General features: G+C 41.4%; 3 protein-coding genes across 7 annotated transcripts; all 3 read right to left on the bottom strand.

The window, feature by feature from the left end:
• Window positions 1–80,993: 80,993 nt before the first annotated feature.
• Window positions 80,994–86,351, bottom strand: LOC133660209 (protein LRATD2-like). Of its 3 annotated transcripts, none has more exons than XM_062063491.1 (2): window positions 86,210–86,351; window positions 80,994–82,355 (listed from the first exon to the last, which is right to left on the bottom strand). In XM_062063491.1, exon 2 carries the CDS (start codon window positions 82,261–82,263, stop codon window positions 81,442–81,444), a length of 822 nt encoding a protein of 273 aa, XP_061919475.1. In that variant the 5' UTR covers window positions 82,264–82,355; window positions 86,210–86,351; the 3' UTR covers window positions 80,994–81,441. The 3 variants fall into 3 exon arrangements, with proteins under 3 accessions (XP_061919475.1, XP_061919476.1, XP_061919477.1); XM_062063492.1 differs by lacking the exon at window positions 86,210–86,351 and adding an exon at window positions 84,437–84,529; XM_062063493.1 differs by lacking the exon at window positions 86,210–86,351 and adding an exon at window positions 82,470–82,870.
• Window positions 84,831–92,929, bottom strand: nsmce2 (NSE2 (MMS21) homolog, SMC5-SMC6 complex SUMO ligase). 2 transcript variants are annotated; one of them, XM_062063495.1, is made up of 7 exons: window positions 92,495–92,929; window positions 88,488–88,600; window positions 88,185–88,338; window positions 87,551–87,639; window positions 86,879–86,985; window positions 86,646–86,743; window positions 84,831–86,351 (listed from the first exon to the last, which is right to left on the bottom strand). In XM_062063495.1, exons 1-7 carry the CDS (start codon window positions 92,613–92,615, stop codon window positions 86,344–86,346), a joined length of 690 nt encoding a protein of 229 aa, XP_061919479.1. In that variant the 5' UTR covers window positions 92,616–92,929; the 3' UTR covers window positions 84,831–86,343. The 2 variants fall into 2 exon arrangements, with proteins under 2 accessions (XP_061919479.1, XP_061919478.1); XM_062063494.1 differs by lacking the exon at window positions 84,831–86,351 and having other exon boundaries at window positions 86,595–86,743; window positions 92,495–92,920.
• Window positions 92,930–95,378: 2,449 nt separating this feature from the next.
• washc5 (WASH complex subunit 5) lies at window positions 95,379–122,531 on the bottom strand. Of its 2 annotated transcripts, none has more exons than XM_062063490.1 (29): window positions 122,369–122,531; window positions 121,123–121,333; window positions 120,845–120,990; window positions 119,097–119,181; window positions 118,797–118,897; window positions 118,503–118,695; window positions 118,266–118,418; window positions 118,052–118,165; window positions 114,598–114,769; window positions 112,965–113,092; window positions 112,423–112,552; window positions 112,194–112,306; window positions 111,761–111,927; window positions 106,744–106,819; window positions 106,432–106,542; window positions 106,109–106,249; window positions 102,585–102,665; window positions 102,395–102,496; window positions 102,153–102,332; window positions 101,949–102,073; window positions 101,708–101,870; window positions 98,080–98,182; window positions 97,921–98,000; window positions 97,722–97,825; window positions 97,425–97,554; window positions 97,263–97,359; window positions 96,007–96,160; window positions 95,773–95,860; window positions 95,379–95,643 (listed from the first exon to the last, which is right to left on the bottom strand). In XM_062063490.1, exons 2-29 carry the CDS (start codon window positions 121,306–121,308, stop codon window positions 95,587–95,589), a joined length of 3,480 nt encoding a protein of 1,159 aa, XP_061919474.1. In that variant the 5' UTR covers window positions 121,309–121,333; window positions 122,369–122,531; the 3' UTR covers window positions 95,379–95,586. The 2 variants fall into 2 exon arrangements, with proteins under 2 accessions (XP_061919474.1, XP_061919472.1); XM_062063488.1 differs by lacking the exon at window positions 122,369–122,531 and adding an exon at window positions 122,003–122,187.
• Between the last annotated feature and the right edge of the window lie 21,648 nt (window positions 122,532–144,179).

The raw sequence follows: 144,179 nt of genomic DNA, 5'->3' as shown, positions 1-144,179 counted from the left end.
GCAAATGCAATTTTACTGTCAGAATGTCATTTTTTATGTTTTACTTGAATGCACAACATTTATTTGCTTAAACCTTGATGAGCTAATATAAAAAAGGAACATTCTTGTTTAGGTTGAAAGAGAAGCATATAGAGAAGCAAGTACTTTTTTAGTCCTCATAAATTAGCATGGTGTGCTCAGTGTAAATTCAGTAATAAAGAAATACGATTTTATTATAACAATATCTTGGCAGTCTGCAGTTTTCCATGGTTTTATTTCCGACCGTCTGGTTTATTATATTCGCCAGCAGTCCCCGGTCTTTAAACTAAAATGAAAACCTGTAGGAGATGGAGTGAAGACCATTGATCCAAACGCTATCTGACTTTACCTTATTATACTGCTGGCTCGCTCTCTCGCTCTCTCTTTTATATATCTCACTCTTTCTCTCCACTTTCAACCTGTAATCCAGCGATCAGTTGTCCAGGCAACCACACTGACTACTGTCTGGCTACGTCTACAGTGCGCTGGGGTTAGGATGAAAGTGCCTGGAGGGGTCCATGCAAATCATTCGCTGCACCTGTCTGCATGCACATCACCACAGACCCAGGTTTGTATCTCCATAATAGAAGAACCCCTGTGTGCTTTTAGATGTGTAAAATATACATCAATACATTTAACTAATGAACATTGTCAGGGTTGCGTGTTGGTCGCGACTCCAGGTTGCGGCGATGGCAGGCAAAGTTCGGTAAAAAGGATTTTAATGACAAAACAAAAATAGTGCAGCAGGGAAGTGCACAGGAAGCATAGGGAAAGCCATGTAGCATGGAGGGACAAAGCACAAATGATCCAGCCCAGTCTAGAAGACAGGGTTGGCATAAAAACAACCTGATTGGCAACCAGGGACAAGTGTGTCCTGATTGGACAGGTGAGGGAGCCAGCGCTTAGACTAAATTGTGTCAGAAGTGCTACTGACAGTTTGGCTATGTTTGGGTTTTCCTGTGTATAGAATCACTTCCTGTCCTTGACCTCTTGTTTTGTCAGTGTTTCCTGTTTGGTCTTTGTGTTTTGATGCACCTTTACTTTCTGTTCCATGTCGTGTCAGCACACTTGTTCCTCGTTTAATTAGTTCAATTTAGTTAAACCTGGGTCCATCCTTCAAGGCTGGATCATTCTTGCTCTTCCTTTCCAGACCAATGCTTTGTGTGCTGTTTTGGGTTCCACGCCTCTTTATAGGTAATAAATTGTGTTTTACTTGCATACCGCCTGCCGTTCTCTGCATCCTTGGGGTCATGCTTCAAGCAACGCTCACCACCCCATGACAAATTGGTGGCAAATGGAGGAAGTGGAAACAAAAAATAAGAGCGCTAGACATGAAATAAAACAAATGACATGAAACTAATAATAACTATCATGAGAGATCATGACATAACACATTATTTTATCATGAATTATTACGTACTGTGTAAGAAAGTGCTGCATTGCAAAATCATCCTTTTCATACTAATTTACACTAATTTGCTTATTAAACTAAATGTGTACAAACATTAGAGATAAGCCGTATTTTTTGGACTATAAGCCGCTACTTTTTTACCATGCTTTGACCCTGTGGCTTATAAAACGGTGCGGCTAATTTATGAATTGTTCTTCTCCATCCATCTATTTTCTACCGCTTGTCCCTCTCGAGGGTGCTGGAGCCTATTCCAGCTGCACTCTAACGGCCATAATGTTTTGTATTCGACAAATAGTTTTCATAAAACACAGAGAGAAACATTTTAAAGATACGTTACTGTTTGTGCTATGTTGCCATCTTTTCAACGAGTTTGCTCACTGCAGGTGATGAAAGTTGAAAACGGACTTCCTGTTTCGTTCCTTGAACCGGAAGTATTCGTCCATAGCGTTATTGCTCAAAAGGACTCTTCATTCATCACTCCAAGCAACATTTGTAAGTTTTACAATATGACAAAAAAAATAATACTCACTAAACCGTCCCATGTGTGATGTCTGTAGGAGTGTTTTCATGCACATTTGTGTGTGTTATGAATATGCTAAAAATATGTCAGGTTCAAACACTGATGACATCTATTAAACAGACGAGAAGCAAGGAATCATGCAGAGACAGAGTTCAATTTGGCTCAATGAAGAGACACGTGTTTTGGGCTGTATTCTAGTTACATATCCAAACTACGTTCTAAAAGTCCAGCCCGCGTGCTTCCTCTATTTATTTGGGAGGTCCCTGTTTACATCACTGAAGCTGTCGCTGAGGGAAGGGGGTAATCTCGACAACTCCAGTTAGACATGATTATGATTGTACAAAAATACAAATGTGTTGACGCTGGTGATATCGCCTTGTCTCTGCTCTGTCTGCGTCACGGCGGTGTTCGGCCTTGGCAGTCAGCAGGCCGTTCCTGGACACAAACACTGATCCCAGACTGGCTTGCAATCTTTTGGATTGCTAGCTTTGCACAGACAAAGAAAAATACCACTTTGGCACAATTGACAATAATTATAGCAACGGCCCTTAAGCATAAAAGTTGTGTGATAATATATACATACCGTATTTTTCGGATTATAAATCGCTCCGGAGTATACGTCGCACCGGCCGAAAATGCATAATAAAGAAGGAAAAAAACATATATACGTCGCACTCGAGTATATGTCACATTTTGGGGGGAAATTTATTTGATAAAATCCAACACCAAGAATAGACATTTGAAAGGCAATTTAAAATAAATAAAGAATAGTGAACAACAGGCTGAATAAGTGTACGTTATATGACACATAAATAACCAACTGAGAACGTGCCTGGTATGTTAATGTAACATATTATGGTAAGAGTCATTCAAATAACTATAACATATAGAACTTGCTATACGTTTACCAAACAATCTGTCACTCCTGATCGCTAAATCCGATGAAATCTTCTTCCTCGTTATCGCTCCTGGTATGCGCCGCTAGCATCCTTTTTTTCTGTTGCTCGATCGCCGTTTTCTGCTGCATATTTCACTACGTCCAGCTTGTAATCTGCAGTATATGATTTCCTTTTCGGTGCCATTTTTGTTCAGCCCTTGTCAGTTTTTATAAATTACCGCCAATGTAGAAATGATCCATTTTAATAGCTACGGCAGTAGCATATAGCATATAGCAGTTAGCATCCCATGACCCACAATGCACTTCTGCCATTACCCTATCCCGCCAAATTCTTATTTGTTGACGTGTGTGTGACGATTGCTGACATTTTGGTTTGTCTTTTCCGTGAATTAGATAAATAACATTATTTGATATTTTACGGTAACGTGTTAATAATTTCACACATAAGTCACTCCGGAGTATATGTCGCACCCACGGCCAAACTATGAAAAAAACTGCGACTTATAGTCCGAAAAATACAGTAATTATTTTAACACATGTTTAAAAGTATCTGTGGTAGTATTATTCAAGTTAAAGTTAAAGTACCACTGATAGTCACACACACACTAGGTAAACTAACCTCGCTGAGTAACATCATTTATGAGGAGTGCAGAGAGAGGTTCGGAGAGAGCGCGACCCAGCGAGCCACAGCCCAGAGGCACAAAGGACGGAGGGAGAGGGACATCAAGGGACTTATCACCAACAGGCGCCAGTTGCGTAAGAGTTGGAAAAAAGCAGCCGCGGAGGAAAAAGAAGGCCTCAAAGTGCTATGGGATGATCTCAAGCAGCGTCTTGCCAAGCTGCGTCGGGCAGAGAGACTCAGAAGGCGCCGGAAACGAAAGGAGAAGGAAAGAAAAGACTTCTTCAAGGATCCTTTCCGGTTTGCCCGTCAGCTCCTGGACGAAAAGCGAAGTGGCAAGCTATCCATCGCGAAAGAGGATCTGGAACAACACATCAAGGACCAGTATACGGATGCAGCCAAAGATACACCACTTGGCTCACCAGGCCATGTGCCACGTCCAGACCCCCCAGAGACCCCTTTCGACACTTCCCCACCTAGGCTGAGCGAGATTAAAGAAGTCCTTAAAAAAGCCAGATCAGCCTCTGCACCAGGACCAAACGGGCTTCCTTACAAGGTGTATAAAAACTGTCCGCAAGTGACCACAATCTTGTGGAAGCTCATGAGTGTTGTGTGGAAGAAGCAATCCATTCCAGCGGAGTGGCAAGAGGCAGTTGGAATATTCATCCCCAAGGAGCAAAATTCCACCAACATCAGCCAGTTCAGGACAATTGCTTTACTGAACGTGGAGGGAAAAGTATTTTTTTCTGTCCTGGCAAAAAGGATATCCAGCTTCCTCAGCAACAACTGCTACATCGATACAAGCTGTCAAAAAGCCGGACTGCCAGGCTTTCCGGGGTGCATAGACCATGCATCCGTGATCTGGGATCAGATACAGCGTGCCAAAAGAGAGAGGAGCAACCTCCACGTGGTATGGCTCGACCTGGCAAATGCCTATGGCTCAGTACCACACAAGCTGGTTGAGTTTGCCCTGAATTTCTTCCACGTTCTTGTGTGTGTCAGTAACATCATAGCCAAGTATTTCAACAACCTACACATGTGCTTCTCAGTAGATGACTACATGACAGGATGGCAGGGGTTGGAAGTGGGAATTGCCATGGGCTGCTCCATATCACCAATCCTCTTTGTGGCTGCATTTGAAGTGTTACTCATTGGAGCAAGGCAAATGGTCGGAGGCCTGAAAACACCGTCAGGAGGAAGACTCCCCGCTCTGAGAGGTTTCATGGATGATGTGACAAGCATCCTACAGACAGCCCCATGCACAGCACGACTCCTCAAGCGTTTCGACGAACTGACCCTCTGGGCGAGGATGAAGATAAAGCCTGCTAAGTCCAGGAGCCTGTCAATCAGGAAGGGTGTGAGAGATGACAGGACATTCTTCACAGCAGGAGGTGAGAAGATTCCACTCCTGGCAGAGCAGCCCATCCGAAGCCTCGGGAGGGAGTATACAGCAGAGCTCTCGGACAGGCAGATGGGGAAGGTGGTCCAGAAACAACTAAAAGAGGGGCTCGCAAGGATCGACGGCAGCCAACTTCCTGGGAAGCTGAAGGTTTGGTGTTACCACTTCAAACTTTTCCACCGCGTAACGTGGCCGCTGAAAGTAGCCGAAATTCCATCTTCTCAGGCCAGCAAGATGGACAGCATCGCCAACGGTTATATCAGCAAGTGGCTGGGCCTCCCCCGCTGTTTCTCGGACACAGGTCTTTTCGGCAAGAACATTCTGCAACTTCCTCTGAAGTCAATCAATCTGGGTTACAGGCAGGAGAAGACTCGCCGTGTACTGGAGTTGATTGAATCAAGAGACGAAGCTGTGAAGAGTGCAGCGGTGACTGTCCGCACTGGACGAAAGTGGAAGGCCCAGGTGGAAGTGGACCAAGCTGTCTCGAGGCTGAAATACAAAGAGATTCTGGGAAGAGTCCAAGACAGCCGGGCAGGACTGGGATGGGGGCAACCAGTCCAGTTCTGGTCCAAAGCCACGAGACAGCAGAGGAAGGCCATGGTGGTGGAAGAAGTCACACAACTGGCGCAAGACCAGTATTGGATCAAGGCCGTATCCCAGGGAAACAGGGGGCATGGACTCGCTGGGAGGATACCATCCAAAGAGTCATAACCTGGGCCGACATCTGGCGAACTCCTCAATCTCGGCTCAGCTTCCTCGTGAGAGCAGCGTATGACACCCTGCCATGCCCTCGAAACCTCGCCCAGTGGTTCGGAAGCGAGGGCAAGTGCTCCTTGTGCAGCAAAGACAATGCAGGGCTCAAACATATCCTTTCAGGTTGCAACGTCGCGCTGACGCTGGGGCGCTTCCGGTGGCGTCACAATCAGGTGCTGAGGAAGTTGGCAGAGCTGTTGGAGAGATGCAGAGTCGGGGCAAACAACGCCACAGATCCCCATCGGCCAAACATCACTTTCATCAAACCAGGAGAGGTAGGACAGAAGACAGAGGCGGGAAGATCATCACTTCTGCTTACCCCTGGTAAGGGCTGGGAGATGCGTGTTGACCTGGACAAGAAGCTAGTCTTCCCAACTGAGGTAATACAGACAACGCTAAGACCAGACGTTGTGATGTGGTCCTCAGCTGCTAAGAAAGTCCTCATAATTGAACTAACCGTGCCATGGGAGGAGGGAATACCAGTAGCACATGAGTATAGCGACCTGGCAGAGGACTGCAAGGGGGGAGGCTGGTCTGCGTCCATTCACCCCGTGGAGATCGGATGCAGGGGCTTCGTAGGAGGTTCTGCGACCCGCCTCCTGCGCGCGGTGGGAATGACTGGTTCCAGCCTGAGGAGGGCCATCAAGGAGTTGGCAGAGGAGGCAGAGAAGGCAAGTTTCTGGATGTGGCTAAGAAGGAGGGACAACACTTGGGGCTCAACACCCCATTGAGGTCAGTTGCAGGTAGTGGTGCGGGGAGACGTCCCCGCTTAGCCACTGCCCCCCCACCGCGAGGTGTCCTGGCTAGGGAGCGAAACATCAGTGAACGGTGGCACCAGCTGACGACCCTGCAGCTGACCTCGAAATGCACTGGAGGAGGTGCGACAGGCAGAGATGCCAAGCAGTTAGGTCTGTACTTATTAATTGGTGTGGTGAAATTAACCTCTGCATTTGACCCATCCCCTTGTTCCACCTCCTATGAGGTGAGGGGAGCAGTGAGCAGCAGCGGTGGCCGCGCTCGGTAATCATTTTGGTGATGTAACCCCCAATTCCAACCTTTGATGCTGAATGCCAAGCAGGGAGGTAATGGGTCACATTTTTATTGTCTTTGGTATGACTTGGACTGGGTTTGGACTCATAACCTACGATCTTAGGGCGGACACTCTAACCACAAGGCCACTGAGCAGGCTTATTAACTTACAATGGCATTATTTTTGTATTGTTTCAGTTTCGTAAATTTACCAAAACGTCTGTGTGGCGTTATTGAGTCTGTTTAGCTGATTGGAGAGATAGCTTCCGCAGCTAATGGGTCCATGACGATGACTTCTGTTTTGTTTGATCAGCCATTTTACTGCCGTGTTACAGGCACCGTATGGAAACATTGAAGGCATGTAAATAAACATTTACATACCGGTGTATATCTGTGTCTTATGGTCCAATGCGGCTAATATATGAAAACATATTTATTTCGCTTAAAATTTGGCGAGTGCCTGTACGGCTTAAATACCAGTGCGCTCTATAGCCTAGAAAGTATGGTACTCCTTGAAATAAACCATACTGTAAAGATAACGCAATTTTTTCACAGTGTAGAAGGTCTGTGGGAAACTAGACAAATGTGTACGTGTGCACATGGCGTACTTGCAAACTGATTACACAATCATGCACCGAGCACACACACACACAAATACGCCCGTAAACACACTGCTATCTTGGTGTTGTTGAGGAATTAGCTCATAACCTTGTGCATGGCACCTCTCAGGCTGCTGCATAATCTCTTCTGCAAACTTTGAGTGAACCCCCTCTACACATAAAACCTCCACGCGGGACTCAATCTCATGGGGACTAAAAGGCCCAAGGCAGTTTGTAAACTGTGTTTTTATGGCTCAAATCCGAATAATGCTCTGATTTTAATCCAATAATTCCGTGACACTCTGCATTTGCATGCTGGGTAGTTGAGTCACTAAACGTCAGACAAGCGTTTCAATAGATCGTTTGCATCATGATGTGGCCAATGATCTATTCAAATGAAAAGCCAATAACTTTCTGTATGGAACATTGGGACCTATGGTCATTTATACATACAGGAAGTACAAAGGAGATCAGCCAATCCGGTAGGTGATTTATTACAGAGAACACTGTCCTAACTCGCGGTGCAAACAGAATGACAACAGGTTTGTAATGGAGATGTGACGTTTGCGAACGAGTCAAATATTTTGAATGGCCTGAATTCAATCGATGGGTTTTGGTCTCCTCTGGTGTCCATCCATCCATCCATCTTCTTCCGCTTATCCGAGGTCGGGTCGCGGGGGCAGCAGCCTAAGCAGGGAAGCCCAGACTTTCCTCTCCCCAGCCACTTCGTCCAGCTCCTCCCGGGGGATCCCGAGGCGTTCCCAGGCCAGCCGGGAGACATAGTCTTCCCAACGTGTCCTGGGTCTTCCCCGTGGCCTCCTACCGGTTGGACGTGCCCTAAACACCTCCCTAGGGAGGCTTTCGGGTGGCATCCTGACCAGATGCCCGAACCACCTCATCTGGCTCCTCTCGATGTGGAGGAGCAGCGGCTTTACTTTGAGCTCCCCCCGGATGGCAGAGCTTCTCACCCTATCTCTAAGGGAGAGCCCCGCCACCCGGCGGAGGAAACTCATTTCGGCCGCCTGTACCCGTGATCTTGTCCTTTCGGTCATAACCCAAAGCTCATGACCATAGGTGAGGATGGGAACGTAGATCGACCGGTAAATTGAGAGCTTTGCCTTTCGGCTCAGCTCCTTCTTCACCACAACGGATCGATACAGCGTCCGCATTACTGAAGACGCCGCACCGATCCGCCTGTCGATCTCACGATCCACTCTTCCCCCACTCGTGAACAAGACTCCTAGGTACTTGAACTCCTCTGGTGTTTTATTTTTAATTTTGTAAAAACAAATTCAATTTAGGCAATATAATACTAATGCGCTGGTGATGCACGGAATTATGTGTCAGTGTGCATATGTTTTGGTTGTCTAGATTGCGAATCAGAAAAGGTGTTACAGATTATAGATGTGTGCATGGCACACAGGTGCACACATGATAACATGAAAGTGCAGAAAATTGATCGAGAGTCTCCGTGGTGATGTATAAAACTGTACAAAAAATCCTCATTGAAATAAGGCGGTGCCCACCACTCGCAGTGTTGGTAAATCACACACAACACACCCACTTATATTTTTTGCACACGCTGGTTAGCGCCTGGTATTTGGATCTTAGTAAATCAGGCCCGCAGTATTCTTGATGTATTATTCCATCCATCCATCAATTTTCTTCCGCTTATTCTTTTCGAAGGCTTATTTTTTTTCCTGCATTGCTAAAATGCCATAGTGTGGAAAATGATATGCATGAAGGGTATGTGTAGCCTTTGTTGTTTTTCAATGTGCTGCAAAGTTTTTTAAGCGAGAGAAAATTAAGAATAAGGATCTCACTGTCAAAGCACCGCTTTTTACAGCATTTCCTTATGCATCTTGAGGAAACCATCAGTAGAAGAGGACACAAAGTACCACCTTATGGAATGTTTACATTGTAAACATAACCCAGATGAAAGTATCAAACATTTTTAAATTTCCACCAAACAGAGTAGGAATTGGTGAAAATGTGAATTATTCAGATCGAAATGTGCATCTTATAAATGCTACCAGTTATTATTTCCTTGAATAAAAATTAGTAACCAATGAAAGATATTCTAAAAAAGAAATATACCGAGCCAGTCTTTTGAACGGCTCTTTGACAGGAACAACTCTTCAAGATCCGTTTTTCTGAGAGCCATAAATCCCATCTCTAGTATGTAAAACACACTCAGGACAACTTACTACTACTACTAGTACAACTACTGAGATAATAAACAACAATTTAAAACTGCTGTATGTCAGGGACAGGTAGCTGCCTGGAGGGTGCTAATTTAGAACATGCTGCACGTATTTCATCTCCCCTTTTCCTGCTTTGAACACGAAAACAACCGTAATTTTCGGACCATAGGGCACACCGGATAATAAAGTGCACCGCCGATAAACGGGTCTATTCAGGTCTGTTTTCATACAAAAGGTGCAACCTGATTATAAGGCGCATAAAGAGGTTATATAATTTATTTTCCTACATATGGATGGACATATAAAACACTTCCTTGTGGTTCTTTGGTTCAAAATGTTGCATAGATTATGTTTTACACAATGTCTTCAAGTCGCTTTCTGACCGTCTCTTTTGGAAGCGCCGTTTTGTGAGCGGTCTTATTGACGTGGCTCCACTTCGACAGCATTTTCTCCGCATCATCGTTGTTGTAGTTTTTAGCCATTTGATTAATTTTTAGCACATCCAAAGCGAGTCTACTGACACTTCGACACTATACACTAATTCGTAGAAGAAAGGACAATGAATACCCCACAAAAAAAAAAGGATAGAGAGAAAGAAGGAGCTTATTGACTACACGCGTACACGGACTACAATAGCGGAACCGCGCAAAGCACTTTGGGTAAACCTTTACCATATATGGATAATCTGCTGACGTCAATTGAACAGGCGTCATCCTGCAGTCCACACATATCTCTCATGCCATTTACTGGTCACACTTATGTACCAAATAAAATTGATTTGAGGTCGGTAACCACAACCAGAATCAAAACATACATTAGCCACCGGATTATAAGGCAAACTGTCAATTCATGAAAATATGAAAGGATTTAAAGCCTTATAGTCTGAAAAATATTGTGCGCTAACTGTTTGCTTTCTTCTTGCCTTCTCCGCTCCACTTGGGTAACTCCACTTAATCTTTATTAAAATTTCTCATAACCGCACCAACAGGTTTGTTTTGGTCTCACTTCTAAAATAGAGTGTGTGCATGTGCAGTAGCATCGAACATAGTCCATCGCAAGAGAAGGCAGGGAGGAGTTGACGAAAGTGATCACGATCAATTAAGCATTTAATGCGTTTTAAAGAACCCAAATGAAGACAAAAACATGTGAAATGGCTTCAATGACAGACAACTTTATTTTTTTATTTTTTTTATGAGACGTTTTGGGGTCCAAGGCAACAGCAGGTGTTTTATGAGACGTTTTGGGGTCCAAGGCAACAGCAGGTGTTTGGAGTGAAAGTGAAATGGTAACTCTACCCCTGCTCTGTGACCGCTTTAACAATTTGAAACAATTTTGCAAGCTCGCTCACTATATGCTGTGACTTATGCCAGCCACCTTCTGTGGCGTTGTCATATTTTTTGGTTGAAAAAAATGCCAAATGTAATTTTTGATCCGGGGTCATACAGCAGCTTTCATGTGACGATAAACACGCATTTACAACAAGTACCGCGAAGCATGCTGGGAAGGCAGCATTACAGTTTTTTCCAATTGCTTGCACACTACATTTTTTATTTTCACACAGTTAACAAAGTCTACACACAGTAAACAAAACCGCTGTGCAGATTTTCCTAATATTAGGCATAGACTCTGCTTCACAGTTTTTGCGAATATCACACACAATGCTTTACACACACCTTCCCATCTTGCACACAGATAACGATTGTGATACACGTTTTCACACTTTACACACACACTAGGATTGTGATACACACATCTTTATCTCCAGATTTTTTTTCAAACCTTTTTATTTGTCTCAGATTTTAATTTGTACTGCATGTCATTGTTGACTACTGTGATATGTTACTTTACCTGACTGTGGTAAAAATACATATTTGCAGTTTGCAGTATCATTGTTGAGCAGTTCTTGAAAAGATTACAGGATATTTTTACTTTCTCTTTAGGGCCTTACGTATAGGCCCACTTCAAAGTAAACAATGACGATTGCTATGGATTTGCCAATATATTTTGTCAAGTTACCTTAAGTTAAAGTTAAAGTAGCAATGATTGTCACACACTCACTAGGTGTGGGGAAATTATTCTCTGCATTTGACCCATCACCCTTGATCACCCCCTGGGAGGTGAGGGGAGCAGAGGGCAGCAGCGGTGGCCGTGCCCGGAAATCATTTTTGGTGATTTAACCCCCAATTCCAACCATTGATGCTGAGTGCCAAGCAGGGAGGAAATAGGTCCCATTTTTATAGTCTTTGGTATGACTCGGCTGGGCTTACACAGTAATCATTCATCACATATGCTAAAAAGGTCGGGCAAAATGCCCCAAACATGTGATTTCTTATAGTAAAATAGAGGTTTTTACAAACGTGTTTTGTATTTATCACTGTTGTGGGTAACTCACTCTAATAGTGTCTTATCATTTGAAGTCTGTGTGAGTGAGATGACAATAAAACTGCATTTTTACAAATGCTTGCTCTATTTTCATGAATGGGCATATGTTTTGACCGAAGTGTGTCATTTTGCAAATCATCTAGGAATTAAGAAAATGGAATGTGGTGTTTGGAAAAGTGTGTAAATCCTTTTGGAAAAAGACACACAGTTAGTAAAATTGTGTGTGTGAGCAAATGGAAAAAAAATGTAATCCTGCTGACGTTGCAAATATGGATGTCCATACAATTTTTGTTCAAAGAAAAACCACAGGGGTCGAGTTCAGCCCCTTCACCAATTCCATTGTGTGTACCAAGAGTGTTTCCATGTAATATTTGTCAAAGCTTAAAAACAAGTACAGCTACTTTAAATAGCACACGGCACACTTATTTTGCAAAGGAAGCATAAGAATGTATTTGTATGCAGTGTGTATCTATCGTAATGTGGGCTGAGTCAAAGTGAAAAGAGCTGAAACAAAGTGTTTACTCTGTAGTCTTACTTTTGTCCCTGAGTCATTTAGCCTCTTTTTCAGTCTACCAGACACTTCTTCTTCTTCTCGGCGTCTGTTTCAAAGTGTTCTGAATTCTCTCTGGTTTGCCATCACAAGAGCTGCCACTCGGTTGTTGTACAGGAACAGACACTCGGAGCCCAGAAGCAATGAGAAGGTCTCGTCAAACACAAGTAGGTTTCCTTTTCCTTACCGTGGTTTCTTTAGGTGGTTTCTCTGTCAACCAATAACATTGTCAGTCATGTTGTAGGATGATGATATGAAATACAGTAGATCATTTATTGTGTGAAGACCAACACAATTTACACTCAACAGATGAGCACTGTAAGTGTTTTTTGTTAGTTTGTTTTACTTGTCTATGCTATTATATGCAAACACATCTATTTATTTGTTTTGTCTGTTAAATCACTAAAGCATTAAAGGATATAAACTCAATTATCCATCCATTATCATTTTAATAAAAATGTTTAATATCACATATTGATCTGCTTATTTTTCAAGGTCATACCAAGTAGATTTATCATACAAAACCCAAAACCAGTGAAATTGGCACGTTGTGTAAATCGTAAATAAAAACAGAATACAATGATTTGCAAATCTTTTTCAACTTATATTCAATTGAATAGGCTGCAAAGACAAGATATTTAATGTTCGAACTGAGAAAATAATCATTAACTTAGAATTTAGAGCGCCGGTCAGTAAGAAGCTACTCCTACAGACCGCGACCACTTCCCTGAGGACAGCAGGAACTTCACTCGGTGACAGAAAACACTGTGAGTAATGGCTTCCTGCGCGTCTTGCACCATACTCACGGAGAGGTTGGCTCTGCTAGAGGGCCGTGTCCGCCAGTTAGAGCAGAGTAATGTCGTAACTTTAGATGTTGCGGACACATCTGCTAGCGTTAGCTGTAGCGAGCTAACTAGCCCAGCTTGTAGCAGTCCTAAGCGGCCTACAAGCTACGGTGTACCGGTTGAGACGCATAATAGATTTAGCTCTTTAGCTAGTCCTACACCCCAGTCTACCGGGCACCACACCTTAGTTATAGGGGACTCCATCACCCGAAACATAAAGCTTAGCAAACCAGCCACAATAAAGTGTATCCCCGGGGCCAGAGCACCTGACATTGAAGCTAATCTTAGGGAGCTAACTCGCAACAGGCCTAGTAAACACGTACGACAGGCTAATCGCACCACTAATTATGCGAATATAGTTGTACACGTTGGCTCCAATGACACTAGAATGAGACAGTCAGAGATTACAAAGAGAAACATAGCCAGGACTTGTGATCTCGCCAGAAAGATGTCCAGGCATCGAGTAATTGTCTCTGGCCCCCTGCCTGCGAGAGGCAATGATGAGAGATATAGCAGATTAGTCTCGCTTAACAAGTGGTTGGCTAGCTACTGTAGGACGCAGGGACTAACGTTTATTGATAACTGGCCCTCTTTCTGGGGCAAACCAGGCTTGCTGATGAGAGACGGCCTTCACCCTAACCAGGAAGGCGCCATCATCCTGTCTAGAAACATAGACTACTATTTAAGTCTCACTTGACTGACTACACTAGAGCAAGCCCGGTCACAGGCAATTACAATGTCTGTTAGTCCGGGTGAGGAGTCAGTTAAGCTAGAACTAGCCAGCGCCAGGCTGGATAATCCATGTACGCATAGCAATTCTCTTAGAATAATACACAATTCACATAATGTTTTTTCTGTTGTGTCTGTGTCAGAGGTGGACATGCATTCTACTGAGGTGGCAAATTATGATATGTCCAGTCTATTGCAGCACCAAGCAAACAATCGGAAAATTCCCGTCATATCAATTCCTAGATATGGTCGAAACTATTTAAAGTGCACTACGCATAATAAACGCAACATTGTTAATATTGCCACTACGGATAATCTTAACAAAAACTCGTCAAAACAGCCCAATACCTATAATATGGGCTTTTTAAACATAAGATCATTGTCTCCCAAGGCGTTATTGGTTAATGAGGTCATTAGAGACAACAATCTTAACGTCATTGGTCTTAGCGAAACCTGGCTCAAACCGGACGAATTTTTTGCGCTCAATGAGGCATCTCCTCCTAACTATACGAATGCGCATGTTGCCCGCCCTCTTAAAAGGGGAGGGGGTGTCGCACTAATATACAATGAAAATTTCAACCTTACCCCTAACCTAAATAATAAATATAAATCGTTTGAGGTGCTTACTATGAGGTCTGTCACACCGCTACCTCTCGACCTGGCTGTTATCTACCGCCCCCCTGGGCCCTATTCGGACTTTATCAGTGAATTCTCAGAGTTCGTTGCTGATCTAGTGACGCACGCCGACAATATAATCATAATGGGGGACTTTAATATCCATATGAATACCCCATCGGACCCTCAGTGCGTGGCGCTCCAAACCATAATTGATAGCTGTGGTCTTACACAAATAATACATGAACCCACGCATCGCAACGGTAATACAATAGATCTAGTGCTTGTCAGGGGTGTCACCACCTCCAAAGTTATGATACTTCCATATACTAAAGTCATGTCCGATCATTACCTTATAAAATTTGAAGTTTTGACTCTTTGTCAACAAGTTAATAATAATAATAACTGCTATAGCGGCCGCAACATTAATGCTGCCACAACGATGACTCTTGCTGACCTACTGCCTTCGGTAATAGCACCATTCCCAAATTATGTCGGCTCTATTGATAAACTCACTAACAACTTTGACGATGCCTTGCGCGAAATTATTGATAGTATAGCACCGCTAAAGCAAAAAAGGGCCCCTAAAAGGCGCACCCCATGGTTTACAGAAGAAATTAGAGCTCATAAATTATCATGTAGAAAACTGGAACGCAAATGGCGCGCGACTAAACTTGAGGTTTTCCATCAAGCATGGAGTGATAGTTTAATAACTTATAAACGCATGCTTACCTTAGCTAAAACTAAATACTACTCAAATCTCATCCGCCTCAACAAAAACGATCCTAAATTTCTGTTTAGTACAGTAGCATCGCTAACCCAACAAGGGACTCCTCCCAGTAGCTCCACCCACTCGGCAGATGATTTTATGAATTTCTTTAATAAGAAAATTGAACTCATTAGAAAGGAGATTAAAGACAACGCATCCCAGCTACAACTGGGCTCTATTAACACAAATACGACTGTATATACGACGGACACTGCCCTCCAAAATAGTCTCTCTATTTTTGATGAAATAACATTAGAGGAATTATTACAGCGTGTAAGTGGGATAAAACAAACAACATGTTTACTTGACCCACTTCCTGGGAAACTTATCAAGGAACTGTTTGTATTATTAGGTCCATCAGTGTTAAATATTATAAACTTATCACTTTCCTCCGGCACTGTTCCCCTAGCATTCAAAAAAGCGGTTATTCATCCTCTGCTCAAAAGACCTAACCTCGATCCTGACCTCATGGTAAACTACCGACCGGTCTCCCACCTTCCGTTTATTTCCAAAATTCTCGAAAAAACTGTTGCACAGCAGCTAAATGAACACTTAGTGACTAACAATCTCTGTGAACCTTTTCAATCCGGTTTCAGGGCAAATCACTCTACGGAGACAGCCCTCGCAAAAATGACTAATGATCTATTGCTAACGATGGATTCTGATGCGTCATCTATGTTGCTGCTTCTTGATCTTAGGGCCGCTTTCGATACCGTCGATCATAATATTTTATTAGAGCGTATCAAAACACGTATTGGTATGTCAGACTTAGCCTTGTCTTGGTTTAACTCTTATCTTACTGACAGGATGCAGTGCGTCACCCATAACAATGTGACCTCGGACTATGTCAAGGTAACGTGCGGAGTTCCCCAGGGTTCGGTTCTTGGCCCTGCACTCTTTAGTATTTACATGCTGCCGCTGGGTGACATCATACGCAAGTACGGTGTTAGCTCTCACTGTTATGCTGATGACACTCAACTCTACATGCCCCTAAAGCTGACCAACACGCCGGACTGTAGTCAGCTGGAGGCGTGTCTTAATGAAATTAAACAATGGATGTCCGCTAACTTTTTGCAACTCAACGCTAAGAAAACGGAAATGCTGATTATCGGTCCTGCTAGACACCAACATCTATTTAATAATACCACCTTAACATTTGACAACCAAACAATTAAACAAGGAGACTCGGTAAAGAATCTGGGTATTATCTTCGACCCAACTCTCTCGTTTGAGTCACACATTAAGAGTGTTACTAAAACGGCCTTCTTTCATCTCCGTAATATCGCTAAAATTCGTTCCATCTTGTCCACTAGCGACGCTGAGATCATTATTCATGCGTTCGTTACGTCTCGTCTCGATTACTGTAACGTATTATTTTCGGGCCTCCCTATGTCTAGCATTAAAAGATTACAGTTGGTACAAAATGCGGCTGCAAGGCTTTTGACAAAAACAAGAAAGTTTGATCATATTACGCCTATACTGGCTCACTTGCACTGGCTTCCTGTGCACTTAAGATGCGACTTTAAGGTTTTACTACTTACGTATAAAATATTACACGGTTTAGCTCCAGCCTATCTCGCCGATTGTATTGTACCATATGTCCCGACAAGAAATCTGCGTTCAAAGAACTCCGGCTTATTAGTGATTCCCAGAGCCAAAAAAAAGTCTGCGGGCTATAGAGCGTTTTCTATTCGGGCTCCAGTACTCTGGAATGCCCTCCCGGTAACAGTTAGAGATGCTACCTCAGTAGAAGCATTTAAGTCCCATCTTAAAACTCATTTGTATAATCTAGCCTTTAAATAGACCCCCCCTTTTTTTAGACCAGTTGATCTGCCGTTTCTTTTCTTCTCTCCTCTTCTCCCCTGTCCCTTGCGAGGGGGAGTTGCATAGGTCCGGTGGCCATGGATGAAGTGCTGGCTGTCCAGAGCCGGGACCCCGGGTGTGCATCGGTTGGGGACATCTCTGCGCTGCTGACCCGTCTCCGCTCGGGATGGTTTCCTGTTGGCCCCGCTGTGGACTGGACTCCCGCTGATGTGTTGGATCCACTGTGGACTGGACTTTCACAATGTTATGTCAGACCCACTCGACATCCGTTGCTTTCGGTCTCCCCTAGAGGGGGGGGGTTACCCACATATGCGGTCCTCTCCAAGGTTTCTCATAGTCATTCACCGACGTCCCACTGGGGTGAGTTTTTCCTTGCCCGTATGTGGGCTCTGTACCGAGGATGTCGTTGTGGCTTGTACAGCCCTTTGAGACACTTGTGATTTAGGGCTATATAAATAAACATTGATTGATTGATTGATTGAATTTAATGGCGGCAACACATTGCAAAAAAGTTGGCACAGGGGCATTTTTACCACTGTGTTACATGGCCTTTCCTTTTAACAACACTCACTAAATGTTTGGGAACTGGGGAGACCAATTTTTTAAGCTTCTCAGGTGGAATTCTTTCCCATTCTTGCTTCATGTACAGCTTAAGTTGTTCAACAGTCCGGGGTCGCCGTTGTGGTATTTTAGGCTTCATAATGCGCCACACATTTTCAATGGGAGACAGGTCTGGACTACAGGCAGGCCAGTCTAGTACCCACACTCTTTTACTATGAAGCCACGTTGATGTAACACGTGGCTTGGCATTGTCTTGCTGAAATAAGCAGGGGCGTCCATGGTAACGTTGCTTGGATGGCAACATATGTTGCTCCAAAACCTGTATGTACCTTTCAGCATTAATGGCGCCTTCACAGATGTGTAAGTTACCCATGTCTTGGGCACTAATACACCCCCATACCATCACAGATGCTGGCTTTTCAACTATGCGCCTATAACAATCCGGATGGTTCTTTTCCTCTTTGGTCCGGAGGACACGACGTCCACAGTTTCCAAAAACAATTTGAAATGTGGACTCGTCAGACCACAGAACACTTTTACACTTTGTATCAGTCCATCATAGATGAGCTCAAGCCCAGCGAAGCCGACGGCGTTTCTGGGTGTTGTTGATAAACGGTTTTCACCTTGCATAGGAGAGTTTTAACTTGCACTTACAGATGTAGCGACCAACTGTAGTTACTGACAGTGGGTTTCTGAAGGGTTCCTGAGCCCATGTGGTGATATCCTTTACACACTGATGTCTTTTGTTGATGCAGTACAGCCTGAGGGATCGAAGGTCACGGGCTTAGCTGCTTACGTGCAGTGATTTCTCCAGATTGTCTGAACCCTTTGATGATATTACGGACTGTAGATGGTGAAATCCCTAAATTCCTTGCAATAGCTGGTTGAGAAAGGTTTTTCTTAAACTGTTCAACAATTTGCTCACGCATTTGTTGACAAAGTGGTGACCCTCGCCCCATCCTTGTTTGTGAATGACTGAGCATTTCATGAATCTACTTTTATACCCAATCATGACACCCACCTGTTCCCAAATTGCCTGTTCACCTGTGGGATGTTCCAAATAAGTGTTTGATGAGCATTCCTCAACTTTATCAGTATTCATTGCCACCTTTCCAAACTTCTTTGTCACGTGTTGCTGGCATCAAATTCTAAAGTTAATGATTATTTGCAAAAAAAAAAAAATGTTTATCAGTTTGAACATCAAATATGTTGTCTTTATAGCATATTCAACTGAATATGGGTCGAAAATGATTTGCAAATCATTGTATTCCGTTTATATTTACATCTAACACAATTTCCCAACTCATATGGAAACGGGGTTTGTAAATGAACCTAAAATATGACTTATTTTATCTTTGTGGAAAATATTAGACACAATGTGTTGCCAAGCTTATGAGATGTAATGCAAGTGTAAGCCACTGTGACACTTTCGTTCATTTTTTTAATGTTTTAATTTTTTTATTAACGGCTGTGATGATAATGTCAATTAGGGATTTCTAATCACTGCTATATTGGAATCCTTATTAATATTGATACCGTTGTTGATATTATTCATTTTTGTTTGACTACTTTTGGATTGTTTTGTGTCATATTTGTGTGTCCTTTCAAGTGCTCTGTTGATTGTTATTCTGAATGTTGCTGGGCCGGGTTTGGTTTTGGAATTGGAATTGTAATATTACGGTATTATTGTGTATTATTTTGTTTGGATTGATTATTAAAAATAAAAATAAATAAAACAGTACAATTCTGGCAACTTAGCTGCCAGTTTTTTCTTCCGTAACATCTACTGTCATTTTCACAGCAAATTACTGTAAATAGAAAAATCGGTACCAATGTTATTTTTATGGTAAATTTCTGGCGACTGAGTTGCCAGTCTTTTTTACCATAAAATCTAAGTTGGGTTTTACAGCTAATTTCTGTTAATTGAAAACAATACCACCATTATTTTTACAATAACATTCCAGTGATAGAGCAGTCAGTTTTATTTTACTAATAAATCTATACCTATAGAAAAACGGCCCCATTGCTATTCTTACGGTAAAATTCTGGCAACTGAGCTGCCAGTTTTTTTACTGTAAAATCTATGGCCATTTTTACAGCAAGTTGCTGTAAATTGCGAACCTCTATTTTGTACGGTAAAATTCTAGCGATGTATTATTGTCTTTCAATAACTGTAAGCGCCCACCTTGGCCTCAAATATCTCCCTGCGCCCGCACAGCTAGATGAGTGAAGAAAGTTTGTGGTAGAATCCATTGTGGGGGAGAGTGGCTGTTGGAAAATCATCTCAGACTTCTTTTTTACTTCCTTATCTCCATGACAGTGAAGTAGAGAATGGGATGACACACGAAGAGCGAGCAGCGTGGCGTGCTGGCCCGGCTCGCCGACAGAAAACGTGATCGTGACTGGCAGGTCCGACGCAGCCGAGAAGGGACTGGGAGGGTTGGCAAGGCCATAGACAAGAGCTGCAGAAGTAATACATGTCACATCGATGAGGCCACGGCAAGACAAGTCAGGATCAAGGTCGGCCTGGCATCCTCTCTCCCAGTGTTCTAACGCTCTTATTCTATTTAGTCTTTATCTGCAAGTCTTTTTCTGTCGCAAATCTTTTCCCTGCCGCCACTTCTCTTCACACTTGACACTATTCATCTGTCACCCTTGTCTTCATCTACCCTTCTGGCCTCCAAACCTTTCATATTTCATTAAGTTCAAGACGTTTTTCAATAAAAGGACTAAAAACTCTAGTCCTTTAAAACTGAGCATGGAGAAGCTGCTGTGTTAAAAATGAGGCGGCGCTGTCACATTAGAGAGATAAAATAACTGTGCAGTGTGTTTGTGCTCAGCAGGTTTCCTCTGACTAAGCCCTATTCGTACCACACAAAAGGCTTGCCGAAATGTGAGGGTGTGCCCACTTGTGTGCCTGAAGAACTCCACCAACATTGTGCTTTAAACCGCTATTAATTATTGGAATCAAATGGCAGAACAAGAACAAAATATTTGAAACTTTCATCTAAGAGTGGCTTAAAACTTCAGAACCAAGCAATGATGAATGATGCAAGACCTCACTGGAGCGCAGTTCCGCATGGTGGGCTTCTTGTAGCTGGTTTTGCTTAAAGAAGTGCATGAAAAATGTCCATTCATTATTGACAGGGCACGACAATTCCAATTTTTCCGCAAACATATTCTTAGCCGCTTCCTGCTCCGTCACTGTTAATAATAGAATGGCAAAATTCCCCAAATGGTTCCTACTGGCTCCCGTTGTGCACAGTGTTAGTGCTTATCTGGAAAAGCATTGAGGAAATGTATTTCCTATTAATTTGTCTCAGTTTAGTATACGTATCAAATAAAATCCAAGTTTAATTAGAAACTTGGAGGAGCTGGGGGGGGGGTCTTCAAATAAAAGTTCTCCAATTTAGCCTGGGCTGGCTCAAAAGATAGTCACCAAGCGGGGCTGTTGTGTCCGGGTTAAGGGTGACAATAATCAATCAAAGTTTATTTATATAGCCCTTAATCACAAGTGTCTCAAAGGGCTGCACAAGCCACAACAACAAGAAAAAACTCAACCCAATGGGCACAATGAGAAACCTTGGAGAGGACCCCCCACCGGACGACCGGTGCAATGGATGTCGAGTGGATCAAGATAATAATGTGAGAGTCCAGTCCACATTCAGCAGCGCAGAGATGTCCCCAACTGATGCACAGAGGAGTGGTGCACCTCGGGTCCCGACTTTGAAAAGCTGGCGCGTCATCTGTGGTCATCTGTGGTCACCTGATAACATCTCCATGCAGGAGAGGGGGGCAGAGCAGAAAAGAAAAGAGACGGCTGATCATCTGGTCTAAAAGGGGGTTCTATTTAAAGGCTATGACGTGGGTCGGCAACGCGCAGCTCTAGAGCCACAAGCGGCTCTTTAGCGCCGCCCTAGTGGTTCCCTGGAGCTTTTTCAAAAATGTATGAAAATGGAAAAAGATGAGGAAAGAAAACATTTTTGGTTTTAATATGGTTTCTGTAGGAGGAAAAACATGACACAAACCGTCCTAATAGTTAGAAATCCCACTGTTTACATTAAACATGCTTCACTGATGAGCTGCACGGGCCATTTTGTCCTAATTTCGGAAGTCCTTGAACGCACCCTAGTTTATTTACATGTACAACTTTCCTTGATGCTGCCACAGAAAGAGGTGTTATATGCCACTCCTTCTTTGTTTCTATTTGTCCATCAAACGTTTTATGCTGTACGTGAATGCACAAAGGTGAGCTTTGTTGATGTTATTGACTTGTGTGGAGTGCTAAACAGACATATTTGGTCACTGCATGACAGTGGTGTGCCGTCAGGGCCAGCAAGGCCTTCTATGCTGGCCTAACATAACCAGAAATCATGATCATAATTAAAGATAAAAGTAATGTTTTATTTACTTTCCCTAAATATCTAAAAGTATTCATATTCTCTTTCTGTAATATTATGCTCCTTCCAGTGCTGTTGTTTTTAGGTTATAGATTTTTTTTCCAATCAGAATTCAGCTAGCTTATGTTGCCATGCTGTACCAAATCTGCCACAGACCTTCAGAATCAACAATGCGGGCGTCTGTGAAATGTAAATGAACGGGGACATACAGTGACAGACAGTTGCGATAGCCAATCAGATCGCGAGTTGTTCTCAGTAAGGCCTTCTAGCTGGCTAAAAGACCTACTGAAATGATTTTTTTTTATTTAAACGGGGATAGCAGATCCATTCTATGTGTCATACTTGATCATTTCGCGAGATTGCCATATTTTTGCTGAAAGGATTTAGTATAGAACAACGACGATAAAGTTCGCAACTTTTTGTCTCTGATAAAAAAAAGCCTTGCCCCTACCGGTAGAACGTGACGTAGTCAGTTGATCGCCTCCTCATATTTTCCTATTGTTTTCAATGCAACTAAAGAGATTCAGACCGAGAAAGCGACGATTACCCCATTAATTTGAGCCAGGATGAAAGATTCGTGGATGAGGAACGTTAGAGTGACGGACTAGAATGCAGTGCAAGACATATCTTTTTTCGCTCTGACCGTAACTTAGGTACAAGCTGGCTCATTGGATTCCACACTCTCTCCTTTTTCTATTGTGGATCACAGATTTGTATTTCAAACCACCTCGGATATTATATCCTCTTGAAAATGAGAGTCGAGAACGCGAAATGGACATTCACAGTGACTTTTATCTCCACGACAATACATCGACGAAACACTTTAGCTACGGAGCTAACATGATAGAATCGTGCTTAACTGCATATAGAAACAAAATAAATAAATCCCTGACTGGAAGGATAGACAGAAGATCAACAATACTATTAAACCATGGACATGTAAATACACGGTTAATGCTTTCCAGCCTGGCGAAGGTTAACAATGCTGTTGCTAACGACGCCATTGAAGCTAACTTAGCTAGGGAGCTAACGTGATAGCATCGGGCTCAAATGCAGATAGAAACAAAATACATAAACCCCTGACTGGAAGGATAGACAGAAAATCAACAATACTATTAAACCATGAACATGTAAATACACGGTTAATGCTTTCCAGCTTGGCAAAGCTTAAAAATGCTGTTGCTAACGACGCCATTGAAGCTAACTTAGTAGCGGGACCTCACAGAGCTATGATAAAAACATTAGCGCTCCACCTACGCCAGCCAGCCCTCATCTGCTCATCAACACCCGTGCTCACCTGCGTTCCAGCGATCGACGGAAGGACGAAGGACTTCACCCGATCATCCGTGCGGTCGGTGGCTAGCATCTGCTATCCGAGTCAAAGTCTTCCTGGCTGTGTTGCTGTAGTCCGCCGCTAATACACCGATCCCACCTACAACTTTCTTCTTTGCAGTCTTCATTGTTCATTAAACAAATTGCAAAAGATTCACCAACACAGATGTCCAGAATACTGTGGAATTATGAGATGAAAACAGAGCTATTTTGTATTGGATACAATGGGGTACCGATACTTCTGTTTCACTGGTTACGTCACGCGCATACGTCATCATCCAAAGACGTTTGCAGCCGGAAGTTTCGCGGGAAATTTAAAATTGCACTTTATAAGTTAACCCGGCCGTATTGGCATGTGTTGCAATGTTAAGATTTCATCATTGATATATAAACTATCAGACTGCGTGGTCGGTAGTAGTGGGTTTCAGTAGGCCTCTAGGCAGATATGTATACATTGTATAGTGATGTTATGAGCTAGGTAACATAAGAACTCCATTACCCAGCATGCCACAGTAGTGAAGAGCATGCGCAGTAGCCCCGTTTAGGTTGTTGAATGTAGACATGCCGGCAGCTGGATGTTATTGATGAGCACCTTGGGAAGTAAACTTTAAGAAGTCAGCCAACATGCCGCGTCTGCATCTTTTATGATTAGACAAGACAACACATATATTTGCAAGGTCATTTTTAAGAAGGATATTTAAAGAGAAACCATGTCGGCCAACCCCGGAAGCTAGAATGGTTCAACAGATTGTGAGTTCAGATATTTTATTTCTTTATTTTTTCACTTTTAATATGTTTTTTTGCACTTTTAATTTTGACAGTACCACATAAACTATGTTTGAATTGCTGATGCGGGTTTATTGATTTTTAAATGCGCCAGAAAACAACCTGTTATGTACACTGTTGGTGGTGATTCAATGCACAGTAGTGTGTAAACGTGTTCCTGTATAGTATTTCTTCAGCAATGGTCATGTGGTGACATGAATGATGGTATTTTGAGAGGTATTCATTGAAGTCGGACATCACTGCAAGCTAATCGATGCTAACATGATATTTATGCTAGCTGTATGTACATAATGCATCATTATGTCTCATATTTTAGTATATTTTTCAGGTCATTTTATTTCTAGTTTCCGTTTTCTTCAACTTGGACACACACATCTATACTTTTGGCCATTCTAAGCCAGTAATTTCCAGGAGTTATCTCACCCTCTGACAAGCCTTCGATTTAGTATTGTTTTCTAATGTCGTAAAAATGTGTAGAATAAATATTACATTCCAACTTTTCTGTCAACGAAGATTTGCATCAGCCTGCAACACATAATCATTTTGATAGTAGGCTAACATAGTTTGAGTTTGAGTTTGAGTTTGAGTTTATTTCGAACATGCAAGCATACAACATGATACATCACAATATAGCTAATATAGACACTTACATCATGTGTTGCCTTCATTATAACACTTATATAAGGCTTTGCATTTTTTGCGGCTCCAGACAGATTTTCATTTTATTTTGGTCCAATATGGCTCTTTCAACATTTTGGGTTGCCGACCCCTGGGCTAGAGTATACACTATCTTGACCGCGACTATCAAGTGGATCAACTTTTTCAAGAACAACTTTTTAATGCACTTCATCTTCAACTCCTGCCTCCTCAATAACACTTTGCCACATTGGTGAGACTTTGACTTGAGCAACAGCGGCACGTAGCAGGACTCTGGGATCTGCGCCACTTAATGCTAACAAGTCTGCTAGCTGTCCGGGCAAGTGGAGATGAACTCTGTTGTTGATTCAAGGGTGTACTTCATCTTTGGCATCAATAACCCAGCTCTGCATGACATTAGTCAGCCTGGTGAGCGATGTGGAATGACAACGCAGGACACGTAGTGCTATCAACACGGAATGCTTACAACACAATTCATCTTAGCTGCAGCTGTCAAGTTGACAACACACGCCCGTGATTTCAGCACATTGGAGCTCAGTTCTAACTTAAAATAACTAACCAGGATGTGGCAAAATATTTCCACTAATTCATTTTTGTTCTCAAGATTCTACCCACAATGGACATCACATGTACATAAGTATTCACAGCCTTTGCTCATTACTTTGTTGATGCACCTTTGGCAGCAATTACAGCATCAAGTATTTTTTAATAAAATGCCACAAACTTGACACACCTATCTTTGGGCAGTTTTGCCCATTCCTCTTTTCAGCATTTTTCAAGCTTCAGCAGGTTGGATGGGAAGCATTGGTTTTCATCCAGGATGTCTCTGTACATTGCTGCATTCATTGTTCCCTCTATCCTGACAAATCTCCCAGTTCCTGCCGCTGAAAAACATCCCCACAGCATGATGCTGCCACCACCATGCTTCACTGTAGGGATGGTATTGGCCTGATGATGAGCGCTGCCTGGTTTCCTCCAAACATGACGGCCTGGCATTGACGCCGAAGCATTTAATATTTGTCTCATCAGACCAGAGAATTTTATTTCTAATGATTTGGGAGTCTTTCAGGTGCATTTTGGCAAACTTTATACGTTTGTAGAACACAATTTGTTGTGGATATTATTTTTTATTAATAGGAATGCATTACATGTACTTATAATTGTAGTTATATCACTATTCTGTTCAATTTAGATGTCACAAAATTCCATAAAAATAAAAAAAGATACATTTTTGGGCAGAATTGGTGTATGTTTTCCTTATTTCAAGGCACTGATTCAACAGTATCGATTTGGCACATGTATCAGAATGTATGTAAATCATACCCAACATTATTTGTTGCTAAGCAGAGTTAATAGGACTTAGTGATAACTGCTCTATAGACCAATGGAGAAACTTTCCAATTATGGAAAATGATGAAAAAAAACTGTATTTCCCAGAATGCTTGACTTTACCATTTTCCATATTCAAAATTGAGAGAATTTATATGTAATTTTAGTGTTTGTCAAGTATCTTTCGTATTTAAGACAAACACTTTTGTTAAATATTACAAATTCTTCCTGTTTTTTGGCTAAAAGAACATTTTCTGAACTGCAATTAACCTTATTCAATTTCCTGTGATTCCAGTTCGATATCCTGTGTTGAGCAAACAACTAGACTAGAATCACAATTATTTTAATCATCCATCCATCCATCCATTTTCTACCGCTTATTCCCTTCGGGGTCGCAGGGGGCACTGGAGCTTATCTCAGCTACAATCGGGCGGAAGGCGGGGTACACCCTGGACAAGTTGCCACCTCATCGCAGGGCCAACACAGATAGACAGACAACATTCACACTCACAATCACACACTAGGGCTAATCAGTTGTATTGAAATTAAAAACTCTGAATTTTGCACAAGCATGACACATAGTATTTGTGCACTTCTGTTGTTAGATTTGATGAATGTTACAGCATACAGTCGTCCCTCGTTTATCGTGGCTAATTGGTTCCAGGCCTGACCATGGTAAACCCATTTTCGGCAAAGTAGGATTATTGTTCATAAATCTAATATAATTTTATATTTAGAGCATAAAAACAGTTTATAACCCTCCAAAGTTATTTTTAACATAGTAAAATCCCTGCAAACATGAAATAACACCTACAGTGCATTCGGAAGGTATTCACAGCGCTTCCCTTTTTCCACATGTTCTTATGTTACAGCCTTATTCCAAAATGTTGTCCTCAAAATTCTACACATACTACCCCATAATAACAATGCAAACACGTTTTTTTAGAAATGTTTGCACATTTAATAAATATAAAAAAATAAGAAATCACATGCACATAAATATTCACAGTCTTTGCCATGAAGCTCAAAAGTGATATCAGGTGTATCCTGTTTCAACTGATCATCCTTGAGATGTTCCTACAGCTTAATTGGAGCCTACCTGTGGTGAATTCAGTTGATTGGACTGGATTTGGAAAGGCACACACCTGTCTATATATACAGGCCTTTTCAACCAAGCTTTGATTAATTGAGACTTTTATTAGTAGGTTGCACAGTGAAGTACATATTCCGTACAATTGACCACTAAATGGTAACACCCGAATAAGTTTTTCAACTTGTTTAGGTCGGGGTCCACTTAGCTTTTTATCTGGCCCGCCAAACATCAACCAAACAGGCTTGATGAAACCACCAAAATATTTAACATTGTAATTTTTAAACTAGTTATGTGTTTTTCTAAATGGAAAGGAGACTCCTCTTGCCGAGAAGTCCTCACGGTAAGCAAAGTCAGTCCTCCTGGCTGCAACTCTGCACCTCTTATCTCGCCCTTGGAATGCTAAGTACCAGGCCATACTCCCTAAAGAGTACGTTGCTCTCTGTCCTTGCAAATATTTTGGACCGTCTGTGTTGTGGATACTTTTTTCCCAACAAGCAATGCGATCTTATCCTCTTTGCATTACCGGGTGGGCGTTCCAAATCTGTTTGCAGCCCACTGCTCCAACAAGCTACGGAGAGGAGCTTAGAGCGATAAGAAGGAGAGCCATGCCAATCTAGTGATCCGCTCAGGCTCCTTCCCGCCTCCTTTCTCTCATTAAAACAAGCGGCCTGCATGGTGATGTATTGTTAAGCACTCTTAATGGAACTTGAGGATTCTTGATGTGCCATCATTCAAACGCTTAGTGTGCTGGCGGCTCCAAATTGCCCTCTGTGCTGCATTAATCTCCACCTCCTCCGCTGCACATCCATTCAGCCTTTGGAGGGGAGAAAAGGCTGGGTGGCAGGTCTGTGACGTGCACCCACAGGGAGGAGGGACGCTGACTCCCAACGCAACAGCGCCAACAAAAGCATTCGCTCCGTGCCAGTCGGGAATTTCACCATAGTCCAGCGAGAAGGTGAGAGAAAGCGCGGGAGGGCAAATGGGGACAGAAAAAAAGTTACTGAAGTAGAAGGGAGTTCGGTGACATCAATGGCATCCCAAACAGGTCCACAAATTAGCCGGGAGTCGACAGCTGGGGCCCCGTGTGCGACGCCGTCAGGGGATTAGTGAGGTTTCAGCATCTGACACACAGGGGATGAGCGTCATGGGCAGAATAAAAAGCGACGTTGGGATTTGAGAGCTTCCCAACACTCCTCTAAAACTCATGAAGGGCTTTAAGGGCTGCAGATATAATTAGTGATCGGACAGACAGAGAGCGAGATAGAGAGAGAGAGAGAGAGAGAGAGAGAGAGAGAGAGAGAGAGAGAGAGAGAGAGAGAGAGAGAGAGAGAGAGAGAGAGAGAGAGAGAGAGAGAGTGGGGCGGGGGTGTTTTGTTTTTTTTCCTCTACAGTCTGAACCCTGCAGGTCGCTCCTCGGATTTTTAATGATCACACATTCCACGTACGTACATTAAAAGTCAATGAGAGGCAAAGTGCCCTGCCGTTGATCACTCTACTAAACACCAGACTAGCATAGACGCTCAAGATGAGGCCTGAATTATTTATCCGGCAGTCGTGTGTAAAATGTCAAACATGGAGTTCAGAACCTCGATTTATGAACCCCTCGACCCCCCAACCCCCTTGTGTCTCAAATACTACGTTTACACTGCAGGCCAAGGTGGCTCAAATCTGGATTTTTTTTTGAGATTTGATTTTTTTCCAGCTGACTGTTTACACTGCAAGTAAAATGTGATTTTTTTTTCAGACTCCAGTGTAATGAATCAATTTAAGTGGACCCCGACATGAATCAATTTAAGTGGACCCCGACTTAAACAAGTTGAAAAACTTATTCGGGTGTTACCATTTAGTGGTCAATTGTACGGAATATGTACTTCACTGTGCAACCTACTAATAAAAGTCTCAATCAATCAATCAATCAAACACGCACAGGCCCCAATGTGGCCCCAATGTGGCCTGAATGCTGGCTAGTGTTACCATGTCTGAGTTATTGTGTAGAAATATGGGGAAACAACTACAAATGTGTGCTTCATTCATTAACGGTGTTACAAAAAAGATCCATCCATCCATCCATCCATTTTCTTCCGCTTATCCGAGGTCGGGTCGCGGGGGCAGCAGCCTAAGCAGGGAAGCCCAGACTTCCCTCACCCCAGCCACTTCGTCCAGCTCTTCCCGGGGGATCCCGAGGCGTTCCCAGGCCAGCCGGGAGACATAGTCTTCCCAACTTGTCCTGGGTCTTCCCCGTGGCCTCCTACCGGTTGGACGTGCCCTAAACACCTCCCTAGGGAGGCGTTCGGGTGGCATCCTGACCAGATGCCCGAACCACCTCATCTGGCTCCTCTCCATGTGGAGGAGCAGCGGCTTTACTTTGAGCTCCTCCCGGATGACAGAGCTTCTCACCCTATCTCTAAGAGAGAGACCCGCCACCCGGCGGAGGAAACTCATTTCGGCCGCTTGTACCCGTGATCTTGTCTTTTCGGTCATAACCCAAAGCTCATGACCATAGGTGAGGATGGGAACGTAGATCGACCGGTAAATTGAGAGCTTTGTCTTCCGGCTCAGCTCCTTCTTCACCACAACGGATCGATACAGCGTCCGCATTACTGAAGACGCCGCACCGATCTGCCTGTCGATCTCACGATCCACTCTTCCCTCACTCGTGAACAAGACTCCGAGGTACTTGAACTCCTCCACCTGGGGCAGGGTCTCCTCCGCAACCCGGAGATGGCACTCCACCCTTTCCCGGGCGAGAACCATGGACTCGGACTTGGAGGTGCTGATTCTCATCCCAGTCGCTTCACACTCAGCTGCGAACCGATCCAGCGAGAGCTGAAGATCCTGGCCAGATGAAGCCATCAGGACCACATCATCTGCAAAAAGCAGAGACCTAATCCTGCAGCCACCAAACCAGATCCCCTCAACGCCCTGACTGTGCCGAGAAATTCTGTCCATAAAAGTTATAAACAGAATCGGTGACAAAGATCAATTAGAATAATACATAATGTTGGATATAGAGAACAGACAAACCCATTATTTATTAAAACACAATTATTAGAATTCAACGATTTGGTGCATTTGCAAACAGCTAAAATGATGTACAAAGCAAACTATAACCTGCTACCCAAGAATGTACAACAATTCTTCTCAACAAACAAAAGAGGACAAAAATAACCTTAGAGTAAAATCTAATTCAAAACAATTGTATGCTCGTACAACACTTAAAACCTTTAGCATATTAGTATGTGGAATTAAATTATGGAATGGATTAACCAAAGAAATTAAACAAAGCACCAATATGATTCAGTTTAAGAGACTGTTCAAACTACAAGTGTTCACAAAGTACACAGAACAAGAATAATAATGAACATCTTGAACCCTTTTTTTTTCTTTTTTTTTTATTGAGACAAAGATTATTTATGTATATAATATATGTTTGCTTACTATGGTATATTATGTATTTATTATTAGTTTATTCACTGTTCTGTTACAGAGAACATGGAAATTGGATAAAATTGCTATGGTATGAAAATGGGTAGGATTAAATAAGCTCTGCTTCTTCCTACTCCTTTTCGGACGTGCTGTAATGAAACAACTGGAATTGTGTGATGCATTACATTGTATCGTATGCATGTTCGGAATAAACTGTAACTGAACTGAACTGAACAATGTGGCCTCAATGTCACTTGCATGCGCATTTCAATAAAGTAAAAACAAAGGAAGTTGACCGGGAGGAAGTCGCTACTAAATAATAAATGATAAATGGGTTATACTTGTATAGCGCTTTTCTACCTTCAAGGTACTCAAAGCGCTTTGACAGTATTTCCACATTCACCCATTCACACACACATTTACACACTGATGGCGGGAGCTGCCATGCAAGGCGCTAACCAGCCCCCATCAGGAGCAAGGGTGAAGTGTCTTGCCCAAGGACACAACGGACGTGACTAGGATGGTAGAAGGTGGGGATTGAACCCCAGTAACCAGCAACCCTCCGATTGCTGGCACAGCCACTCTACCAACTTCGCCACGCCGTCCCCAAAAGTACTACTACAAAATAAAAGAAATGAAAGTCGCAACACCTTAAAATTAGTGTTTTTTTACGTGAAAGTAAATGAAAGTAATATAATGTATTAATTGATGTATACAGTGTATTATATTTGGGAGGGTTGTAATCTTTTTATGGCTGTTAAGTACAGGGGACACAGACATCAGCATGGATCTACCTGACCTTTATTTTTCAACTCACATGTAGGCAAATGCGCCACAGTGTCAATTTCGGTCTTTCAACAATTGCTATTTCTTCGGAATCCATCCATCCATCCATCCATTTTCTACCACTTGTCCCTCCCGGGGTCACGGGGATGGCTGGAGCCTATCCCATTAAAATACAGATTAATATATTACATATAGCCTATTATTTGCACACTGTTGACCAGTCATGCACCAAAAATTTGGTCATCTTAAATAGAAATTGAAACCGATGTAGTGATGAAATATTCAGTTTCTCTGGAGACTGCGTTGAAGTGTATTATTAACTCATATTATGTTCCACATATGGTGAATGTTCATATTCATCTTGGAGAAAGCAAACCTTCAAGTTTGAGTAAACAGTAGTATTTTAGTTTGAGCACATACTAAGATAAGGCCCCTTAGTTTGATATTCTCAGGTGGATTGGATCACTTCTCGTAGGAAAAAGGCCCTAATTGGGACTTCGGAATGCAAAAGAGATAACCATATCCTTGAGAGGTTGAAAAAGACTGCTGTAGAGGATGCTGGTTTTCTAGAACATTCTAAATAAGACTACTAGTGAAGGGATAAGTCCGGCCTCCTGGTTTGTAGCTTCCTGCAAATGAGGCCCTATAAACATTTGAGTAGAATATTCCTGGACTCAAGGTTGTGAGTCAAACAGAGGAAATTGCTGATCCTCCCCCTCCCTAAACATAGCACTTCGTCAAAGAGGCGCCGTCTCACCAGTGTGTCTCCAACGAGCAGCCCCGCAGGGATTTGACACCGAGATAACCTTTTGTGGCGCTCAAACTCACCGAGCTAATATCATTTGGAAAAGTGCCGAGCAGAACTGGAAGTTGGCCGAGCATCAGGACAATCTGTGACTTTAAACACGCCCCCACGCTGCATGCTCCATTATAACCGCGCTGCCTCTGAGGCAAGCGGGACAACAGCGACAGGAAGGCACATGGAGATAACAGCATGTTCCTAAACAACACGCACACTTATCGTTCTCCTCTTCCTCTGCACTAATGGAGTCGTTATCGCCAATGACTTATCATCGCTGGTTCGTCGCTACGGTTCAAGAGCACAACTGGATTTGCTGAAGGGGCTCAGCGCTCTTTGATGAACTTTATTTAAAGTTTCCTTGAGGTCAATAAAAGCTCAGCTTGGCTGCATGTTCATTTTCTTCCTATCTGTTGGTTTGGTATTGAGGCCCCTCCCTTTTGGACTATGTCCCTCGCTGTGTGCCAACAACAACTCAATATTGTGCACGCTGTCACAACTGTCCTTAATGAACCCCCAGGTATACCCAGGAAGGGTGTGTGTGTGTATGGATATATATATATATACCGTATTTCCTTGAATTGGCGCAGGGAATATAGTATTCGCACGTCTAGAATTACTGCCGGGTCAAACTCGTTTCTCAAAATAATTAACGCATGCTTGGCCTTATCGCCGGTTTATTATTGAAGCTGGATCAAATTCGTTTCGCAAAATATTAATGTTATTATCGCATGTCTATAATTTTCGCCGGGTCAAACTCGTTTCGCAAAATATTTAGCATATGGCTAGAACTTCCACCGGGTCAAATTCGTTACGTCACGAGTGACGCATCTGTCCTCATTTTCAAAATGGAGGAAGCTGCTTTCAGTAGTTTACAATCGCACAAAGGAAAAAAGATAAAGAGCTTTTCAGTAGGATTTAAGGTCCAAGCTATTGAATACCGGTACAGTATGTTAAAGAGAACAGTAAGCAGCTATGTTTTATATGTGTGAAATACTGTATAAGTCATTAAATGACTCCCGCCTCCTGGTGGTAGAGGGCGCTGCCGCGCTAGTGATCCTTCTTGCGACTCCCGGTACTGCAGAAGAAGTGAACACACGCAGCAAGAGATTTTTTTTTTTCCTCTGCCTGAACTTTTAACATGGAGGATTACATACCGGTATCTAAAATAAAACAGTTTTCTAAACTGGACTTTCAATCGAAGCAGGAGGTAATAATTAAAGGAATATCTCCATCGAAACAGAGACTTTTAAAACTGAAGAAAGAAAATAAGGAAGACTTCTATAAACAAGTTATCGATGCTTTTGGTCAGAAGGAGCTGCAAATGGACTCCATTTATAAGTACAGGTAAGACCATAATAACGTTTTTTTTAATTAAATGTGCTTTTCATGATGGTATGCTTACATCACACTCAAAGCGCACGCCTAAATTTTATGGATTCCTTTTGGTAAACGCCGGAGTGAGAAGAGGTTTTAAAATAATTACCGCATGCACGGCCATCCCGCCGGTTTCCGGTAAACGCAGGAGTGACAGGAGGTTTTAAATTAATTAACGCCCCTGCGGCTACTCAAGGAAATACGGTATATATATATATATATATATATATATATATATATATATATATATATATATATATATATATATATATATATATATATATATATATATATATATATATATATATATATATATATACAGTCGTGGTCAAAAGTTGACATACACTTGTAAAGAACATAATGTCATGGCTGTCTTGAGTTTCCAATAATTTCTACAACTCTTGTTTTTTTGTGATAGAGTGATTGGAGCACATACTTGTTGGTCCCAAAAAACATTCATGAAGTTTGGTTCTTTTATGAATTTATTATGGATCTACTGAAAATGTGACCAAATCTGCTGGGTCAAAAGTATACATACAGCAATGTTAATATTTGGTTACATGTCCCTTGGCAAGTTTCACTGCAATAAGGCGCTTTGGTAGCCATCCACAAGCTTCTGGTTGAATTTTTGACCACAGAACTTTCCTCCAGAAGGTCTTATCTTTGTCCATGTGATGTCAGATGAAACAAAAATTCTGCTGTTTGGCCACAATACCCAGCAATATGTTTGGAGGACAAAAGTTCAGGCCTTTATTCCCAGGAACACCATGGCTACCGTCAAGCATGGTGATGTAGTATTATGCTCTGGGCCTGTTTTGCTGCCAATGGAACTGGTGCTTTACAGACATTAAATGGGACAATAAAAAAAAAGGATTAGCTCCAAATTTTTCAGGACAACCTAAAATCCTCAGCACGGAGGTTGGGTCTTGGGCGCAGTTGGGTGTTCCAACAGGACAATGATCCCAAACACACGTCAAAAGTGGTAAAGGAATGGCTAAATCAGGCTAGAATTAAGGTTTTAGTGTGGCCTTCCCAAAGTCCTGACTTAAACGTGTGGACAATGCTGAAGAAACAAGTCCATGTCAGAAAACCAACACATTTAGCTGAACTGCACCAATTTTGTCAAGAGGAGTGGTCAAAAATTCAACCAGAAGCTTGTGGATGGCTACCAAAAGCGCCTTATTGCGGTGAAACTTGCCAAGGGACTTGTAACCAAATATTAACATTGCTGTATGTATACTTTTGACCCAGCAGATTTGGTCACATTTTCAGTAGACCCATAATAAATTCATAAAAGATCCAAACTACATGAATTTTTTTGTGACCAACAAGTATGTGCTCCAATCACTCTATCACAAAACAATAAGAGTTGTAGAAATTATTGGAAACTCAAGACAACCATGACATTATGTTCTTTACAAGTGTATGTAAACTTTTGATCACGACTATATATATATATATATATATATATATATATATATATATATATATATATATATATATATACATATATATATATATATATATATATATATATATACATATATATATATATATATATATACATATATATATATATATATATATATATATATATATATATATATATATATATATATATATATATATATATATATATATATATATATATATATATATATATATATATATATATATATATATATATATATATATATATATATATATATATATATATATATATACAGTACAGACCAAAAGTTTGGACACACCTTCTCATTCAATGTGTTTTCTTTATTTTCATGAGCTTCAAGAGGTTGTCACCTAAAATGGTTTTCACTTCACAGGTGGGCTTGAAGCTCATCGAGAGAATGCCAAGAGTGTGCAAAACAGTAATCAGAGCAAAGGGTGGCTATTTTGAAGGAACTAGAATATAAAACATGTTTTCAATTACTTCACCTTTTTTTGTTAAGTACATAACTCCACATATGTTCATTCATTTATGTATATATAGGCAGCGTTCAGGTAAGACAATGACTTATTTTCCATAAATCAGTCAGGAAAACAAACAAAAATAGAACAAGCGTGTCGATAGCACAGGAAGCTAACGGGAAAGCTTAGCATAGAAACAAGATGTAGGAATCACCAATCATAACTTGTTGTGTAAAGCAAACATATAGCGAAGCTTAGCTCAGGAACAGGAATCAAAAAGGTATACAAATGTAACTTGTTGCATGGAGCAAACAAAACAGCCAGATCGAGTGTGGCGAAAGGCAGGAATAAATTGCTCTCTGGTTAGTGCCCGAGAGCAGGTGAGCGTCCAGAACACTAATCAGAGGCAGGTGAAAATAATCAGCACCCATGGCAACCAAGAAAACACAAAACCAGGGGTGCTGAAACAGAACTAAGGGAGTCTTTAATCTAGGGATGTGCGTATCGATCCTGTGGTATCGATATATCGATACTCACACGCTACTCATTTGGCATCACTTTTCTGAAAAAAGTATCGATATAAACCAAAAAACGGCGTGTGAGGGGTGCAAGCATCACTTTCAGATGTTTTTGATTACTTACTTAACTTACTATGTGCTGGGACACCCCTGTACCTGGCAGAGTATAGAGCTGGCCCAGTCACGTCACAGGAGACAGCGAATGAGCGTCGTCAACGTGCAACACACACACAGCCAGCCGACAGCGATGTTACTTTTCCTGAACAGCAATCTGAGACTTCAGTAAAGTGTGACGTGTGACGACATATCTCGAGTACACTAAAGGTGTGATGGTGTCAGACATTTTTGTAGATAATTTTTCCAAGTTCATTTTCTCAGGGAACTGTCTTTAGTATGCAGGTTTATAGGACAAGGAAATCCTAGTTTATTGTGATAAGGAAATTATTGACTTTGCTTCAGAGAAGTGTTATAAGTTTACTTCCACAAAGAGGTTTGAAACATAACATTGTTATGAATAAATGTTTTTTAAGCTTTTTCTACCAATCCTTTTTTTTTGAGAAATAAGAAAAGTGAAAATGCGTATATTTTTGTTTATATTTAATTTATTTTTCATATTTATGTTATTTATTTTAATTGTACTTTTATTATATATTGACCATAATGAATGTGGTATAAATGGTCTGTATTTGTCTTGTGATTAGTCTTAAATAATAATAGTAATAATATTTTTGACTGACAAAAATTGCCAATAACAAATTAATGGTATCGGTATCTGTATCGGTATCGATGAAAATGCAAGAAAAAGTATCGGTATCGTATCGAATCCTAAAAGTGTGGTATCGCCCATCCCTACTTTAAACTAAAACAAAACATGATCCGGGCAACAGATCATCACACAAGCGTTCCATTTGTACTGGGAAGTCGCAATTTTTTTGAGTTTCTCGTCAGAATTTAAACTGGAACGCCCGTCGTGGTCGGATTTCTGACTTGGAAAGTCGGAGCATTCTCATCAACCCCGAGTTTGTTTCAAAGAATGGCTGCTCAGAATGTAACAATGATGTCCGCTTCTATAATATCAATTGTTAGCACTTCTGATTAATTTCTGTCACAATAAATCAGCTATAAACAATGTATTGTTGTACGTTTATATATGGTAACATTACTGTAGTGTAAACTACATTTATTTTATGTGGTATATACGTTCTACGTAAACACTAACTTGGGTTAAAAAATAACCCAATTTAACCCAACTGCTGGTTCAGAAAAGGACCTTATTTGAGTTATTTTAACTTAACATTTTGGGTTTATTTTTTCAACCCAACTTTTGCGTTGAATTATTTAACCAAAAAGTTGAGTTATGATAACTTAATGCTGGGTTATTCCCAACCAAACTATTGGGTTGAATTATTTAACCCAAAATTTGAGTTAAGGTAACTCATTGTTTGGTGATTGTAAATAATGTTAATGAGATCAATCCATAATAAAATTCCCTTCAAGAAAAAAGTAACTTTTTAATTAAAAAAAGCCTTCCACCAAAAAATGCATTACTCGTAGAAAAACAACCCAAAAATAGTCCATAATTTTGAAAACCCAGAAATTAAGTTAAAATAATACCCTTATAACCCCCAAAAAATAGATTGCTATTCATAAAAATAACTTCCAAAATTTAACCCAAAACTAGCAACTCATAAATTGGGTTGTCAAAATAACCCAGTATTTTTTTAGTGTGTAGCTAGCAATAGCGTCTGTGTTTTCTCTTTGCCCACCGTGTTTGAAGGTTACACAAAAAGAGTGCATATGTTCCCATAAGTTGTTTATATTCAGACAAGGCAAGTGCAAAAATAACGTTCGTGGATGTGGCCATCTTGATTCCCGACATCGTAACTGGACTCAGCTGTGACGCCATTTCCAGCTTCGACCTCCCACTTCCCAGGTAAATGGAAGGCAGCATAATCGATTAAAATCGATTATAAAAATAGTTTGCGATTAATTTAGTCATGGATTCGTTGGATATATGCTATGCGCATGCGCAGAGCCAAAAAAATGTTTTAATTTTTTTTTTTTTTTTTTTTTTTTTTTTTAATAAACCTTTATTTATAAACTGCAACATGTACAAACAGCTGAGAAACAATGATCAAAATAAGTATGGTGCCAGTATGCTGTTTTTTTCCAATGAAATACTGGAAAGGATAGAAATGTAGTTTGTCTCTTTTATCCAATTATTAATCGATTAATCGAAGTAATAATCGACAGATTAATCGATTTTCAAATTAATCGTTAGTTGCAGCCCTAGTTGACTGCAAACTGCAAATATCAAATTTGAGTAAAATATGTAGGTTCCTACTGCGGAAAATCAGTCACACTGAATCATTGTGGAATTATCGGGTCAGTTTGTACATACGTGACAGTAGTTTCTGACGATATACTATGCGCTAGTCCTCATGGGAAATGTGTTCTTCTTTCTGGCAAAACACTCCCACTTTGGTCCACTGGCGCCGCTAAAATCAACCAAAACTGAGAGTTCTTAAGTGGGGCTTTTTGCTATTTTAGAATGTTGTTTGCATTAAGTGTTTCTCGTGGTTGTGTTGACATTTCATTTCCTTTCTGCCTTGATAGCTGATGGGGTTATAATCAGAGGAAGGTTCCGTTTAAAATAAAAATGTTAACATTTAATATATTGTCTCCTGGTCCTTATTTTAGAGAAAATATCAATAATTATCCATACCGAGCGATATTAAACTATTATATAGTGATACAGCCCTAAATTATAATTAATTCATTTTTCATCAATATCTACAAGAAACAACTTGGCAAAAATATTGTTTTTTGTTCACTTCTACCTTTATAATAATGTAATCAAAGTCCTCCTATGTCTAGGAAAGTATTCATTGTGTTTGTAAACATTAACAAAAATGAATACAAAATTATTATGAAATAAATATGTCTAATTGCTCCTGTATTGATACTACCTCCGCTATTTTTTATGTTTCTTCAAGATGCCGCCGCTGTAGTGGCTGCTGTTGGCAGGAGCTCTGTGTTCTTGTGTCATCCTTTTGTGTTCCTGATGTTTCTCTCTTGTTTTCATGTGTTTTTTTGGGGGGGGTTGCCTTTTGGTTCGGGACCCTTTGGAACTGTGCGACAAGGGGTGGCACTTTTGTGACTTCTGCTGTGCTTTTTTTGTGAACTTCTGGATCTGCCTCCCGGGAGCTTTTTGACCATGGAGACCAGCTGCTGGGTCTCTGCCACACCAGAGTCCGTTTGGAGAAACTGGAGGAGAATGGATACGGATGAAGAGACAGGGCTGCGGAGCTGCCCCTGTTCGCCGGGACGGACAAGCTTCACAGTGTCTTGGCTGAATGAGCAGGTATCGGACACCTCTGTCTGCTTGGACGCATCCTCGCTCATCCATGCAGACTGGACACTGGCCGAGAGTTAGTGGGCAGTCGAGGTTGGAGTCGGCTTTCTTGGTTGCTTTGTTGGGTCTGCTCCTGTCTCTGGCCATGCTCTCCCCACCCCAGCAGATGATGGCGTGGAACACCGCAGGGGCCACCACAATGTATATGTTTTTTGTTTGTTTGTTTGTTTTGTTGTTTTACTTTTGTAGCTGTATGTAGAAATGGCTGGTTGCATCAGCTCTGCTCTTTTAATGTCTTTAATGTCTTTTGTGCTCTTTCATGTTTGATGTTTCCCTCTTACACACATGCTTATGTGTGCTATGGCTATGAGTTGTTGTTTTTTTACTTGGCCTCAGTCTGGACCCTCTCTCCAGGTGCCCAAGCTTAGACTGAATTGTATTTATTTTTTACTCCACCCCCCCCCCCCCCCGCCCCCCCAGCGTTTACCTGTTTCTCATCTTTTTTGTAAGGGGTGCCGGAAGTTGCCAGACCCGTCGGCAATCCTGTTCTGTCTCCCTGTAATGTTTGTCTGCTCTTGAATGGGATTGTGCTGAAAATCCTAATTTCCCCTTGGGGATTAATAAAGTATTTCTGATTCTGATTCTGATCAACACGACCAATTTATGGATCGATCCGCCCTCTTAGCCACCTAAATGATGCTCATTTCCTCCTGATTACTTAAGCTCTCCAGTCCCATCACTCAGCGCCAGTAGGTTTCCTGATGGTTCACCGTCCAGTCTTGTACATCTTCTCTGCTCTGGCTCAGTCCTAGTGTTGCATTAACTGTTACTTCCCCACACCTTCTGTGTGCTACACCTGTTATTCCCACATTGTTTGCAGTATTGTTTATTTCGTACTACTTTTTGAGTGCTCTTTTTTGTTATTTATTTTTGCTCTTATTTTTACTCCAGCGAAGCCTCGTGACAAATATCTGCTTACTTTCTGCTGTAACGTGCTTCCATCTTGTCACGACTTGGTTCTTGGGTTTTGTTTCTCCGGAAGGCAACGGAAAATTGGCACGGGCAAGACGTGAATTAAGAAACATGATTTAATATTAACACTCAAAAAAAGAATAAACAAAAGGCGCGCACAATGGCGGAAGTACAAAAACTTGGCTATGAAAATAAAACTTTCACAAAGGCAGAAACTATGAACAATAAAACAAAAACACAAACTGTGGCATTAATAAACAAAAACTTACTTGGCAAAGAACTGTGAACATGACATGAAGTAGAGGGATGAAAAAGTGCGAGGTCGCCAGGACGAACAACAGAAACAGACAGATTTAAATAGTGGCATGATCAGTGAAAACAGGTGCGTGACTCAAAACGTGAAACAGGTGCGTGACAAGACAGGTGAAAACTAATGAGTTGCTATGGAAACAAACAAACAAGGAAGTTCAACCAGGAACTAAAAAGAGTCCAAAAAACAAACACATGGCCAAAACAAAAACATGAACAGACATGACAGAACCCCCACCCCTTACGGACAGATCCCAGATGTCCACAAAACAAAAAACAGGATCAAGAGTCATGGGAGGGCGGGAGGGGGACTTGGCGGTGGGTCACCAGGCCAAGTGGCCCCGAATCCACCGAGGCATAGTCATGTGGCGGCGGCGAGTGGAACGCCGCTGCCACAGGAGAGGTGGGCGACCCGGGAAGGGCCACATGCGTGGCCGACGATGAGGTGGGCGCACTTGGCGTGGCGGACGACCAGGCAGTGGTCACCTCCGTGGCAGACGAGGAGGCAGGCGCGTCGTCATCATGGTAGGCGGCGAAGCTTGGCGTGGTGCGTCAGGCGGCGAAGCTTGGCGTGGCGCGTCAGGCGGCGAAGCTTGGCGTGGGGGGTCTTGGTCTTGGCGTGGTTGGTCTTGGTCTTGGCGTGGTTGGTCTTGGTCTTGGCATGGTTGGTCTTGGTCTTGGCAAGGGTCTTGGTCTTGGTCTTGGCATGGGGTGTCCTGGTCTTGGCTTGAGGAGTCTTGGCGTCGTGGAGCTGCGACTGGCGGCACTTGGCGTCGTGGAGCTGCGACTGGCGGCACTTGGCATCGTGGAGCTGCGACTGGCGGCACTTGGCGTCGTGGAGCTGCGACTGGTGGCACTTGGCGTCGTGGAGCTGCGACTGGCGGCGCTTGGCGTCGTGAAGCTGCGACTGGCGGCGCTTGGCGTCGTGAAGCAGGTGGCGGCGCTTGGCGTGGAGCTGCGACTGGTGGCGCTTGGCGTGGAGCTGCGACTGGCGGCGCTTGGCGTGGAGCTGCGACTGGCGGCGCTTGGCGTCATGGAGCTGCGACTGGCGGCGCTTGGCGTCGTGAAGCTGCGACTGGCGGCGCTTGGCGTCGTGGAGCAGGTGGCGGCGTTTGGCGTGGAGCTGCGACTGGTGGCGCTTGCCGTGGAGCTGCGACTGGCGGCGCTTGGCGTGGAGCTGCGACTGGCGGCGCTTGGCGTGGAGCTGCGACTGGCGGCACTTGGCGTCGTGGAGCTGCGACTGACGGCACTTGGCGTGGAGCTGCGACTGGCGGCGCTTGGCGTGGAGCTGCGACTGGCGGCGCTTGGCGTGGAGCTGCGACTGGCGGCCATTCGCGTCGTGGAGCTGCGACTGACGGCACTTGGCGTCGTGGAGCTGCGACTGACGGCTCTTGGCGTCGTGGAGCTGCGACTGGCGGCACTTGGCGTCGTGGAGCTGCGACTGGCGGCACTTGGCGTCGTGGAGCTGCGACTGGCGGTACTTGGCGTTGTGGAGCTGCGACTGGCGGCACTTGGCGTCGTGAAGCTGCGACTGGCGGCACTTGGCGTCGTGGAGCAGGTGGCGGCGCTTGGCGTGGAGCTGCAACTGGCGGCGCTTGGCGTGGAGCTGCGACTGGTGGCGCTTGGCGTGGAGCTGCGACTGGCGGCGCTTGGCGTGGAGCTGCGACTGGCGGCACTTGGCGTCGTGGAGCTGAGACTGACGGCACTTGGCGTCGTGGAGCTGCGACTGACGGCACTTGGCGTCGTGAAGCTGCGACTGGCGGCACTTGGCGTCGTGGAGCTGCGACTGGCGGCACTTGGCGTCGTGGAGCTGCGACTGGCGGCACTTGGCGTCGTGGAGCTGCGCTTGTCGGCACTTGGCGTCGTGAAGCTGCGACTGGCGGCACTTGGCGTCGTGGAGCAGGTGGCGGCGCTTGGCGTGGAGCTGCGACTGGCGGCGCTTGGCGTGGAGCTGCGACTGGCGGTGCTTGCCGTGGAGCTGCGACTGGCGGCGCTTGCCGTGGAGCTGCGACTGGTGGCGCTTGGCATGGAGCTATGACTGGCGGCGCTTGGCGTGGAGCTGCGACTGGTGGCGCTTGGCGTGGAGCTGCGACTGGTGACGCTTGGCGTGGAGCTGCGACTGGTGGCGCTTGGCGTGGAGCTGCGACTGGTGGCACTTGGCGTGGAGCTGGGCGTGGTGGAGCTTGGCATGGTGGAGCTGCTAGGCATGTTGACAGCCTTGGAGCAGGGCGTGGAGCAGGTGGAGGTGGCCTAGCTGGGGGTTGCGGCTTGGCAGGCCGAAAGACCGGTGTTGGTGGCCGAACCGGAGGTTGCGGCTTAGGAGGCCGAAAGACTGGTGGTGGTCGTGCTGGAGGCTGTGGCTTGGCGTGACGAAAGACTGGTGGTGGTGATCGTGCTGGAGGCTGTGGCTTGGCGTGACGAAAGACTGGTGGGGGTTGTCGTGCTGGAGGCTGTGGCTTGGCGTGACGAAAGACTGGTGGTGGTGGTCGTGCTGGAGGCTGTGGCTTGGCGTGACGAAAGACTGGTGGTGGTGGTCGTGCTGGAGGCTGTGGCTTGGCGTGACGAAAGACTGGTGGTTGTGGCCGAGCTGGAGGCTGTGGCTTGGCGGACCGAAGAACTGGTGGTGGCGGTCGTGCTTGAGGCTGTGGCATGTCATGACGAAGAGCGACCCCACCTGAACAGTCCCCAGCCCCCCCCCCCTCAAGGAGCGGATCCCAGACGCGCTCCCTGCGGTCTGGAACCGTCTTTTGGGGTGGGTGGAGGGAGGTCAGGAGGGGGGCAGAATCTTCCCCTTTAAATTGTCCCAAACGTATTTCCTTATCCCCCACCTGGGGTTGTGTGGGCGGATAAAAATAAAAATTTTGTGACGGGGGCGGGGTTTGAGTCTTGGGGGGCAGGGCATGAAATCTGGGTGACTGTGATTGACTAGACCTGATGTTCAAGATCATGTTTTGGTAGTGCTTTATCTTGTTCGTTGAGTCTTTTGTTGGAGGCGGGTGATCAAAAGTAAAAGAGTTGAAAAAAAAATCCTGGTCTGAAACGTCATTTTGGAGCTGCGGAGCTGGCAGCAACCTGCTTCCGCCCGGAGTGGGAGGAGCCTGCGGCAGCGCCGCGTGCTGTCCGCTCGCCTTCCCTGATGTCCTTGGTCTGGAGCTGCGCTTCCGGGACTGCGGTGACGCAGCGCCGTCCTCGGACCAAATGGAGCTCAATGGCACCAGATTTCCATCTGGCCCCCACATCAGGTCTCTGCGCTTCCCGGAGGAATAACGCAGCGTCTCTTCCTCCATCGCGTGGAGGACCTCCCATGCTGCCTCGTCAAAACTGTCCAACTTTCTTGCGGAGAAACTCTTATGCTGGCGACCTACTGTCACGACTTGGTTCTTGGGTTTTGTTTTTCCGGAAGGCAACGGAAAATTGGCACGGGCAAGACGTGAATTAAGAAAAATGATTTAATATTAACACTCAAAAAAAGGCAAGGCAAGGCAAGGCAACTTTATTTGTATAGCGCTTTTCATACACAAGGCAGACTCAAAGTGCTTCACAGACAACAAAGTGAAATGAAAGAAAATAAAAGCAAAATTAAAATGCAGACAATAAAAATAAAAACAGTGCAGACGTTAAAAGTTAAAAGATTAAAAGATTTAGCTGAAAGCTAAGGTGAACATAAAAGTCTTCAGTCTAGTTTTAAAAGTAGTGAGAGTTGGGGAGAGTCTGACATCTTCAGGAAGTTTATTCCAGCTATGTGTTGCATAGTGACTGAATGATGATCTCCCTTGATTTGAGTTTACTCTTGGAACCGCTAACAGATTGCTCTCAGAAGATCTTAGTGATCTAGAGGGCGTATATAGTGGGAGCATATCAGTGATATACTTGGGCCCTAGACCATGTAGTGATTTATATGTGAGCAGGAGGATTTTGAAATCTATTCTCTGATGTACAGGGAGCCAATGTAAGGATTTAAGAATTGGTGTAATGTGCTCACATTTTTTGGTCTTTGTTAGAACTCTAGCAGCAGCGTTCTGAACAAGCTGTAGCTGCCTGACAGTTTTTTTGGGAAGACCTGCAAGGAGACCATTACAATAGTCTAGCCTACTGGTAATAAAGGCATGTACAAGTTTTTCTAAGTCTTGAGCTGACATGAGCCCTCTAAGTCTTTTTACATTTTTGAGGTGATAGTAGGCCGATTTTGTTACTGATTTGATGTGACTGTCGAAATGTAAATCAGAATCTAAAATAACCCCAAGATTTCTGGCTTTATTTGAGGTTTTCAGGGACAGTGATTGAAGGTGTTGGATGACTTTAAACCTTTCTTTTTTAGCACCAAAAACAATTATCTCAGTTTTATCTTCATTTAGTTGTAGGAAATTTTGGCACATCCAGTGTTTGACTTGCTCAATGCACTGGCACAGAAGATCTATGGGGCGATAGTCATTTGGTGATAGCGCTACATAGATTTGGGTGTCATCGGCATAGCAATGATGGTCAATGTTATTATTTTGCATGATTTGTCCTAGTGGGAGCATATAGATGTTAAATAAAGTCGGCCCCAAGATTGAACCTTGGGGGACTCCACACGTTACGTTGGTTGGTTCTGATACAAAGTCACCAATGGAAACAAAATAGTTCCTATCTTGTAGATATGACTTGAACCAGCTTAAAACTGTGCCTGAGATCCCCACCCAGTTTTTCAACCTGTCCAAAAGTATTGAGTGGTCGACAGTGTCAAATGCAGCACTGAGGTCCAAAAGCATTAATACTGAAGTTTTGCCAGAGTCTGTGTTTAGACGGATGTCATTTATAACTTTAAGAAGGGCCGTCTCTGTGCTATGAAGAGGTCGAAATCCTGTCTGGAAGTTGTTGTGGCAGCCAGTAGAAGCCAAGAAGTGATTTAGTTGTTGGAGGACAACTTTCTCAATTATTTTACTTATGAATGGTAGATTTGAAATTGGTCTGTAGTTGTTGATAACAGAGGCATCTAGGCTCTGCTTTTTTAGAAGAGGTTTAATGACTGCAGTTTTGAAAGCCTTCGGGAAATTGCCCGATTTAATAGAATTATTAACTATTTGCAAGATGTCTGTTGATAGGCAGTCAAAAACATTCTTAAAGAAGTTGGTAGGTAAAACATCAAGGCAGCAGGTGGATGACTTTAGAGCTGTCACCGTTTCCACTAGAGTTTTAGAGTCTATGGCATTAAAGCTTGCCATCATTGCTGTGTTACTTTTGCCTAAATGGGGTGGTGATCCAACTTTTTTACTTGAGATATTGATGGTGCGTCTGATGCCTTCAATTTTATCAGTATAAAAGAATGCAAAGTCATTGCATTTCTGCGTGGAATGGAGTTCGGCTGGTATTTGTGTTGGGGGTTTAGTCAGTCTGTCAACGATTGTGAATAGGGTTTTGGCCTTATTTGTGTTGCTGTTTATGATATTGGAGAAGAATGTTTCTCTAGCACTTTTTAAGACTAAATTGTAGGCCTGGAGGCTCTCTTTATAGATGTCATGGTGAATATGAAGTTTTGTATTCCGCCAGATTCGTTCAGCCTTCCTGCACTCTCTTCTCTGGGCTGTTACAGCAGCAGATTTTCTCCAGGGTGCCTTTTGCTTGCCAGAAATCGTTTTAACTGTAACAGGTGCAATGATATCTATGATATTCACAATTTTGGAATTAAAGTTGCTTACAAGATCATCAGCATGACATGGGTTTAGAGGTGGTAGTGAGGAGATGGCGTTTTTAAAGAGGACATTAGCATGTTCATTTATGTACCGCTTTTTGACATTCTTTGATTCTGTTTGTGTGTCCGGAATTACAGAAATATTAAAGAAAACACAGAAATGATCAGACAATGAAGGATCAATCACAAGAACATCAGAAACATTGAGACCTTTTGTGATAATCAGGTCCAGGGTGTGTCCCTTATAATGTGTAGCCTCTTTCACATGTTGAGACAGTTCAAATGTGTCTAAAATAGTAAAAAGTTCTTTTGCGCCCTTTTCATTTAAATCGTCAATATGAAAATTAAAATCACCAGTTATAACCAGGCAGTCAAAGTCAGTGGAGATGCTAGACAATAGTTCAGTAAAATCATCAAAAAAATTTGCAGAATATTTAGGTGGCCTGTAGATAATTAACAAGAGAATTTTGGGAGAGCATTTCAACACAGCACACAGGTATTCAAATGATGTAAACTCACCGAGTGACATCTGTTTCCCCTGAAACATGTTTTTAAATATAGCAGCAACCCCTCCACCTCTTTTCCCCGATCTACATACATCAATGAAGTTATAGTTGGGGGGTGCTGTCTCGATCAGAATGCTTGCACTGTTATTTTGTTCCAGCCATGTTTCAGTTAAAAACATAAAGTCAAGTTTAGAAGTGCTAATAAAATCATTGACTAAAAATGATTTGCTATTCAGAGACCTGACATTGAGCAGACCCATCCTGATGGTGTTATTGACAGGCTTCGATGTTGGCTTTGATTTGGAGATAATAGGAATGAGATTGTTTAGGTTAGCAGGGTGGCTAAGTTTCCCAATGTTTACTCTCTTGGTAGTCACAACAGGGATGTAGAAGGTGCCATGATTTGATGTAGGCAACCTTGGGCCCAGCTGATAATGTGGTCTACTGCTGAACCCTTTTCTGTATCAGAAATATTCAGGACTGCTGTCAGGGCGAGGCGGGGTTTGCCGTAAGGGGGAGGGGGAGTGAGCAGCGTCAGAGCTGGGACGAACTACTGAAGGTGGACGTTGAGGGCGTGTAAGGGGTTGGCGTGAGAGGGGTGAAGTATGGCTGGGGGGTTGTGGAGCACGCCTTCGTGGAGGGGGTGGTGGAGGTGAGCGATGATCTAGGGGGGTAAAAATCTGAGTAGGGTGGGGCGTGAGTGGGGGTAGCTCCCGGAACTCCAAGGGGGAGAAGGGGGGAGAAAGGTCTACTTGAGGGAGGGAGAAAGATGGAGACGTGGATGGCTTGGGGGATGTGGGGGAGGGATCTTCACATGCATTCAGAATGGAGGGAGGGGCGGTAGAGGAGGATAGACACCTCTCCTCTTTGCTCTGGTGTATCTCATGGTCGACGTTCTCCTTTTGCAGTGGCGGTCCTCCTTCGACGTTCCTGATAGGCTGTGTTGTGTCTTCCTTCCTCGGTGGCTCCTCTTGTCTCTTGTCCTTGGCAGTGATGATAGATGCAAGATGCAGGAAGTGAAACATGTTGTTCATGAATAGCTTTACTCCCATCTTATTCAGGCAAAGTCCGTCTGCCTTAAAAAGATGCCTGCGGTCCCAGAAAAAGCTAAAATTGTCAATAAAATGCATTGAACGAGCAAGAAGTGCACTTGATAGCCACTCATTCAGCGAGTAAAGTCTACTGAATCTCTCAGCTCCTCTCCTGATTGGGGGTAGAGGACCACTGATAAAAACGTCAGCATTCACAGCGCTGACTGTTTCAAAGAGTTTATTGAAGTGCTCTTTCAGCTCTCTTGATTGTTGTTTTACAATGTCATTAAAACCAATGTGCAGGATGATATTTTTCACATTTGGGTGTGCAGCGACAATTTCCAGGATTCTTTTTTCCATGTCAGATACCATATCCTTCGGAAAGCAGAGTACTTTGGTGTTATTATTGCTTTTCATATCTTTTACAGAAAAGTCCCCCACAATCAGATTTTCAGGAGCTCTCGTTAGCTTTCTCTGTGGTGTAAAGTTAGCAGGTCTTACCCTTCTGCGTGGTGATGGTGGGTTATTCAGGCAATCAGAGGGGGATCCATTGTCCATCAACAGTGGGGCAAACCTGTTCTTTAGTTGGACACTTGCTTGCTGGGGAGGTTTATTGGTAGTTCTCCTCTTCTCAGCTGTCCGCTGCTGTGTCCTACGTGGCAGTGGAGTTGATGACGCAGTATGCCTGGCTGAAGATGGTAGCGCAGGCCAGCCGGTCAGATCAGAGATATCGGGGCGCTGGGTCCTGCCAGATATCCATTCTCCCTTGTCGCAGGGAGGTGGTCTTCTCTTTGGCTTTGCACCAAGTGTGTTCCAGGGAGGATTTTCACTGGTAGATTTATTACCCTCTACAGGGACCTCCCGTTTCTTCGTAGCTTCATTGTTGCTAGTTAGCTGGGTTGTAGCATGGTGCTGTCCAGTGTTTTCAGTCGACAGGAGTGCTAGAGTGGCGTTGTAGCCACATTGTCCATTCACTTCTAAATTCACTTCCAACCGATTCATTTTTATTTCCAACAGTAAAATCTTCTTTAGCAGTTTGTGGTAATCTTCCGTAGAGAAAGGAGGCATCTTATGCTGATTACCTTTAGCACTGTAGCACAGGCTCGGGCTCAGGCTTATCTTGAATGGTAGGCCTCCTCGCGTAGTGTTGAGGACGTCGTAAAAATATTGAAAAATGCCTCTGTTATCTAAAAGAAAATATAGTCCCACTGGTTTGGTAAGTATCCAAGAGCTGTTGCTCTTTGTGTAAGAAAATAGCAGCAGATAGTAGCAAAAAATGCAAGCAGAAGCGAGAGCAAGCGAGAGCAAGCAGAAAAGCGTCCATCCAGCGCAGAGGACGGACCTGTGTATCAAAAAAAGAATAAACAAAAGGCGCGCACAATGGCGGAAGTACAAAAACTTAGCTATGAAAATAAAACTTGCACAAAGGCAGAAACTATGAACAATAAAACAAAAACACAAACTGTGGCATTAATAAACAAAAACTTACTTGGCAAAGAACTGTGAACATGACATGAAGTAGAGGGATGAAAAAGTGTGAGGTCGCCAAGACGAACAACAGAAACAGACAGATTTAAATGGAGACATGATCAGTGAAAACAGGTGCGTGACTCAAAACGTGAAACAGGTGCGTGACAAGACAGGTGAAAACTAATGAGTTGCTATGGGAACAAACAAACAAGGAAGTGCAATCAGGAACTAAAAAGAGTCCAAAAAACAAACACATGGCCAAAACAAAAACATGAACAGACATGACACATCTACACTTCATAAACTCTACTAAACACTTATTTGTTTGCCTTGTTTGCATGCCTGTCCCTGGCGTGTAACATGTTTAGCCTTGTCCTCCAGTGATAACGTTACTTGATAATGATACACACTGACACAAACTCGCATGGCTGCTGTAGTTGTGACCCCACGATGCAGGAGACAGGAGGACGACGTATGGGCAAGAGTCTTTTAATTCTCACAAGTAGCACAAGGAGGTGCAGCAAAACCGATCACGAAAGCATAAGCAGCATACAGAAGAACAGAGTAAGGTTTAACAATCCTCGAGCCCTGACTGGCATAAATAGCAGCCTGTTTGGCAACTACGACCAGGTTTGGCCATGCGGCCAACCAGCAGCAGGTGAGGGGGCAAAAGCGCTGGGGGAGGTAGACAGAAAGTGTAACTAAGACAAAAGCGCTGACCAGGAATTAAACACATAAACTAAGGAAACGACAAATCATGTGACTTCTGACATGACAGGTTGTCACAACTTAATACATCAAAAACATGTAATTTAGTTTTTGAAATGGATGTGATTACTATAAGCTTTGAGCAGTGGTTTTCAGGCTTGTTTCTTTTTTTTTTTTTTACCAATTACCACCTTGAAAAAATCATGGCTCTCCAAAAATCACCATAATAACCATCGTTAAAATGCAGTAGCGTAGTAAGTGTTACGGTACAGTGGAGGAAGGAGACGGCACAGAGGCAGGGACGTCGTTTAGCTCTCGGCCAGTGGTTCTTAACCTTGTTGGAGGTACCGAACCCCACCAGTTTTGTATGCGCATTCACCGAACCCTTCTTTAGTGAAAAATAAAATGTTTTTTTTTTCAAATTCAAGAAATGTTTTTTACTGGTGCACAAAATGAACCGTGCATGAACATCACTTTGTTCAAAGAACAAAACCAACACAGTGCATGAACTCACAACAAATTACACACCTTACACACATAACAATAAATTGATTAACGTGGACCCCGACTTAAACACGTTGAAAAACGTATTCGGGTGTTACCATTTAGTGGTCAATTGTACGGAAAATGTACTGTACTGTGTAAAGTTAAAGTTAAAGTTAAAGTACCAATGATTGTCACACACACTAGGTGTGGTGACATTTGTCCTCTGCATTTGAGCCATCCCCTTGTTCACCACCTGGGAGGTGAGAGGAGCAGTGGGCAGCAGCGCCGCGCCCAGTAATCATTTTTGGTGAATTAACCCCCAATTCCAACCCTTGATGCTGAGTGCCAAGCAGGAGGTAATGGGTCCCATTGAACTCACAACCTACTGATCTCAGGGCGGACACTCTAACCACTAGGCCACTGAGTAGGTCCACTAGGCCACTGAGTAGGTCTAAGTGTAAACTGTACTGTTTCATATAATGTATTCTCTTCCTTTGCAATCTGTTAGTAAAAGTTTCAATCCATCAATCAAACAACCTGCAAATCTGATGGAAAATTGGAGGGAACATTGTTTGGGGGTATCCATAATACGCCGATAGGGAGAAGTTTTTATTTACACAATAAGTCGGAAGTGTCTTTACCTCTTACCCCTGAGGCCGACTCACCGAACCCCTAGGGTTCGATCGAACCCAGGTTAAGAACCACTGCTCTAGGCGTATTTATTACAACAAGGGAATGAGGTGGGTAACTAATCCTAATATGTGTGGTGAGACTATATGAAGTGATTATATAAGGAGTGTTACCAGGAGTGCAAGGCAAGCTCGGAGGTCCACGGACAGGAGCGAGGCGTCAAGGTCCGTGTCCAGGCGAGATGTCGAGATCCAGGAAGGCAGCCAGGAAACCAGAGGGAATTCGGGGAGACGAGACACACAGCTCGAAACCAGGAAACGGAGGACCGCTGCTGGATGGCGACACAGGACACAAGACGATGAGCACAGGGGGGGAGAAACACAGAGAGAGCAAATGCACATAGCGCTAAAAAGGTGTAGGCTTACTAAGTGTGGAGCCTCATCAGCGTCAGGTGTGTAGATTGCAGATTTGGAACCGCTGCGCTTGAGCACGGCCACGGCAGGAGAGGCGCGTGCACGGGAGCGCACCGCGGAGAGGAGTGCGACTGGAAGAGCGCTGAGGAGCGGAGCACGCAGGAGAGCGCGCCGAGGAATGCGCCCGGGCCGTGACCGTAAGCCTACGTATTCATTAAAAACAAGGCAGCAGTTTTGTAACGACCGGGTCGCATGGTGATGCGGGGGTCGTTCTCCCAAGATGCAGGCGGACTTCGGACACAGCGTGCAGGGTTAAGCAATAAATCAGGCGGGAAAAAACAAAAGCGTGGTCATAGCACGGAAGACAAAAGCTAAGGGGGCAAGCGTGGGAGCTAGCATAAACAAACGAGCCTAGCGTGGAAGCTAGTATACAAAACAGGAATCAAACCGTCGTAACTGTTGCATGTAGCAAATTAGGAAGCCAGACTGAGTGCGGAAAGAAACGGGAATAAATAGCACTCTGATTAGTGCCTGGCGGCAGGTGAGTATCCTAGACACTAATCAGAGGCAGCTGCAACCAATCAGCACCCATGGCAAATGGGTTGTACTTGTATAGGCCTTTTCTACCTTTTTAAGGAACTCAAAGCGCTTTGACACTATTTCCACATTCACCCATTCACACACACACATTCACACATTCACACACTGATGGTGTGGTGGACATGGTAACCAAAGAGACACAAAACAGGGGTGCTGAAACAGAACTAAGGGAGTCCAAAAACCAAACAGAACATGATCCGGGCAGCGAATCATAACAAGATTTATTCAACAAGTGTCTAGAATATTTCTGGCCCCTTCAACGTTACACACAGTTTGAACAGTAACACTGTATTTAAACACAGGAAAATAAAACTATGTACTTAAATAATCAAAATGAATTGCACATACAATATTTAATTAAGTGATTCTTTGTCGTACCACAAGATGAAGCCCGCGTACCACAGTATGAGAATTGGCTTAGAGGAGCGGCTCCACACTTTGTATGGAGATGCACAATTAGCTGCTAGACGCTTGTCAGCCGGGGGACTACAAATAAATGGGGTCAGTCGGAGGGGATCGGTGTTTGTGAAGGTATTAAAAAGTACTGCATGAAGGATCTTTTCACTGAATGTTTTCTTGTTTCTTGATTGATGTTTGGCAAATGAAAAGCTTTGGCAGTAGTTTGCAATAACTCAACAAGACAGAACCATTTTGTGTCATTATTAATTGAAATTGGCCCTCTCTTGAAAGTTTGAATGTGGTTTCAATAATTTGAGTTCTTATTGGTATCATTAGTTCTGGAACAATGAGGTTTTTTCAGACGGATCCAATAGTAATTTGCTGCAACACATCATCGTGTAATGTGGTGACACCTGACAGCAACATTGTTTTCAACACAAGAAGCTTGTGAAGTCAATCTCAAGTGTCAAACTTGACACCCCCTTTTACCACCTTTCACCGTCTTTTACATAGGGGACTTCCCACCTCTGTTGTGCTTCTGATACCCAAAGGTGGAAAATTATTAATCCGTCTAAACTCTACTGCAAGGAGAAAGGCATGGAAAAGTGGAATTTTAAAGCCAATGATGGGCCATTTCCGCCGAGTACCTAAGTTATAAATAAATCTGATGGGTTGTTATTAAGGCTAATAACGTGTTAAGTATAAGTTCCTTTAAGAAAGAAATGCACAAAAAAAGGTTTGCTACATGCAGAGAGGAGGATTTGTGTGTTGACATTACACTTAAAGGCCTACTGAAATGAATTTTTTTTATTTAAACGGGGATAGCAGATCCATTCTATGTGTCATACTTGATCATTTCGCGATATTATCATATTTTTGCTGAAAGGATTTGGTAGAGAACATCGACGATAAAGTTCGCAACTTTTGGTCGCTGATAAAAAAAAGCCTTGCCTGTACCAGAAGTAGCGTGACGTCGCAGGTTGAAGGGCTCCTCACATTCCCCCATTGTTTACAATGATGGCCGCCAGCAGCGAGAGCGATTCAGGCAGAGAAAGCGACGATTTCCCCATTAATTTGAGCCAGGATGAAAGATTTGTGGATGAGGAACGTGTGAGTGAAGGATTAGGGTGCAGTGCAGGACGTATCTTTTTTCGCTCTGACCATAACTTAGGTACAAGGGCTCATTGGATTCCACACTCTCTCCTTTTTCTATTGTGGATCACGGATTTGTATTTTAAACCACCTCGTATACTATATCCTCTTGAAAATGAGAGTCGAAAACGCGAAATGGACATTCACAGTGACTTTTATCTCCACGACAATACATCAGCGAAGCACTTTAGCTACGGAGCTAACGTGATAGCATCGTGCTTAAATGCAGATAGAAACAAAATAAATCAGCCCCTGACTGGAAGGATAGACAGAAGATCAACAATACTATTAAACCATGGACCTGTAACCACATGGTTAATGCTGTACCGCCTGGCGAAGCCTAGCAATGCTGTTGCTAACGACGCCATTGAAGCTAACTTAGCTACGGGACCTCGACAGAGCTATGCTAAAAACATTAGCTCTCCACCTACGCCAGCTCTCATCTGCTCATTACGACCCGTGCTCACCTGCGTTCCAGCGATCGACGGCGCGACGAAGGACTTCACCCAATCATCAATGCGGTCGGCGGCCCGGAGACGGAGGAAGTGAAGGTGAGGAAAGCTGTACTCACGGTAGCGCGTCTGCTATCCAACTCAAAGTCCTCCTGGTTGTGTTGCTGTAGCCAGCTGCTAATACACCGATCCCACCTACAGCTTTCTTCTTTGCAGTCTCCATTGTTAATTGAACAAATTGCAAAAGATTCACCAACACAGATGTCCAGAATACTGTGGAATTTTGCGATGAAAACAGAGCTGTTTGTATTGGGATACAATGATGTCCTAATACTTCCGCTTCAACCCTTGACGTCACGCGCATACGTCATCATACCTAGACGTTTTCAGCTGGAAGTTTCCCGGGAAATTTAAAATTGCACTTTATAAGTTAACCCGGCCGTATTGGCATGTGTTGCAATGTTAAGATTTCATCATTGATATATAAACTATCAGACTGCGTGGTCGGTAGTAGTGGGTTTCAGTAGGCCTTTAAGTGCATTGGTAACATAAAATGTAGATTGTTACTTGAAGTGATTTTGTTACAAATAATATTGTGTGATTTTTTTGGTTTTTTTTCAACAAAAGTTGCAGAAAAATTCAATATAACTATGCAGGAATATAATGCAGCTGAGATAGGCTCCAGCACCCCCCGTGACCCCAAAAGGGACAAGAGGTAGAAAATGGATGGATGGATGGATAAATAATAATATAACCTGTCATTATTCACTATGATTATAAATCCTTTGAAGACCCTTTGTCAGCACTTATTATCCAATCCAATCCATTCCATCAGTAATGTCCGCATTACTAAATTGAAAATCCAGTCCATGTTTTCACTGTTACCTTAGCAAGGTCGAGCTAGACCACAGCAGCATTAAGGCTACTTTCAGTGCGTTCACAACACTGCAAGGTAGGATGTCCAATTCAGAATTTTTTAATGTCAAATCTGATATTTTTATGTGGTCGTTCACACAACAAAAAAATGTGTCCAGACTCCAATGTGAATGCAAACTCACCCAAATACAGACATGGCGTCACGACGTTGCACGTCCTGCAGTGTTTACGGAAGTAAACCCGGCAGTAAACATCCTCCAATTCTGGCACATTTGTGGCAATTTCAAGGATTCTGTGCAATTAAAGTCAACATTTTCTGAACCGGGGATAAGATTCTGAAAGAAGATGTCTCCCACAGCTTTGGAGACATTTGCCTCGATGTTTGCTCCGAAGAGCATGTTGGCGATCAGTGGTGAAACATTGATTGACGTGAGTTCCTAAAACATTATTTTTGCCTGCTTCTGCAAATTTTTATCAAATATTTAGTTTGGAAGCGGCTATTTCTGTGAATAAAGATGACGCTTATGACAAGCATCAACATAATGTGCCATTATGCGACCGGAGCGTAAGAGAGTTCACACTGAAGTCGCATCATAACACTATCTGATTGATTTGTAATATAAAACTCATAATAATAATGTCTATAATATTGCTGAAAGAAAAATAACTTCCATACCATATGATAAGCAAAGCACACAACTACAGCTTTACAGTATAGATGTTCTACTTAAACTTAATTAATGTAGTTTAATAGCCTTAGCGTTCAGAGTAGTGTTTTGGGGGCTCTGAAGACTGGATGCACTGACAGACTCATAGTCAAAAAGGTGGAATTCTATGGCTGTTTTGTATCTTCACTTTTATCGTTTTCCCCATAAATGGCAGGTTATTGTGATAGTCCATATGACCCATCCCTACTGGTCAGGTGCGGCCTGTGGGCCTTGAATTTGACACCTGCCATGCCTTAAATTACCATTACAGTAATAACAGGAAACTAACAATATTGCTTTTCAACCATTTCCATGTCTTCAGTGTTTGTTGTGTAATTCTAATACAGTAACAAGAAGTTGTCAGCAAAAAAATCTTGCAAATGCAAAACGTTCTGAATCTAAGAGGTTGTGTACAGACAATATATATTTGGGTGGACATCCAGCCCCTGTTTTCCAGGCAAGAAAGTTTATTTCCACCAGAACCTCCTCTGTTTTCGGGTCAACTCTGTATTGCTGTGCAAGTTAGTTTACACTGCTATCATCTGTGCAACGTTTCCTTTTTAGCAAGTTGCCTGCTAGCTTTTCCACACAACAACACTGTCCTTATGTGTTTGGCCATCTCTCACTTTTTACTTAGAGACTTTCGTCAAAACATGTCAACACATTTCTCATACCAATCACCCACTTTCGGCTTCACAATAATAGTGCTAAGCTTCACATCGGGTCTACCTATCATAATAATGAAAAATCGTCTTACATTCCGATTATGCATTATCAAATTTGTTTTGTAATGTAATCTGTAATATTTCAACTTACTACCTTTTCTGGCAGATTGAAACAGTGTATATTCTTTTATAACCTGTTCTGATTGATAGTCCGCAATTACAGAGTGTTTAGCAGGCTTGATATTGCAGTTTATTAAGAGAGAAGGTTAAGACATTGTCATACAGATATATACATACTAATAACTTGTACAACATGTACTGTACATAATCATCAGAATTGTTTATCCAGGTAGAAATATCACAGATTACATTACCAAATATCTTTGACAATCAAAGCCGGATCGGAACAATCCACATTTGGTGTTATTAATGTACAAAGCTGGTATCGACACATTGAAGTGTAGTTCCTTCCCTCTGACTGCAAGTGCTCCTATAGCAAGAATACAAATTCTGTAATCCTAGAAAATTTGGCAAAACACCAACGCACTGATGAGAATCAGCACCTTCAAGTCCGAGTCCATTATTCTCGCCCGGAAAAGGGTGGAGTGCCATCTCCGGGTTGGGGAGGAGACCCTGGCCCATGTGGAAGAGTTCAAGTACTTCGGAGTCTTGTTCACGAGTGAGGGAAGAGTGGATTGTGAGATCGACAGGCGTATCGGTGCGGCGTCTTCAGTAATGCGGACGCTGTATCGATCCGTTGTGGTGAAGAAGGAGCTGAGCCGGGAGGCAAAGCTCTCAATTTACCGGTCGATCTACGTTCCCATCCTCACCTATGGTCATGAGCTTTGGGTTATGACCGAAAGGACAAGATCACGGGTACAAGCGGCCGAAATGAGTTTCCTCTGCCAGGTGGCAGGACTCTCCCTTAGAGATAGGGTGAGAAGCTCTGCCATCCAGGGGGAGCTCAAATTAAAGCCACTGCTCCTCCACATCAAGAGGAACCAGATGAGGTGGTTCGGGCATCTGGTCAGGATGCCACCCGAACACAAGGAGGTGTTTAGGGCACGTCCAAACGGTAGGAGGCCACGAGGAAGACCCAGGACACGTTCGGAAGACTATGTTTCCCGGCTGGCCTGGAAACGCCTCAGGATCCCCCGGGAGGACTAAGTGGCTGGGGAGAGGGAAGTCTGGGCTTCCCTGCTTAGGCTGCTGCCCCCGCGACCCGATCTTGGATAAGCGGAAGAAGATGGATGGACCAGCGCACTGTAGGTATTTTTTTTTCATTAAAAGCGTGTTTATGTTCATTTTGTATGGAGTTATTTAAAAAAAGCATTTTATTAAAGCAAACAAATTGTCCAGTCATGGTAATAAAAACTTGAAAGTTGTCTGTCTAGAGTGCACTTACTAATGATGAAAAATTATATTTATCTGTGATTAATCGTGATTAATTTTGAGTCAACTATGAACAAACTGCGATTAATCGTGAATAAATGTTTTAATCGTTTGACAGCCCTAATTGCAATATAAAGGGTTAACACGAGAAGATGATATCTTAGTAATCGCTGGCAGAGATTGTAATCATTCTGGATGTATGCATGTGTGTGTGTGTGTGTGTGTGTGTGTGTGTTTTCTCAACGCATGCATGCACTTGGTCTGGGGGATGGTTTGTAATACATCTTTGTAATTAGTCTCCTAATCATAAGGCAATAAACTGCAGTGCTCATGGGATACACAATTACCATAAGAAGATGTGTTGCTGTGACAAATCAACTGGAGCTCCATTTTAAACAGCACACAGGCAAGTGCAGGCTTTTTTTTTTATCTCCACATGTGGGTTGGATGTGTGACCATGTCCAAATACAAAATGCTTTTGGGGGCTTTGGTTGTGGACAATGGCCATGAATAAAACATTCGGGGAAATAGCAGCTTTGCCTTTTTAGATAGACTTGAAATTCCTCACCTGTTGCTTCTTTCTCCTGCGCCACATTCTGTGCTCATCTTCAAATAGGCGATGCCCAGAGTTTGCCTTCAAGTTCGATACGGTTGCATCACATGGCCGCAGAGCCAGTCCAAATTGGCTTTACCTCTAATAGCTCCAACAGTGCCAGCAGCCTGCCTGCAGCCTGCAGGGCCAGACCTCTGCTAACACAGCCTGCTAATTCCATCATTCTCTTTAACACACACACACACACACACACACACACACACACACACACACACACACACACACACACACACACACACACACACACACACACACACACACACACACACACACACACACACACACACACACACACACAGGATCCACAGGTACTCACACACACACTTGGCCTTCCATTTCCATATCCATGCCAGGAGCATGTTTGATATTGGATGCCCACAAGGATGATGGCATGCTGTAATTCACCTGGGGAAGCTTTGTGATGAAACATGCATTTGTTTACTGAGCAGACACGTTTACAAAACAACGCAAAGGTTGTGTTTAAATTGTTCATGCACACACACAGGCGCGCACAAAATGCCATTTGCCGGTTTTAACCTTTTCCTTCACTACGTACACACCTTCTTCTTTTTTTTGTGCACCAGGTCACACGGTCTGTATATCAAGCAAGCAAAAAACAAAAATAGATCATGTTTAAATCAATATTCCTGCACTTTCTGGTTCAACCTTTGAAATCATTAGCGAGGGAAAATTCACAATAGAGAGAAAGAGGTGAAAATAATAGGAACGGGGAGGCTGCAAGGTTGAGGCATGAAATGAAATTAGTGTTAAAGGTGGGAGACACCTGTGGTTTCTTTTATTAATAATTCACAGAGTCAACCCAAAAAAACTAAGTGTGCACTAATGTTTATTTAACAATAATTCATGACAAGTTTGTTGGTTATTTATTTATTTATTTATTTCATTTGTGTGTGTGTTACCAATTGAGCATCGGAATGCGACTGTGAATTGTTCTTGTTTGCGGATGACTCGGCCTTGCTGGTATCAGACAGGGACAAGTCACAGGTGGAGAAAATCCTCAGTGCTGAGCTCTGTAGAACTTGCACCTGGCTCGCTGACAACAAGCTATCCATACACTTGGGTAAAACGGAATCCATCCTGTTTGGGTCCCACATCAACCTTAAGAAAGTCAATGACTTCACTATAAAAGTGGGTGACATTGTTATTACCAGGAAAGATGAGGTCACCTACCTAGGTTCCATTCTAGAGGCTAATCTTTCCTGTGATAAAATGGCAACCAAGGTATTCAAAAAGGTCAACCAACGAACGAGATTTCTCTATAGAATCTCCTCCCTAGTCAACAAAAGCACCATGAGGATTCTGGCGGGAACTCTCGTTCAACCCTTTTTCGATTACGCATGCACCTCCTGGTACCCTAGCACCTCCAAAACCCTCAAATTAAACTCCAAACATCCCAGAACAAGCTAGTCAGATTACTTCTAGACCTCCACCCCAGATCCCACCTCACTCCTACCCACTTCTCTAAAGTGGGCTGGCTCAAGGTGGAGGACAGAGTTAAACAACTTGCACTGAGCCTAGTCTATAAAATCCGCTACACCTCCCTGATACCGAAGTACATGTAAAACTACTTCCTTAACGTAAATGACCCCCATAACCACAACACCAGGGGGAGCTCCACTAACCACGTTAAACCCAGATTCCGATCTAACAAAGGTCTTAACTCATTCTCTTTCTATGCCACATCAATGTGGAATGCGCTCCCAACAGGTATAAAAGGAAGGGCATCTCTATCCTCCTTCAAAACCGCAATAAAAGTACACCCCCAGGCAGCTACAACCCTAAACTAACACCCTCCCAGGATTGTTAATAATCAAATGTAAACAATCAAATGCAGATACTTTTTCTTATGCCTTCTGATCTCTCTCTCTCTCTCTCTCTCTATGTCCACTACTTGATGTCCATATCCTACCAAGTCAGACCTACACTGTTCCAAAATCCATTTCTCTGTTCTCAATTGTTGATGACTGATGATAACAACCAAACCTAACCCCACCCCCCTCCACACACCGGATTGTAAATAATGTAAATAATTCAATGTGATTATCTTGTGTGATGACTGTATTATGATGATAGTATATATAGTATATATCTGTATCATGAATCAATTTAAGTGGACCCCGACTTAAACAAGTTGAAAAACTTATTCGGGTGTTACCATTTAGTGGTCAATTGTACGGAATATGTACTTCACTGTGCAACCTACTAATAAAAGTCTCAATCAATCAATCAATCAATCAAGCATAGGAAGTAAAAAACAAATGTGTTAGAAATTACTTAGAAATGGAAAAGGGTAGGATTAAATAAGCTCTACTTCTTCCTACTCCTTCTTGGACATGTCATGAAAATATGTGTGATGTGCATATTTTAAATAGATTCAAACCATACCCAAAGTTGCTTCTCAGCATGAAATTGTTTTATTTTATTTCAAATTCAATAGTTTTATTAAATCATTTGGGAAAAAATACCAATGTTGAAATGTAAGCTGGCCCACAACAGAGGGGCATGTCAGTCCCTGCAGGAGTTCACGGTTTTATTTTGTGTGATTGTTTATAAAATGCCTGATTTCGTGGCAGCTTTTTCAAAAAGTTTCGGTAAAAGTTTTAATAGTTTAAGTTTGTTTGTTTGTTAGTTATTGTTTTTTTAAATCAATAAAATGGCATTTGCTCATGATAGTAGTTTGGCATTGCATCTATGTCATATCAAGCACAAAAAAGGACAGAATTTTAATAAATTCAATTAAAAAAAATGTTTTATTTGCATAGTGTTATTAACTTGCATAATAACAAAACCCAACTTAAAAGTCAACACATTCACATGTTTGTAATGTGTCAATGTAAATAAGGAGGGGGTAATAGACAACATTACCCAGGAGGCTTAGCGCTGTAGACTGTAACCAGAAAAAGGGTCGTGTTTGCTAGTCTGAGTTACTGCTAGGAGCTCCTCCCCCTCTGCTAGGCCATAAGGAATCAGAAAAAAAAGTAAGATAAAGTTTTATTTTCATGCGCACAATAACACCAACGTGTGACATGCAGCGACACAAGTTCTGCTAAAAGCAGCTTTTTTATGCAGGTCTGGTCTGAATCAATCGGAGAGTGTGCAGGTGTACCTGATGTTGTGACCTGGTGAATCTATATCATGTTTATGAAGTTTCTTTTTAATCATGTCTGGAAAAAAAATTGATGGTGACGACTTCAAGATATATATTTAAACAGTGTATATTTTTGCAGAGGGCGGGGCGTGGTTTCATTTGCAATCTGGGAAGGCCTCCACATACAAACATTTTGCAGACAGACTCAAAAACTGTGGAGCGAAATGTACGCAACACTTACACCAAAGCATATCCAATATATATTATCTAGACCAGTGGTTCTCAAACTCTTTTCACCAAGTACCACCTCAGACAACATTTAGCTCTTCAAATACCCCCATAGTGATCAATATTAAAGTACAGTAGCATATATTCATGAAAAACAAGGTGAAGGTTTTATTTAACAAGTAGCCTGCTCAGTGGTCTTGTGGTTAGAGTGTCCGCCCTGAGATGGGTAGGTCGTGAGTTCAAACCCCGGCCGAGTCATACCAAAGACTATAAAAATGGGACCCATTACCTCCTTGCTTGGCACTCAGCATCAAGGGTTGGAATTGGGGGTTAAATCACCAAAATGATTCCTGAGCTGCTGCTCACTGCTCCCCTCACCTCACAGGGGGTGGAACAAGGCGATGGGTCAAATGTAGAGGGTAATTTCTCCACACCTAGTGTGTGTAAGACTATCAGTGGTACTTTAACTTTATACGTAATATGTTGGCCACTGTAACACTACACACAGTTTGAACAGTAACACTGTGTTTGAATATTTGATTAAGGGATTCTTTAGGAATCACCGATCTAGACCAAGAGGAAGTCTACAAGTCACAATGACAAAAAAATGTTAAAAAAGGATATACATAAAAAAGGTAAATATGGCCAAATAAAAGAGTGAGTCAAAATGGCAAGGAGAGGGGAACTGAGGACAGAAGCAGTTTTCTTTGGAGGTGGAGAGAAAATCTAGATTAGCATCCAGCAGCGAGGAGGTGAACTGGAGCAGTGACTGGAAATAAAAATCATAGTGGAGGTAGAATGCTGATAAGAGCTGATGTTTTCTTTTGGTATTTGTGGGGGAAATGGTGACAACAGCTTCTATTCATGAAGTTTAGGACTAAAATTAAAACTCCCTCACACACAAGAAAGTAGTATAACTTTATGGTTATTTGCATATGGATTAAAGTATACCAGTGACAAGTCTTAATGGGATCACACATTAAATGTTTTAATCCAATTTATGATGAATTTAGTGTTTTAATGTTTTTTAGTGTTTCTACTCAGTGGCCTAGTGGTTAGAGTGTCCGCCCTGAGATCGGTAGGTTGTGAGTTCAAACCCCGGCCGAGTCATACCAAAGACTACAAAAATGGGACCCATTACCTCCCTGCTTGCCACTCAGCATCAAGGGTTGGAATTGGGAGTTAAATCACCAAAAATGATTCCTGGGCGCGGCACTGCTGCTGCTCACTGCTCCCCTCACCTCCCAGGGGGTGATCAAGGGGATGGGTCAAATGCAGAGGACAAATTTCACCACACCTAGTGTGTGTGTGACAATCATTGGTACTTTAACTTTATTTTAATGTCAAGTTTTACCAGTACAAAAAAATGGTATTTTCAGGCGAGAGCAGGACGCAGCTTAAAACATACATTTTTCTACTTATGTTGCCTATCCCTGAGTTCTAAATTAGCCATCGTTCAATTACTACTAAACGGTGCCTATTGTAAGTGAAGATGCAGGAGGTGAATTATAATATTGTTGAATGAATCAGCCTGCCATAAATGATCAAAGTGACAAACAAAGTCACTTTGAAACAATCTTATATCACATTAGGACATCATAACAAGACTAAATAAAATAGATAGTATTGATCTTTTGAGAAAAAATAAGGTACGGTCAATTGGTTCCAGGCCTGGTTGAGCACAAAAAAACTGTTAACAACATTTTAAGTTTTTTTTAATGGAAGCCCTCCAATCATGAAGTAACACCCATTTAGTCACCTTTACACGGGTGTGTTCTTTTGTAGATTACAGTACTAACTGCTATGGTTGTCACCCGGCCACTAAAACACGGACACGACGTGGAAGTACTTTGGTCACTTCCTGGAAAATTCCTCAAAGCTAGAACTGGGCTTCACGTGCTGAAACGTTGGGTGTAAGTCGCTCTGCCAAAAGTTGCCGATCTTGACAGTCATAGCTACGACTATTAGCCGCGTTGTTAGCATTGCGTGTCCTGCATTGTCATTACCCATCGCTCATGTCAGAGTCTCACCTATGTGGAGATGTGTTATTGATGAGGCAGGCTTTGAAGATGAAGTCCATCAAAAAGTTGTTCTGCAAAATGTTGGTTAACTTGATTGTCGCGGTGAGGATACAGTAGTTGTTAGCAATGGTCACCCTTAACCCTGAAACGTAAACCCCGCTTAGTGAATATCTTTAGCGATCGCCACAACATACTAATAGAAAATGTCATACATTAAACATACTTAAGTTAACACTTAATTTATGACCAGAATATGTAAAATATCCATCCATCCATCCATTTTCTACCGCTTGACCCGTTCGGGGTTGCGTGGGGTGCAGAAGCCTATCTCAGCTACAATCGGGCGGAAGGCGGGGTACACCCTGGACAAGTCGCCACCTCATCACAGGGCCAACACAGACAACATTCACACTCACATTCACACACTAGGGACCATTTAGTGTTGCCAATCAACCTATCTCCAGGTGCATGTCTTTGGAGGTGGGAGGAAGCCGGAATACCCGGAGGGAACCCACGCAGTCACAGGGAGAACATGCAGAGAGATCCCGAGCGCAGGATCGAACCCAGGACCTTCGTATTGTGAGGCAGACGCACTAACCCCTGTGCCACTGTGCTGCCCTATGTAAAATATGCTTTAATCAATTTTTTTTCTTTAAATCCGCCATTTAGTTAAACTGCAATATTTAAAGGGGAACTGCACATTTTTTGTAATTTTGCCTATCATTCACAGTCATTATGTAAGACATGACGACAGACAGATTTTATTTTAATGCATTCTAAATATTAAATAAATGTGATCAAAAGTTTGCTTCCAATGGAGCCAATTGGAGCTGCTGTATTCTGCCTATAACGCCCTTAAATACATCCAAACACCTCCATTAGGGTTTTATATATAGATGAAGTATATATGTAATTATAGTAACAGGCAAATGTATAATAACATTTAATATTTACGTATTTTGATCATTTTAAGCATATGCGGAGCATTCATTTAAACAGCGCATCACGGCGTTTGCGTTTTTTTAACAACTTCACTGATTTCTAGTTGCTATAAACTTTATGAGAGCCAATAAATATAATAAAACATCACTTACTGTACAAGTTCTGCTGTTATTGGGATGCCGACTGTCTCATAATCCTCGTGAAGAAAAGGGGGGTGCAACCAAGCGTATTTTCGTGTCGTTCTCGACATTTCCGGGTCTAAATTAGCTGTCAAAGTGTCCCAACCTGTCGGAATACGTCCTCAATCTACTATCCAGGTGAGAGGCATGATTTATAATCTAGAATGAAGTTTGACGAGCAAGAAAACGAAGAAGCACCTTACCACTCGATGATGTAAACATTGGCACACAAGCTAGTGATCACGTCGCCGCTATAAATAGTCTGTCTGAGTTAGCGCTTATAATAACAATATCACTAATACTTGGTTAATATTCAAGTCACGAAATGTAAATGGAGTATTTATTGAATGGTTATTTATTGGATTTTATGGGCAAAATAGAGGACCTCCCATTGGCTCCGCTGTAAGCTGACTTTTATTTACAAGAATGATTTTTTTTTTATCGTCGTCTTGTCTTTCATAATGATTGTGAACGATAGGCAAAATTCCAAAAAAGCAAAATATGGCAAAGGATGACTTTATTACTATTAGAATAGAATATAATATAATAGAATAGAATAGAATAGAATAGAATAGAATAGAATAGAATAGAATAGAATAGAAAGTACTTTGTTGATCCCTGGGGGAACTTATTACTTAATGACCTGGAGAGGCTAGTGAGCTCTTGTATAAGGAAGTAGCTCAAACATCCAAAATGCCTTTCACATGATTTGGAGACATAAAAGCACGTATCACTCTGCAGTGGATGTCCTCAACGAGCAGCCGGTGCTTTCCAGGTTCCGGGTTGACAGTAGCCTCACGCAGCAGTCCCAGCTGCAGTCTGAGCAGAGGGGAGACCCGCAGATGAAATGTGTGGAAAGATGCTGCTTTTGTTTACAGAGCAAGATGTAAATGTTTCTTCACTGTCACGCTAAATAAATCACTGCAACGTCCCAGTCCCATCGTTAATGAGCCAGTCAATAGGTCCGGTTCGTTCATGAATGTCACAACCCTGATCACAGTTCATTTGCAGTTCTAAACATACTTCAACTCACTTTTCATCTCTCGCACAACGTTATTCCTCTCTCCTACAGCATACATTTTAATCAATTATGCAAATGAGGCGATGACGTCATCTAGCGACTTTAAGGACCGCCAATAGCTACTTTCCTTACTGAGGAGTTGGCAACACTGTTACTCTCAGAATATCGAATCTATTCCAACTTGACTGTTCAGTGCGTCGAAGAAGACATTTGCCTCAGTTCATGCTCACAGTTCAAGAGGACATCGGTCGTCTGAGGGGATGGTGCAGAATTCAAGTATTATCCTCCAAGATACATTACATCATCATCATTACATCATTAAGATACAGTAGAGTGAGGTCTCTGTCAGGTACTTGCAAAATATTTTGCTGTTTCTGATGACTCGCGGCCTTGGATTCTTCCTCTGGTCTGGAACATTCCGTTCGGTTGGTTTATTTCAGCGAATGCAGACTGCACGCCAAAGGTGTCAGCCTGATAAGTGGTCCAAAACTCTGGTCACTTGTGCAGAGCTCATCAGGAAGCATTAACTCCCACCTGCAGGAAGTACAAACATTTATAAATATATTGCTTAAAACTCTGGATGTGCCGATCACTCAGCCACCGAAAAAAAAATTGGTGAAAAAATATGTGATCACCATTGCTGATTCATGCCTTTTTATTACCGATCACAAACGCTGATCTCCTCTGGCTTGACACTGTATTTATTTTGAGTCTTGCTAGCAGCTATTTATGTCTTCATACAAAGTCTGGAGCCGCTCCTCTACGTTAATAATAATCACCTCCATTACAGAAATTAAACTGCAGTTCTTTGTATCTTAAGTATCATTATTACGTATATTATCACTGGAGGACGATACTGAACATGTTATACGCAGAGAAAGAAAATAATGAACTAGTTTAACTATTGTGTTGATGATGTTAAACAGTTAATACATGTGATTGGTATCGGTATTGGTGTCAGCTGATCTTACTCAAGGAGGATTATGTATCAGAATCGGCAGCATAAAATCCTGATTGGAACATCCCTCCTTAAAAGAGCTTTTTTATGGACCCAGTTTGACCCTGAAACCGATTATTTTGATATCCACTGGAAAAAAATGCTCACAAATCTGTACAAATCGGAGGTGGATAGTGTTCAAACTTTTGTTTTTTACTAAATATAAGTTTGTTTTGATTTGTTTGTTTTGATTGGGGCTGCAGCTATGGATTGTTTTAGTAATCGAGAAATCTATCGATTAGTTTGTCCGATTAATGGAGTAATCGTGTAAAACCCACTTTGTAGCCTCAATGCGTATTTTAGGGGAAAGTTGTTGAAATAAACAACAATTTTTCTGCTTGCTAAAACCTTCATTCGTTTATATAATAAATGCACATCGTACATTTTCACAAAAAATAAAAATAAATTAATAAATAAAAAACACAGATCCACTACAGAGGGGCCTTTATTAAAATATTAACACTGAATTAATAATCTTACTCTTCATTTTATTCATATTAACACTTTAACAGGATAAACATTCTCAAATGATTCACAACCAGGTGTCACGCACAAAGATTATAATCAAGGCTTAGGTCAGGCTGATGACAAAATAAATACTAACCGTATATACTGCAAAAGAAGGGACTCATAACACCTGATGAAAATTACTTTTACATCCAACTACGCAGTGCTAAAATAAATAAATTCTAAATACTGTATAGCTTCACGGCTTAAGTCATAATTTTTGCGCTTAAGAAATTTCTCTATGACTTTAGCTCCAGACTTCTTGTGTTTGTTTAATGATATTACTGCCACGAGTGGTGGAAAAGTGTATTACAACTGAGTAACGCTGCATCCCATACAGACAACAGCTGAGAAACAGATATTTTTTGGCAGCCCTTTAGGGCAGGCCTGGGCAATTATTTTGACTCGAGGGGCCAAATTTAGAGAAAAAAATTTGTCTGGGGGCCGGTATATCCCTTTTTTAGGAACACTGATACAAAACCTCACAATAATGTCTGATTAAATGCTAAACACATTACGACAGACCGCATTAAAAACGGAATGTAATTTTTAAAAAATTTACTGAATGAGACACCCAGAATATACATGAAAATAAAGAATGTGGGATTTACAATATTAACTATGAATGATAAAACACTGAATATTGACAACATATGAACGACACACCCCCTCCCGATCGACATTTTTTACAATGAAGCAAAACCAACAAAAGTGCAACAAAAACAGCGAAATATGAACACGAAGGGTAAAAAATAAACCCACCTACAATCTGATATATCTGATATATCACTAAGCTTTAGAGCTTTGTTGTAAAAATGTAATTTCGTGTCTGTCCCTGACACCCGCATTTCAGGCTGGCCGCTCTGGAAACACTCTGTGGAAACGCTCCCCACCCACACTGCTTGGTGCCTTGTCTGAGCTGCTGTGACATAGATTACCATAGTAACTAATTAGATTACCATAGTAACTAGTGTCTCATGCAAAAGCGCAGATTTCAACCATTGAAATACTTTGTATAGTTCAGGACTTATGGAAATTTGAAAACATTACTGCACATCATAATGGCAGCTACAGTTCATCTTAAAAGAGCTAAAAAAAATATTTGGGAATGTCCGGCGGGCCAGATTGACAAGTTCAACGGGCCGCATGTGGCCCCCGGGCCTTAATTTGCCTAGGTCTGCTTTAGAGGGTGCTCGCGGCCCAACAATGGCAGAGCCGTGTATAGAGAGAGTATGGTCAGATAACCTCTTAAATGATTGATTAAAAGCCCCTCACGTGACCACAGGGCGCCATGTTTGGGACCAACTCTGAAAGTGACTTGTCCACACTCTCTCTATACACGGCTCCGAACAATGGGCTCGGCCCTACGGTTAAAAATCATTGCTCGAGCACACACTTTCCCAAACCTCTTGTGGAGAAAGCGAAAGAAACCAATTGGCATAAAGTGATAGAATAAAACACCTGGAGGTGCATAATAATTAACATAATAGTCAAGCAAATAACTTGACAAATGCTAGATTTTGGAGTTTTTATTCCACATGGCAGTCCTGTAGCACTTTTGGAGGTGATGCATAAATACTCTCACACTTCCTGATGTCTCATCAGCCCGTTAGGGCCCCCCTGGGGTCTCTGTTTGTGTGTGGAAAGGAGTTTTAGCAGATAAAGACAATTAGTAAACACTTGGGTGGGTTTGATTTGAATTCCATCCAAAATTGACAGTTTTGCCTGAAGGGGTTGGGCTTTATTCCAATCCCCCGCAGGAAAGCAGGCAGGACTCAATAGTCTGACAAGAATGAGCCAACATGTCAGACTAAAAGCTTCCATCGGTGGAACAATGGCAGGAAGAGGTGGGGAGGATGGCTCACATCTCTCCCACTACACAAAGTTTCCTTGCGGGCTGCGGCATTTTTCATTTTTCACAATTAAAAAGGTCACGATGGCAAGAAATGTGTGTAAATGTACAACAAAACATTTTGACTTTGGATTTGGATTAATTTATAGAATTAAAGATACGACATAGAGTCATTTGCTACCCTCATTAGGGTCACAGGTGAGCTGCACCCTGGCTAAATCAGGGAAGAATTTTATATGGAGGCCCCAAAACCTATTACTAGTTTTTTCACACCTTTTTATTTCATTTGCAGGGACGAACCAGGAACTTCTGGACCCCCATATACAAAACTCCTAAAGGGCCCCCCATTCCACCCTAAACCCAACATCGCCACCCCATACACACGCTTATTGAAAAACTCCTTATTGCATGGCTTTGGCAGAGACCACCTTTTTAAAACACATGTAAAACCTTAATTAGGTTTTTGACTTGTTAAAGATAGGATTAATTTATCTAGAACATACTAAGAAAGAAAAAACTTGAATAAATGTACTGTATATTAACAGTATATATATGCATATGTATATATACAGTACAGGTCAAAAGTTTGGACACACCTTCTCATTCAATGCGTTTTCTTTATTTTTATGACTATTTACATTGTACATTGTCACTGAAGGCATCAAAACTTAAGCGTTTTGCATGCTTAACAAAAAAAAGGTGAATGTGGAGGGGGGTGTGGCCTGCGGGCCTTCCACGGAACGGGGTGTGCAAGGACCGGCCTCGAAGACAGCGACAGGTGAGTGGATGGCCCAGGTGGGCCTTGTTATCTAATCACCTGTCGCCTTTATTAGCAGCAGCCGGAACGAGACATGGGGTTGTAGTTGGAGTGGGAGCCAGAGAGAGAGAGAGACACAGACTCAGAAAAAGAAATGTTGCTGGAAAGCAAAAGCCTTGCACTATTTATGAAAATAAAACAGTGTTGTACCCTGAAATCCGGGCTCTTGTGGCAGTGTGTGGTGGTCCGAGGAACCCACTAGAGGTCAACCTCTACAGTGAAATAACTGAAAACATATTCTAGTTTCTTCAAAATAGCCACCCTTTGCTCTGATTACCTTTTCGCACACTCTTGGCATTCTCTCGATGAGCTTCAAGAGGTAGTCACCTGAAATGGTTTTCACTTCATAGGTGTCATAGTTTTGATGCCTTCAGTGACAATCTACAATGTAAATAGTCATGAAAATAAAGAAAACGCATTGAAATGAGAAGGTGTGTCTAAACTTTTGGCCTGTGTATTTGTGTGTGTGTGTACCTTTTTTGCCAAAAAAAATAATTAAAAAGTAACCAGAATATGAACAATCACCATTATTATATGTCATTATTCACTTAAATATGATTTTAAAAATGCCAACTTTCCTTTTCCAGTCTCCCCCTGGTTATAAAACCCGCAGTAGTGGTTGTAGCTTTAATCGAGGGTCCTTGAACGCACCACCAGGGCCGTAACTATAGGAATTGACTAATACCGAGGTCAAAAATTGGTTGTCCAAGAGGAACATTGAAAGGCTGAAATCATGGATATCCCAGTACAATATCAATTATATTACCTTCAGCAACACAATGAATTTCCAGAATAACAATATCTTTAATTGAGCTATATCTATCACTCATCTAAAATATTTGATAATCAGCATCATTTTGTAACAGTCCAATTTTTTAATAATATCTTGAAGTTCAGCGTTTTAAACTATTTTAACATCATTAAAACATAAATTTAAAAAAAAGCTGCCCAGGATATTCAGTTTTGCACTGCAAGTACTAATTACGTCGGCCACGGAGCCACCGGAAGTGACGGAGGAAATTTTGCTTTCATATTTTAATCAGTAACAGAGCATGACCTGGCCGAGAATACATTTGGGTTAAGATATTGTATGAAGCGCCTTGTCATTCATTAATTTACACTTTAATGTGCTTCTTCATGCAAAACGAGGCCCTTTACGGGTTGTTCTGCCCTACGTACAGAGCGTGATCTGCGTATAGGGAGAAAATATGTTAACTTCACACAGACATGTACCGACAAAGATTAAAACTCTCTATCTGCTGACTGTGCCGACAACATGCTAACCTGTAGGCCACCAGATGTGTATTCGCCAACGTTAATTTTGCCTGTCCACCATTTGACTACACACACGAAAAAAAACAACTGAAAAAAATTCTAATATTCGAAAACTTTAAGGAGAAATTGCGTGTGAATGAAATACTGGAACGCTAACTGTTAGCACGCTAGCCAGATAACGTCAATTTGTGAACTGTACTAGTTGCATATATGTGAAATGAGCTTAAAAAAATGTTTTAAAAGCTGTCATTCTAACATGAGCATGTGTCAATTACCAGGCAACATATTACTCTAAAGGGGTATAACGGCAAAATTAGCTAAGAAGCTAGCATGCTAATGTTAGCATGGGTCAAGTAACAAAATATTTGACTCTGAGGCATATACCTAAAAATATTGCTAAAAAAAAAGTTACCATGCTAAAAATTTACTAACAACTAGCAAAAAATTTGACCTTGGAATTGGTAGAGAAATCTAGAAAATTTGAAAGCTTGAAAGTTTGCAGATTAATTTGCCAGAGGAAAAGTGCTGACATTTTGGGAACCTCAAAAGTGCGTTTTAATGTCCAGGATGAGTGAAATGGTTTGAATTGGTTGAGAAATGTACAGAATGTGGGTTTTTGAAAAATTGTCTAAACGTCCACGAATGGGGGAAAAAATCTGGAAGATGTGGAATTCCTGTAAATGCGGGAATTTGGGGAAAACAAAAAATTGAGCAGTACATTTTGAAATTGGAATGGTTTGAATTAGAGGAAAAATGTAGGTGGAGAAGGCGGCCAAAAAAGGGGCGTAATAATCAGAATACTATACAGCAGGGGTCCCTAAAGATTTTAACGCAGGGGCCGCATTGTGTTCAAAAAAATTTAACGGGGGCCGGGCTCTATATATATATATATATATATATATATATACAGTATAGATAGATAGATAGATAGATAGATAGATAGATAGATAGATAGATAGATAGATAGATAGATAGATAGATAGATAGATAGATAGATAGATAGATAGATGGTACTTTATTGATTCATTCACATATATATATATAAATATGTATATACATATATGTATATACATATATATATATATATATATATATATATATATGTATATATATATATATATATATATATATATATATATATATATATATATATATATATATATATATATATATATATACATTTATATATAAATATGTATATATATATATATATATATATATATATATATATATATATATATATATATATATATATATACCGTTCAAATTTTTTTAACCCAATGCGGCCCCCGCGTCAAAAACTTTGAGGACCCCTGCTGTATAGTATTCTGATTTTTACGCCCCTTTTTTGGCCGTCTTCTCCACCCACATTTTTCCTCTAATTCAAACCATTCCCTTATATATATATATATATATATATATATATATATATATATATATATATATATATATATATATATATATATATATAGTAATAATGATAATAATAGTTTATTGCAGTTCTAAGTGTTGCTGGGTCGGGTTTGGTTTTGGAATTGGATTGCATTGTTATGGTATTGCTGTGTATTGTTTTGTTGGATTGATTAATTTAAAAAAATAATAATAATAAATGAAAAAATAAATTAAAAATTAAAAAATGATTTTTTTAAAAATGAGAATCGATTCTGAATCGCACAACGTGAGAATCGCGATTCGAATTTAAATCGATGTTTTCCCACACCCCTAGTTACCAGGCTTTACGGGACGTCATGTCGTGATATTGTGTCCGGTCAGTGGTGACGCGATCATGACTGACACCTTTTTCATGGCATTGAAGCAACAAGGGTGGCTGTCTCGCCGGCCAATGACAGCGCAGGGAGGCGGGACATACACAAAGCGGCAAGTCACATAGCAAAGTAACCTCTGTTAAATTCTAAATTAGTTAGTTTTTTTCAAACTATTTCAGCGACAGAAGACAAAGTTGAACCACGTCGTCTTTGTTGTCACTTAGGTGTAAAAAGAAGTTAGCAACCCACCATAGCTTTGACTGCATATATCAGGGGTGTCAAACGTACGGCCTTTGCCCGCAAACAGGTATTATCAGGCCCCCGGGATGAGTTTGCTAAGTATAAAAATGAGCCAAAATCTTTGAATGGAAGAAACCGATGTTCTAAATGTGTCCACTAGATGTCACAGTAGCAATTATTTGTATCTTTGTAGATGATGCTACATATGTAAAAAATATATATACCACGTTAGTGCACCAGTCGAGGAAAATGAGCCAACTACATAAATAACATCCTGTAATTTGATTTTGATATTATGTTTTATCTTGATAGATTGAAAATTAACACCAATGAGTTGACTGATAAACATAATTTTTTCAGAAAGTGTAAATAACAACAAATAAAGATAGAATACTATTAACCGCAACATGCAAGTGTAAAACAAAACCAACAACATTATAATTTGTACATTTTCAGAATGTGCTTGTTCTATTTTTAAACAAAGAAAACAATTTGAAGTTGTCTTTATTTTTAAGTTATCGTGCCGTGATTATACCAGTCTGGCCCACTTAGGAGTAGATTTTTCTCCATGTGGCCCCCGATCTAAAATTGGTTTGACACCCCTGGCATATATAATTCCTCTTCTCGTCTTAAATCAGGCCCGGCCCTAACCAATCTGGCGCCCTAGGTAAGATTTTAGGTGGCAAACCCCCCGCCCACATCGGCAGTGAAGTGTATATACTCACAAAAAACCGAATAGCTTTGTCCTTGACCTTTTTTTTTACTTAAAGAAAGCAAATTAACAATCAGAATAGTTAACAAGATAAAAAAAAATATGAATAAATAAATGAATACAAAAAATAAAAAATGAATATCTAACAATCAATTTATTGTCATCATTACAGTGAAATGCTGAATAGCAGAATGCAAAATAACAGTATAAAATATTATACGAGAATGTTATGATTATCTTTAACCGAATCACAGCAGTGCTCAAATTAAAAAACAGCATTCCCTCTCATGTAATATTGCTTAATTAACATTAATGATGTGCACTTTAACAACTAGACTTACAACTATACCTAATATATAAAGGGGTGGAAAAGTGACTATTACCTGCAGGGCAAACATTAGCTAACCAGAAGGCAATAACAATGTAAACAAAAAACACCTGCTTAAAAGATCTAATACAAATGTCTCTGAGGAATGTAAGGTGGGAGTACTGTAAATACCTAACGTTACATTATTATTTTCCATAACAATTTAGCCCCCTCCACAATGTTAACCCGACGTTAAAACAGAACTAGCTATTTATTGATTAGCAATTGCCGAATCATGTAACATTAGCTTAATGCTAAAAAGCCAGTTTACTCTTACATTCTGTAACCGACAAATAATTTCATGTAGGCTAATGTTACCTACCTGCTACCTCTGTCTTTTTCTCGTTTCTCCTCCTCTTCTTTTCTCTTTTTTCTTCCCTGGGCACCTGAGTTTTGGCCGTTTTGACATCTTGTGTTGTTTTTTTGATGAGGTGACGTCCAAAAAGAGTCATGATACAGGAAGGGAGGGGGGGGGCGTAATGTTGTAACAAATAATATTTCTATTAAATAGGCTTTACTTTGCATTTTAATTAACGTGGGATTATTTTTTGTATTTAGAAATAATAGTACCAACTTTTTTTATCTTTTTTTTTTTTTCTCCAACATTTGTGGCACTGGCGTGGCGCCCCCTGATGGACGGCGCCCTCAGCATTTGCCTATACGGCCTATGCCACGGGCCGGCCCTGTCTTAAAGGCCTACTGAAATGAATTTTTTTTATTTAAACGGGGATAGCAGATCTATTCTATGTGTCATACTTGATCATTTCGCGATATTGCCATATTTTTGCTGAAAGGATTTAGTATAGAACAACGACGATAAAGATTGCAACTTTTGGTATCTGATAAAAAAAAGGCTTGCACCTACCGGAAGTAGCGTGACGTAGTCAGTTGAACATATACGCAAAGTTCCCTATTGTTTACAATGATGGCCGCATGAAGTGAGAGAGATTCGGACCGAGAAAGCGACAATTTCCCCATTAATTTGAGCGAGGATGAAAGATTTGTGGATGAGTAAAGTGCAAGTGAAGGACAAGTGGGGAGTTGAAGCTATTCAGATAGGGAAGATGCTGTGAGAGCCGGGGGTGACCTGATATTCAGCTGGGAATGACTACAACAGTAAATAAACACAAGACATATATATACTCTATTAGCCACAACACAACCAGGCTTATATTTAATATGCCACAAATTAATCCTGCATAAAAACACCTGCGTGTTTGTTATGCTAGCTCCTAGCTCCTCTGCTAGCTCCTAGCTCCATAGAACACGCCAATACAATTCAAACACCTGATCAACACACACAATCACTCAGCCCAAAAGACCGTTTACCTAACCCAAGGTTCATAAAGCTTATATATTTTTAAAAAGTTACGTACGTGACGCGCACATACGGTCAAGTTATCGAATGTTTAGCAGCCAAGGCTGCATACTCACGGTACCTGATATTCAGCTGGGAATGACTACAACAGTAAATAAACACAAGACATATATATACTCTATTAGCCACAACACAACCAGGCTTATATTTAATATGCCACAAATTAATCCTGCATAATAACACCTGCGTGTTTGTTATGCTAGCTCCTAGCTCCTCTGCTAGCTCCTAGCTCCATAGAACACGCCAATACAATTCAAACACCCGATCAACACACACAATCACTCAGCCCAAAAGACCGTTCACCTAACCCAAGGTTCATAAAGCTTATATATTTTTAAAAAGTTACGTACGTGACGCGCACTTACGGTACGGTACGTGTTATGCTAGCTCCTAGCTCCTCTGCTAGCTCCTAGCTCCATAGAACACGCCAATACAATTCAAACACATGATCAACACACACAATCACTCAGCCCAAAAGACCGTTCACCTAACCCAAGGTTCATAAAGCTTATATATTTTAAAAAAGTTACGTACATACGCAAAAAAAAGCCAAAGCTGCATACTCACAGTAGCACGTCTGCGTCTTTGTCATCCAAATCAAAGTAATCCTGGTAAGAGTCTGTGTTGTCCCAGTTCTCTACAGGCGTCTGTGTATCCAAATCAAAAGTCCTCCTGGTTAGAGTCTCTGTTATCCGAGTTCTTCCATCTTGACTGCATCTTTCGGGAATGTAAACAAAGAAGCGCCGGCTGTGTACTGTTGTGGCTGACTACGTTCGAAAAATACGTCCATTTCGCACCGACAACTTTCTTCTTTGCTTGCTTGGCTTCCTTCTCCATAATGCAATGAACATGATTGAAACAGATTCACGAACACAGATGTCCAGAATACTGTGGAATTATGAAATGAAAACAGAGCGTTTTCGTATCGGCTTCAATGTGGAAGGCATACCCGTGTTCGTCGGGCTACGTCACGCGCATACGTCATCCTCAGAGGCGTTTCGAACCGGAAGTTTAGCGGCAAATTTAAAATGTCACTTTATAAGTTAACCCGGCCGTATTGGCATGTGTTATAATGTTAAGATTTCATCATTGATATATAAACTATCAGACTGCGTGGTCGGTAGTAGTGGGTTTCAGTAGGCCTTTAAGTCTTCTGTTTCCCTAACAACCCTCTTCCCCCTATGAAAGTGAAACATTAATGCAGAGTTAATATTTTCATGTTCTTGTTCTCAACTTTCTATTACTCTCCACTGTTCACGTGTGCGACATGTGATTGTGCTGCAAACACTAGAGAAAAAGGTCACTTCATATTCTTAATTGCATCCATTCCTTAGACAGCGGTTTAAATAGGGTGTGCTTCCCCCCATGCAGTCCCCATTCTGTTGCCGTTACCAAAATATTATCATAAATATGCATCACGCACGGTTCCTATTTGAGCACAGTGACAGACCATAGAGAATTGAATAAATGCTAATGTGTCCAGCAGCTCTTCCGCTAGTTAGCAGCTCTCATGCATGATCCTATTTTTTTTAGCTCTTTTGGGACATGACCTGCACAAAAAACACAACAGGCATGAAACATGCAAGGAGAGAGGAAATACGGTGTTGTTTTTGCATTAAGACCATAACATTTCCAGGTAGATCTCATTTTTTGTGGCCATTCCCTGCCGGAAGCTCAGTTACAATCCATAATTTCCATTGTTTTAAAACAACGATGACTAAGTGACAGGTTTTTTTGCTTGTTTAGGACTATTGTCAAATAAAAGCTGCGTGTATGACTTAACTGAATGAACTCTGCAGTTCTAAGGGAAGGGAAGAAAGCCAAATAAGGGCGAAGAACATTTCATGCCTGTGGCAACTCAAAGAAATGACTTATCTTCCTTCAGTACAGGTGGGACAAAAATGTCCTGCGCAAGTTAATAAAATCCCCCCAAAAAAGACTAAATAATTTAGCTTGTACTAAAAATAAAACAAACATCAGTCAAATATATATGTATTTATTTATTTCCATATTTTCTTACTAATATTTTGTCCTCAAAAATTAAACAGATGACTTCATAAAAGTGCAGTTATGGCTGCAAAGTACAAGGCTAGGTTATGATGGCGTGTGTAAGCCACATTTGTCCTTTAGATTTGGTTTTTGAATCAAATTTGACACTAAATGTTGACCCTTATGTTAAAGCCAATCATATAGAGCGTGACAAACTGCTGTTTGCCCCAGTGCTCAACAAAGACTCCCACACATTGGCGACTTGGTGCTTTAAAAATGAACTGTAAATGCAAAATAAGCCACCGTGGGGCCAAAAAAAAAAGTTGCAAGTCACAGCACTTTGATAAAGAAGGTGAGAAACACGATTGTGCTCATTGAAGAACTTGTATAGCAAAGTGACTTCCCGTCCTCCCTCTAATTGTCTCATTGTCGTCTTTGCAAACAAATGTTCAATTTTCATTTATATATTTCAATCATCATTGGCATTCTAGATGTAAACTGGAATTATACTCTCTAAAAATGTGGCTTGTGTTATATTTTTATTTTATATATATACAGTACAGACCAAAGGTTTGGACACACCTCATTTCAATGCTTTTTCTTTATTTTCATGACTATTTACATTGTAGATTGTCACTGAAGGCATCAAAACTATGAATGAACACATGTGGAGTTAGAGAGAATGCCAAGAGTTTGAAAAACAGTAATCAGAGCAAAGGGTGGCTATTTTGAAGAAACTAGAATATAAAACATGTTTTCAGTTATTTCACCTTTTTTTTGTTAAGTACATAACTCCACATGTGTTCATTCATAGTTTTGATGCCTTCAGTGACAATCTACAATGTAAATAGTCATGAAAATAAAGAAAATGCATTGAATGAGGAGAAGGTCTGTCCAAACTTTTGGCCTGTACTGAATATGATTGAAATGGTTTTGGGGCGAATAAATGTCTTCAGTTTTCGTATAATTCGGTTTTAGGACCTTTTGGTACAGACTATTAACAAAAAGCAAGTATATCAAATGAATTCAGTCAGATCTTTGAAAGGGTTGAAATGAAAATGAGACTTTATGTCAACTTAATGTTTTCCGTTCAACTAAGAAAATGTAATTACAGTTGACAATAAATTATATAGCTAAACAGACTTTTGAAATGTTTTTGGGGCTGTCAAATGATTTTTTTATTTTTATTTGAGTAATAACATTTTGGAATTTGGATTAATCACGGGTGATTACCCCAATATTTAAAGACAAATGCAACTTTGTTCTGAGAATGTCATCCAGAAGCGTTTTTACACGTTTTACTGAATGCATGTCATGTATTTGCACAAAACTTGGTAAGTTTCATCTAAAATCCAGTTAGACCAGGGGTGTCAAACGTACGGCCCGAGGGCCGGATCAGGCCAGCGAACAGGTTTTATCCGGCCCGTGGGAAGAGTTTGCTAAGTATAAAAATTAACCGGAAATTTTTGAATAAATAAAAACTGCTGTTCTAAATGTGAGCACTGGATGTAGCAATAGCAATTCTTTGTATCTTTGTAGATGATGCTACAATTGTACAAAATAAACCACATGATGTTAGTACATCAGTCGAGGAAAATGATCAAACTACATAAATAATATACTGTAATTTGATTTTGATACAACTTTTTTAACTTGATAGATTGAAAATTAACACCAATTAGTTGACTGATGAACATTATCATAAATTGTATTCAGAAAATATAAATAACGACAAATAAAGATAGAACATTATTAGCCACAACATGGAAATGTAAAAAAAAAAAAACAACAACATTATGATTTGTACAATTTCAGAATGTGCTTGTTCTATTTTTTTTTAAAGAAAACAATCTGAACTTTTCTTTACTTTTAAGTTATTGTGCCGTGATTTTACCAGTCTGGCCCACTTGGGAGTAGATTTTTCTCAATGTGGCCCCCGATTCTAAAATGAGTTTGACACCCCTGAGTTAGGCTGTATTTTGGAGTGAAATTTGCCAGTGAGCACAACAGTCGGAGTGTCCTTACTCATGTTTGTATGCATCGATCTTAACACTGCCCGTGTAGCAGTGAAGGTAAAAGAGCTTCCATCCGTCCATTTTCTAACGCTTGTCCCGTTCGAGGTCGCGGGGGGTGCTGGAGCCTATCTCAGCTGCATTTGGGCAGAAGGCAGGGGTACACTCTGGACAAGTCACAGGGCCAACATTTACAAACTAGGGACGATTTAGTGTTGCCTATCAACCTAAGGTCAAAGAGCTTGTCTGGTCAAAATAAATTGCATGATTAATCTCGGTATATGTTCATAATTGATGCGATCATTTTTTGTAATTAATCACATGAGTTATTTATTAGGGTTGACAGCCCTAGTCGACGGCATTTATATATTCAGACATTGGCAAACAATACACCTTACGCAGGGGTATTTTACATTTTGGCTTTTATCTCCTTTCAGGCGCTTTTATTCCTGTGTATGTTAGACATTAGACATGAAGCTAAGCAGATCCATCCATTTTCTACCGCTTGTCCCTTTCGGGGTCGCTGGAGCCCATCTCGGCTGCAGTCGGGCGGTAGGCGGGGTACACCCTGGATAAGCTTAGTCGCCACCTCATCGCAGACAACATTCACACTCTAGGGCCAATTTAGTGTTGACAATCAACCTATCCCCAGGTGCATGTCTTTGGAGGTGGGAGGAAGCCGGAGTACACGGAGGGAACCCCCACAGTCACGGGGAGAACATGCAAACTCCACACAGAAAGATCCTCAGGACTCAGGACCTTCATATTGTGAGGCACACGCACTAACCCCTGTGCCACCCTGCTGCCGTACAACAAGTGTTGTACCGAAATCTGTTACCCATCGGAATTTGTAACTCCAGGGGGCGATGTTCCCATAGCGTTTGTTTGATGGTTAAACGGCAAGCCCAAAGAGGAGGAGGAGAAGAACGCTTGCGTAAATGGCGTAAACTATCCTTAATGCTGAAACGTCAGTTGTCAGAATTTTAGCATTAATAAATTACACATATTCTGGAAATCAATGACTTACTTTCATTATAGTATGAGTCCATTGTATCAGCTGTTGATTCTCACTCACACACATACATTTTCCGGATTGAAATTCTGACAACTGACGTTTCAGCATTAAGGATAGTTTACGCGATACAATGGACTCATACTATAATGAAAGTAAGTCATTGATTTCCAGAATATGTGTAATGTATTAATACTGAAATTCTGACAATTGACGTTTCAGCATTAAGGATAGTTTACGCCATTTACGCAAGCGTTCTTCTTCTCCTCCTCCTTGGGCTTGCCGTTTAACCATCAAACAAACGCTATGGGAACATCGCCCCCTGGAGTTACAAATTCCGATGGGTAACAGATTTCGGTACAACACCGGCGAAGCAGATGTTTAAACTCATTAAAGCTGCTAATTGGTAGGAAAATAACATGAGTGTATATTGCTGTTAGAAAGTAGTGTCACAGAGCACGATGACGGGCATCAGGTGCCATAAGACTGTTTCAAGTCCTGTGTTGCGTTCAGGTGATTGGCCAGTTCCTGCATCACAGCATCCTTCCCTATCTGCTCGTTCCTCCTGCGCTCCATGATCACGTCCTCCAGGCTCTGGAACTCCAACACGTGCTCCTCCTCCTGGGAAAAGTGTAATCTCAACTTGTATGGCTGCTTTCCGATCCGGATCTCTCCGCCGATCTTAAACTCGCGCCTCCCAAAGCGGCACCAGGCGGCGAAGCACTCGGAGTTCCTCCAGTACAGTTCCCGGTCCCGGGAGCCCACGTGGTCCACGGCGTTGCGCACGATCAACTCCGGCGTGAGCGCGCGGTAGCGGTACAGGCTGTTGACGACGCGGCCCTTCTTGCCCTGACTCACGTCGGTGAGGAAGCTGTTTTTGATCTCGGCGCGATGCAGGTGGACCACCTGGAAGTCCCCCACGTACACGGCCCAGTGTGGGTACTGCCCGGTGGCCACGAACTCCAGCACATCCCCCGGCTTGCACTTGTTCAACAGACTCTCCGCGGTGTGCGTGGCGGCGCCGCCGCTCCTGTCAAACACGCTCTCCTCTCGGAAGAGCACCGAGCACCCCAGCTCGTCCTGGAGCTCGAACGGCTTCTCGTCGTGCTTCGCCTGCTGGTGCTCGGGTGGGAAAGCGTCCGAATGCTCGTCGTCGTCGTCGTCCGCGTCATTGGAGAAAATGTAGGAGACGCCGATGCGCGGTCCCTCTTCCTCCGGGTCGAAGCCGTTGGGATCCGACGTCGGCACTTCCACGTAATTCAAGTGCGTTAGTTTCTCCACCTGGTTCCCCATAAAGGTGAGACGGCGAGCAGGATCCACCTGCTCTCTCCACCACGCCGGGAAGCGGTCAACTAGGTGCAAAGTGGTGCCGATGGTCCATGTTCCTATAGGAGGACACACAGTTGCAACAGGTGAGACTCGACACACCTGTTGGCTCAGTTTGCGGTAAACATCAGCAATAAAGCGAACTTGTCTGAGTGACGTCACTACTGACTCACCTGCTCCAAAAACAATAAGTCAATACAAAATATTGGTACTTTTGCGTGTGTGTGTGTGTGCTCCGCTCTCTTCCTGTTTGTGTTGTGTAGTGTTTGCACTGCACTACACAACAGTGTGTGTGCTTAGCAGCCACACTGTTGGTTTAAAGCAAACTCAGCCTGCACTGAGCCACTACTGGGAGGTGTCATCTTTTAAAGGCACAGTGCACCCTTTTTTTTGGTTGTTGCCCCATTTGCATGACTGGCTACCATGAAATTGTCTGGTTAGATCAGGGGTCGGGAACATTTTTTGCTGAGAAAGCCATGAAAGCCAAATATTTTAAAATGTATTTCCATGAGAGCCATATAATACTGTTTTAACACTGAATAAAACTAAATGCGTGCATTTTTTAAGTAAGACCAACATTTTTACAGTATAATAAGTCTCTTATTATTTTTAATAACATTGTTATTCTGAAGTTAACCAATTATAAATTAAATACTTACATACCATTAATGCGACTTCTGGTGCTGCATGGTTTTGCTGATGGCTTTTTAGTCATTATTTTTAACACTGTGATTACCAGCGGATGTATTCATTACTTATCGTGTTAAGAAATGTAATCTAAGATTTATCAGAGAGCCAGATGCAGTCATCAAAAGAGCCACATCTGGCTCTAGAGCAGGGGTGTCCAAAGTGCGGCCCGGGGGCCATTTGCGGCCCGCAGCTAATTGTTTACCGGCCCGCCACACATTCTGCAAAAATTGCAAAATTGATAATATTGCAAAAATTTAAAAAAACATTTTAAAAAGTGGAATGAGGTGAAATCTAACGAGAAAAAGCTGCCATGCAGGCAGTTTTTTTTCTTTTGTCTTTCTTTATTTTTACCATTGCTAAAAAAAAAAGACAAAAAATCTATGTTATAATGAATTATTGACCTATTCATGGCTCCAATTACTTCAAAAAAGTCACTTTAAAATGTTTTATGTGGAAAAAATATTGCATATATTGTGTGGTTGCCATATAAAAACATCAAAGATTTCTTTGAAAAAAGAGCATAAAAACAAATAATAGTTCAAAGGTAAAACGTAAAAAAAATCTAATAAAAATGTATCACTTTATGAGTGGGGGACCTTTTGGATCCCAAACATATTTAGTGGGATTTTATTAATATTTTCACTCATATTAAATAATTAAAATCAATGGTGTCCTGCATTATTGATCTTGTAGAGCTCTAATGACTAAATACTGCATATTTCCAGTTTTGCTATTCTTTATTTATTTTTTTTATTTACTTTTTATCAACCTGAAGTTGATATAGAGATTTACTGTAAGCGTTAAATAAAAAATAATAATAATTTGACTTATTTTTAACGTTTTAATGACTGAGACCCTTCATGGTCCCCGGGAGCCCTAAAGGTTAAAAAAAAAAATCCATATATTTTGTTATGGTTTCAAAATGATAAATATCAAAATGGCCCCCGCATGCTTACATTTTTCCGTGTGCGTCCCTCAGTGGAAAAAGTTTGGACACCCCTGCTCTAGAGCCATAGGTTCCCTACCCCTGGGTTAGATACAACAATTCAACAAAAGGGACTTTTATAAAGACCATCATGCTCTCTGTGATTAAACTTGTGGGAATGGGGCAGCACGGTGGAACAGGGGTTAGTGCGTGTGCCTCACAATACGAAGGTCCTATAGGTTCAATCTTTCTGTGTGGAGTTTGCATGTCAAAAGTTAAAGTACCAATGATAGTCACACACACACTAGTTGCAGTGAAATGATCCTCTGCATTTGACCCATCCCCATGTTCACCCCCTGGGAGGTGAGGGGAGCAGTGAGCAGCAGCGGTGGTCGCGCCTGTGAATCATTTGGTGATTTAACCCCCCATTCCAACCCTTGATGCTGAGTGCCAAGCAGGGAGGTAATGGGTCCCATTTTTATAGTCTTTGGTATGACTCAATCGGGGTTTGAACTCACAACCTACCGATCTCAGGGCGGACACTCTAACCACAAGGCAGGGTTCTGCCCGTGACTGTGTGGGTTCCCTCCAGGTACTCCGGCTTCCTCCCACATACAAAGACATGCACCTGAGGATAGGTTGATTGGCAACACGAAATTGGCCCTAGTGTGTGAATGTTGTCTGTGTTGGCCCTGCCATGAGGTGGCGACTTGTCAAGGGTGTACCCCACTGGGATAGGCTCCAGCACCACCCCGCAACACCTAGAGGGACAGGCGGTAGAAAATGGATGGTGGGAATGTGTTCACACTAAAAGTGGTGTATATCAAAAATTTTATTTTCATATCGTTGCTACACCCAACACATTAAACAACGCTTAGTAGCCATTTTTTAAAGGATTTTATGAACAGAGAATGGGTGCTAAAGACATGCAGAAGTTTCGTTGCAAGACAATAATGGACAGAAAAGCTGTTGTACGTGTACTACTAGTGGTACGCCAAAGAATCCATACATTTTCTACCGTTTGTCCCTTTTGGGGTCACGGTGGGTGCTGGGGCCTATCTCAACTGCATTCGGGCGGAAAGCAGGGTACACCCTGGACAAGTCGCCACCTCATCGCAGGGCCAACACAGATAGACACACCAAAGAATCACTTCATTTAATGTTTAAACACAGTGTTACTGTTCAACGGCGTGTAATGTTACAGTGGCCAAAATATTAAATCTGTTTAATAAAACGTCTGCCTTGTTTCACCAAAATGATTCCCGGGCGCGGCGCCGCTGCTGCCCACTGCTCACCAAGGGGATGGGTCAAATGCAGAGGACAAATTTCACCACACCTAGTGTGTGTGTGACAATCATTGGTACTTTAACTTAACTTTAACTTTATGATGAATATTTACACCTACCACGCTACTGTGCTTTAATGTTGGTCATTATGGTTGTACTTGGAGGAAAAAGTTATGTCATAATGCTCCTAAATCTATCAAAATCCAATGATGGGAGGTAAATTTGTATACAAATATTGAGTATTACAATATGTCCCATAATGCGTTCCTTTATCAACTGTAACACAAAGCAGAAAAGTGGGATTTGTTTTTGCTCAAACATTTTATCTATAACACACTTTTTATGTCTAGAATCTCAAAGTGTTACAGAGGGGAGAAGAGAAACAGCAGACAATTTAAATGTTATTTAAAAAAAAGTGTATAGCAACATCAAAAGGTTAAAAGAGGAACTTAAAAAAAAAAAAAGATAGCTTTTATCCTGTGTATCCTGACCTACATTGGATTTAGCCTGTTTGATGCAGTAGAAAATGGATTGATGAAAAATGTCAGTTAGGATAGTTTCCTAACATGTCTTGGTCAGACTAAGATTCTGCGAGAAAATAAAATATTTTGGTCTGTACAGCGCGAGAACATCCTGTCTGTACAAATACGATTACATTCAGATAAAGTTCAGAGAAATGAATGAATCAGCAACATCAAATCTTAAGTGAAATACTCCTAGTGCTGTGCAAAGCACAAGAAAAGACCCTTAAAATGCCTCATGTAAGAATATTAAAAGATTAGCTTCGCCTAAGTTGTATCTCAACATAGCCTTTGTTTGTTACTCTTTGGCACATAGACCCTAATGAGGCTGGGAGGAATCTGACCACATACTGTATAATGCATGTGTGTGCACAATGTAACATTGTTTTTTAAATATGGCAAATAATCACATTCTTATACCAGCCTTCCTACAATTAAATAGAACAAATCCATCAGAAATATGTTGGGCCTTTTCTTTCATAGCCACTCACCACTCTGCTGTCAATGTTCACAAGTGTCCTATTAGCCTCATTTCTGTCTTCTTCTGCCACTCTTCAAGAATCAAAAGAAATGTGCCACTACGCCATTGCTGTCATCATGCAGATGTCGCCCTCTAGTGGTGCAGTCAGTTACCTGACAGCATTAAAAACATTTGCAGGTTTAACGTCTATTTTCAAATATCAAAAATATCCTAAAAACAATAGTTTTAATTATAATTCAGAAAGAGTGAAGAACACCAAATAGTTGTGGTGAAATACAAAACATTTTCTTACAGACAAATCAAAAGGGAAAAAAGCAATATTACAACCCAACACAAACAAATGTTGCTCAACGTGGGTGCATTTTCTGAACGATAACAAGAGATCAAGGCTTGCTGTTTTAAGATGAGTGTTTTGGATGAAAGTGCTGAGTCCTATGTGCGGTCACCCTGCCTCTGCTCCTTCTGGATCTGTCTCTTCAGGGTGTGGTCAGGTACCAGGTCTGACAGAGTCACCTCCATGTTTCCACAGCCCACCACAGGGCAGCTGAGGGGCACAGAGAGGAGTGGTCAGAGTCACAGAAGCAGCTAGTAGCTAACATGTGCATATGCAATACCATAATACACGATGCAAAATTAACTTTTTTTTAGTTTTTTTTTTATTTTGGGGAATGTGTCTTACAAACATCTCTTCTTATTTTTTTTTCTTGTTTCAATGAGGCTCCTGATGGCAGTTTCTTCATAGTGGTGGTTGCAAATCTTATTCTTCACAGGGTTGATCATGTGCTCCTGCAGCGCAAATAAATACATATCATATTAATCACTTCCCAATAACCGAGTAGCTCGGCTGGTAGAGCGGCCGTCCAGAAACTAGAGGATTTCTGGTTCAATTTCCAGCTTCTGTCATCCTAGTCTCTGCCGTTGTGTCCTTGGGCAAGACACTTCACCCACCTTGTTCACAGTGCCACCCAGACTGGTGTAAATTTCATTCATTTCATTTCATCATAAGTAGACACTTGCACAATGGAATACGATTTCTTTTACAAACCCTGTTTCCATATGAGTTGGGAAATTGTGTTAGATGTAAATATAAACGGAATACAATGATTTGCAAGTCCTTTTCAACTCATATTTAATTGAATGCACTACAAAAACAAGATATTTGATGTTCAAACTAACAGAATATCTTTAGTTAAAACAAGATATAAAAAAGAAGTGATCTTTGCCAAAGAATACATGGACAAAGCCTACTCTTCCTGTCAGAAGTTTAATGCACGTGGAAAAAAAACAAATGTTTTTTTTAGCAGCTTGTTGATACCAAAATAAAGTGCAGCAAGCAGCTGGAGGTGTGTACCTGAGTGAGAGGGCAGGTAAAGTTTGCTTGGGTCTGTGTTACAGCAATATCCTCATCAAGCTCCTCCATGTTTTTTGGTTCTTGGCTGTCTACAAAAAACATAACACACAGATAACTGATTAAGTAACTTTCATACTTTTGCCAAAGAAAACAGGAGACGGACATGACTTTGGACCAGTGTCCCTCTTTCAGTAGGTAAAAAGTTGTGAGTTCTAAACATTAAATGTCACCAAAAATATCAACTGACCCAGACTTTTGTGATTTAGTGACATTTTGTGCAGGATCATAGAGAAAACAAATAAAAACTCACAATACATGTCTCAAAAACCAACCTGTTCCCAGAATACTAGAAGGCGAGAAAAGCATTGCACAGATTCAACCAACATGGCTAGAAATAATGACCAAGTAGAAAACATTGACAGGGTAATAGAAGGGTGTTATTTTGCTCCCTCACTGTCTCTAAAACAGAGTAAATGCCTTTTAAAAAGGGGTGTAACAGGGACCATTACCAAAAAAAACAAATTTGTAGGGTATACATATTTATATCAAAAGGAAACAAGATGGTTGTTAATTACACTCATTACCCTGAACACTTTCAACCATTATGTCTTAATTTTAACAAGCATGTTTGTACCTTGGTCGAAACAGCTATTGATGCTATCCTTAAAAGCCACCACTTTTCTGTGATTCTGCAGATCTCTCTCAGACAGCCTGGCTTTTCTCTCACTAAAGCGTTCCTTCACTTTGGAGGAGAGACCAAACATAGTTTCTGGTTGCTGTGCAGTAATCTAGATTTTTTTTTTTAAAGACAGAAGGCTTTTTAGTAAACAAGAGTCCATGTCATTGTTTCACACTGATTGAGAACTTTCAAGTACATCTCTTCAATGAAACCACTTCTCTAATGTAATCATGTGTCTCATCTGTCCAGGTGGCTCACATCCGCTGTGGATTGTTGCACAATGTCAACAAAGCAGTCAATCTCTCGATCCAGCTTGGCACATTCCAACAGGAGCTCCTTCATCTCGTCAATGCCGGGGTTCCTCCCTTCATCTGTGCATACAACACAGCAATGCACACAATCGTCACGTTATTTAAAGCAAAGGTCAAAGCACATTTGTTATAAAAGCTGCTAATAATGTTATTAATAATGTTACAGCAGATTTAATTAGGGCTGCTGTGATTCATCGATTAATTAGATCAGAAAAAAGCTTTGATGTGTATTTTGTTGCTTCGATTTGTTTAATGAGTAGAATAGGCAGACATTGTTTGCGCAAGACTGATCCAATAGACAGGCATGTGATTTGAACTTAATGAAAAAGACTGAAAATAAGCCAGGGGTCTGGGGGCTGCAGGTCCCCAGCCAGGTCCAGTGGTGGGGGGACAAGAGGGGCAAGCCCCCCTGAAGCTCCTGGTTTTTCAGCAATTGAACATGCAAAAATTATCAAACAAAAGCACAACTTAAAGATGTTTGTGTTTAAAGAATTGAAAAATTATCAACAGAGTTGACATAAATACATACCCCATTCATCCAAATGTATCACTGTGTCTGTTTCAGTCACTGTGTTATTTAGCCACTACAGTAATTACAACTTGTGTTCATGACCACATGGATTAGCCTATTCTACAGTATTTACAACCTTACGAGTGTTCATTTCACAGCCGCATCTAGTTATTTACATATTACTTTGCTTTATTCACACATTACTTTGGCATTTTTGCTTTGATGGCTCTGACATGAGCCTTACTAGCAAATTTCTGAGCAGATTGCGTTTTCTTTTTTGTTTCTGCCTTGAATTTTATAGCCAATTTCTGTTTCTTCGACTCCCTCTCCACTTCTAACTGCTCCAAATGCAAAAATCATAAAGAGTACAATGTTAATTCTATTAGCTAACTTCCTTTATCTGAATAGCCATTTGTGATTTATAGCATGAAATAACAAATATTTTGCAGTCATGTTGTTTATTTTTCAAAATGATTCAACTATTCAATGTCAAAATATAAACAGTAGAAATAATGAACAAAATGTCAACTACTGTCTTGTTCTACAACACCAATGAAAATGAAATTTAGCGTTCAGACAGGCTATACTGTAGCAAAAGTCATCACATGTCTGCCACAATCATGTGTGTTCTTAAATGTGTATTCCACGTCTTCCATGTCGAGAGCAGTTTTGATTTGGGCTTACATGATAAACAACTAAAATTAATGTTTTGGGCATTGTTTTATCCAGACGCGTCCAAATGTGGCCAAGTAGACGCATTGTGGGTTTCCCTTTGCCATCTTCCACTAGTTTTTTTAATGTATAAATCGCCCGCTTGAATATTCCCTCTTCTCTTCTGCGACTCTCTTGTCGTCATTTGGGATGTGCGTGTCAGTTGTGATTTCCCTTCCTAGTTCGATGACCCGCCCTATCTTGCCTCTGATTGGCCTGTCTGTAATCCATCTATCCATGTTCTATTGCTTGTCCCTTCCGGGGTCGCGGGGGGTGCTGGAGCCTATCTCAGCTGCACACGGGCGGAAGGCGGGGTACACCCTGGACAAGTCGCCACCTCGCAGGGCCAACACAGATAGACAGACAACATTCACACTCACATTCACACAGTAGGCCAATTTAGTGTTGCCAATCAACCTATCCCCAGGTGCATGTTTTTGGAGGTGGGAGGAAGCCGGAGGGCAGTCACGAGGAGGACATGCAAACTCCACACAGAAAGATCCCAATGTTTTGCCCTAATCTTAACCAATCGTGACTCATCATAGTAAACCAACCAACCATCATAGATTTTTCCCATATACCTGTATGTTGTCCCCTGCCTTTGGAGTTGCACTAGCATGTAGCTTAGCTAACCACTACATGGGTCTAATAATAGCTAAGCTACAGAAATCGCTACATGTTTAAAAAGTAGTGCCAAGCTGCCGGGAAATTCGCTTCGTAGCTTGGATTTTTAAGTTAATAATTTTTAATGGAAAACTGTACTTTTACCACTGCAACCGTAAACCGGAATGGATTATCAAAAACCGTACCCATTACAGGACACTCGTAGTTGTTGGCAGGTATGGCAAAGAAACGGATCAAGATTAAAGATAACACACATTGTAGGTCGAAAAAAAAGAAGAAAAACAGAAAATATTTTGTTATATTTTTACAGAGATAAAAAAAAAAAAGACAGATTTCCGACTATAGACGGAAAAATCACATGCCTGAATAGAGCGCACATAAGAGCCGTGCACCTATTGGTTATGCAGCCCGAACTGCGGGTGATGTAGCCTGTGATAGTGTGGCTGGAAGAGCAGAGTGCCGAGAATTAGCTAAAACAGAGCTGATATGTACGGTATTTCACAATGGCACTAAATCAATACAACACCTAACCAGAAAGAATCCTGCAAAATTAGGACCGGAAAACAAGCATAATGATGGATCTTTATTCTCATTGCACAAGTACAACAACATTTAAAAAAATAGAATAGTCAATAGCTGCAGCCCTGGATCTAATTGTCTACCAACATATTAGCACTGGGTTGAAGAAGTCTTTTATTTCAGTGTAACAAATAGAATCCATTTCAGTTCACTTTTGTGAATGTCAGTAATTTGAGTGTATCACAGCATTTGTAATTGTGTCCCTCTTCTGTACCGAATAACCAAAATGTCAGCTTTTAATGTGGTGCTACAGACAAATAATAACCATTCAACTTAAATTAAGACATTTTGCATTACAGACTGAAATGTTGATTTATCTTATGTAACATGTACTTCAAGTTAAGAATGTGTTTTGGGACAAGAGCTGTCTCTTGGCCAACTTTTACAAACCAAAAATATTAGTTACAAACATTCCCGCCATTAGTTGGCATAGCAAATGCCATAGTGAACCACCCAAGATTTGACCAAAACATCTGGTCTTACTCGCTGTAATTAGCTAATAGCTAGAAATGGACGTAACCTTGTTTTCCAACAATGACAATGAAGAAAATGAGTGTGAAGGACAGTGCTGAGAAGAAGTTGATATTCATTGAATTAAAAAAAAAGAAATAATAAAAACATGACGGAGCATGTCACCAACTTGGTGAAGACATTCAAGCCTATCACTGTTATGTCTGCACCGTACTGAAGCAGAATGATTAACGCCAGCCCAAAATATCTAAACGGCGGACATTTATCTATAACAATGTGGAAAAGCTGCTGATGGGTGTGTTTAATGGGAAAGCTGCTTGAAGAAGATACCATAGAAGTCTACGCTCCAAGGTAAAGGATGTACATTTGTATTACATTATTTAATAAAACTACTGTAATTGTTAGTACTACAATATAATGCATTCTTTGTTATACAACATTTATATTGGAACGTTTGCTTTTCTGTGTGAAAGGCATGTTGCATTCTAACATTTTGCTGTTTTTGCAGGTTTAAATTGATTTCAATGGGAGATGTTGGTTTGAGATACAAGGGTTTTGAGTTAAGAGCTCTGTCACAGAACCAATCAAACTCGTAAGCTGAGGTACGACTGTGTTTGACTCATAAATTAGCAGTATTTTCCGTGTTGAACAGTCAAGAGTTTTTTTGATTGATTGAAACGTTTATTAGTAGGTTGCACATTGAAGTACATATTCCGTACAATTGACCACTAAATGGTAACATCCGAATACGTTTTTCAACTTGTTTAAGTCGGGGTCCACTTAAATTGATTCATGATACAGATATATACTATCAAATATATACTAACATCATAATACAGTCATCACACAAGACAATTATCAGAGTATATACATTGAATTATTTACATTATTTACAATCCAGGGTGTGGGATATGGAGGGGAGGTTAGGTTTGGTTGGTATCAATACTTCAGTCATCAACAATTGCATCATCAGAGAAATGGACATTGAAACAGTGTAGGACTGACTTGGTAGGATATGTACAGCAAAGGGGGGGGGGGGGCAACAAAGCGCTAGTTACCCTGGTCCTCTGCCAGGTCCATGGCCACTGACGTGACGATGTCCATCCCAGTCAAGAGATCGGCCTGACAGGACTTGAGGCTGACCAGTGTTCCATGGACGGCGCTCAGACTGAGCGACATGCTAGCGACGTCACCAACACACTCGATTAAGCTAACAGCACGTTAGCATAGCGTAGTAAACTTATTCGAACGTTTAATGCTACATACAAAGTCTAGAGAACTGAGACTTGTATCAGTAGTATTGGTAAAGCTACAATGCCTACGACTAGTTTACGTTCTTTTAAGTCTGCCAAATCACCCGCCGAAAGGTGGAAAACTTTAGTGATGACGTCATAGTGGTTCCGATTTCCGGCTTTGTGTCTTGGTTTTCAAAGTAAAAGCTTTAACACAACCCAGATTTCTGATTTAGAGCAGGGGTCTTCAACGTTTTCCAGGCCCCCTAACATGATGGAGTGAAGGAGCGTGAACTCCCACTTATATATCTTGTATGAAATTATGATAGTATTTTATATTACACTAGCCCTAAAGTATAGAGCAATACTAACATTATTCAAATAGTAACACTTAGCTGGCAACTATAGTGCTCTGATCCACAGTTGGCAACTACTGCAGTAATCACTAGCAGACAACCAAAATGTAGCTCTTCAAATTGGCCCTAGTGTGTGAATGTGAGTGTGAATGTTGTCTGTCTATCTGTGTTGGCCCTGTGATGAGGTGGCGACTGGTCCAGGGTGTACCCAGACTTCCGCCCGAATGCAGCTGAGATAGGCTCCAGCACCCCCCGCGACTCCGAAAGGGACAAGCGGTAGAAAATGGATGGATGGAAATACCCCCATAGGGATCAATATTGAAGTACAGTAGCATAGTAGCCCTAAATATTCATGAAAAACAAGGTGAAGGTTTTATTTAACAAGTAACCTGCTCAGTGGCCTTTAGCCTGCTCAGTGACCTTAAGCCTACTCAGCGGCCTTGTGGTTAGAGTGTCCGCCCTGAGATCGGTAGGTCGAGAGTTCAAACCCGGCTGAGTCATACCAAAGACTATAAAAATGGGACCCATTACCTCAGCATCAAGGGTTGGAACTGGGGGTTAAATCACCAAAAATGATTCCCGGGCGCGGCCACTGCTGCTGCTCACTGCTCCCCTCCCCTCCCAAGGGGTGAGGGTGATGGGATCAAATGCAGAGGATAATCTCACCACACCTAGTTTGTGTGTGACAATCATTGGTACTTTAACTTTTTAATGTTAGCTGGCAAATACAGCGCTAATGGCTACCTGACAACTAGTGGCTAACTGGCAACTAACACGGTTACAACTAACTTGCTAATTGCTATCTGGCAACTAGTGCGTTAATCGCTAGCTGACATCTAGAGCACCAATCACAAGCTATCTTGAATATATTCAAATTCAACTACATGAAAGTGTGTTGACTCAATGTTCATTTGTGGGGGGAAATATTTAAAAAAATCTACCAAAAATTTCAAGCCCGCCCTGCAGTACCTATGCCAACCCCTTAAACAATCTACAGTTAAAGTTAAAGTACCACTGATAGTCACACACACACTAAGTGTGGTGAAATTTGTTCTCTGCGTTTGACCCACCCCCTTGTTCCACCCCCTGGGAGGTGAGGGGAGCAGTGAACAGCAGCGGTGGCCGCGCTCTGGAATCATTTTGGTGATTTAACCCCCAATTCCAACCCTTGATGCTGAGTGCCAAGCAGGGAGATCATTTTTTATAGTCTTTGGTATGACTCGGCCGGGGTTTGAACTCACGACCTACCCATCTCAGGGCGGACACTGACGCACATTTGCTATGTATTTATTTTATTTTGGTAAATAAGACAACACCTTTAAATGTATTTTGTATCAATGTTTTTTGATGTTCCAAAGAAAAAGAACATTGTGTTATAAGATGGTTTGTCCAGTTTTAAAAAGGTGGGTTTTTTAATAGTCCTTTGAACATTGTGGGATTATGACATGAGAGGATGGAAAGGGGGAGAGAGTTAAAGAGGGCGCCGGCCGCGATGGAAAAGGCACGGGTCCCCCGGGTTTGGTGTTGGGTCCTGTGAGGAGGAGACAGCTGGTGATTGTTGGGGGAACAGAGGTTTCTAACAGCAATGTGAGGGGTCAGGAGGTCAGAGAGGTAGGAGAGGGCCAGATTGTGGAGGGCTTTATGGGTCAGGAGAAGGATTTTGAAATGGAGGCACTGCGGGATAGCAAGCCAGTGAAGTTCTTGTCGGACAGGGGTGATGTGGTCATAGCGACAAGAAAGAGTGAGGAGGCATGCAGCTGAGTTTTGGATGAGTTGAAGTTTATGGAGGACTTTGAAAGATGAACCATAAGGGATGTTGTTGCAGTAATCTGGTCAGGAGGTGATGAATGAATGAATGAGTGTTTCAGCGGTACAGAAGGAGAGGATGGGTAATATTCCTGAAGTAGAGGTAGGCTGGTGTAGTGATGTGTTTTTGACATGATCTTCAAATGAAACGTTTTTTTCCAAGATGAGACGAAGGTTCCGGATGTGCATGGACGGGACAGAGTGAGGTTGTTTAAGGATATGTTGAAATCTTTGACAGAATTGTTGAGATATTTTGGACCAATAATTATGAGATCTGTTTTGTTGTAGTTGAGTTTGAGAAAGTCATTGTTCATCCAGATGTTTATGTCAGTGAGGGTGACAGTGATGATGGACCATGTTGATGTATTATTTGTAAAAGTGGGAGTATGTACAGGATGAAGAGGAGAGGGACAAGTACAATGCTCCAAAATTCATTGTGTGTGGAAAAAAGTTTGTTTTTTGCATTTTGGATTAAAGTCAAATGGAACTCTCCAGAACTTTCTACAATGTTGTGAAGGAGTTGTTCATAACACAAATTAGCCAGGTAGTGCACTCAGAAAGGTTGGAACCCCTGATATTTATTAATGTATTAAATGTGGTAATACATAATGTTAGGGACTGTAAGGCAATTTCAGCTTTCTATCTATTAACAATATACAATTGTACATGTGCTTTAGGACATGAATGAGCTCAAAAATGAAATGTATAAGTAAAATAAAAGGCAACAAAATCCTTTTTTCTGCTTCTTCCGGGTCGTCACAGTATAGTTCTGAACTCATCAAAAATGAAACTGGGCACGTGGGCTTCAGCTACCTTTTGAACACAGAGGAAAAATAGAAACAGAACAAATTACAATACAACCGACCTCCTTTACTGTGAAAATATAAATGCTATGCATTTATTCACAACATAAATGAAACATTTTTCATTTGGAATGTATACCTTGCGGGACAGTTTTGTGTATTTGATGTAGTCTTCCAGGAACATGAGCGCTCCCACCACATCAGAGGGCATGTCAGGGATCTTCTGGCTATAATTGGGGCGAAACAGAAAATGATGACAACTTATTAAGAGGCATTGACTGCATTCATTTACAATTATGATTCAAAGCTAATCAAATCATTATAAAACAATACAGATTATGTTAACTTGGGTATCTTTTTTCGGCCTGGTTACCTCGTGCACTGTTCCATGATAGAGCGGATGAATTGACCAATTAGGGCCAAGAATTGCTGCGTGTATCTGGAGTGAAACTGCTTGAGGAGGGTGAGAAGACCGAGTACTAAGGGAGGCCAGTCAACTGGGTCAGTGGATTTTCTGCAGGTCATTCCTGGTAAAAGTACAAAACATTCAATTTGCATGTGCTTTTGGCCAATATCCTTCTTCTTCTGGCTCTAAACAGAGGCGGACGCTCCCTCTCCCACTCCCTTATCTCTCCTGCTTTGGCTCTTTGTTTCGTCTCGTCTTGTCTTAACTTTCGAAGAACCTCTCTTTTGCATTGTTTTTCGAAACATAAAATATGGAATTTCTAAACTGGTCTCTCAACAAAATTGACAGGATCTTCACGGCGAGAAGCTCAGTTCCCTAGGGAACTGCCTGTCCTGAAGAAATGTTTGCTGCTGGATACATGAGGGGCTCTTGGGTAAAGTAGAGAGTCGTGTGCCAGGCGATTCTTTCGTTTGAAGACATTGAAGATGTCTATCTATTCGGAACTGTAATAACAGGTCATCAGCTGATTGGATTGAGCGTTGTTCTGGTTAATCGACAAATTCGAAGACGATGGCAGCCATTCAAGGAGCCCAGATGGCGCATTCTGAACAGACGGTAATAAGGCGGGTCGAAGATGGTCTGTAAAACATTATTTATGAACATTTTTGACCAAAGCACCATTACATGTTATGTAAACCACAAGGAAGTGTTTTGAATGTAGAAAAAAACCATAATATGGCTTCTTTAAGATGACACAGGCTTTGTGAAAGGAAAACTCCTTCCAACAGAGTGAGCATAATACTCTTCCATCATTTTTTTATACTCTAATTTTTTATTAGTGTCTTCCATATTGACTTGTTTAGTTCTGCAGCCTGTCACTACCACATCAACCGCCCATTTGTGCATGAATGATGATAACTAATACTTGGAATAACTGCCCAAAATCTCTTGCCAGAGACTTTACAGGTATTTTGAGTCATTCTGTGCTGCAGATGGTTTAGCAGCATTAACCATTTTAATCACAATATTAATTTTGACAGGCCGAACTACCATATGTAAAAACAACGGTAGGTAACATGCTTTGCTATTTTTTTCAACAGATATTTTGGACAAATGTTGCCATTTTTGAGAGAAAAAGATGCATGTGTGAAATGTTGCACTCTTTTAAAATTTACTCACAACTAAAACGTACGTTGTGATGAGGGAAGTGGGTGAGAACTAACCTTGGTTTTTGCTGTACTGAAGCTTCGGCAGCTGTGCTATAATGAACAGAAAGTTGATGATGGGGAAGTAAGGGAGGCGCTTTGTGGTAATGTAGATCTGTGAAAGCCAATTAAATAGTCAGAACAATATTTAGGCAAAATCATGAGTATTCATCTCCAAACCTTATTAAGCGGGTTGTGAATACCCGCGGCCTCCAAATGAGCAGTGATGTCATACAGAAGGGTGTTGTCTTCTTTCGGGTAGGGCAGTGATGGGTCTTGGTAGTGGGCTTCAATGTCTGCTAGAAGAGACCTAGCACATATACAGTGAGAAACATAATTTAATAAGAAGCCATAAAGTACAGAACAAAACATGCACAATTTACAAAGCCAGATGAAAGATTCTTCACAGTCACGTGCACAAGCTGTGATACTTAGTATTTTGTTACATGCTGGGTGAGGTGTGAGCACTGGACTGACTTGTTCAGGTTTTCTAAGGCAGCCGCCAGGTGTTTGGAGTCAAACTTGCAGGAGTAGTTCAGCTCATTAGCAATCTGTTGTCGTAGAATTTGCATTTGACCGACCTACATAGTCAACATTGGATTAGGTGTATTCCCTAAACTGTAAAGATAGTAGAATTATATCTAGATGTTTCATTTAGAAACATAGAAGCAAGTACCTTCATGATGGCCTCTAAATATGGCCCCCAGATCTTTTGGGTTTTAGCCAGTGCACTGGCATACACTTTGCTGGCATTACCTACCAGAAGAGAAATGTTTTATTACAGAACCTCCTAACATATACTGTTTTTTTTTTTTTTTACATTTGTATTACCTACCCACGATACCCTGAACCGGGTTGACAGCGCCCAGCATTGCTTTAAAGACCTCCAATGCAGCTTTGTCCTTCAGAATGCTCTTCTGAATCACTGTCAAGAAATTCTAAAGGGATGGGAGAACATTTTAAAAGTCCACACATGTTGGGATGATTGGGATCCTCATACAGCACACAAGCATTCAAGCAATGTACAACAAAATTTAAAGCGTCAAATTCAATTTGTTCGCAACACAGTAGTACCTCAATTTACGAGCTTAATTGGTTCTGTGACGGCACTCTTAAATCAAAACATTTGCATGTCAAATCAATGTCGCCCAGTGAAATCAATTTATTTGGTGCTTGTCCCCACACCCGAAACGGCAAAATTTTCATGTGTAACAGGCTTTTTAAAAAACAAAAACAAAAAAATATTCTATAAAAAACAATACAATCGAATGCAGTACAAACAACTACAGCACTTATATTAAGTCATATAATATTAATGTACAGCATTTACCTTGAAGAGTGGACTTCTACAGTTCTCATTTCAGCTACTTCTCCATCAAACACACCATGAGCAGCATTTCAATATTTTCATGAATAAATGTTCACCATTTAGAAATTATTTTAACATCCTTGGCTCATTGTGCTTCAGTAGGGCACAGATGAGCAGTGCTACACTCCCAACTGTTTTGCAAAGTTAGCAAGTTGCACACTCTGTCATGTTTTTGATAATTTTGTTCTTTAATTCAATGAATATCACTCACTTCTTTCTTTCTCCCTGTGGTTGGAAAACAAAGTTGTGTTTATCTCTCCATAAAAGCTAATGCTAGCATGTAAGAACAGCGGCCTATGCACAAAAACCTGGTTTATGATTTTTTTCACTGCAAAGTTGAGACGTTTCAAGACTGACGTTTACATGGAAATGTGCGGTGGCTCAAGCCAATGTCATGCTTCATGTATGCTATGGATACTTTGGCGACGCACATATGTGGTCATTGGGGTTTTGCCAACATATGATTTCAACAATGTAAGAAAAGATTAAGGCCAGACTTCCAGTCGGCGACAGGATGGAGTAGTCACACTATTCCATGCTCCCGCTAATTTAACTCCTACTATTCTGTATAGCTCGACTGAAAGCAGTAACTGCTGCTAACATTGAATAATACTAATACCTTCTCGCGCTGAATGAGAAAATGTCTAACAGATCTAAGAAGGAGGAGCAAAGGAAGGAGGACTTGGCTCCAAGCACCATCATGGGTACGCTAACAACAATGCTAGTGGACCACACGACTTCTCTCTCGTCTGAGTTTAACTCTGCCTTTTCCAAACTTGACAACAAGCTAGATTGTATTCAGACTCCATTTCTGGATCACCAAAAGCGCCTCTCTTCACTAGAGTTGTATGCCGACGCGACCAGCCAGGATAAGCTGGTCACGGACACCAAGCTAACATCCGTAGCCGAGGAGAACGCTATGCTAAAAGCTAAGCTAATAGACTTGGAGAGCAGAAGTTGTAAGATCAACATAAGAATTGTCGACGTCCCTGAAAACATTGAAGGTCCACACCCAACAAAAATCTTCTCTTAACTGCTTGTCGAGATTTTAGATGAGCACACATTATCGTCGGCCCCGGAGCTAGACCATGCCCACCCCTCGCTAATAGCAAAGCCAGGCCCCGGTGAGAGACCTAGAGCTGTCGTGATATGCTTCCACCGATTCCAGACGATGGAGCTGGTGGTGCGGGAAGCTTGGAAACTCAGAGGCAAACTCAAGTACAAGGACTCACCGATCCACATTTTCGAAGACTACTGCCCTGAAGTACTGGAACAGCGGGCCGTAATGAGGTTTCTCTACAGTCTGGGCCTCAAACCAGCCCTTCACTACCGTTAAACTAATGGTTATGACCAAGGATGGAAAGAGACGGCGGCTCGCATCTCTCAAAGACGCCCACGATTTTGTCAAGTCCCACAATCACCGCAGCCAGTGTTGTACAAATGAGTAATCTCTGTCGGTATGGCTTACCTTACAATGCACGGCCGGACAGCGTTAGCTTAGCTCTCTGTAGCCATGTCCGGGGGCTAGACTGGAGGCATCAGCCCTAATAATCAGTATCCGAGCCAGATAGGAGTTCACAATATGTATGACTGCCTGATGCCGAGTCATTGTTTTTTTTCTTATTCTTTCCTTTATTAATGAAGGCCGTGTCTTGTCACGTTTAACCATGTCAACATAACGCTAACTCCAGGCTTGACTGTGAATTTTACATCTGTGTAGTTACTCATTTCATCCACTTTCTTTGTATAACCTTTCAGCTATTATATTATGCCGACATTTCAGATTGAACCTGTCTAATATACAATTATTAGTGTTATTGTTTATACAACTAGTAATATTGCTCATTTTATTTTATTTTGTTGTATTGCCATTCGAATCCTTTTGTCTCCTCTTTAGGTTTTTTTCAATTTATTTTGTTCTATTGTATGTATGTATGTATATATATATATATATATATATATATATATATATATATATATATATATATATATATATATATATATATTTATACATATACAGTACATACATATATATTTACACTGTTGTTTACTTTTTCATTTATCATTATTTGACCTAGCTACTGATTTATTTACTTCATAGTTTGTTACTTTTATTTCCTATCTGTACATTTAAAACAATATGTACGTTTATATGTATATATATAGCACCATATATTTACTTGTATTATTATAATTTATACTTTTTGAGTTGTTTATTATATTTTATTTTTTCTCTCACTGATGTTATCTTAGTATGTGTCGTTGAGGGAATATATTGTAGTTTTGGTGCAATTTAAAATGTTCTGATTCAGTTTAAGCCAAACTCTAATCTGGCTGTGATCCGTGTAAACACATTGTGTAAATTACACAAATTAATTTTATTTTGGGGGTAAGCAGAGTCATCCACCTCTTCTAAAGTTTTACATATCATTGTAGCGACTATCTTTTCAAAGGGATGCAGCACTATGTTTTTTCCGGTCCACTCATCTGTTTTAGCCATGCTCATCCATCTTCTTCCTGACCCGACCATTTTTTAAACATTTCAGCCTGTGTTCAGTTCTCTGAGACCACCCACAATGATAGTTCGCTGGAATCACAAGAAACAAGCACCTCCTAATTACTCCTGATTGGGCACACTGTGCAGCGCTCAGCCACGTGGCTACTTTCACCAATTCGATTCACGTATTTATAAGGGGGCGTGGCCTGGGCGTGCCAAGCCACGTAAATATCTGGGATCAATTTCAAGTTGATTGCGATTTAAAAAAGAAATGAGTTTGGATTGCTTTAATTTGAATTTTTACTTGCGTATGTAGTGTTTTGGAATTGAACATAAACAATTTTTTTTGTAGGAAATCCACGCAACTCTTATTACATGAGGCTCCAGATTTTTTGGGTGGATCTTACGGGGTTCACTGTAACATTTCCTACGCCAACTAATGGCATGGAAGCTTCTAACTAAAATGTTTGCTTGCAATTTAAAGTGTAACAATTAGCCAAGAGACCGCTTTTATCTCAAATCACTCTTAAGTTGAGATACCACTGTATTTTTACTATAGCTTAATGTGTAGTTACTACTGTTATGAAGGTGCGTTACCTGCAGCTCCCTGACAATCATGAAGCAGAGCAATCGGTCCAGTCCGTTCAAGCCAAATGTACCCAATGAGCTCTGGATCTCTGAAAACAGTCTGTTGTTGGTCACTTCCTGGTGGCTCTTAAGGTCATACCAGGTGTTCATTTGATCAATGTAACATGTAACCCTGGAGAAATAAATACATGAGAGGTTCTATGGACAATAGAGGAAGTATATTTTATTTTTGTAATAACAGGAGACAGACCTAGGATCTGTGATCCGTAGAATCTCTCTGCAGAGACGACCAATGAAGGTGGCAGACTCGTCTACAGAGGGAAACTTGGGAATGGGAATGTGAGTGGATTGGTACACACTTTGCCAGTCTTGGATCTGATCAAGATAAAAAATAATGATCATTTACTGACAATGAAAAGCAAAAAAGTGTTGACCTCCGATTGCTGAATCTAACCTTAGTCCTGAGGAAGCTGTTGCACTCCTGCTCTACATTGTAGTTGATAATTCGGGAGACCTCCTCCTGCCAGATTTTAAGACCGTATATACTGACATAGTCTTGGATGTACTCGAATGATCTGTAGAACCCGTCCATGGTGGCCGCCATGTCTTTTAACTTGGGCATCAACTCACTTGGCTGGGAGAGAGAAACATGAATATGTATACAGCATGTATTATAGTACAGATATAATGCCCTACCTTAGCCTTGGGGTTTAAAATTAACCCCTTGTGCAGAGCATAAGCCACCCTCTTCACCAGCTCTTTCCTGATGCCATCCTCCAGAAGTTGTTTAGGGTCCACCTAAAGCATCACGTTCATGGCAACTCATTGTCTTACAATGTCAAAAGAGGAAGTGATTTATACCATGTAACAAGAAAAAATTACGCACCTTGATAATACCAACTAAAGTGGTCTTCATCATCAAGATCCCCTCAGTGAAAATGGAGATGTCATGGGTGAGTTTAGCCACCTGTAGGGATGATGTAGAAGAACAGTGAACAGTTATTAGAGTAAATGCTACATATGCAGTGTTCTCTCTAAATAGTTATGCTCCCTACTTGACAGATTTTTTATATTATGGAAAGCTCAAATGATTTCAGTTTATCCATAACAATAGTTGTGTTTAAATTAGTCTGCCAATTTGTGTCACAATATTTGTGATGATGAATTTAAAATCGGGGTGGCAGAATAGTTTTCATATTCATATTCCGAGCCCTTTCCTGCTCCGTTACTGATGAGAATGTATTGGAAATGTTCCCTGAATGTGGGGAAATGAGATCCGCCCGGAGTTCCTTAAGGCTCTGGATGCTGTGGGGCTGTCTTGGTTGACAAGACTCTGCATCATTGCGTGGACATCGGGGGCAGTGCCTCTGAATTCGCAAGCGGTGGTGGTGCCTCCTCTCTTTAAGAAAGGGCATCGGAAGGTGTGTTCCAATTATTGTGGGATCACACCCCTCAGCCTTCCTGGTAAGGTCTGTTCAGGTGTAATGGAAAAGGGGGCTACGCCGGATAGTCGAACTTCGAATTCATAAGGAGCAGTGTAGTTTTTGTCCTGGTCGTGGAACTGTGGACCAGCTCTATACTCTCGGCAGGGTCCTTGAGGGTTCATGGGAGTTTGCCCAACCAGTCTGCATAGGTTTTGTGGACATTCAACCGTGTCCCTCAGGAAGTCCTGTGGAGACCGCCTGATTGTGGCGGCCCCCTCCCTATATGATCGGTATCAGAGCTTTTTCAGCATTGTCAATAGTCAGTCGGACACGTTTCCAGTGAGGGTTGGACTATGCCAAGGCTGCCCTTTATCACCGATTCTGTTCATAACTTTTATGAACAGAATTTCTAGGCGCAGTCAGGCCATTGGGTGATCCGGTTTGGTGGCTGTAGAATTAGCTTTCTGCTTTTTGCAGATGATATGGTCCTGATGGCTTCATCTGACCAGGATCTTCAGCTCTCACTGGATCGGTTCGCAGCCAAGTGTGAAGCCACTGTGATGAGAATCAGCACCTCCAAGTCAGAGTCCATGGTTCTCGCCTGTAAAAGGGTGGAGTGCCATCTTCGGGTTGGGGAGAGGATCTTGCCCCAAGTGGAGGAGTTCAAGTACCTTGGAGTCTTGTTCCCGAGTGAGAGAAGAGTGGATCGTACGATCAACAGGTGGATCAACAGGTGGATCAATTCGGCGTCTGAACTACTGCAGACCCTGTATCCACCTGTCATGGTAAAGAAGGAGCTGAGCCGGAAGGCAGAGCTCTCAGTTTACTGGTCGATCTTTGTTCCCATCTCCCCTTATGGTCATGAGCTTTGGGTTATAACCGAAAGGACAAGATCATGGGTATCAGTCAACTAAAATGAGTTTCCTCCAAGGGTGGCAGGACTCTCCCTTAGAGATAGGGTGAGAAGCTCTGTCATTAGGGAGGGGCTCAGAATAAAGTCGCTGCTTCTCCACATCGAGAGAGGCCAGATGAGGTGGTTCGAGCATCTGGTCAGGATGCCCCCTGGACGCCTCCGAGGGGTGGTGTTTAGGGCACCTCTGACCTGTAGGAGGCCACGGGCAAGACCCAGGACACATTAGGGAGATTATGTCTCCGGCTAGCCTGGGAAACGCCTCTGAATCTCCCAGGAGGAGCTGGACGAAGTGGTTGGGGATAGCTAGGAATGTGGGCTTCTCTGCTTAGGCTGCTGCCCACCCGACCCGACCTCGAATAAGCCGAAGAAGATGGCTGGATGGATTGGTTCCCTCAATGTTGCCACTGCCCCCACGGTGAGACGTGTTAGTGCTGGGTAAGGATGTAACGATCTGAAAATTTCATATCACTGTTATCGGGACCAGAATTATCATGGTTATTGTTATCATTGCAGTATTGTTGAATGTGCTCAAAAGGTTAGGGTTACACACACTGAAATATTTTCACCATTATTTTTTTAAATACCTAAAATACACACTGTTGGAAAACCCACTATTTTGCATGTTTTGTGTTTCTTATGCTTCACTGATAGTATTTTAGTCTTAGTAATTGTATCTGTTACATATCCTATGAAGTGAGACTTACACTGTTACAATGTCTATTTCTCAGATGATAAACTTGTATGATGACTGCAATAGGCTGATAGCAACCTAACCTACCCGCCCCTCCCCCCCAACCCCCTCCACATCCCACCCCCCGGATTGTAAATAATTCAATGTATATACTTTGATGATTAACTTGTATGATGACTGTATTATGCTGATAGTATATATTTGTACCATGAATTGATTAACGTGGACCCCGACTTAAACAAGTTGAAAAACTTATTCGGGTGTTATCATTTACCATTTCAACAAAATCAATCAATGTTTTAATGGCTAAGTTTTAATTATTTTAAATATTCCAAACGACCCTGAAAGGGACAAGCGGTAGAAAATGGATGGATGGATGGTTTGTACTGTAGCACTTTAAGATTTATTTAAATGAAATTTGAGGAACAAACAAAATCTATTATTTATTATTTCTGGCAGGCGTTGTGGCGTCCTATTCTGTTCAGCAATCTTTGAACGCACCGTAAAAACACCTATGTCTCGTATTTGTCTGAGTTTGGAACGATCACTCTGTTCTAAGAGAGCACAGCTTCTAGGTTCAATATACACAAGTGAATATTTTAGTTGCATAGACAGCGATGTGTTTATAGAAGTTTAGATTGGGGTATGTTGTTTTCTTAACAGGAAAATCCATCCATCCATCCATTTTCTACCGCTTATTCCCTTATTGCTTTTATGTTAGCATTTAAGATAGCAAGCTGGTGCCAGTCAATCTGTGAGTTTATCAAAATGCAGTTTTCAATCACGGTTTTTCTATTTTTTTAATTTAGAAAAGTAATACTAACCTTCGGGAACTTCACCCCTTATTATCTTATTATCTTACTACAGTTCATCAAAACATCCCTTGTGCTTGTAAACAGTTGAGCTATAGCATCTAATGGTTATTGTGTCTGATACCGTATGTGTCGGGAAGATATGCAAATGTATGTTTTAATTATGTTACATTTATTATTTCGCACAAAAAAAATATTATTTAAGAATTTATTTCACAATAATTGATTTATTACAAAATATTCATTAAATTAAATTCAAGTTTGATTCGAAAAGTATAACGATTATTCCACATTAATGAAAAAAAGTGTGAAATTGTTTTTGTAATGGTGGAGGAGGGCCTCAAAATAAAATTCTGCTTAGGGCCTCAATATAGCCAACTTTTCAACTTCTTTCTTTTTTTTGGTGTCTTCTTGTCTTTTACATAAGAGCGCTAGTGTGACTGTCTGAGAGTTATATTGATTATGCTGTATATAATCATCTTGAAGCCGCACTTTGAATAATTCAGCTTTTGATTCTACAAAGCAGATGTGACATGTGTGAGGCTGTTATAAACTAATGAGGTTCTTTACTTCATAGCGTGCCCCCAGCTGGGAGTAGTCTTTCAGTTTGTCCTTGTCCAGCCGTGTGGGCACCTCGATGATGTCATGGATCTGAAGCTTGATGATTTTGGCCAGAGAGGTGAACATGCTCTCCGGGATGATCTGCAGTACCTGCAAACAAAAAGACAGCTCAACACCAAACTAGCCCAGCAATCTACTTTAGTGTAAAGGGAAGCAGTAATGAAGCTTGGAATAAAAAAGTTTAAAAATATTAAACTTATGTTTGTCAGTTACTAATTAAAAAGAACAATGTAACGTAAGCTTTTTATCCTGGCAATCATAAAATATAGCACCTTCCTGACATAGGCCACCAATTCCCCAGAGTAGAACTGGGAAACGCTTAGAAGGTCAGCACTGTTGGCCTGGTTGATGCGCAGCAATGGGAGATCCAAAGCAGAAGCTAACTGGTTACAAACACATGCACGCACACACACACACGTGCACACACACACACACACACACACACACACACACACACACACACACACACACACACACACACACACACACACACACACACACACACACACACACACACACACAAGTTGGTTTAGAAAGTGTCAACTGTAACTCCTACTTATGCATGCAAGCTGGGAACCACTCACCTTCAGAAAGGTAGCTCGCAATTTAGTGACCATGGATGAGTTTACCCGGATGCTCTCCTGCATAATGGATGTGAAGCTGCAGGGTAAAACGCGAGCGAGGGAGAAACAAGCGTGTTAGAGGAAAAGAAATTGCTGAAATCTGCTCTGCATAACAAATAAAAAACCTGAACAGAAGAGAAAGAAAATCAACACACACATACACAAAGCACCTGTGGTTTGGCACTACTCGCATACTGATAAATCATGTCATAAAGAAAATACAATCAATTATTTATGGAGCTGTTTAGCATATGAAATATATGTTGGGTCTTTGCAGTTCATGGTATTACACTATCATGATACATTTATGATACAGGTTATATTACACAGCAATCCAACAATACATTTGTAAATAATGAACTAAATTGTGTTTTATTGCTGTTTTTTTGTAATTGTCTTTAGTCGTATCTGTTGTAATTTGCCGCTGTGAGTGTCTTTGATAAAATCACAGCGGCAAGAAAAATAATGGCAGGAGTTGACAATGTAAACAGTCAGGAAAAAAAACAGCAAATTTGAAATGTATGGTTGTAACAAGTGGTGTGCCCCACTCTTTAGGACAATGGTAAATGGGTTATATTCACACACTGATGGCAGGGGCTGCCATGCCCTAACCACAACCCATCAGGAGCAAGGGTGAAGTGTCTTGCTCAAGGTCACAACGGAGGTGACTGGGATGGTGGAAGCCAGGGATCGAACCAGGAGCCCTCAGGCTGCTGGTACGGCCGCTCTACCAACCAAGCCACGGCAGTTGTTCTTATGCTTTCTAATACACATACCAAAGTGGTTTAAAACAAAACTAAATAATATCCGATGTATGTATACAGTCATCCCTCGCCACGTCGCGCTTCAAATATTGCGGCTTCACCACGTTGCGATTTTTAAAACATTTTTGTAAAGTATATTCTACAACATGTTTTGCCTAAATTAAGCCTTTTCAAGCATAAACATGGCTAAATGAACTAAAAACACCAACATTAGAGTAGTGATGGTCACTAGATGAGACCAAACCAATCAGAGCATTCTGTTCAGTATCGTGTCCACTAGGGTGGTCCCTATACCAAAATGTATTTCGATACTTTTCAATACTTTTTAAAATAAAGGGGATCATGAAAAAATTTCATTTTTTGCTTCATTTTAACAAAAATATCTTACGATACTTTAAACATATGGCTGTTAATTGCATTCAAAGAACAATTTTGGAAGATTAAAAAAATAAATAAAAGGCATTAAACGCACTGGGTTTTTCTTGTTGCACTCAAAGAACAATTTACAGTTTGATATATTACATATAGCCTTCCATAATCTAGGATTAGGTTAGACTAGAATAGAATAAAAAGCTTTATTGACATTGTATTAAATGATGTATGATTTATGTTTACCACTCTTGGTGTGTGCTTTAGGATGAATAAAATAATTAGTGAATACTAAAAATAATTCAAAGTACACAGATAAGACATGTAGCAGGTAAAACACACATTGTTAAAGATAAAACACAAATTGTAGCAATTTGTAAACAAAATTCCGTAATTTCACTTCTATTAGTTTGCGCAACGTGGCCGATTTGGAGTCTTTTTATTTGGCATCAAGCCTAGCAGCTTGTGTGCGCGTCTACGTATATATATGTGCACAGCAGGGGAGCTAGTTAACTACATAACCTTCAAACTCATTGTGCAGGTCTGGATAATTTTTTTAAAGGGGAACTGCACTTTTTTTGGAATTTTGCCTATCTTTCACAATCATTTTGAAAGACAAGAACACACGTCTTTTTAAAGATGATAACAAAACGCTTGAAAGATGCGGCTCATGGGAGTCACCGTTGTAACCTTCAAAGCTCTCTAAAACAACTTCAAAACCCTCCGGCAACATTTTATATACACACTGCAAGTATATACATGGGTGATTCAAAAATAATACGGCAAAATTATCACTCGATATTTCAAAAATGAAAATCAATAGAAAACTTAGCTTGAACACATGTGTTGTACATAACTTCCAGTATTTATTTCATTCTTTACAAGTGCCCAATATGGCCACTACCGGCAGCACGGACAACATCAAGACGATATGAGAATTCCTCCCGAGCGTGCCCCAGGATGTCGCGATCCACCATGTAATAACACATCGTAGTATGGCGATGTGTTATTACACTAATCCAATCCAATCCAATCCACTTTATTTATATAGCACATTTACACAACAAGAATGTTTCCAAAGTGCTGCACAGCCATGTTAAAAACAATATTAAAAACAATATTAAAAACAATATTATGCTACACCAATGACTGAATAAAAACAAAGAATAAATGAATAGAAAACCAATACAGAGACAATATAAAAAATAAATATGATTAAAAGCGATTTTTAAAGGGTAAAACCAATTAAAACAGTAAAATAGACATAAAAATTTATTAAAAAAAACACACAGGACAACAGAGGACAGAAGACCACACAACTCACGTAGTGTTAAAAGCCAAAGAATAAAAGTGGGTCTTAAGACGAGACTTAAAACACTCCACTGTGGAAGCAGTTTGAACATGGAGGGGCAGAGTGTTCCAGAGTTTAGGGCCGACCACAGAGAAGGCCCTGTCTCCCCTGGTTTTAAGTCTCGTCCTGGGCACCACGAGCTGGAGCTGGCTCTCGGACCTCAGAGCGCGCGCAGGAGTGTAAATTTGGATGAGGTCCGAGATATACTGAGGTGCCAGTCCATGTAAAGCTTTAAAAACAAACAGCAAGGATTTAAAATCAATTCTAAAATGAACAGGGAGCCAGTGCAAACTCCGAAGAATTGGGGTTATATGCTCACGTTTCCTGGCCCCTGTTAAAAGTCGTGCTGCCACGTTCTGGACTAACTGCAACCGGGAGAGAGCTTTTTGGCTAATGCCAGCATAAAGTGCATTGCAGTAGTCCAGGCGACTTGAAATAAAAGCATGCACGACTTGTTCAAAAAGGTTAAAAGATAAAAATGGTTTTACCTTTGCTAAAAGACGAAGATGATAAAAACACGATTTTAAAACGCCATTGACTTGTTTGTGAAATTTAAAATCGCTGTCTATAGTGACGCCAAGGCTGGTGACTTTGGGACGCACATAATTTTGCAATGGTCCCAAGTCAGTGAGGGCCGGACCAAAAACTGAAATTTCCGTTTTTCCCTCATTCATTATTAAAAAATTCTGGGCTAACCAAGCCTTGACATCACATAGACAGTTGAGAAGATAAAGATAGAAAAAGAGTTCCTCAGTGTTCTCTCTTACAATGTTGCCACAGCTTGGTTATTATAAGGGTTACGGAACTCAAATTAAGTGATTCGTAAATAAATGATTTAGAGGTAGATTGCTCCCATTAGCTGCATTGCTAACCACCGAGAACGAGACGATTTTTATATAGTAGAAAAAAGGGCTGCGAATCTTTGGGTGTCCCACGATTCGATTCAATATCGATTCTTGGGGTCACGATTCGATTACAAATCGATTTTTTTTTTTCGATTCAACGCGATTCTCGATTCAAAAACGATATTTTTCCGATTCAAAACAATTCTACCCCAATCTGCTGACATGCAAGCAGAGTAGTAGATTTTTGTAAAAAGCTTTTATAATTGTAAAGGACAATGTCTTATCAACTGGTTGCAATAATGTAAATTTGTTTCAACTATTAAATGAACCAAAAATATGACTTATTTTATTTTTGTGAAAATATTGGACAGTGTGTTATCAAGCTTATGAGATGCGATGTAAGTGTAAGCCACTGTGACACTATTGTTCATTTTTATTTAATTTTTGTATATAAATGTGTAATGATAATGTCAATGAGGGATTTTTAATCACAGCTATGTTGAAATTGTTACTAATATTGATACTGTTGTTGATGAAATTCATTTTTGTTTCACTATTGGATTGTTCTGTGTCGTGTTTGTGTCTCCTCTCAATTGCTCTGTTTATTGCTGTTCTGAGTGTTGCTGGGCCTGGTTTGGTTTTGGAATTGGATTGCATTGTTATGGTATTGCTGTGTATTGTTTTGTTGGATTGATTACTAAAAAAATTGTAAAAATTTAAAAATTAAAAAAAAAAAAAAAAAAAAGATTTTTGAAAAATGAGAATCGATACTGAATCGAACAACGTGAGAATGGCGATTTGAATTTGAATCGATTTTTTCCCACACCCCTAGTAGAAAGTGACTCTCATAATGATTGTGAACGATAGGCGAAATTCCACAAAAACCTAAGTTTAACGCAAAAATGTTAATAATTTAATCATGCCACCTTTGGCGAGGCATGTTTTAAAGCAGTGCTTGCAGCGTGACGCATACGTGTTTAAAGCGTCACCTTGATCGATAGTTTTGAAGCTCAAATACCTCCATATTGCGCTTCACGCACCCTGTTTATTAACCAGTAGAATTGACTTTATTTGCCATTTTTCCCCCCCACGGCGTTTCTCCTTGTGCGCTCTGTGAGTGTGTGCCCGTTGACGCACTCAACTTGCTCCTTGGCTCTGTATGTCACCGCAGCAGGGCAACATGTGGATGAAAAAATGTACCGGTATTTTTCAAAGGCAGTATAGTGCTGTTTTCAATTCATTAGTACTGCGGTAATTTAATAGTACCGGTATACCGTCCACTGACTGGCCCAGCCTCAGGAAGCATTACTATTGGATTAAAAGAGTGTGAATCTTACTGAATGTTGTTATTTCATCTCTAGAAGGCTCTCATAATGTTAAAAATAAGTATTTAGAAGGTGTGAAACAGGTTTTTTTATGCTTAGCAAAAATGTGTTTATTGCAGTCACGTCCGAAACCAATTTACGGCTATGAACAAGGGACTGTATTCCAAAATACTGTCTCGCTGTAGTAACAGTAGATTCTGCATTTATTCTATAAAAACCCAAAAATTGCATATTTTATACATACAATTATGCACTGCAGTGCTGACAAACAACTTTAAATCCAATATATAAAAGAATACAATACAATTACCAGAGCGTGCCTACCTGTCTATGATCTGCCAGGCATAAGACAAATCTCCGACTATCTGCATCGTGATGAGGACCTCTTCCTTAATGTTGATTGTGCGAATCATTTGGTGCAGGAATTTTCTTGTGTCTGCCAGGAACTGACAGACCTGCAGGTTCGACTCTAACTGATGAAACTCCTGAACCTAAAGACCAAACGAAGAACATAAGATATATATATATATATAGGCTTATGTGAGTAATTTGTCCATGAAAACATAATAATAGCCCTGAGAAGCATAAAGATGATTTTGTTACATCAACATTAGTAAGAACTTTGCTTCACTAGAAAGTTATTGAGTACTGTATAGATACATTTACTATTCCAATAATCAAACAGAATATGGCAAAGAAACTCAAAGAAAAACATTGTTGAATTATTCTACTTAATGTTAAGGCTGAACTTGCTCACCTCGACAAGAGCCTGTATGAGCTGGACCGTCTTCCTCCCAGCAGCTGTTGAGTCCTCATAATTTAAAGATTCAATCTGTTTTGAGATTTCTCTGAACCAGGCTTGGAGGTTTTCTGTGAGGGTGACATACAGTCTAATGGTGTATACAAAGGAGGTGTGCGAGAAATGTCAAGCGTCCATGTTTAAATCTAAGCCAAACATGCGTTGCAATCCTGACTACAGAACTCACCGTTTTTCTCCACTCTTGTCAGCGGTTTAACACCTGAGAAGACTTCGGCCAGCTCAGTCATTCTCTCTGATCCCTCCTTCTTGTAGCTCTCCCATTTGATTTGTTTCTCTGACAGCATCTGCTTGAACATCTGGAGGAGGGGCCACACAGATGTGGAGTGGATGAGGAAGGATTAGTCAGATGAGATGATGATAATGAGAAGATTCAATTTGTGTCCTCTCCTAATGACTGAATGTCTGGCCATATGCTGCCCCCGCAGTGTGTTAATAAACAACAGAGGGGGCACCACAAAGCAGCTTGCGGCGATCGATCCGACATTTTTCTGACATCGCTCGCTGAAAAGATGCATGAGGACTGACATAACAAGAGATACATTAATAATTAAAAAGCCATTTATACAAGTAATGCGTAATTACAGTCACAGTGCTTTATTCTGACAAGTGGCAACCCAATGAAAATGGACTTGGCTGGCATTCATTTTATTCTCAACCCTAAGCCACTCGCACATCATTTTTGCTTTGTGACTTATGATAAACTCTCACCTCTTTCAGCATGAACTCCAGCTGGGCTGTGTCGAGCAGGAGCTGAAAGAGGATCTTAGGATTGTACTTGGAGTCATTGGTCACTTGGTCTTTGATTTGGCGCAGTCTCTTGTTGTTCGGGTCATAGGCTGTAAGACATTGACCAAGAATTAGTGTTGTCAAGAGATTAACAAAAATGAGCAGTTAATTCATTTGGATTTGGATTTAATTTCTCTAATGACTATCTTTATTTAATCTCACCTAAAAAATTTAGAGAAAAGCCTTCAATGTGAAGTATTTTCTAGTGCTGTCAAGCGATTAAAAATATTAGTGATTAATTCATTTGCATATATAATTAATCTAATTAATCCACTTTTTAATCTTGCCTCAATAAAACGCAGAGAAAAGCCCTCAATTTGAGGTACTTTCTAGTGCTGTCAAGCTATTACAAAACGAGTGGTCAAGTAATTTGAATCTGTAATTAATTATTTTAATTATTCGCTGTTTTAATCTCACATAAAAATGCAGAGAAAAGCCCTCAATTTGAGATATTTTTCTAGTGCTTTCAAGGGATTAAAAAATGTGTGATTAATTAATTGGGATCTGTAATTAATCAATATAATTAATGTATTTTTATTCTCACCTAAAAATACAGAGAAAAACCCTCAACTTGAGGTAGTTTCATATAAATGTATTACATTATGATAAAGATAGATATGTAACAAAATAAAGTAGCTTTATAAAGTCAATTGTTGTTTTAATAGATTTGAACAGATGCAGTCTGTTTTATCTACTAAAATAAAACATCAGACCAATATAAAAAGCTGATGTTAACACATCAAAAACAGGAAGAACACTTTTCTTAGCAAAAAGTATTGGATGTAGAACTGGTTGATTGTCCTCTGCTTCAGATAATATAAAATAAATAAAAGAGACATGAATCACATCGCTAGCATATGTTACCAATAGTGGTTTAGGAGAACACATTTAACAAATATGACATATGACACGAGTGGGCGATTACAACAATATCCTCTTCCATATAACTGTGTTCTAATTTTATATACAATGCACACATCATTGTACAAGTAAAATATCACTATATTGCTGTCTTATAATAGAATGAAGTCACCACACACCCGGAAATGATGCCGTTTCTCCATAACTCAAGTAGTAGATGGATGCGTGTTGCACTAAAAAGCAACAACATTGTCTTGTCTATGCCAAAATTAAAACTTATACAAACCATAAACACAATTCTGGCATGTATTTAATTTTTTGTGAACATTTTTCAAAATGTATTAGATATGATTCATCCTGTCCCCATTATTTAAAGTAGCTAACAACACTAGCCAAGTCTAGTGACAAGTGTGAGACCTCTTTTTCGTAGTGGCTACATTTTTTTGTACCCCATAGCGGTAGTGTTGCTCAGTCAGGCACAAGTAGAGGGCGAGATAACTCACATACAGAGACAGTAACGTTAGATTAAAAACCCCAACGCGCTAAATTAGTGAATCGCAATATTTTGACACCCCTCTAAACAATACAATATCAAATTATTTTTCAAAAACGCCATATGAGTATCCATTTTTAAGCAATCTTGGAATATCTTGGATGTTGGCCAAAGGTCGGAAGGTAAAAGGGAGTTTCTTACCTGACTCTGCAGAGTGCAGCATTAGCCAGCGAATAGCAACGTTGCAGTTCCTTAGACAGTTTAACAGTTTGGGAATGTTGTCTAAAATGATCTCCTCCCGAAGGAAACCTTCCTTCAGCAACTGCTGCACCTGAGGCCGCAGACTCTCCATGCTTGTGGCATAACGGCTCGCCTAAACACATGTCAGTCATTACAGTTCAGTTCAACTAGATGTTAGAAAGCCCAGTGACATTCGTCGATGACAACATACTTCCCTACCTGTATTCACACATTGGGGAGAACGAGGTTGGTTGTCACGCTAATCAAGTTTGCCCCCAGAGGGCGATGTCCCTCAATTTATGGTGTTGAAATGTAGGGAATTGGGATCAAAGCTGGCAGACATGGTCTTCTTTGGCAAGCTGGCTGAGCTTGATGTAAGAGGACCTTTTTGTGTTTTTCATGGGAAGTTATAAATACTCAGCTCTTCAGTATTTTTTGTTTTAGTCTTTTGTATAATGTTACTTTTAAAAAATGTAAAGGGAACGTATAGTTATTAGTAGGGGTGTGGGAACGCGATTCTCACGTTGTGCGATTCAGAATCGATTCTCATTTTTAAAAAATAATAATAATAATAATAATTAAAAAATAATAAACATTTTAAAAATATATATATATTTTTTTTAATCTTTTTTTTTTATTTTTTTTATTATTATTATTTTTTTTTTTTAAATTAATCAATCCAACAAAACAATACACAGCAATACCATAACAATGCAATCAAATTCCAAAACCAAACCCGACCCAGCAACACTCAGAACTGCAATAAACAGAGCAATTGAGAGGAGACACAAACACGGCAGAACAAAACAAAAGTAGTGAAACAAAAATGAATATTATCAACAACAGTATCAATATTAGTTACAATTTCAACATAGCAGTGATTAAAAATCCCTCATTGACATTATCATTAGACATTTATAAAAATTAAAATAAATTAACAATAGTGTCACAGTGGCTTACACTTGCATCGCATCTCATAAGCTTGACAACACACTGTGTCCAATATTTTCACAAAGATAAAATAAGTCATATTTTGGTTCATTTAATAGTTAAAACAAATTTACATTATTGCAATCAGTTGATAAAACATTGTCCTTTACAATTATAAAAGCTTTTTACAAAAATCTACTACTCTGCTTGCATGTCAGCAGACTGGGGTAGATCCTGCTGAAATCCTATGTATTGAATGAATAGAGAATCCTTTTGAATCGGGAAAAAAAAACGTTTTTGAATCGAGAATCGTGTTGAATTGAAAAAAAATCGATTTTGAATCGAATCGTGACCCCAAGAATCGATATTGAATCGAATCGTGGGACACCCAAAGATTCACAGCCCTAGTTATTAGCGAGCTAACTAGTTGCTGCACGATTATTAGCCTTGAGCCTAACAAAAAAACAGTTGGGGTTGGTTGTCACATTCTCCGGGGTTAAAATGTCCTTCCTGTTCTTGTTTCTTGCTTATTTTGTTGTGTTAAGATTCATTGAGTTATGTATTTGTCAACTTGATGATGCAAATAAACTTTCAAATTTAGTTCTGCATTTGCCATTTTTAAAAATTCCTCTTAAAATAACATAGTGACAACCACCCCATTCACAGGGATGGTTGTCACTATGTGTCAGATATAGGGATGTTCTGATCAGGGTTTTATGCTGTCGATTCCGATACCGATCATCTATAAGTGAAATCGGCCAATACCAACACTGATCACATGTATTAATTGCAAAACTTTTTTTACATTATTTTTGATCAATGCTATTGACAGTTTAACAACATCAACACAATAGTTAAACCAATTATTTATTCTGTTTTGTTACATACAATTTTTTCAGCAAAACAAAGTTAATAGTACACGATAACTAAACAAAAGCAAAAACTACCATCTATTACTCTTTTATATCATTTGGTTTTTAGTCTCAAAGTCCTCCTGTGGCCAGTGAATTATTCCCTGAATCTGTAAACATTAACAAAAAAAAAAACTTTTTTTTTTTTTTTTTAAATAAAACTGTATATCTAAGCCAGTGTTTTTCAACTACTGTGCCGCGGCACACTGTGCCATGAGATATTGTCTGGTGTGCTGTGGGAAATTATGCAACTTCACCTAATTGGTCCAAAAAATATTTTTTGCAAATCAATGATTCCATCCATCCATCCATTTTCCCCTTTCGGGGTTGTGGGGGTTGCTTGAGCCTATCTCAGCTACATTCGGGCGGAAGGTGGGGTACACCCTGGACAAGTCGCAAATCAATAATTATAATCTCCAAATAATGTGCCGTTGCTTAGTGTCTGTGCTGTGTAAAACTTGGCAGGGTAACCACGTAATACTCCATGTCAGTAGGTGGCAGCAGGTAGTTAATTGCTTTGTAAAAGTCGGAATGTGTCCGGTGAGACGAGGGTGGTTTGCTGTGATCCCAACAGGACCACAAAGGGAGGCAGTGTGCAGGTAAAAAGTAAACCAAAAATGAACAAAAGGGAAAGGGAAAGGAAAAGGCAACGGCTATGCAAAACGAAAGTATAACTGAACTGGCTACAAAGTAAACAGAAACAGAATGCTGCACGACAGCAAAAACTTACGGCGTCCACAAAGTACATCCGCACATGACATGACAATCAACAATGTCCACACAAAGAAGGATAACAACAACGTAAGTAGCCTTGCTTGCACAACACAAAGCAAGTGCGCGGAATAGCGCTCAAAGGAAGACATGAAACTGCTACAGGAAAACACAAACAAAACAGGGAGGGCCACCAAAATAACAGCGCAAGACAAGAACTAAAGCACTACACACAGGAAAACGCCAAAAAACTCAAAATAAGGCACGACGACCTGGTGGAGTTTCATTTTTTAACGTTTTCTGCTGGTGGTGTGCCTCCAGAATTTTTAATGAAAAAAATGTGCTTTGTGTCAAAAAAGGTTGAAAAACACTGATCTAAGCAATCTAATGTCAATCATATACTGATATCACTCTTGGTATCGACACCACCAATATATGGATCGATACGCCGTCCTTTTATGTGTCGTGTACTGACTGTGAGAATGCTGACACACCAACAGTTGATGTTATAGTATCCTCTCTCTAGACTAGTTAATCTACTGGTTCATTACATATTAATAGCTGCTTAGTGTGTGCTGTAACACGGTTCCATCTGCACTTCTTAAAGTTTACTAAGCACTAATTTCTTCTATTGTTTCTAGCGAGGTTAGCAGCTAGTTTAGCGATTAGCGTGCCTGCTCCTGGCTTGTTCTCAGTGTGTAACATGTTTAGCCTCAGCCTCCAGTGATAATGTTACAACCAATCCAGTTCTCCCCTACAGCTGAATTTGAACGGATGAACCATCTTTATGACAATATATAATTGAATTTGCCAGTGCATAAATATAATTGAATATGTGAAGAACATCGTTGGTGTTGTTGTACCTGCTCTTTGATGTTAGCAGATTCCAAAGTGTAGTTAAGAGCAATTTTTGCAGCTTTGTAAGGTTCCCAGGCCTCCACCAGATTCACTGTGATCCCCATGTATATACTGATAACCTGGAATGTAGATTAGGGATTAGTGTCAATAAATGATTATGATGTTTCACTTCTTTTTACTGTGCAGATCATGTCTTATATAATTGCTCCAGAGTCCTACCCAGTTGTCAGGGAAATACTTGTCCACTATCTCACGCATTTTGGCCTGCTGGGTTTGAAGTATGGATGGGCTGAAGTAAAGGCAAACATACAGCATGGCGGCCTGGTTAGCCAGCGCTGTACTACGATGTTCTGGTAGAGGGTAGGCAGACACCTTTAGAGGTGAAAAAAGAGAGAACGACTTTAGAACAGACCAACCTCAAATATCTCCAATCACTAACACTTCCATGTTTCTGACTTGGTTGTATAGATCATCAGAGCGCAGTCTTCCGATGACCATGCTAATAAAGGTGTCACTGATGGGAACCCTCTGAAAGTAGCTCTCTGGGTAGTTGGCCGGTCGCTTGGCACCGGGCTGGCTGGAGAAACCGGTGCTGCGTAGGAGTTTGCAGATGTCATCCATGTTGGAGTCTGCTGAAGACCTTGCAGCACTGAAGAAAAAAATACATGTGGAGGATTAAAGTGCATTTTTGGGTCATGGAGCTCATGATTTAGTGTATTGCCTGTGGGAGTGCGTGAGATAAGAACCTACCTGTATCGATAATAGGAAACAAGCATTCTCTCCCGAACCTCTCCTTCAATTTTTTGGTCGATAACCAGCAACATCACGCCATACAAGTAGAGAGCCTCACACTGAGTAGGGGAAACAATGCTATGCATCAAATTCTCTTCTTCAGAGTCTTTCCCAATAGTTCTTAAGCTAGCTATGGAAATTTAGGCTGAAAAGAGTTTATTAGATTTTGCAATGTAAACTCAGCTATAAAAATAGTGTAAGTCATCAAGTCATTGTTGCTGTAACTTTACAAAGACTATAAATGTATTGTTCACTAACCAGTAGTTGTTTTCCATCCTCGTTTAGAAGCACAGTCTCAAGAGTTTGCTGAATATAAACACCTTCATGTAGGTCATCCAAGTATCTGGAGAGAAGATGAGTGATGGATGTAGACATTGTGGAGTTTGGGGATTTACAAGAGACCAATCAGGAGTGACATTTAGGCCATTTAATTTGAAACTACTCCATTATCTGCACAATAAAGATTGGCGATATGGCCTAAAATATGTATCGCAATATATATTGAAGCCTCCTGCGATGACAATACATATCACAATATATTATTTGGCATATAAATTATAATTAAAATATTTCAAAACAGGTTAAAAAGGCTCTTAATTTGGCTGCTGGAGTATTTTGTATCATATTGTGTAAGTTCCAGTTGTATTATTTTATCAAAACAAATATTAATCTATTTGCTAATTTACTGTTAATATGTGGTTACTTACTACTTACTCTGATGTAACATGGTTCTTACTACACTTCTGTTAAAATGTAATAAACACTTATTCTTCTGTTGTTTGATACTTTACATTAGTTTTGGGTGATACTGTACTACAAATTTGGGTATTGGTCATACCAATGCTGATACTTAAATGCTGATACATCATTGAATAATTACATTTTGATCACAACTATAATCAGACAAAAACACAAGATGGAGATGTAACAATATAAATACATATTTTTATATTTTCGTTATTATTATTTCCTTATGCCCTTTTATTTTGATCAAAATAAATTAAAAAGTTCAAAATAACTTCAGCAAAAACTACTGTTGCCTCTGATTTAAATTAGGGATGTTCCGATCAGGGTTTTATGCTGCCGATTCCATAATTGAGATCGGCTGATACCAATACCATTAACTGTACATTTTAAATGTATTTATGGTGAATGCCATCGACAGTTTAACAATATCAACACAATATTTAAACCAGTTAATTATTTCATTTATATGAGTGTAATATGTTCAGCCTTATCCTGCAGTGATCATGGTACTTGATAATTATACTTAAGATACAAAGAAGTGAGCGGCTCCACACTGTGTATGGAGACACATAATTAGCTGCTAGCTACTGGTGGGCCGGGGGACCAAAAATAATTACAGTGTCAGCCAGAGGGGATGGGTGTTTTGTGATAGGCATTAAAATGCATTGTTCGGCAATAGCGATTGTGAAAATGGGCCAATACTGTTTGGTGGCCGATCGATCGGCATATCCCTGATTTAAATCATTTGGTTTTTGCCCTTAAAGCTCTCCCGTGCCATGGAACGTATTTCCTGATTGAGTAAACAATAACAAAAACGACCAAAACAGTTTTTGTGATAGTATAAAATGTCGATCTAATCACTGTATTATCGACTATTTCCAGATAATTAGTATCTTTACTGTCACTATATGTATTGATTCCCTCCTGCCCTCCTTGTTTACATTCAAGAGCTCTAGCTTAGCCGTTAGCATGACATATTGTATCTTTCTACCATGTGCAGTGTAGCATGTTTAGCTATTCCTCGTTCTCCAGTGATAACAATACTTTTAAGAAACATAGTATATCTGCCGCATTGGAGGTTAGGATTAGTGACTCGGGCTGTGGAGGGACATTAGCTGCTTGCCTTCGCCATCGTACATCGTCTATAACGCAGAATAAACTGTAATTGTAAACGTACAATAAATTGTAAACTGCAAAACACATTTCACAATCATGATTTAGAAAAAGCTGTAAAATCTAACGACTAAGTGCAATTTTACCTGTTTAGATCCACTATGTATTTATGTACGCTTTCAAAAGCTAGGTAGAATCTCGAAAGAATCTCAATATTGTTCTCTCTAAACTCTTCATCCAGGTCCTGAAGTTCGGGTTTGGCCTCGAGCTTCCCCTCATAATACTCCGGGCCCTGGGGAAGGATGATTAGTTTGCATGTGAAAAAAGAACAACAGGTAATTAACACAATCCTTGGCAATTACTGTACTGTAGTCAAATATGTTTCTGATAAACCAAATAGGCCCACTCAAGAGGCTATACATACTTTAAAGTAGCTGAAGTCACAAATAATGTCTCCATATTTCAGCTGCTCAGTCTTGTCTTTGAGCCTGAAAACTGCAGGAATGAAATCTGAGAGACGCAGGAGCTCAGCAATGATGGCATTTCCCCTGGAGACTATCCTGAGGATTGCCTGGCCGCACAAGTTGTTCTCTGCCAAGAAGTCCACCATAGTGGCTGAAGAGGAGGAGCCACACCTGTGGACAGGTAGACAGGATATTTGAATGCAGTACTAAATCACCTAGCAAGGATAGAGTGTCCGCCCTGAGATTGGTATGTTGTGAGTTCAAACCCGAGTCATACCAAAGACTGTAAAAATGGGACACATTACCTCCCTGCTTGACACTCAGCAGTGTTTGAATTGGGGGTTAAATCACCAAAAATGATTCCCGGGGGCGGCCACCGCTGCTGCTCACTGCTCCCCTCACCTCCCAGGGGGTGATCAAGGGTGATGGGTCAAATGCAGAGAATAATTTCACCACACCTAGTGTGTGTGTGACATTCATTGGTACTTTAACTTTAACTTTTTAACAATACACATTGCTGAGTAGTGTGTATTACATGTAACTACAAATATGACGATTTCCCTCTATGGTGGTACTGTAGACAGGGGTATCGAATGTATGAATTCAACACATTATTTGTCATAATTTTTCTAGCAAGCTTTAATTACATGCAACCCTGTGCTTATCTAAACTCGTTCCCTAAACACAAGTATGTAAAGTAAATGTAACATAGTCGTAGCATAGCTAGTCCTTCATTGTCATGCTAATGTTAGCACATACTGTATGTTCATACTCTTATTCTCATTGCCGTTTAATGCTGCAAATACAAACACAGACGCAAACTAATCGTAGACCACGTACCTTTGTATGTGTTCGTGGTTCAATACAAATTGACATATAACGTCGTAATGTTTAATTAGAACTTGTCCCTTCGATATTTTTTCTTCACTGTTTACTTCCTCATGACCAACCACGTGACTCCGCCGCTGGGTGCGTTTGATTCATCACACACAGCGCGCAGGAAACGAACAAACAAATGTGGGGTGTCGTTTTCACGAGAAATGTTGATATTTGGTAAATGTCCAATTATTACAACATGTATTGTGGACAAATTATACATGCTGAAACCTATTGATATTCGGTGGGTTAGAGGTTCAACTCTATTTAAGCGGGTTCTATTGGAAATTCACCGGTAGATCCGTTAGATGGCGAAAGAGATTCACTCACTGTGTCCTCGCTTGCTTATTTCTTGCTCCCTGATATCACTTACTGACAGTATTTTGCTTGCGTGAATTAAGTTATGATAATATTTCAAATTAAATTAATCACAAAGGTCACGTGTGTTAAATTTAGAATATAAACTGTCAATCATTCATACGCTGTGCACCAAATTGCGCATGCGCATTGAGGTAACATAATAATTTGATACGGTGGCCGAGAGGGGGAGAATCTATTCGATGTCCAAACGCTTTAACACAGAGGTTGTGGGTGAGGGCCGACATCCGGGCAACTGAGCTACATACGGGTTCTTCGAGCCATAGCAACCAGACTGGCGTTGAAAACAAACCGTTGCCATTACTCTTTAACCTGTCGACCTACGCTGGTTAAACCCGTCATTCTGCCTCCAAAATGCCGAAAAACTGTGTTGTTTTTTATTGTGCTAACAAACAAAGGTTGTATTTTGTTCTGCCAAAGCGTGATAAAAGCCCACAGAGACGAGACAAATGGCTCGCAGCTTTACACTGGGAAAACGAGGACGGTTCTCACTGGAGTCCCCCAAAGTCCCGGGTCGTGTGTTCGGATCACTTCGTTTCTGGTAAATATAAGGAACAAAAATCCACCTTCTTAACCACGACTTGGCTATACGTCCGTGCTAATGTTGTACTTGTTGAATTTGTACCTTATAACGTGCTACAGCTGAAGTTGTTGTTGTACAAAAATAACATGCGGTATATACTATATAGTCTATAGCCTAGCTAGCTATTTTCGAAAACCGGACAACGAGAGGATACCAAAGACTGCGTTAAGATGGACACCACCGGGAAAACGTAAGCCAGGGCGGCCAAAGAACACCTGGCGAAGAACAGTTGAAGGGGAGCTGAAAGAGATGAAGCTTACATGGGGCGAGGCACAGAGACGAGCACAGCAGCTAGACGAATGGCGTCGAGTCGTCGAAGCCTTATTTCCCATCCGGGAAGAAAAGGATTAAGTTAAGTAAGTAATATACTATATAGTCTATAGCCTAGCTAGCTATTTTTGAAAACCGGTTTCGTTTAAATTTGCACTTAACAGTTGGGTTTTTAAAAACCAATAAACCCTATAATTTTCATGTAGCCCTCAAATCTCTCAATATTTTATACACTAACACTTGATCTTGTTGTTGATAACTTCCGCGTCTCTTTCTTAGTAGCGCGCAGGCTAAGCTAACTAGCAAGCTAAGCTAAGCCTGAGAAGCTTTAAAGTTCACTGAGACGAGTCTGACATAAATAATACATTTTCGTTTTTTCACACGATATGCGAATAAGTAAAAATGCGTAAATGAAGGATTTAACGCCGACTTCCAAGCCACAACGCTCGTTAAATGCTTTTTCTGTCAATGCTGTGTTCGCTGTGAGCTGGTTTGTTTTCAACGAATTCCCGGTTGCTAGGGGATTGGTAGGCGGAAGTGACGTAGGTCCGCCCTCACCCATTAAACAAATGTGATGGGCAAATTATGCAAATTAGAAACCGCTAATTTTGCAAAAAATATGCTATGTACATTTTTTTTTCGTTTACATATTATGCTATGCCAAAACTATGCCAACTCTGTACTTTTTGACACCGAACTGCTACTTAGAAAAAAGAAAACGAAGGGCCTGATCTACTAAGAATTTTAGTAGATCTTTGTAAGGTACAAATAACAAGCGCAAAATGACGTGCGCAAAATACAAGATTACATGTAGTGGGTGTGGCGGGTGATCCACTAAGCCTGTGTGTACAATTGACAGCGAGTGCACAAGTGGTGCAGACCGCCATATTTAGATGAGGATACAGGCTTGTCACCATGGATACACTCATTTCCCTCCACATGGATGGCGTCATATGGTCCAACCTGTGGCATGTCGTCATGTTGTTGACATGCGCCACACAAATAATTTGTAACACCACTTCTAGGCTATATTGATGCACAATCTAGACAACAGAACTTACTTTTAGCACGCTGAAGGTGCGCCCTGGGAGCCGCTATGGTGTTGTGATGATGCGTCTGGAATGATCCAGCCGCAAGAAAATGCATATTTTAAGAAGTTTTTTTCATATAGGTGATATCATATATTTATATTTTGTTACTTTTCATATATAAACTAACATCATTAAAAAAATGCCAGTAGACACCAAAAGGAATCCATTTGTTTTAATCACCCTTTGTTTTAAGTCAACCAGCATATATAACATTATACAATTATTTTGCTGAATACACAATGTGGCTAACATTTTTATTTCTGACAGTCCCAACATGTTGACACGCACACAGACGGAATATTCTCTCTGTACATTGTCTGTCTTTGCAGCGTGATCGCCTCCTTTCTCAAAGCCATCTTTATCATTTTGCCAGTTTGCACAAACATTCCAGAAGTGTTAAATATAGACGCAAAACAGTGGCAGCAGAATAGTTTTACAGTGGCAGCAGAATAGTTTTAGCCTTGACAAATGATTTTTTTTTAAAAAGATAAGTCACTTTGCGAGTACTAAATGTTTAAATTTGCATCTCTGCCTCCCAGTATTGTGGGTGTTTTGATAACCGGCATATATTCTGCATATGCATGAATACAGACACGCTAAATGGATTGCGTTATATATTTTGCTCATTTAACAAGCGTAATCCTCTGCGCACGGGCTTAGTAGAGGAGCTTTGCTTGGGCTATCGAGAAAGTTTACGTTCACGCCGTGATCCCTGCAAGTAACCGCGCTGCTCTACTCCATGGCAACGCGGCGAAACAAAAAACTTTCAACTCGGGTACCCTCCCGTTCTGGCGTCCAGGGGCAGTCTGGGCGGAGATCTGGTAGCAACACTGCTGCCGGTCTCCAACCAAGAATACTGCAACTGAACGTTGAAGGGCTCACAGATGCCAAAACATCCGTCATCGAGCACATGGCCCACACCACCCAAGCCATGGTCATCCTCCTTCAGGAAACCCACCGCCCAACAGCGGACAAGCTAGCGATCACCAACTTCACGCTAGCTGGGTCAATCCTGAGCAAGAAGCATGGCCTTGCCACGTTTGTCCACAACGATCTGAGCTGGACCCTCGCCGATCGATCACCGGACAACTCCGAGATCGAGTGGCTGCGAGTGGACATTGGCGACATCAAAATTGTCAACGTCTACAAACCACCACCCTCACAACTCACGCCAGTGTCACTGCCAGTGCTTGAACCACCGTGTGTATATGCTGGTGATTTCAACTGCCGGCATACACGGTGGGGATACAGTACCACCTCACCGAGCGGGGAAACTCTTTCTGACTGGGCAGAGCGCAACTCGCTCAACCTTCTCTACAACCCGAAGGGCCCAGCCAGCTTTCACTCCGCTCGGCATAACACTGACACGAACCCTGACCTGGCTTTCGTGAGTGTCGGTGTGGACACCCAGCTCCCCGACAGACGTGTTCTAGGAATGTTCCCCAGGTCGCAACACCGACCGTCGCTGATATCGGTGCCCGACCTCGTGACAACAGTTCCGAGCGGACCGATGAAGCGATGGAACTTCCGGAAGGCCAATTGGAAACTCTATCGCCTCCATACCAACAAGTCCACACGGTGTCTCCCACCACCAGACACACCCAACGTGGACGAGGCATACCAGGACTTCTGTAGGGCACTAACATCTGCGGCCAAAAAAGCCATCCCACGCGGCCGGCGTAAGAACTACAAACCATGCTGGGATGGCGAGTGCGAGACCCTCTACAGCGCCTTCCTCCGGGCTCCCTATGGCCCGGAGGCTAACAACTCAGCCACTGCCCTTCTTTCCACTCTTGGAAGGAAGGGGCACCAGCGCTGGAAAGAGGCAGTCCACTCCATCGACTTCTCGCACACTAGCCGTATCGCGTGGAGCACTTTGAACAACTTGACTGGTAGGTCTGAGCGCGCACCCCGAACATGCCCCGTTACCGCAAATGCTATTGCAGCACAGGTTGTGAAAAACGGGGCATATACCGGGATAAATCGAGATTTTTCCCGGGCGGTGCGCCAGGAAACTGCAGACCTCTGGAGGATAACAACATCTAGCGAGTGTAACATCTCCGGTGAGTTTTCACCGGAGGAGTTCACAGCTGCCCTCCAGTATACCAAACCAGGCAAGTCTGCTGGGCCTGACAACATCTGCCCAGAACTCGTGCTCCACGCTGCCCCTGCAATGAAGTCCTGGCTGAGAGTTTTCCTGTCTTCTTGCCTGCGCCAACTCCGGATCCCCAGGATTTGGAGAAGGGCCACTGTTGTCGCTATCCCCAAGCCGAACAAGCCAAAGGATGACGTAACGAGCTACAGACCAATCTCGTTGCTCTGCGTCCCCTTTAAAGTCCTCGAGCGCCTGATTCACGCCCGTGTCGAGCCCATCATAGACCCCCAACTCCCCCGGGAGCAGGCGGGTTTTCGACGTGGGAAGTCCACGGTGGATCAGGTCGCCCTCCTTACCCAGGACATCGAGGACTGCTTTGAGGCGAAAAAGAAGGCCGGTGCCGTCTTCATAGACCTGACTGCTGCCTATGACACAGTCTGGCACCGCGGCCTCACCTGCAAACTTCTCCGCCTGCTTCCAGACAGGCACATGGTCAAAATGATCATGGAGCTTGTCTGGAACCGCAGCTTTACTCTCACCACCAGTAACGGAGATAAAAGCAGGTTGCGGCGCCTGAAAAATGGCGTCCCCCAGGGATCTGTCCTGGCTCCCCTCCTGTATAACATCTATACATACGACCTGCCTGCCACAGTCTCACGGAGGTTCGCATACGCAGACGATCTCGCGCTGCTGCACTCCGACAGGGACTGGCAGGCCTTGGAGGGAACTCTAAGCCAGGACATGGAGACTCTAGTGGCTTACCTCCATAACTGGAGATTGAAGCTCAGCGAATCCAAGACGGTGACACAAGCTTTCCACCTATACAATTGGGAAGCGGACCGTGAGATCAGGTTCGAGGTGCGGAAGCCGGATGGGGCTTCCCTTACCCTATGCCGGCCTCGTCCTACACCTGAAGACCCTCGCCCTGACCCTAAATACCTTGGGGTCACCCTGGACAGGTCGCTCACTTTCCGTAAACACCTCTTGGCAACACGCAAGAAACTCAACACCCGTGTCTCACTGCTGAGACGGTTGGTCGGGTCCGGTTGGGGTGCCGGGGCAAGAACTCTGCGAACAGCAGCACTTGCCCTGGTCTACTCAACTGCTGAGTACTGCGCACCTGTCTGGGCGCGCAGTGCTCACTCTAAACAACTTGATGTCCCGATCAACGAAGCCTTGCGTGTTATCACTGGATGCCTGCGCCCCACCCCTGTGGAGCTACTGCCCATCTTAGCAGGCATCCAACCCGCTGAGCTTCGTCGCCAAGGTGCTGTAGCAACTCTGGCGGGCCGGGCAAACATGGATGAGAACCACCTGCTCCATGAAAGGCTCACACTCTCCTCAGAGCCAACGCCCCGCCTCCCCTCCAGAGACCCACTGGTACCAGCCGCCCTGAAGCTCCTGCAGCAATGCAGTGACAACAACATCAGGGCGGCTCACTGGGCGAATCACAAATGGAGCACGGACCTGGAGCATACCATCTCCTCCAGACTCCGTGACTTCATACCTGACACCGGCTCAATACCAGGCCTCTCACTACCACGAGTGGCCTGGGTGAGGCTTAACCGCCTCCGAACTGGTGTCGGTCGCTTTCGCTCAAACATGTTCCAGTGGGGCTTAGCACCTAACGCGACGTGTGAGTGTGGCGCGGAGGAGCAGACTGCCGACCACGTGATCCTGCGTTGCCCGATTTATCGTGCTCCTAATGGTTTGCGTGGCCTGGCGGACCTGGATGACTGCTCGGTGACCTGGCTCACTTCTGTGTGTCCTGACATATGAACGGGAGGGCCCCCCGGGCCTGGGGTGGTAAAAGGCATAGACCCTCGGCCTCAGGTCCGGGTGCCGGAAAACAGCTGCCCATACGATGAAGAAGAAGAAGCTTGGGCTATCAAGTTTGCACAAGTTTTAATGCTTGCAAACCTTTAGCAGATCAGGCCCAATATCTTTTATTTTAGTGGAAATTTGTGAAATGCAAGTTGAATATAAAAGTATTCTAAGCACTTCAAATAAATAGATAAAACTATAACTAAGTAATACATCCACCAAAATAAATAAGCAAATCAAATCAACAACAGATTTTCATAATTATCACAGCAAAATCAGCAGCAATACAGAACAGGGAATTAGCACATTGCAGTTATGAAATGTGCAAGAAAATAAACAAGATTACAAAAGTAGGCCTATTTAAAGTGCGTCCATTCTGCACAATTTGAGCAGAAATTGATGATGGATACACAATACTGGCATTATCATACTACTATTACAACTGTGTTTTCTAGTTGATTGTACATACAAAGGTTGTGTATTCATTGAGAAAAATGTAGTTGTGTTGTAATATTGATGTTCAGAATGCTGGTGTCTGTGAATAAATATCACTCTTCATGAATGGGATTGGTGGATAATGAAAAAAAGTGGTGTGTGTGTTGGTATGGAGAACGACGAACAAATGTGTGTGCCAGTCTGCAGAATTCCCCAAAACAGGACTCCAATAGTATCATCCCATCCCACCCTAAACCCAATGTTACCCCCTCCACACACACAGCCTTGGTATGTTTACATGCACTAAATAAAACTCATTGCATGGATTTGGTTGAAACCATCTTTTTGAATTACATGTAAAAACCTCAATTAGGTTTTTGACTTTTTAAATATGGCATTAACATATCTAGAACATAATTTGTTAAAACCCCTTAAGTGATTTCGTGTTGTTAAAAAAAAAGTGCCAACAAATTCAATATAAAGTGGCCAGAATACAAATTTAAATAACCATGCAACCAGTCATTAATCACTTAAATATGATTATAAATATGTCAAGTTTCCCTTTACCTCAGGGAGTAAAGTAGGGACTATCATAATACAAATTGTAATACAAATCATAATATATCATTATTTTTATGATTATATTATTATTACGGGACGGCGTGGCGCGGTTGGGAGAGTGGCCGTGCCAGCAACCTGAGAGTTGCTGGTTCGATCCCCACCTTCTACCAACCTCGTCACGTCCTTTGTGTCCTTGAGCAAGACACTTCACCCTTGCTCCTGATGGGTCGTGGTTAGGGGCCTTACATGGCAGCTCCTGCCATCAGTGTGTGAATGTGTGTGTGAATGTGGAAATAGTGTCCAAGCCCTTTGAGTATCTTGAAGGTAGAAAAGCGCTATACAAGTATAACACATTTACATTATTAGTGCATCTTTTGGGGGTTAAATCTTTAAAAATTGGTTATGCCTCTGTTTCTAAATTCAATTGAGGGTCTTTGAACACACCACAGTTATCTGCAATGAGATGCAAAAGTGAAACGCATGCACCATATTCTCCTATTGCTGCCACTGATAGATTTATTATATGTCTACTTTTCTTCTGTCACCTCATTCTTGTTCCATAATGTTTGTGCTGAGTGTGAATGTTTAAATGTGAGATTTGATGACGTTGTGACGTCTGTGTTGAGTGAAGTGTTCCATGCTAGCTTCCCGCTATCCAGGTGGAACCAACCATTTTGTATTTTTGATAGTGGGGTGTAGCTAGTTCTTAATTTGACTCAACTTTCACAGCTGTATTTATTTTATACTTACATTTATGACTTCTTTTTTTATAACTTACACATCTAAATGACAGAAAAAATTATATTTGATCTCTACAAAATGCTTGGGGCCCCATCACAACATACCCACTTCCTCCTCCACTTCGACAACCCTGAGTTTGGAACTGAGTGCTGCTGTTGGCGATAAAGTTTATAACGGTCATATGGCACGGTTGTTTGTTTCACCTATCCCCTCTCTGTGCTTAATAGCGAGAATGTATTCCCGGTCTGCAGCATTTGGTTTTCAAAGCTTTTATTGGCCAAACATTTATATGACAAGCACTTAAAGTTATATTGTTTAACATACTGTACGTACAGAAGTTTCGCAGTGCAAAATGGTGAGCAATGACATTAAACGTCCGTCTTATCTGAGCCACTGCAGCGCCATCTTTATTTCAATACATTTTATATTGAGGAAAGACAGACAGGCGCAATTTAGATTTATAGCTGGCCTCCTCATTGTCTCGGCTGTCCACACACTACATACGGCGTCCCTGCGGCCGCTGTATTTATTACCCACTTACTATATCACACCAAGGTCACATTCTCAGAAGCACATGGGTAAGCTTGTGCGGGCTTCCTGGGAAGCATCATGAAGGGTTTTCACTAATCAGGTCTCTTACGACACACCTCCTTATTAACCTTCTGCCGTCTTAAGGGGGTTTCTCGTCTCGTTATCTCGATTGGTCTTTGTGGATCAGCTCACGCCGGGAAAAAAAACACTTACTCAAGATGATATGCGATAATAAAATGAAATTGAGCATTTGTATGTGGGTATAAAGTGTCAGCCAGGTCACATAAAGCCTTTTTACTTAGCACACTGTTGGACGAGTGACCAAGTTGTCTTCATTATGACTGCCCATTAAGAGCATTGACGTCCCCACTTGTCATTCCCTGAGCGGCATTGACTGTTGGGCCGGGTAATTATCATTTGTCAGGCAGACCATTGATCGAATAATGACCACCTCTTTGAATTAAAATAAATTCCCCAATTAAGGCTTTGAAAACTATTTTTGTAAAATAACAACAACAAAAAAGACTCAATGATGTTCTTATCTGTCCCCAGCAGCTGTAAAATATTTCGAAAGGTTGCTACAGTACTGGTTCAGGGATGTTTTCAAAACAAAGGTGCTTGAAATGTGTGGTTGCTAAGGTGAACTGGCAAATGCACACTTGTGCTTGAGATGTGCTTCTAGGCCTGTGTGCCCTTTATTACCCAGCAAGCTGACTGTGTTCAGCTTTGTCAGTGATTAAACCTTTTCATGGCCAGGAACTTTCACACCACTGTGAACCCGTGCGAGGTGATTAGAGGAAGCTCACTTTCTCGTGTGGTCCCTCTGCTATTCGGCCTCATTGATCTCTTTCCCAAGCTTGAAGTGAGCGCTGTGCACAGCAGGTTTGTCTTATTGGGATAAGAGACAATAAAAACTCCTCCTCACTCTTTTTCTCAATCACATGAAGCCTACCAGATTCTTGTGCTGCACCATTTATTTTGAAAGGTGAAAAATCCACTAGTCTAATGTCAGCAATTTACAATTAGTTGCAAGAATGTTTCGTCAAACAAAATGTATTTGAGAATAATTGCATCCATTCGATAGGTTAAGTTAAAGTTAAAGTACCAATGATTGTCACACACACACTAGGTGTGGCGAAATTATTCTCTGCATTTGACCCATCACCCTTGATCACCCCCTGGGAGGTGAGGGGAGCAGTGAGCAGCAGCAGTGGCCGCGCCCGGGTATCACTTTTGATGATTTAACCCCCAATTCCAACCCTCGATGCTGAGTGCCAAGCAGGGAGGTAATGGGTCCCATTTTTATAGTCTTTGGTATGACTCGGCCTCGGGCTTCCTACTTTTTAACAGTAGTGGGCCAGCAAGGACTTTTCTGCAGGCCTAAAAACCATCAGAAGCACAGACTTACGTTTACTTTAATAATTGTATTAATTTATTCCCAACGCTCTAGTGTCTTCATTTTGAAGCGTGTCTCTTGGCTGCACTACCTCCAGTACGTGTATGTTAATTTTTTTGGGCCAATTAGATTTCAGCTTCAATGTGTTGCCATGTCAATGTAGTCTGCCAAGGGCCTTCAGAATCAGGAGTGCAGGCCCATGTCATTTAAACTATAATAGCAAAGGGATTATTTTTTAAATTTTCCTGAGGGAACTCTCCTAAAGGAAACAATAAAGTACTATCTATCTATCTATTTGGTTAAACAATCGGATTTTGGATTTACCTCACAGGGCCAACTAGCTAGCCCACTTTAATATCAGCAGTTTTCCATCCATAAAAGTTGTCCATAAAAGTTATGAACAGAATCGGTGACAAAGGGCAACCCTCACTGGAAAAGGGTTTGACTTACTGCAATGCGGACAAAGCACAGACATTGATCATACAGGGAGCGGACCGCGACACTCTAAGTCCACCGGGTTAAACTCCAACGTACAGGCTCTGAGCCGCAGAGCAACAAGTATAGCCACCGTCCTGGTTCCAGAACCCTTGCTGTGCATCAAAGTGAGACCGACTAGATCCAGCCGGAACTTCCCTACCTCGCGCACCAGCTCAGATTCCTTCCCCCCCAGCGAGGGACATTCCACGTCCAAAGAGCAAGTTTCTGTAGTGGAGGATCTGACCGCCAAGGGCCTTGCCTTTGACTGCCGCCCAGCTCAAAGAGCTCACACTCACTCACACTCACTCATCCCATGGCCTAGGAGGCCGTAGGGGTGTCATGGTGGATGCTTGGGCAGTCAGGGATCTCCAGCGCTCACGATCTTCTGCTGTTCGTAGCAGGGTTTGGAAGCTGCAGCCAGTCCATTCTTTGATGTTGTCCATCCAGGCCTTTCTGTGCCTGCCTCGTCTCCGCTTCCCCTCTACTGTTCCCTGCAGGATGGTCTTTGACAGGGAGGTGTGCCTTGTGACATGACCAAACCAGGTCAGCTTGCGACGTTTAACTGTTGAGAGTAGAGGTTCCTGTTCGCCAGCATGGGTGGTAACTAAATGTCGAACATAATCCTTTGTCCGGTGTTCACTGTATGATATATGTAGCATTCTTCTGTAAGACTTGCTTTCAAAGGACTGTATCCTGCGCTCAGTGTCCGCTGTGAGCGTCCAGCTCTCACAACCATAGAGTAGGGTGGAAAGAACAAGTGACTTGTAGAGTCTGACCTTCACCTGGAAGCTGATGGTATTGCTTTTCCAGATACTGGTCAGTCTTGTCATGGCTGATGTTGCTATGCCGATTCTTGCTCTGATCTCTTTTGTGGAGCTGCCATCTTCACTCACAAAGGACCCGAGGTACTTAAAGTCCTTTACTTCCTCCAGGGTTTGTCCATTCAATGTGATGTTCGGTGGTGGTAAATGATTGTGACTGTTGACCAGGATCTTGCTCTTCTCTGCACTTATCTCCATCCCATAAGCTCTCGCAGCCTCCTCCAGTCTGGTGGTCAGTTCCTGGAGTTCCGCCTCACTTTTTCCCATAAGGTCAATGTCATCCGCGAAGCGAAGGTTGGAGACGGGTCTTCCTCCGATGGTAACGGAGGTGTGGAATTCTTGGAGTGCTTTTTCCATGATGTTCTCCAGGAAGACATTAAATAGGACAGGGGAGAGGAGACAGCCTTGACGGACACCAATAGATGTTTTAAAAGGTTCTCCTATGCTGTTGCTGATGAGAACTGCACTGCTTGAGTCTGTATAAAGTGCTTGGATGACCTGAATGAGATTATTGTCGAAGTTGTAATTTCTGAGAACCTACCATAGTCCTTCATGCCAGACACGGTCAAAGGCTTTTTTAAAGTCAATGAAGTTGTGGTATAAGTTGTGCTGGTGCTGAAGGTGCTTCTCAATCAGTAGTCTGACGTTGAAGATCTGTTTGGTGGTGCTCCGTTTTGGTCTGAATCCAGCCTGTTCCTCGGAAAGGAATTCCTCTGCCTTGTTCCTCAGTCTGTTCAGGATTATCCGCAGCATTACTTTGCTAGCGTGACAGATGAGGCTGAGGGTTCTGTAATTTTGGCACTGCCTTGAATTCCCTTTCTTAGGGAGAAGGATAATCAGAGATTGGGTCCATTTTTGGGGCCACTGCTTGGTTTCCCAAATCTTTTGGCAGATGTGTGTCAGTGCTATTATAATGCTTCGCCCCCCCCCATGCTTCCAAAGCTCTGCTGGGACGTTATCGATGCCTGGTGATTTGCCGATTTTTAGGCTCTTTACTGCCTCCTCTACTTCAGCTTGCAGTATTGGTGCATCCTCGCATTCGCCACTGGGCTTCATGGCATTGGTTAGTATGGTGGGGTCTGGTGATATTGTATAGTTGTATAGTTCCTGGCAATACTCTGTCCACCGTTGGGTTATTTCTGCTTTCTCTGTTAGTAGAGATCCATGCTTGTCTTCTATTACTGTGACTATAGGTTGTTGTGTCCTTGTCAGTTTCTTCAGCGTTGCGTAGGCTGCTTTACTGTTGCCCTGCCGTATCCCTGCATCTATGCTTTCACATTGTTCTGTGATCCACTTTTCTTTTGCTTCCCTCATCATCTTCCTGATGTTTCTGTTCACAGAGGTATGCTGCTTAGCTGCCTCTGGGTCATCCTTCTTTGTCTTTTTGAGGGCCCTTCTGAGGTCACATTGGTCTAGGACAGACCTGGGCATTCTGCGGCCCGCGGGCCACATGCGGCCCTTTGTGCGTCCCTGTCCGGCCCGCGTGAGGCCAATCATAAATTACAAAATAAATTTTAAAAAGTATCTATGTCGAGTGTGCAATACAACGGTGCTGCTTTTGTTTTGAAAAGCGTTATTTGTATTACTTCCGTGTGGACGTACAGTATGCGCGTGTGTGATTGTGAGTGAATGTGAACAGCTGCAATCACAAATTACAAAATAAAGTTGAAAAAACATCTATGTCGTGCGCTCAATAAAACTGCTGCTTTTATTTTGAAAAGTGTTATTTATGGGCGTATGTCCGTGTGTAACCTGTGAGTGAAGGTGCACAGCGACAAGTGATGCACGGTTTACACCCGAGACGCTAAAAAGAGAAAAGTTGATGACGAATGGCGTGTTTCCAATAAGACATGGACTGCCAAGCAACGTTCCCTCTTAGGTGCGCGCCTGCGCAATTGCGCACTGCTCAAGCGTCCTCTGCGCACAGCAAATATATGCCGCGCACCAAATCAAATCCCATCTGAATTCTAAACAAAATAACACATTTATTCTGTGTAATTTTGCAATGCAACTTTGAGTGACAGTGACAACAAGCGGCCCTAACGGTGTTCGTCAACACCGTTCAATTGAACACCGTTCAATTATTGTAACGTCTATCGAGATGCTTCGAGGACAGGAATTATATCGATCACTTTATTGAGCAAAACTGTTTATATTCGGCCATAACCACACCAAAAACATAAGTAAAACACTTCTATCTCGAAAAAGTAGTAATTTTCTGCCGTACAAGCCAGGCCAAAACCAACTTGTCATCTGTCACCAACACGCATACCACTAAACCACTGGTGCGTTTATGGCCACACAAAAAGTCGGACAACTCAAACACCACACAAAGTTACACTATGACTCTTCAGTCATACGTGTGCTTATTTTACTGTCATTTATTATTAATGTTAATTTATTTATATTAATCATGAAATGCTGTTACTAGAGAAAGTTACAGGAATGCACACTTCATCCTATGCTTACATTTCATTGTGCAACATGAGGATGTTTAAGGGGAACTAAATGTGATCTCTGAAAGGGGTACAAATGATTCCAAAGCATTGCTTTTGGTATAAAGTTAAGTTAGGTTAAATTAAAGTATTATTATTATTATTATTATTATTATTATTATTATTTATCTTACGGTATATATCAAAAATAATATTGAGCAAAATTTAATTGAAATATTGTCAATGTGGCCCTCCAGCAGTGCTCGGGTTGCTCATGCGGCCCCCGGTAAAAATTAATTGCCCACCCCTGGTCTAGGATGTCATCAGTGATCCATGGTTTGTTTTTCTTCCTGTCCTTCCCTAGTACTTCAGTTGCTGATTCTATGATTGCTTTCTCCATGTTATCTGTCAGTGAGTCTATGTCTTGTACTAAGTTAAGTGTTGCAAATTTCCCTCCTATGTTTGCCTCAAATATTCCTGCAACTTGTGGGTCTTTAAATTTGTCTAGACTAAATCTGATGCGTGGTTTAGTGTGTTTTTTTGGAGTCTTCAGTTTAAGTTTAAGCGTCATTAGTACCATATTGTGGTCACTACCAATGTCCGCACCAGGAAATGTTCTGGTTCGGGCTTTGTTGATGCTTGACTTGAGCCTTTGTGGCATGAGTATGTAGTTGATTTGGTTATGTATCTTTCCGTTCGGTGCATGCCACGTTGTTCTCCGAGAGGTTTTATGTGGAAACAGCGTATTGGCTACAGTGAGCTTATGGCTTTTAGCAAAGTCCAGAAGTCGCAGTCCTCTGTCGTTCGTTTCACCTAGCCCAAACCGCCCCGCTGTTCCTCCCCAGTGGTCGTATGCATCGGTACCTATTTTGGCATTCCAGTCTCCTTGGATGACTAGAAAGTCCTTCTTGGGAGTTTTCTTTATGGTTTTCTCTAGCTCCTCATAGAAGGTTTCAACTGCTTCATCATCATAATCTGTCGTTGGGGCATACACTTGAATGATGGTTAAATTCATGGGCCGTGCAGCGATTCGGATGCTGATGAGCCTGCTGGATATAGGTGTGCAGTTGATGACTGAGTTTATTTTGTTTTTGTTGACAATAAAACCAACTCCATGTTGATGTCTACAGTCCTCTCCGCTATACCAGAGCTTGTGGCCTTCTTCTGTGGTAGTCTCACCACAGCTAGTCCACCTGACCTCAGCCAAACCAAGGATGTCCCATCTGTATCTGTCTAGTTCATGGGTCAGTTCCTTCACTTTCCCACAGGCATACAGTGTGCGGACGTTCCATGTTCCAATAATGGTGTCATTTTTTGAGAGGCTGGGTGTTGATGTTGATGTTTATGTTGATCTTGTCCCAGTAGTAAACTTGTCACCCCCACCCCGGGGCAAGGCAGTGGGTAGCGCGGTCGTTGTTTTTCCGGGCCTCGACCGATCCGGCATGTAGATACTTGACTGTTTTTCCATCATGACATTTCATTAGGCAAATAAACTTGGTGGTGCCTATCTCCTCTCCAAGCTCTTACCGGGGGGCCAACGACCCCCTGGCGACCCTTGTCTAGTTTAGCCTGCCGGTCGAAGCAGTTTACCGTGGTGTGGCCGCAGAAATTCTGCTACTTGGAGCCATAGACAAGAGCTGGGTGTTGGTGAGGTCCAGTAAGGATTCAACCAGCACTGGTGCAATCGGCACCAGTAATCCAGCTGCGACCGTATCATCCTTAAAGGTAGTACCTCTCCCTTCCACCCCAACATCAAAGAGCACCTGACTTCTATGGCCCCTCCTATCGGTGGTGAGCCCATTGGAGGGGGGACTCACGTTACCTCTTTGGGGTGTGCCTGGCTTGATGATAGTATTGTATTTTTTTATGCACAATGTTTAGTTGGCCGTACGATATCCAAAATTTACCTTCAAAACAGAAGACTGTGAAAAGTGGATTGTACGAAAACCGAGGTACCGCTCAGCGCAATTCATTTGGCAGGAGCAAGGAACTGTCAGCGCATTTAATTCATCTTACCTCACTGAATACCACTGATTTTCACACGCTTTTTTGTCATACGTGTAGCTATGATAAATGACACATGTTTTATTATTCATAGTTTGCTTAACAGTAACAGAATATTCTTATATGCTATAAGTGACCAGATGTCCGAGATCAAAACTGGGAATATGATCCCAGAGAAGGGGGAAAAAAACGGTCAGCTATTTTTAAGTTGAAGAAACAATATGATTAGGTTATATATATATATACATGCATATATCCTACATAAATAAATGATAAATGGGTTATACTTGTATAGCGCTTTTCTACCTTCAAGGTACTCAAAGCGCTTTGACACTATTTCCACATTCACCCACTGATGACGGGAGCTGCCATGCAAGGCGCTAACCAGCAGCCATCAGGAGCAAGGGTGAAGTGTCTTGCCCAAGGACACAACGGACGTGACTTGGATGGTAGAAGGTGGGGATTGAACCCCAGTAACCAACAACCCCCCGATTGCTGGCACGGCCACTCTACCAACTTCGCCACACCGGCCCCACAAACAATGTATGACTACATTAGATATCTATATATCTTAGGGACCTATAGACTGCTGCTGCAGCAACAGAGAGTTTATTCTGTCTTGACACTTTGTATTGATATTTTGTATTACATTCTTCCCTTAAATGATAATGTTTACAGTGATTGTTTTATATGTATTTTTTATGTATGTCGCTTTGGATAAAAGCGTCTGCCAAATACTTAAACATAAATATATATAAACACCTGAAAGTCTTTATATCAGCTAAAACCACCAATCTGTTTCACTGGATTCAGAATAAAACCAAATTCTGTTTTACCCAACAATGTTAGCATTTGAATATTGTTACTTGAAGACTTATTCCTGGTTACAATTATACTGTTAAGAAAGTATTGTGTTATATTTTGCCTAAAATGAGAATGCATCATAATCAGTGGTAGCTGGTGAATTTTGTTTTAGGTGGGGCTGAAAGTTTGTAAACCAAACCCCTGTAGGGACGTCATCCTCCCCCAGAAGATTTCTTTGTGATTTTCACATACAAATATTGAAGATCTTTGCTCCTTCTCAACTCTGTGCTAATATTCTTTTCACAAAATGCAACCAATAGTACGTTAATGTTAAATCTTACTTGTGAAAAGTAATCCCCCAATTCCTATTTTCAACAGTTCGCTCATTTGAGCAGGAAAATGTTGAACACCAGCCCAGCATCTTTGTTTTCTACCTGTCAACTGTCAGTTTAGGCTGCTCGCCAGCTCCTCATCACCACTTCAAGATGGTGGCCAAATTGCTCGCGTCACAGCAGCCAATGCTGCGTCTACTTATAAGATGTCTATGGTTATAACGTCATTGCAAACACGGCAACTGTTGCCTGTTGCGTCCACTGCAGTTTGCTACCTTATTCATACTTTTTGTCAAGTGATTTTTTTAAGCAGGGTCTCATGAGGTACCTACACATAACGTTACGTTAGTCAATGTATCACACACAGTAACATAACGTTAGACGCCGGTCAGCAGCACCGCATATTTTAGCCACCTACAAAAAGACAAACAGTCAAATAAAGGTCAGTTAAAATGTATACTATATTAACAATATGTGTACATATTGCATAGGGCCCTGACATCTAAAAAGTACAACTCTGTTCATTGTTATGTTTATGTATTTGTTATGTTTTTCATGTGTACGCACACAAACACACATACAGTATGAGATGAGATCAATTAGATAAGGTAAGAACAGGATAGAAACTGCTGTGGAACTAGTAACAATGCAATATGCCATGGAAATACAATGTTAACACTTTTGTGCAAATAGGTACGGTTGCACTTGTTTTTTTTAAATGTGTTTATTCTGTAAAGGAATGAGTTAAATGTTTAAAATGACTGGTTAATAGTGCTATTATGAAGTGCAATGTCAGCACTATTTTTTTTCCTGCAATTTCAAATGCACTTGTTTTAATAAATAAATACAGCGTTTTAAAAGCATACACAATCTGTGTAGATATATTAGTCTGTGGTTAAAAGGACTTGAAAGGACTCGAAACTCAAAATGCAGGACTTGGGACTTGACTTGAGACTTTCCAGTCTCGACTTTGGACTTGACTCGGGACTTGCCTGTCTTGACTCGGGACTTGACTCGAGACTTGAGGGCAAAGACTTGAGACTTACTTGTGACTTGCAAAACAATGACAATGAGAGCTAGCTTGCTGTTAGTGGTTAGTAACCACTAACAGCAAGCTAGCTCTCCTCAATGTAAACAAATGGGCGGATCTATACATACATCAATTGTCATGATACCAAGTACAAAAGCCGTATCTCGCTGATACTACAATGATTACATCGATATTTTATATTATCACAAAATCTTTTGTCATTTATTTTTATTGTTTATGAAGTCTGGAAATATGTCCCTGGACACAGAATAACTTTAATTATGACCAATGTATGACCCTGTGACTACATAGTATTGGATTGATACCAAAATGTGTAGTGACACCTAAAACTAATGTTAAGTATCCAAACAACAAAGGAATAAGTGCTTCTTACATTTTAACAGAAGTGTAGATACAACATGTTAAAACAGAAAGTAAGCAGGTATTAACAGTCAATGAACAAGTAGGTTAATAATACATTTTCTACCCCTTGTCTCACATAATTTTGACAAAACAATAGAATGAGAAATGACACAATTTGTTACTGCATACGTCAGCAGCCATATTAGGAGCCTTTGTTTGTGTACTTACTACTAAAAGAGTAGTTGTCTACAATGTTCACTATCTTATTTTATGACAAAATTATTATTTGATTGCAATAACAAACCTATTTTTAATGTATTCTGTTAAAATAAAGCCAATAATTGAAAAAAATTTGTGGTCCCCTTTATTTTGAAGAAAATTCGAAAAATATCGAAATACACATAATGGTATCAGGACAACCCTACATCAGGGTAACGCTTACTCCAATCAGCAGATGTCCTATTATCATGATTCCGAATAGGGATCTTCAACATTCTTGACTGAAAGGGTCGCCAGGCCCGCAGCACTCCTATTCCCCCAAGAGTCCGTCGTGTGTCCAGCAACAACCATTCTGTAAAGACGGGCAGGGTTCCTTGGACCCGGGATGTTTAAAATTTTGTTGAGAGGCAAATTAATCAATTCCATTGTTTATATTTTGGAGAGCAGAGCAAAAAGACTAGAGGCCATCAGCAAGTTAAACATATATGTTAAACATATGGTGAATAACTACTTATAAGCCCCCCTTTTCCCACTTAAAATTAAACTATTATGCAAAACCAACTTTTCTCACCTATTGGTATATGTTTTTGTGTATTTGGGATCTGCGTAAGTCCCAAAAAAATTAAAATTAAGACCCACTGGAAGAGCTGGACATGGCGTCGTCGGAAGACCCACTGGAAGAACTGGACGTGGCGTCGTCGGAAGACCCACTCGAAGAACTGGAAGAAGTGCGCGTAGTGCAGGAGGCAGGACTCGGGCTACACTTGGTATCTTGGCTGGACGCAGGACCGGCAGCGGAGGCTGTGCCGGAGAGAGAAGGAGCGAGCTTGCCGTGGGTTTGAACCGCACAAACCTGGGCTTCATTTCCTCCAGGAACGATGATGTCCAAAAGTCCACGTTGCCGACAGGCGTCTCTGCAAGGTAACTTTCAGGCTCGAAGATTCTGTCAGGAACTCGCATGGCTGCGGTAGTTGTGACCCCAAGATGCAGGAGACAGGAGGATGATGTGCAAGTAAGACCCTTTTAATTATCACAAAATGGCACAAGGTGCAGCAGGGAAGTGCACGAAAGCAAATGCAGCATACAAGGTAACACAGACAGTATGTGACATTTATTTAGCACAAAACAATCCTCGAGCACTGACTGGAGGGCGAGACAGGCATAAATTAAAGCCAGCTGATTAGCAACCATGACCAGGTGTAGCCAGACTGCCAGTCAGCGACAGGTGAGGGGGTAAAGCGCTCAGGAACACAAACAGGAAGTGGAACTTAAATAAGATAGCTGACTAGGAAATAAACACAAAGGGAAACAGAACATGTGACACCTGATGTGACAGGCCGTCACAGGATGGGTATTAAGATCTAAAAGCGCAGGATAATGTCAAGTAAATTGTTCAGCATTGAAACCTCTCCAAACTAAAATGTGTTTATGCGCTGTAAAACAGACACATCACCACTACAGAAAACTTTCACCACACTTAAATTACCCTCAGGGGGACAACACACATAAATGTAAGCACTTACATTGTTACAACACCCAAAATAGTCCCTGCAAGTAATTTGGGGGCTAATGAATGGTTTTCAGAACAAATACCAAAGGCAGATTGTGGTAATGCTCCATCAGATTTGATCAAGCACCAGATGTCTTTCTATTGCTAGTCATTACGGTTGTCATACCTATTAGCATATAAATGCTCCCCAGGCCTGTGGAGACCTAAAAGTTATTGCAAGTGTAATTGAAGCGGATCTCTGTTCTCTGATTGAGATGCTCCAGCACGCACGCACACGTCACATTCAGTGATGAGCATGCCATCAAGTATTCTTGTCAGCGCTGTCATTTTGTTTAAATATTGTAAGATCAAATGAAGGAAAGAATATGACAACACTTTGGTGTGCTATTATTATTATTACTGTGAAATATCTACAATAAGGCCTTCAATAACCAATTTGACCAATTGTCATTTTTGTCAGTAATCAAAAATATTCATGAAAAGATTGATGATTTGTTGACTTTGAATCTTATTGTATTACCATATTTATGTTGATTGAAAGTTGTTCATGTTGGCTAAAGGCCTCCAATGGATTGTTCATTACACAGAAAAAAACATTCATCTTAACGTGGAGCAGCAAATCACTTGGAATTATGGGGGTCATGTCCAGGTTAAATGCTTTTTTTTGTGGCTGCCACTCAAGTGAAAGCTCCCTGTGACTTTAACACACTACAGAAATTATAGCTGGAGACAGAAGCGGGTGATCACATTTCAGTGAGGTCAACCATTAATCATGGCTTCACATATTTTAATCAAAAGGATCAAATAGGATTGACTAAGGGCCCACGAAACCTTAATAGGCATGATCTCTGAGAAGGATTTTTAAAGTACTTTCGAGGAATTTTATTATACAGGTCATGCTGTCTAAAGGGAGAATACAATTTGTCTGTTGTAGAAGAACTTAGAACCCTGACCTCAATCTCAGGGATTCAAAAATGCTCCTTTTTAGATGATCATCATGATGATATTAAAGAAAGTGTCAAATAGTATATGTATACAGTACATGGTGTATTTCTGATGCAATACCATAAATCTGGACTATTTAACTGGCGGCCCGGGGACTAAATCTATCCTGGGAATGACACCATACCGGCTCCCGGGTTCAGTTTAAAACTTGGAAGACAAACAATTTTGCAGCAAATTCCTAAAAACACTTGAGTCCTCCTGTTGTACAGATAAATTTTGACCACTGTCAAAACATTGGCAGATCCTTATATTGACATTTTAACTTTGCTAGCAAACATAGAACAATGGGGTCTAAACTTGTGATTTACATAACTGAGGCATTCCTCAAGGCACAGCTTTAAGTCCTCCTTTTTTACAATGTTTTCCGTAAAGTGATTTACATAACTGAGGTGTACCTCAAGGCACCACTTCCTCTCCTTTTTAAGCATTTTTTTCGTAACGTGATTTACAGCATACAGCATGTAACTCAAGTGTTAATATAGCTTGTTTACTTCAGATGCAGTCAGTAGTCACTTTTTCAACTGGTGTAATAGTGAGGCACTGAGGGCCAAGTGCCTGCTTCTGTTAATGAGGCCCAAGCCAATTCACACGTAAGAAATTCACACATAAGGTACTTGCCATTATTGAAAATGTCGCCACTAAAGTGTTTGTACTGTCTGGTTCAGACAGCTCATTCATTAGTTAAGCATTTAGAATGTAAATTTCCTCTTTGAGGACCAAAAGCTTACAGCGACCCCAAGTTTGTCTTAGGCCCCATTTAAGGTTATCCAGGGTAAATCACACCTAACCTTATCCGTGTCCACACACAACAATGCCACTGTTAAAGACCCCCGTCCGCCAGCGCAACGCGACCTAGTACGCATGCGCGGAAAAAAAAAAAAGCGTCCATCTGCTCCAAGCTCTCCAGTCGATGATTTTACTTCACTGTGAAGTTATTTAAAAGAGCTATATTGTAAGTAGTTTGCTGTGCATTTTACATATGTTTGCTGTGTTTTGTGTGCAAGTTTTTAAATTAAAATGTACCTCCTTTAAACAATATCCAGTGTTGTGGTATTTCAATTAACTACAAACGTACAATCCAGTGTGCTGTGGGGCCCTATTGTAGTGAATCAAACCTGAGCCATCATAAATTAATCAAATCTTTAATCTTACTTGCCAACCCTCCCGTTTTTAGCGGGAGAATCCCGGTATTCAGCACCTCTCCCGACAACCTCCCGGCAGAGATTTTCTCCCTAC

Source organism: Entelurus aequoreus, linkage group LG11, assembly GCF_033978785.1.
Source record: "Entelurus aequoreus isolate RoL-2023_Sb linkage group LG11, RoL_Eaeq_v1.1, whole genome shotgun sequence".
NCBI lineage: Eukaryota > Metazoa > Chordata > Actinopteri > Syngnathiformes > Syngnathidae > Entelurus > Entelurus aequoreus.
The sequence above is the reverse complement of the archived record's forward strand: the minus strand, read 5'-3'. Positions and strand labels throughout refer to the sequence as shown.

Coding starts and splice junctions, on each gene's coding strand:
- LOC133660209 (XM_062063491.1), bottom strand. CDS start 82,263: ATGGGGAACCAGGTGGAGAAACTAACGCACTTGAATTACGTGGAAGTG.
- washc5 (XM_062063490.1), bottom strand. CDS start 121,308: ATGGTGGACTTCTTGGCAGAGAACAACTTGTGCGGCCAGGCAATCCTC. Junction 97,555..97,721: donor GCCTTAGAAAACCTGAACAA/GTCAGTCCAGTG, acceptor TATATGTGCTAG/GTCTCTTCTAGCAGACATTG. Junction 95,861..96,006: donor ATCATGGAACAGTGCACGAG/GTAACCAGGCCG, acceptor CCCCAATTATAG/CCAGAAGATCCCTGACATGC.
- nsmce2 (XM_062063494.1), bottom strand. CDS start 92,615: ATGTCGCTCAGTCTGAGCGCCGTCCATGGAACACTGGTCAGCCTCAAG. Junction 88,339..88,487: donor TGCAACAATCCACAGCGGAT/GTGAGCCACCTG, acceptor AAAAAAATCTAG/ATTACTGCACAGCAACCAGA. Junction 87,640..88,184: donor CAATAGCTGTTTCGACCAAG/GTACAAACATGC, acceptor TGTTTTTTGTAG/ACAGCCAAGAACCAAAAAAC.